This window comes from Leuciscus leuciscus (assembly GCF_965113295.1).
Source record: "Leuciscus leuciscus genome assembly, chromosome: 25".
Taxonomy (NCBI): Eukaryota; Metazoa; Chordata; class Actinopteri; order Cypriniformes; family Leuciscidae; genus Leuciscus; species Leuciscus leuciscus.
Genome location: NC_138724.1, coordinates 16793651 through 16915546, shown reverse-complemented (window position 1 = coordinate 16915546; position 121896 = coordinate 16793651). Strand labels below are relative to the sequence as shown.

Below are 121896 nucleotides of genomic sequence, written 5' to 3'. Positions count from 1 at the left end.
TGTGGCCGGATATGAGAGGTCAAAAACGACCCTGGGGAGTTTACATATGTAATGTCAAAGGTCAAATTGATCCCCTGGGGATATGGAAGGTCAAAGGGCTACATAGGTATTCCAAATATGAAAGGTCAAAGGCCACAATGACCCTTTGAATAGGTCAAAGGTGAGCATGAGGTGGGTGGTCAAGGTCAAAGGTGAGCATGATGTGGGTGGTCAAGGTCAAAGGTCGCCATCAATAAAAAAAATTGACAGGTTGTGAAACTTACAGCTACGGAGCCCCTAAAAGGGACATGGTGAAGGAAAAATATATGAGAACATGTTCACTCCCAAATGCGTTTCGTTCCCCCAAGAAACTTTGTGTTTCCAAGCAAAAGTTTTGCGTTCCCCCGAGAAATTTTGTGTTCGCTCAAAACATATTTGAGTTCCCTCGTAAAAGGTTTAGCTCGCAAAAAACACAAAGGAGTGGAAAAGCCTGTAGCGTCAGCTCTGACGCAATGTCTCATTCCCTCTTCTCAGGGAACAGAGGTTACGTTTGGTAACTGGAGACGTTTCCCAGGAGAAAGCAAAACTTTTTGGGGTGAACGCAAAAGCATTAAAATATATTTTCAGGTGGACTTATAAGACGGAGCGTTCCAATTTCTCATTCAGCAGGGTTGGTTTGGGTGTATTGTGCCGACAGTTAATCCATCGCTGTCTTGTCCCTTTAGGGACACCGTAGGGCAGCAGAAGAGCTATGACTTTACATTAACAGAGAGGAGAATCAGGCTGTATTTATTTAAATAATATTTAATGAACACATAAAAACAAAATGAATTGTGACCAGCAATAATTTAATGTAAATTCATCCAAAGAAAGTCACTGATATAAAATGGGCCACATTGAAGAACTTAGACTAGAATTTAGGTTTATTTTTGTACTTTGATTGATAAATGCAGATTGCTTTAAAATGCGTTCTTCATGTTAAGCAAACTGCATCAATACAAATTCATGAAAACACTGAGAAAAACAAAAAATTATTTACAAAAAAATACCCCATTTTGTTTTGTGTTAACATCTTATCAAACTGAAATTATACATGCAACATGGTTATCATCTAAATATATAAAGGAGCAAAGCACTCATTCCACTAAATTGCAGAAAGATTCACATTTGTTCTATTTTATTGCTTTAATTGAAGGTCGAGTTATTTTTTAAACCCTGAACCCTTTAAAACTCCAAATGTGTGATGTAAAACAAACAAAAGAAACACCCAACAGACTAGTCACTTAAAATCATAAAGTGTGTGCACAGAAACACACGGAGCACACATGAAAACAAGTCCAGCTCTGTGACCTGTAAGAGCAGAAGAAGAGGGTCCGCTGAAGACCAACCACACAGACCCCACCGTTCAGGACCTTCACTTGTATGTGGAAGTGTAGAGGCTTGATTTGTGAAGATTAGGTGTGGATTTCTGCATGTGACTTTGCAGCACATCTTCAAGAGAACTGGAGCTGTTGCACGCCCGGGATCTGCAACGCAAATAAAAGCATCACTCAAAATGCTTGAAAAGTGTGCTATCTTCATTTAAATTGAATGACACTTGGTTTGATGTAGGCAACAGATGAAATATCATGTCTGTGATGTTTTTGGCCGTAAAGAACATGCAAGCATTCTCACCTGCTGATAGGAGGTGGTGTACACCATCACATTTTGCTGCTGTCCATCAGCTGTTATGATCCCTGCAGGTAGTGGATTTGCTGAGAAAGAAAAATATTTCATTGTGTTAGATCATGATGTTTGTGATGTATGATTCTAAATGTTGTCTATCTATTTATCTATCTGACCAAACAGAGCAGAGTAGACCAATCACAACAGACTGGGCCATCTGACCAATCAGAGCAAAGTAGACCAATCACAACAGACTGGCCCATCTAAAGCCTTGTTTATACTCGACGCGAAAATGACGTCATTGCGGTGTGGGCGGCTGTGCGCTTTGGGTTCGCAAGACCCAATTTCGCCTGGCGGTGTGCGCGATATTTTTTTTGTAACAACGCACGCGGCGCCGCATCCGAAGATGAACGACTTCGAGCCGAATCTGGCCGAGCTCGAACTTCTCACCACACCGGCACCCAGTTTGCACGTCTAAATTAGTTGCTTACATTTAACAAATGAGCATACAATAGCATAAAAAGTGTTTTTAATGAACATAAAGGTCCATGTTTAATAAAAATGTTCACGAAACTTAATGAAATGTTTAGTAAAATTAGAAAATATAAGAGATTGTTAATTTATTTATATTGTATACACATTCTCATATCCATATATTTTGTTTTATTGTCACTAGTAATAATCTCAGGGTTTACTGGGTTTTACACGATTCTTTTTGTAGTGTGGTATTGGTGGCCGTGTACTAAAATAAACATTGTCACGTGTGTATAGCTTCTTCTTCTAACCGCTGATTCCTGATGATTTAGAGGATAATTACTCGAGTCGCCCCCTATCGTTTCAAAGAATAGTACAACGGCGAGCGCGTCAAGTATAAACGCCTCGTCCGTTTGGGGAGGTGCGCGCGCAGTCTGCGGAGACTCGCGCTGCGGAGCCAGGCGAAAGTATAAACAAGGCTTAACCAATCAGAACAGAGTAGACCAATCACAACAGACTGGCCCATCTAACCAATCAGAGCAGAGTAGACCAATCACAACAGACTGGGCCATCTGACCAATCAGAGCAGAGTAGACCGATCACAACAGACTGGGCCATCTGACCAATCAGAGTAGACCAATCACAACAGACTGGGCCATCTGACCAATCAGAGCAGAGTAGACCAATCACAACAGACTGGGCCATCTGACCAATCAGAGCAGAGTAGACCAATCACAACAGGCTGGGTCATCTGACCAATCAGAGCAGAGTAGGCTCTCGGAAAGGAGGAGTTTAGAAAGACTGAATCTTCGAACTAACTGTTTTCAGATTCTTTGAGAAAAGAGGTGATGCTGTAATGTATATTGTGAGAAAATGAAAGTGTTTTTTGATCTTGGATGCGTGAAGGAGACCTTCCAAACAAATTTAGGAACTTTTAAAATAGCATAATAGGAGCACTTTAAACGAAAATGAGAAATGTTACTTTTGCAATTTGTTGAAAACAAATGAAGCTATAGAAAAATATTAAAAGAAAAAATATACTACTAAAATGACGAACACAAACTAAAATTAAAATTAAATCTGGAATTATCTGGAAAAAAAGATAACTCAAAATATTAATAAATACTATATAGTATATAAACAAAATTAATAAATTTAGGTTCAACTGTATGTAAAAGCCGCAGCACCAGTAATGTACCCATCAAGTTCATAAGTTACTTACTGAAAGACTCATCCGTCAGCTCCTCTCCCATGCCTTCGGTTACAGTTACAGTGCTTATGCCTTTCTCTCCTTTCATAGCCTGAGAACATACAGACAAATGTAAGATCAATCTGAACCAATCAAAAGGAGAAAGACACACCTCTGACAGCTGTGCAAAGTGTTTCCAAAGAGCCCTTATTTCAATGATATATGATGGCATGGCATTAAAAATGTTAACGCTACCTCTCTGAACTTCTGCAGGTAGAGCTTCAGAGGCTCCACATACATGTCGAAACCCAGCGTGGACATCGCGAACAGGATGTCTTCCCCGTTTATCGTCTTGCGTTTCTCCTGATGGCACCTCTCGCTGGCTTCTGAAGTGATGAAACTGATGAACTCGCTCACACACTCCTGCACACACTCCTTGGCGTCTTTTGCAATCTGATTGGATGGACGGGGGGGAAAAAATCGTTCTTTTTGAATAACATGCATTTGACTTGAAAGTTTCACTTTCGCTTAGGAAAACAATGGGCCTTAAATAAGCAATAAATGAAATTAATAGAAAGGTGATCAAATTGTGCATCTTTTTAATACATAAACAAAAATAATTCACATTTAAAAAAAGCATTTAATTTCTCCAAACAAAACTGCCCGGAAAATAAATTACCTTTCCTGTTTGTGGAATTCCATTCTTCATGATTCGGGCAACGTTGGCGATTGGGAGATAGATGTCTTGCTCCCGTAGGTTATCTTTGCTTCCATTCCCATCCTCGTGGTCATTGAGTCCCTCATCACCTTCATCTTTACAAAATAATAATAATAAATGCATAATCCAAATAATAAATAAATAATTCAGAATAATTTAAATATGACCTTTTTTTATATACATGTTTTATACATACAATTTTATTATTAATTATTTATAATTATATTTATTCAAAAGTAATATTTAAATGAATCCAAATTATTTATTTGTCATTTAAATATTAATAAATTATATTAAAAAAATATAATATTATTTAATAATCAATTATCTAAATGCTAAATAAATCATTTGGATTATTTTATATGATGTTTGACTTCACTTACCATCCTGAGCTTGGAGAACAAAGTGACTACCAGCCATATATTCTCCTGTTATGCCAAGCTGGGAGGCATCTGTGGTTGAACTGTCTCCGTCCATCTGAATCATAAATTAAATTGTATGACATCTGTACATTATTGGTCTTGTCTTAAAACCAAGTGAGCTGCCTACCTAGACAGCATTATCTGCCATCACAGTGCACGACTGGACTTATCGAAACATGTGGGCATCCAATATTTTGAGACAGCCATCTTGCATCATATATGTACAATTAATAAACCATTAATATAAATGTAACCTTTATTTTATTCAGTAATAAACGTTTATTCAGAACGGTCAGCTCAATTGATCACTTTATTTCACACAAACATATATTTTTCATTTAAAGAACAACAAAACAAATCATTTTATAGGTTTGCTATTCATGCAGTCACACACACCTAGGATTTTTGTCATATAAATGACGTTAGCCTAAACTGGCTGGCTTCAATATATAATTAATAATAAGACTCTACTGTGTAACTATTTATCATATTATATTGATACTGTATCGACATATCAAACCACATTGGTGTATTTTATTGGCTAAACAACCGGTGATATCATTGAACATGTAAGATTAAACACGCTAAATCAACTCAAACCACATTCCCCCCCTGAAATATTCAGACACGTTGCTAAAATGAATTATTATAATTGATAAACACATTAAAGAGCAGAAGAGGGAAGATAACAAGGACGATGAGCCAAAGCACCAGTGTATCCGTCAAAACTGGTCGTGGTAAACAAAGGGGCCGAGCACCATGACGGGCTTTTTACAATTATTACCAGTACATCGAGCTGCTTTTCATATCGCGCGCTAATTTCTCATTCTCCCCGCCAACTAATAATAAAACACTCGCGCGCGGAGATTTCCATTCGATGTAACAAAATATGGGTTAGCAATCATTGGCCGGAGCCGCACACTAACCTGCGATGAAGCCCTGGTTGGTTCGCGTCTCAGTTCGGCCGTTTGGTTGGACAGAAAATGGCTGCGGGAGAGCCAGTCCCTGCGCAGGGCTGAACAGTCCTCGAGGAGGAGCCTCACTCGGACACCAGGTGGCGCTATAGGCCAGTTTAAAAATAAGACCGCAATGTGTCGCAACAGCGCCTCCTATTGGTAGTGGTTGGTACACTGCACTAAAATTGGCTTTAGAAGATCAGTCTACTGCTTAAGGCATCAATTCCCCTAACAGATATCAATGTTTTCGTTTTTGTTATATCAAGGCCACTTTTCTGTGTCTTCATGATTTATTTCTGCTACTTTTCAAATGTTTTGTGTGTGTACAGACTTGGGCTTTCCCCCCTTTTCCAAGACCTTGAGACATTCAGTCTTGAACAATCCATCATAAAAACATGACATTTTAAAACTATGAAATTAACAGTTTTTTTTTTTTTTTTTTTTTTTACATATTCAATATATAAAACAGTTTCACCAATCACCATAGCAGTTTTCTCCCTAATGCATTATATACGTATACAGTATATAGCTGTAGGCCTATATTTAAAAAAATGAAACAAGTGTCAGTGAAGAGCTTGAGATTAAATACGAGATGTGTGAAGAAAAAATAAATTTATCACAAATGTTTTTGTCTGTCATTTCCAGTCTTAGATCTTGTGTTCATGGTATTGTAACACTATAGTGGTTTGATTTTGATTTGACACTATTTTATTAACTAAAGTTAATAAAATGATATTTTTAGGGGATATTTTAATGATTTGCTTTGAATAAAGTACAGTAACAATATAAAAATCTGTTATTTTAATGTTGTTTGTATAGGCTAATCATAATCATGCTAATATTTTTTATAAATGTTTCTCACAGTATAAAGAAGTCTGTTTACATTCAGTTGCCTGGATGGACATTATTAAGAAATTAAAATAAAAGATTTTTTTCTCAGAAAAATTAAAACAATTTCTAATGTTGTCCTTTTATAATATCACGCATATAAAGACAAATAACTAGTAAAAAGGATTTTATTGAACTGTGGATATTAAATAATGTTAAATAACAATAAATGTCATGTACGTGGTAAACCAGGCATTTTCAGATAATTTAAATTATTTTTATACAAATCATTTATACAAATTATCTACTGTAATTTTCTTCCTTTCATCAATCTACATTAGCATTGATACATTTACATGAGTGACTTGATAAGTGTTATGTCCTTCACAGCAAAATATAATACAATAATAAACTAGCAACACCAAGACATTATTGTTTTAATCCATCCTGACCAATAACTAATAAATAGAAAAATAAAATACACATGCATTAGTAAATTGTATAGGCTGCCCAACGCAAATATTTGGACATCAACACCATTTAATTAATGGCCTGCCACATCTCAATGTACCTAAATACACATTTCTGAATCATAAAATATATGTATTAGAACCATATTGAAAATTCTGATCTAAATACTGATCAAGGAAGATGAGTGCAAATCAGTCATATGTTTAACATAATAACATATGGAAACAGCTGTTCTTTATTCAGTGAAGATGGTCATGTGACTTGGAGATGTACTATTGTCACATGAGGCAACATGTGTGATTCATTGAACTGCATGTATGGAGAGATTGAAGTAAAGTCATTCACTAATGTTCAACTGTGCAGAGAAATGTAAACCAGCACATCAGATAGTGGTGATAGGTTAGATCTAACCTGTTTAATGAAATATGACAACGTCATTTCAACATTTATGTCACCAGTGACACTAGAAGAAAACACAGTGCTAGAAAGGCAGTGCCCAACAAATCCGCCAGAGCCGTAAGATACGGGATAGAGAAGCTATCAGGGTCCCTGCCGCATTTCCACAAGCAGTGAACCATCACATCAGCGGTGCCCAGCAGGAGAAACACCTGAATGGAAGAAGATTCAGAGTCAAAGACCACTCCTCTCCTCAATAAGACACATGCTAACATCACTTGCCTGTGTGAAAGCTGCTACCAAATAGAAGGAAATGAAGACAGCAGTGGGTGGAGCCGGGCTTCCTTGTATTAGGTAAATGGTGTAGATGAAGATCAGGTGACCTGGGATGACCAACATGAGCAGCAACTGTGCTGATCTTCCATTCGGCCCTGTAAGAAGCAATGCAACGGTGATATTTGTCTTCGTTTTGAAACCTTAAAGGGTTAGTTCACCTACCCTACACCTCTCCTTAAACTGTCTGAAACCGGGCCTTATCGGACAACAGAACCTTTTTAGTTGCACCCAGCATCACCGCCCCCTCCTAACCTGAGAATCTTGAGTCGCCCCCGTCACTTAGAACAAAGCGATACAGTCAAATAAAGCTCAGGACACAGTGTTTAAAATATTAACTTTTATTTCAAAAGCAAAAGTCAATGGGCGCGTCATACATAAACGACGCCAGTGTTTTTTGCTATATTCAGCCCGACGCAGTTATCTTTTTCACGTCCTGCGCCATGTTGTTTAAATAGCAAATTCATTTGCGCCCATTTGTGCGCCCATGGGCGTGCCGGTCTGAAAACGAAGAGTGTTCTGGCGCATTGTTGGCGCGTTGCTATTTTGAGGCAACAGAAATAGACTGCGCCATTAACCAACTTAAACCTTCTCTAAAGTCAATGCAGCAAACATTTTTTATTTAAAGAGGGCGTTAGTAATGTGCGCCTATAGGCGGGTCCACAGCGTGTGTACACGTTGTCCCATAGATGGTCGGCTCACTCGCTTTATCCTCACGCACGAGCAAATCCGTTTCCCCGCTAGAGAAGCTATCAGTTTTTCCGCTGGCAAATTCCGCCAATTTTTTCCATCGTTAAACTAGCAAAAGTGGATTCAGTCACGCACTAAGTGCACTTGCTCTTTAGACCATGCGCTTAGATCGTTAAAATAGGGCCCTGAGGCTGCGTCCGAAATCGCATACTCTCTTGATACTTATTTTGAATAAGTAATTACTCCACGACCACTAAAAAAAGTATGTTCTATATAGTATAAATGTGTGTGGTATGAATGTAATCTGGACGTACTATATTCGCCATGTTGTCATTGTCATGTGACCTACCAGCGTCAATTACTTCGCTTCCAGTGGCCTCATGGGATAGTAAAGTGTCCATCGTATGCACACTTCAGAATCTCGCAAGAAGTAGGTCATCTGGGTACTTTTTGCCAACTCTTTTATGAGTACTGTGAATTCAGACATACTTCTTTTGTCACATACTGTTTTTCGCCAACTATATAGTAGGGAAGTATGCGATTTCAGATGCAGCCCATGAGTGTGGGGACTCCGCCCCCTTTTGGAGTTTAGCCCTGTTTTGCAGTTCTCCGGTCTGCAACTATATCTTGGAATTGAGTGCCAAATGCAGAGATCGCTATGATCAGATGCTTTCTTAACTACTGTTTTTATTTTGTCATTGAGAGGAAAGCACGCAGCACGTATTTACATCTAAACGTCGCTCCAAACAGTGTGGATGGCGTCAGGATGTTCGCTAACAGTACACCGCTGCAAAGGTATACCTCAAGTCTTTTACCCCAAAGTAAAGAATACAAAAGAACTTCGCTGTGAGTTTATCAGGGCCTTTACCTGTGGTGTAAAAGCTGCGGCAGGGGCAGTAACATCGTTTAGAGTCGTCTGGAAGTTCGCCCGGCGGACAGTGAAAATGAAGATACGTGGCTACACGACTAGCCTGGACGGAAACCAGATTACCACCAACACCTTAAGGAAAGGTTGATATTGGAAATTTAAAACAGACACAGTTGATCAGAACACAGCAAGTTAGTTTTGTTTGACCCACCATTTATAACAGGAGTGTAAAGAACAATTCCCTCAAGCATGGGCTCTGCGACGGTTCGGTCCAGAATCAGTCCTCCAAGACTGGAGATATGAAATAAAAAAACAAAAAGATAAGCTGGTTGTACCAACATAATTACAGTTGCATCATCACAAAATGGTCTTATATTGATGTACTAAGTGAGGAACATTTACCTGCTGATCACAAGTGCGGTTATTATTGGCTCCCAGCTGGAGAACAGCAGTTTTTGGCTTTCAGGGTGCCGAAGTGAAAGAATAGCCCACACCGGCGTCAGGGACAGGAAAACAATACACACCAGGTAGGTAATATAAGGGTAAGGTTCTACAAACAGAGAGTTACAAAATAAAAGGGTGTTAAAGAGAGTAAAAATAACCCACACCTCTCAGTAAACTAATCTTTGTCCAGTGAACTGGTCTTTCATTCTCACCCATGCTGTAAAAAAAGCCTTGACTGATGATGGCGAGCAGTCCAAGTGTGATGAGGTCACCAAAACTGGCAGCGATGGGCGTGGCTATGTTGTCAGGGTTGATGCCCACCTTCTTGAACCCAAAAATCACACCAACCATTAAGATCCCTGGAAAAATATTAATATATCAAATCAATTCAGAATTTATATATGTGGTATGAAATTTACAAATAAATTATTAAGTACACTAAGTCTGGGGTCAGTTAACTCGTACTGAAACTCATTGCAAAAATCTGTGTGAGGAAATCATTCGCCCTTACGTGAAATTTCCAAACAGATAGATTCCTACAGAAACCGAACAACGGTAAATATGACCGCACCTTAAGAGTGAGGGGGTTAATACCTTGTTCTGTCATGAAACTCTAGATGGTGCAGGCTGATAGGTCTTTAACTCATTTGGTAGCGATCACGTCATTATCTACATAGCACAGCTGATTGGTTGTTGTTGCATCAGCGGCCAATGAGCTGTGGCTTAACATTCAAACAAATACTGGTAGTGTTGCTGTTAGCATGTTAGCAGTCCACATCGCTCTTTCAGAAACCCTGCACCTTCCCCAGCTCCACCTGTATAGATCTGCTAGGGGTTAATTCATGTATGTTAAAGGGATACTTCACCGATTAGCACTAAGCTTTGTATCAGTAGAAACCCGGTAGTATTTTCGAATGACCGTGCTTCCCACCCTCATGTCCCCCTGAGACGAGAGATTTCTATATTGTGTGTCTGGAAAAAAACCTCTGATGACGCAAAAATCGTAATTTTGCGTCATCGGAGGCTGTTTTTGGCCAGAGGCGAGAGACTACAGCCAGTAGTAGGCGCTAGTTCTGCATGTTTTCAACCCGCCCATAGGGTTAGATTCACGATAAAACGGCGTCTTTTCAGTTTCGAGTCAACTAGTAGCCTAGTTGTATCATTTCTTCCGATACTGCCCTCTGTAACCGGTAGGCGTGGCTTGGGAGTGGCCTCGTAGGGCAGCGAAGCAAGTGCATTCTGGGAGTTGTTGTCTTTCATCCACATGAGCTAAAAATTAATTTTCTGGCTTTTCTCAGTCTAGAAGGCACCAACTTCTAAAATAATTTCATATTTCTACTACATAAGTGACCCAATTTAATTACACATTCATCTTTCCAGCAGTGAAATATCCCTTTAAGTTAGGGACACACCAAACCGACGCCAAAGAACTAGCACTGATGAAAGCTGACTGTGTTGTCGCCTGCGTCGGGGAAAAAAAGCTGCACTTGAACACACCGAGCGAACTACTGCCGACTGTCAGCTAGAATGCGCGTTCTACGCCTGCGTGTAAATGAGACAACTGTCTATTTCTGAAGATATATTCATCTATATTCGTCATTCAAACAGGGAAACCGATGCTGCAGATACACAAACCATAAACAATGCAGTGCGAGTGCTTACCGTTTTGAATATCAATCCTGCTAAACACTTTCTTTATTCCACTACGATCATGTTAATATTGCAATATTCGCCAAGGAACACTCCGGTAAGATGACATAACATTAGAACAGCCTTCTATCTGTACCGTTTCAACATGTCGAATCGGCTGAAAAAAGCTGACGAGGACCAATTTCAGCCAACGGTGCAGAACACACTGAGAAAACTTAGTCCGCCGACGCACAAAAACTACCCGACGGCCGACCGTCGGCTTGGTGTGTCCCGGGCTTTACATGTGCAGCAGCAGCAGAAGCGTAGCAGATCTATTCTGACCAAATACATTAACATTGCCACATCCATTACCATGCTAATCTCTATTACCATACCAATCTCCTGAGTTGTCATGACAGAAATAATGATCAGTGCTTAACCTTGTTTGTCATCACTAAGGAACTGCTGTCCGTTCTATCCATTTATGCTAAATGCTGATAATGTGAGCTATGTGGCCTGAGGATACTGGGTCTATATTCGGGACCTGTGTGGAAAATGGGTTTGCGTGGCCAAGATCACAAGCCAAAAGCCATTCAAGTGAGAATAACCTCATGATCAGCACCGACAAAGATGATGTCCTCCGTATTTGATGACCATGAAGCATTTAATGGTGTTATAAATGGTCTATTTTAGGTCGATAGAAATTGGTCAGAAATTTGGATGCAAACCCTGCAGCAGAGATGCTGTGAACGCTGTCACTATGCTGCAACAGCAAAGCAGAGCTACATGGTTCATGAAGAGCTCCTCTTCCAGGATCCAACCGAGAGCTGATGCTACAAGAGCAGCCAGGAAGCCCAGAACTGTAGCTTGTATCTAAAGAGATAAATTAAGATGAATGAAGAACAGAACAGAGCCACAAAAGTATCAAATGATTAAATGAGCTGCATTAACCTGTTTGAGGGCAAGATTTCCGATGATCAGGTTCCACTTCTCGCTTGAGGAGTTCATTCTGCCAACATTCACCTGCCATAGTGATATTGAAGAGTTGAATGAGTGTTTATTTGTTTTCTTTAAGCAATATAAAGCATTACAAAACTAAAAATAACCCTGTATAACCCTGAGGGCTGTTTTTATTCACAGCATGGTATGAAGTTCCTCACCATGACAAAAAGCATGTGATGAAGGGGAAAGAACACAACGCAGATACAATACAGCAGATCAGACTTCAACAAGGAGAAAAAAGTCAAATCGATTAATCGGAATTAATTGCATCTAACATAAAAGTTTTTGTTTACATACTATGTGTGTGTATATATTATATCATTTATATATAGATTTTATATATGTCTGTGTGTATATACTGCATATACACACACATATTTATTAGTAATGTAAAATTAATCTTGATTAATCGCATCTAACATAAAAGTTTTTGTTTATACAATATATGTGTGTATATATATTATTACATTTATATATATTATGTGTGTGTATGTGTGTGCAAATATAGACATATACACATATACAGACATATGTATATAGATGTGCGTGTGTATATAGACACGCACATATATAGGTGTGTACACACACACACAAACAAATATATATGTATATTATGTATATATATAATATATGTATACATACATATATTATATAAACAAAAATTGTGATTAATCGCAATTAATCGATTTTACAGCACTGATATTTTATACATATATTATACACACATATACTGTATATATTATGTTAACAAAAACGTATATGCTAGATCCAATTAATCGCGATTAATCGATTTGACAGCATTAAAAAGGATATTCAATTTGAGATTTGCAAATAATTACATTTAGCAGTGTAATATACATTTTTAAAGATGAATTGTAAGTGATCAATAAATGACAGCAAAGGCAATTAGAGAAAATTAGCAAATATAATTGAATTGAAAAAAACAACAACTAATAATTGCCTATAGCCAATATTGGTACCAATATACTGTGCATCCTTAAATCTTTTTCTGGGGAAAAGCATGGCTTTTAGATTGGCACAAAACCAGCATAAACCAGCCTGAAAATGAATGCTGGTCCAGTGGGATTTAATAGGTATATCGATAACATAGTAATCTTACAGCGGTGGAGAGTCTTGATGCCATTGTCATCTCCAGGTTCCCCTTTAGGCCCAGTAAAGGTGGGACAAGTATGAAGATCTCGGTCACAGTAGTGAAAACGTCCCAGTGCTAATTTATAAACACAAGACACCAAATTTATAGTCAAAAATCCAAAACATCCACCCAAGATCATCTCCCACACTCACCTGCACTAGGTCCAGCAACATCCCCGCCAGCACCATTCCAAAACCTGCCAGGAGGAATGGAACCAAAATCTGTATCACCATGGCCCAGATCGACTCACTTGGCATCTCCTGGCCATGAAAATTCTGAGGCTCATCCTGCGATATGGTCCAAGAAGCCGATGTTGTCCCGATGTTGTCCTGATGTTGTCCCAGTTTTGTTCCCGCATTAAGAAGCAGAGGATCTGACTCTGAAAACTCCTTACTGCAGATACGAGTGAAGCTTGATTCTATGTCAGGTCTTCTGGGGTCTGGTATAAATTGATGCCCATTTTCTCCGGATGGCAGGTGAGCTGAGGTCAGCACACACTCTTTCTGGTTTGCTTCAGTGATGGATCCCATTACACAACCTTTCGAAAAGAATTAAGGTGTTCGAATTCAAAGTACCAAGAGTTGTTTGTTTGAAGTCAATTATGTAAAGATGTTTTATATAATGAATCATGTGTATAGATGAATTTTAGATCAACCTTTTATAGGGTTGTACCTTATCTGTTTTGCATGTCTCTGAAGGAGTTACTCAGGGGTCAGGACCCATGTTATTTTCTTTATATATAAATAACCTCTGTGATAATATTCATAATGTTAGGTATCATCTTTATGCAGATGATACCATTATTTTGTGTTGTACATCATTGGGTTCACACGCTCTCCAATTATTAGCATATTTACAGTCAGCTTTTGATATTGTACAGTCTCGTTTGTGTGAATTAAAATTGTAAATCAAGTTTTAACCGTTAAGTTTAAAGTTAAAAGTTAAAGGTTTTTATTTGTCCAAAAATAAGCAATAAAATGTATTTTTTTCTACGAACTCAATACACTATATAAAACACTATACTTTGTATTATATTACCAAATTAACATTACCATATATTACCATCAAATTACAAAAAACTAACGTTGCTGTGAAGGTGTTTCTTCAGCCTTTGTGAAGCCAAGTTTGAGAGCGAATGTCACTAGAGTTTAAACTGAGAAAAGCACAGATCAGTGCATATTTCTCATCTACATTTACAAACAGAATTATCATTCAGCACATGTGATTATATTGGTCTAACATACCGATATATAAACAGAACATTTAAATGCTTAATATTTAATAAGATGTGCTCAGGTAATCACTATACTGAAAGTAATCATAAACTTATAACCTCAATTCAATGTTTACAAAAATGTACCTTACCTTAAAGCAGCAAAAAGCCCTAAAACCAACAAGTTGAACATGTGGTGGTTGCCGAGCACATTTTTTACTTTTTCTCTCATTCAGCCTTCCATACACATTAATAGCAGACTGACTGTGTGACTGAAGTCAATCTCTTTGTGCTGAGCTCATACTGACCATGAACTCATTTGGCACACATTTCTCATTAGAAAATCGAGGACGGACTAAAACTTTATGAATGTGGCCTTCAGGCGTTTGCGGTTCAACAGACTGGTAAATATAACAATGCATTCACTGTGCAATTCTCTATCGTACAATTATGAGGAGAAAGTTGTTCCATCATTTGTGTTGTCGTTGTGCTTTATGGCGCCACCCGCAGGAGAGAGTGAGAACTGCAAGTCAAAGTCCCTGATTCTTGTATAGCAATGTTTTTTTTTATTTTTATTTTTTATGTATCGGAGATTATAAATGTACACAAATGTAATATTTAATTTGATCTTCTTTTCTTGTATTTGTTTGATAAAAATTACGACTTTTCATCAATATATTATCCCAAAAAACTGCCTTCAGAGCATAATTTAAAAGTTAATATACATATATAATATTAAAATATATGTAAAAAATACAAAACGTAAATGTTTGGGCGAAATAGCCTATCTGGCAATTTTCTACGTGCTTTTATTATGAATTTCACCCAGAAGCGCAGACCGGAAATTCTCTCTGTGCGAATCATGTGACTCCAGACTCCTGTGCAGTAAACCCCCAAACAGACTGACCTAATGGCAGCTGACTGAAAACAGAAGTCTGTGTCGTTTCTATCAGGATGGCTGTGGATTCATTATCTCCTGATTGGGAGTTTGACCGCTTTGATGATGGATCACAAAGTAAGTAACGCGTCTGATCGGGATGACATTAGGAATGTGTACAAATCTGAACAATATGTATATAGATCCTGCAGCTAGCTGGGAAATGTTAGCCAGCTGTCAGATGACCAGGGAAAGTGGCCAAGTTCAAACACTCTGATTAGAAATAATGTGTGTGGGCTTTATTGATTGCACAAACATTTGATAAGGAAGACTTTCACTTTCATTTGGAAGTGTTTACACATCATTGTATTTCAGGTTTTGATTTATTTTAATGCAAAAATAGGTAATTCATTTAATTAGCCAGTGAATTCAGTGCTCAGAATATAATTTTTTTTTTTCATTCACATGATATTTTTTAATTTAAGTTAGATTAACATGCCAAAACTCTGAATATAATACATGCTATAATATAATTATTTTGGTCTATAACAGGGGAGGTCAAACTTACAGACCTAAAGACCCAGATAGATAAAATAGCTATTATTTTTTAATTTATTTTTATTTTATACAAGATATCACCTTATTGTAATGTCAGATAATGAGATTTCATCAAAGTTATACATGAATTTTGAACTCTGAATGAATGTTGACTACTGTATATATAAATATACATACATTTTTAATTAAACAAATGCATGTTTTTTTAGAATTTCCTTTCACCCAAATAAGGAAGGAAATCATTTGTAGCTTTTATTGCTGGTTTTGTGACCGTTTCGTTGATCTGTTGCATTTGGTTCCTTCCTGTGCAGAAATACACACAGAAGTGCAGGTCAAAAACTATGAGAAGTTTTTAGAAGAATATACCGCTCAGCTCCAGGGTATTGAAGAAGCCCTAGACGACTCTATCGGAGATGTATGGGACTTCACTCTGGATCCCATCGCTTTGAAGGTGTTGTGGAATTATTACATCTTCATATCAGGGATTATTTCTTGTTGAATTGAATTTATTTAAATCACTGTCTTTGCTCTTCCACACCAGCTCCTGCCGTATGAACAGTCCTCACTGCTGGAACTCATCAAGACAGAAAATAAGGTATGCTAATTCTTGCTTCAACTTTGAACAATGTGCAAATACTGAAGTGAAATTAGTGTATTATGAGTTTACCTGTTGCTTCTCTCTCTCTCTCTCTCTCTCTCTCTCTCTCTCTCTCTCTCTCTCTCTCTCTCTCTTCACTAGGTGCTTAATAAAGTCATCACAGTGTACGCAGCTCTTTGCAGTGAGGTTAAAAAACTGAAATATGAGGTAAGTTGGAGACTGGAGTAATAAATGGAAATAGTACAAGAACATACAAAAAGGATGCATTTAATTGAGCAAAATTAACAAAAGATGTATTTTTCAGTCCAAAGAACAGCATGTATCCTGAAAAAAATATCAGTTTCCACAAAAATATTAAGCAGCACAACTGCTTTCAGCATTGAAAATAATAAGTAATGTTTCTTGAGCAGCAAATCTGCATATTAGAATGATTTCTGAAGGATCATGTGATGTTCAATGATGCTGAAAATTCAGTTTTGCATTTACCGTAATAAATTACATTTTAAAATATATTCAAACAGTTATTTTAAACTGTAATAATATGTCAAAATATTGCTGTATTTTTGATCAAATAAATTGCAGCCTCAGTGGTGAGCATAAGAGACGTATTTAAAAAACATTAAGAAAAATAATACCAACACCAATATTTTGAACATGATTATAAAGTCAATTAATCTGATGTAAATTTAGCAAAGCTGATAATGTTTTTGTCTACTTTTAGGCTGAAACCAAGTTCTACAATGGCTTGTTGTATTATGGTGAAGGAGGTAACGATTGTTGTTTTGGTTTTTGCAGTTCAGTTTGCATGCAAATCTTTTAAATTGAACATTATTCCCATTTTAGTTCAATAATCATATATCTGAGTGGATATTAAACAGGAAATGATTTTATCCAGCTAGAATTGAATGCTATATTCATGTTCAACTTTAATGTGATTGAACTAACCTGTACCTTTTAATAATAATAAAAATGTATTGCATGACGCCATTTGAATTTGATGACTCCATTTGATTGGATCGCAGTGTCAGACACTAGTGTGGTGGAGGGAGAGTCTCAGATTCAGATGGGACGCTTCATTTCCTTCTTACAGGTTTGACGTCATGATCTTTTTGCATTCAGAAGAAATTAAGAGCCCTAAACACATAGATTTATATATATATTTTCTGCTTTTATGTAACAGGAGCTGTCTTGCTTTGTGTCGCGCTGCTTTGAGGTGGTGGTCAACATGGTTCACCAGCTGGCTGCTTTGTACAACAGCAGCAAGTGAGAAATATACAATATTTACTTGTTATGTAGTGTTACATGAATGCTGTGTTGCTGAATTATTATTATTTTTTATATCTCAGGGGTGCAACAAAAATCATTGAGTCCACAGGTGTACACTTTCAGGTAATTTTCATCTTCATGTGGTTCTTCACTGATACCTGACGTCTTGTATTGACGGTTTCTCTTTGTCTACAATCAGGCAGTGTATGAACATCTGGGAGAGCTTCTGGTGGTCCTCATCACCCTGGATGAGATCATGGAGAACCACGCCACACTGAGGGAACACTGGAAGATGTATAAAAGGTAGAGTGGGACCATTTAGATGTTGAAATTAATGTGAATGAACTGAAGACTAAAAAAAGAAGGCATTTATGAAATGTGTTGGGGTTATTGATGAAGAGATTTTTCTGTGTTGTTTTCTGAAGGTTATTGAAATCTGTCCATCATAACCCGGCTAAGTTTGCCATTCCAGAGGAGAAACTGAAGCCCTTTGAGAAGCTCTTACTGAAGCTGGAGGGGCAGCTGTTGGACAGCATGATCTTTCAGGTCAACACCATTCAGGTTTTTTTTGTATAGTAAAATAAAGTCTGTAGCTGTAGTTCACCCTTAATGCCAATATTTGCCAATAATTTTGTCTGATAAACACCATAATCAAGTTTAGTGTTTTGTTCTTCCCAATATAACATACTTCTCATATTTTGATGTTCATTAAAAACAAATATTCCCTCTGGACATCACTTTAGAGTGTGTGTGTGTGTGTGTGTGTGTGTGTGTGTGTGTGTGTGTGTGTGTGTGTGTGTGTGTGTGTGTGTGTGTGTGTGTGTGTAACAAATATTCCCTCCGGACATCACTTTAGAGTGTGTGTGTGTGTGTATGTGTGTGTGTGTTTGTTATGTTAAATTTATGTTAATATAGAAGAAAAAAGTTTTCAATTTCTCAGTGCACTTTATTGTATGTGTTGGGTGTATATGTTTACATATAACAATTGTTTTACACATATTTAATAATATTAAAAAAGTACAAGTTAAAAATATATACTAGTGCTGTCTAATCAATTAATCGCATCTAACATTAAAGTTTGTGTTAATATAATGTGTGTGTGTGTGTGTGTGTGTGTGTGTGTGCATGTACTGTGTATATGTATGTATATATACATACATGCACACACACACATTCAGACTCGCGCACACACACAAATATATAAAATATATATATATACACACACACACACACACATGTATTATATAAACAAACTTTTTATGTTAGATGCGATTAATCGATTTGACTGCACAAATTGTTTTTTAATATATATATATATCTATTATCTATTTATCTATCTATATATCTTTCATATATCATTCACAAAGTTTTTACTGAATTATTGGTACAGAAGTTAAATGTGTTGTGAATATATTGTCTTAAAGTTTAAATAAATAAAATAATAGAGTGGATCAGGGATGATGTCAAAACCTGGAAGACTAATTCGATACTTAGACTTTTTCTTCAACAACGTAAATTACACACACTCACTCCCCAAACGCTCTTATCTAGTTACTTATTTAAAACCTACACTTAAAAAAAACAAAAAAACATTACAGCTTCAAAATTCTTGATTTCGATATGGGTGCGTGTAATTTATGTTGTAGAACAAAACATTTCAGTATCGTCAACTTATGTTTATCACAAACATTATTTCTCAAAACCCATAGGAAAATCTCAAGCGAAACACCGGCGAAATAGTCTTCCAGGTTTTCACGTCTGGATATTGGCTGTTGGTTAATAAGTGTTTTTTCTCATTTTCATGCAGGCTTGTGTGGAGCAGAGGTTTGATAACCCAGAAGAAGGGGTATCGGTCTCTAAAAACAGTGCCTTTGCAGAGGAGTTTGCCTATAATATCAGAACCATTTTTGCCAACATTGAGTCAAAGCTTGGTTTGTATATGTTTTGAATTCCAAACCGCGTTAATGAGACTTTTTGTTTTAGCTATAGACAACTGACAACACAGCCATGTGACTTGCAGGTGAGCCGTCAGAGATTGACCAGCGGGATAAGTATACGGGCGTATGTGGTCTCTTTGTGCTCCACTTCCACATCTTTAGGGCAGTGGACAAGAAGATCTACAAATCCCTGATAGATGTGTGTAAAAAGGTGAGTACACTTAACTAGAGGGATTTATGCACGTGTAGATCTGCTCTATCAAAACTCTTTCCCTTCTCTAATCCTCCAGGTCCCTGCAGTGACATTAGCAGCTAATATAATCTGGTTTCCAGACACATTTCTGATAAACAAAGTCCCCGCGGCAGCTAAACTACTGGACAAGAAGAGCATCCAGAGCATCCGCAGCAGCAGAGATGCGTTCCTGCAGCAAAAGGCACAGACACTAATGAAGTAAGACTTATGATTTAGACTCAACAATTCATTCATGGTCCGTGTATCTTATGCCATCATAAAGATTTAGGGTTCCTTATATTAGGGGCTTTCGAACCGGAGGAACCTTTTCATAGTCCCTAGAACTAATGGTGGAAGTACCTGGGAATGATTTTAGTTTTAGGAACGCCTTTTTGAGGGAACTAAATTAGCTTCTACTTCAGAGTAGGGTCTAACCCAGCACAATAGGAACTATCAGTGACATAAGTGTATGCTGATTGGCCGAACGCACCCCATTTAAAAAAAAAAGCTGTGTACACACAGATTTTAGTCTATATATTTACTCCAGAAACTAACTCTACGAACATGGAAAACAATGATAGTGAAAGTGAAAGTGACACGTGACGGCAACCCATACTTGGAATTTGACCTCTGCATTTAACCCATCCAAGTTAATGCACACACATTAGGAGCAGAGTAGTGAGTAGTTAACACACACACACTGCAAACGTGGATACACACACCCAGAGCAGCGGGCAGCCTTTGTGTGGCGCCCGGGGAGCGATTAGGGGTTAGGTGCCTTGCTCAATCGAACCAGCAACCTTCGGGTTACCAGTTCAACTCCCTAACCACTAGGCCATGACTGCCCCAATGGACCTTTTAACCTTTACGCAAAGGAGAAAATCCAACGTGTGATTATGTAATGATATTTCTGTATTTCCGCCCAGCTAGCGACATTGGGCATCAACCACACGGCAAACGCTAATACTTTTTCATATACTGTCTACTTTCTTTGTATAACAGTTCTATCTTATAACATATTAGACAGGACTGTTAAATAGATAGTAAACTAAAGACAGATAATGGGAGCGCTGTGTGCTCCATCAAAGTAAGTCACAACAACAAGCGCAACCTACTATTGGTGCGAATGCAACCAGGAAAATGGCCCTAGGGCAACATTTAGTTCTTTGAAACTGCCCTGGTGTCTAGTTCCTATAACTAAGTTCCTTTAACTACCCGGTGCGAAAGCCCCATTGACTGATTATGTTCCTGTGTGCAGAGACATGCAGTCCTACTACATATTTGTGACCTCCTGGATGATGAAGATGGAGTCGATATTGTCAAAAGAACCGAAACCAGAAAAACTGTCTGAGGACCTGAGCAACAGGTGTAATACATTTGTGCAGGTAGAGATTGAAGGTTTCTTTTGTCGTTTTTTTTATTTTTTGGATTAAAAATTGTATTAAAAGAGTTGGAAAATTCTCACTATTAACTATGACTTTTGCCTCAATAAACTGCTTATTAATAGTTAGTAAGGTAGTTGTTAAGTTTAGGTATTGGGTAGGATTAAGGGATGCAGAATAAGGCTTTATAAGTACTAATAAACAGGCAATATGCATGCTAATAAACAACTAGTTAATAGTGAGAATTGGACCCTAAACTAAAGTGTTACCCAGATGTGTCTGTGTTTCAACAGGGAATCCTGTACGCTTACAGCATCAGTACTATCATCAAGACCACTATGAACATGTACATGTCCATGCAGCGGCCCATGACCAAGACCTCGGTGAAGGCCCTGTGCCGATTGGTTGAGTTGTTAAAAGTGGGTTGATGAGTCATCAATATTTTTAACAGCAAATAATTTAACATATTTTTAGGAACGTTTTATTTTCATATGCGAGCAGTGTTTATTATATACCGGCTGTTCTTCAATGTAGTGTGCACAATAATTTACACAATTAGTAACTTTTTTAACACTAATATTGTTTAAACACTAATATTGTGCACTACTAATGTAGTACATTAGTTGTAGTTTTTGGACATAAAACATAAGGTAGCAATTTGGAAAGTAATTTAGCTGTAGTAGTAGTGTTCTCTACTTACAAAATGTCAACATTAATAGTAATGTGCACTATAAATCTAGTATATCGTAGTATGCACAATAACAGTAGTCTTCACTACAAATTTAGTGCATTATTTGTAGGGCTCAGTTTAAACACTGATGCACTACAACTGTAGTACATTACTTGTAGTGTGCACACTAATTTAGAAACTAATAACGATATGCACTACAGAGTTAGTACATCATTTTTATACATTAATATTAGTGTTCACTACATATCTAGTATGATGGTTGTAGTGTTCACAAAAATGTCAACGTTAATAGTAGTGTGCACTATAAATCTAGTGCTTTGTAAGTGTCAGTCATTTAGACAATAATAGTAGTCCGCACTGCAAAATTAGTGCATTATTTGCAGTGCTCACCATTTTTTCAACATTTTTCACCATTTTTTCAACAAATTTTTTTTCTCACTGATATCATAATGCGTACCATAGAGGGTTAACCCTCTATGGTACGCATTATGATATCAGTGAGAAAAAAAATATTTGTTATGTTTTTCCTGCTTAAAATTTGACACTATAGCAATATCAATAAACATTATCATAATTTTTTTATTTATTTATTAATTATAAGTTTGTTGCCTCAAGGCAACATTGTACCACAATGGACAAATTTAAACATTTGACATTTTCATGAAGAAAAAAAATAATATATTTATTGAAAACATAAATTTATTTAACTAAACACTTGAACAAACAGATTTATCAAGTTTTTATTGAATTACACATTTCATATTTAATAAAAAGTAACATTTATTATCCAGCTGTTGCCCTCAGGCAACATTGTACCATCGTGGAACGCAAGTACTACAAACCATTATATCATCAAGTTATCATATCAAAACATTAAAAAACATCAAAACATGCTGTGTCAAGGTAAAACATTTACAATCACTATAACATTATCCTAATATGAAGGCCAGGCCTCAACAACAGCAAGATCAAACATTTGGAAGACCTCCCCGGCCGACCTAATGACCCGTGTGGGGTCCTCCAGGGGCCCGTCGGGAACCCCCCGAAATACGAGACCCCTACAAGTCCCACTAACCCTCTATTTGTCCGATTGCCCACTACAGTAGACAAATGTCCTGTTGACCCCACCGCCAGTCTCAAGCCACGCCCCCGTCCCACTAACCCACTATTTGTCCGATTGCCCACTGTAGTGGCCAAATGTCCCGTTGACCCTCCCTGACTTGTCCCAAGCCATGCCCCCGTCCCATGGACCCGCTATTTGTCCAATTGCCCACTATAGTGGCCAAATGTCCTGTTCACCCTGACCGGCTCCAAGCCATGCCCCTGTCCCACTAACCCATTTGTCCGATTGCCCACTATAGTAGGCACATGTCCCGTTGACCCCCCTGACCAGTCCCAAGCCACGCCCCTGTCCCACAAACCCACTATTTGTCCGATTACCCACTATAGAGGCCAAATACCCCATCGACCCCTGCTGACCACTCCCAAGCCACGCCCCTTTCCCACAAACCCACTATTTGTCCGATTACCCACTATAGTGGCCAAATGTCCCGTCGAACCATGCCAAGTTTTCAGTTTGCAAAAATACAGATACATTTAGATAATTCAAACTCTTTTCCTTACAAATAAAATATAATTGTATTCATACGTAGTATGCCTGGCATGGCCTTACGTGATTCCATTATGGTACAATGTTGCCTCGAGGCAACAAGCAGTTTTATGTAATTTCCTATGATAAATTTGATGATATATAATGTAAAGTTTTTGGAAAATACTTCTTTACTTACCAATGAAGGTGACTCTGATTTTTTGTGGCTGATTATTTGGCCAGAAATTAGTGAAAAATGCCCTTTTCAGTGGAGAAAATATGGAGCCATGTGACATGTGCACATGTGTTGAAAGAGGGAACTAAATGTACCCCTGTGGGTCATGTGACCACTCTTTTGCATTTTCTTTGGTTAGTATTTGAGTTCCCCTCCCCTTAGAGAGCATTGAACAATTACATTTTATTTTGTTTTTATAAAAAAAAGCTAAAATAGACTATGTTGCCTGGAGGCAACACCGTACCATATAGTGTGCACTACAAATGTAGTACATTACTTGTAGTGTGCACAAAGATTTGGACACTAATGATGTGCACTAAAAATCTAGTATATAATTTTAGAAATGAATAGTAGTGTTGACTACATATTAGTATGTTTAGTTTAGCCTACATAAAAATGTTGATACATTAGTAGTAGTGCATTATAAATTTTAGTGTGCTCAATAATTTAGATGCTAATAATAGTCTGCACAAATTTAGTGTATTAGTTGTAGTACTCACAGTTTAAATGCTAATAGTGTGCACTAAAAATCTAGTATATTGTACTGTGCACAATCATTTGGAAACTAATAATGATATGCACTACAAATTTTACAAATTAGTAGTAGTGTTCACTACATATCCTGTATGATTGTTGTAGTGTGCACAAAATTGTAAACACTAATAGTAGTGTGCACTATAAATCTAGTACATTTTAATCAGTTAAAAAACTATTAGTAATATACAGGCTGTCCTAGGTACCAAGTGTACACTAGGTAGTATGCAAGTTCCACTAGGTAGTGTGTACTAGTTCTAGTGTTCTAGCGTTCTTTAGGCTGTGTGCACTAGTTCTAGTTCCCTACGCAGTGTCCCCCATAAGTCAAGTACTCTACAGTAGTTGTAGGGTGCGTTACGGATCTGCTACACTAACAGTATTCTTCTAGGTTGTGTGAAGTGCACAGTGTTTATGTGAGTGTTTGTCAAGCACAGGCTGTGGAGCACACATTCCACCGGCGCTCAGTGGTTGTAGCAGATTCTGTGTCTCACATCACGCAGCAGCTGCAGACTCAAGCTCTGGCCTCCATCTCTACTGCGAAGGTACAAACACAACCGTTGCACATACACCAGCTCTGTAGACCAGACATTCTAATGATTGGTGGTTGTCCTCATTCAGAAACGAGTGATCTCTGATAAGAAGTACAGCGAGCAGAGGCTGGACGTGCTGTCGGCTCTGGTTCTGGCTGAGAACACTCTGAACGGGCCCAGCACCAAAGAGAGGAGACTGATAGTGTCTCTGGCTCTCAGTGTTGGCACTCAGATGGTGAGTATAAATCCACTGAGTGCTTTTGAATCAAATTAATGGCCAATTTGTGACATTCGCATATAAACTATTAAAATAAACGTCGTTCTGAAGCCTTAAAGTTACTTCCAGTTTATTTGACTTTTTTATGTTTCTAAATGCCCATGGAGTTTATTTTCTCATTAATAAAAATATTTTATTAATTTGTTTATTAAATATCTTTTATTATTACTTTTTTGTTTGTTTGATGTTCATTGTTTTGTGTTTATGTTTTGTTTGTTTGATGTTCATTGCTTTTTTGTTTTTGTTTTATGTTTCGTTGTTTTTTTTGTTTTGGGGGGGGGGGGGGGTGTTTGATGTTAGTTGTTTTTATGTTTTGTTTGTTTGTTCGTTGTTTTTGGTTTTCGTTTTATGCGTTGTTTTATTCTTTTTTTGTTTTGTTTTTTTGATGTTCGTTGTTTTTTGGTATTGTTTTATGGTTTCTTTTGTAAAAATTTTATGTTCATGGTTTTTTGTTTTGTTTTATGCGTTGTTTTTTATGTTATTTTTTTATGTTCGTCGTTTTTTTGTTTTATTTTATGCTTTGTTTTTTTATGTTTTGCTTGTTTGATGTAAAAAAAAAAATATTTCATTGCATTTTTGTTTTGCACAGAAAACCTTCAAGGATGAGGAGCTCCTGCCTTTACAGCTTGTGCTGAAAAAGCTGGACTTAATCAGTGAACTCAGAGAGCGGTGAGCCTTGAATTTGTTCAACTAGTTATGATTAGCAGGAGCCGATTTTGAGTCTGTGACATCTGTGGTTGTGTTGTAAGTGCATGATGGGATATCCTCTCTCCTCAGAGTCAAAGTGCAATGCGACTGCAGTTTCCTGTACTGGCATCGAACTGTCTTCCCCATCTACCTGGATGACGTGTATGAAAACGCTGTGGATGCGGCCAGAATTCATGTAAAACGCATAACACTATCTATCCTTAATGCTCACTTAAAGTTTTGGTGAAATTATTTTTTACATGGCGTTTAAATATGTATATATTTTCTCTAGTACATGTTCAGTGCTCTCAGAGACTGTGTGCCCACCATGCTGCACGCCAAACACATGGAGTCATGTGATCAGCTACTGGAGTGTTATGACACTGAGATCATGGAAATCCTCAATGAGGTAAACGAAGTGCTGGATGCATGTTTTTTTGTAGTGTAATAAAAGATGATGATGACGTTGAAGATCTTGATGATGAAGTTGAACCCAAGTAGCACCTTGGGTTCAATGGAGTCAGAATGAACCCAGAACATCCAATTCTCTAACCTTTTATCCAATTGAAAGTTTACCACCCCTAAGGTAAATGAAGTTGCTCCTATTGTAACAGCTGTGGTCTGTGTGTTAATGATGGTCCCTAACCTGCTCCCATTCTACATTTGATGGCCATTTACTCACGATGTGATCCACTCAAATGGTGCAGAAACAATAAAACTTTTTAATTTGTTCTTATCTATGATAATTAAGCCATTTTAGGGAATGAGCATGATCAGCCACCTATTTTGGAGTGGAATCTGGGTTGGGGGAGACTCATTTCTTAAACTAGTCATTTTTCTGATCTTTAGCACCTGCTAGACAAGCTGTGTAAGGAGATTGAGAAGGACCTGCGCTTGTCTGTGCACACACACCTCAAACTGGATGACCGAAATCCTTTCAAAGTGGGCATGAAGGATCTGGCACACTTTTTCTCTCTCAAGCCCATTCGCTTCTTCAACCGTTTCATCGACATCAAAGGTAGGGAATGAAAGACTGAATGCATGAGTCCCACTAAATATATTTTATATAATGAGTTCTTTAAAGGGAACATATCCTGCATGTTTGTCTTTTGTCCCTGAAATGTACTTATATAATAGTGTTTTTTTTAGTACTGTACCTTTAATACTGATAACTATAATTCAGGGAAAATTTGAGAGAATTTTTTTTTACAAAATATATTTTAAGCACTGCCAAAGTCAACTTGTTAAAATATTAATATATTTTTTTTAAACAATGTGTTAACACATTTATTTAATCTGATATTATTGTTTCATTCTGTCTTTTCGAAAATTTGATTAATCCCAATTATTATTTTTTCTTGTTTTCTTGTCTTATTAAATTGTCTTTTTTTCTTCTTCTTTTTACAGAAAATGTATTATTTAACAAAATGTTTAGTTTTTTCATATATTTAAGAATTTATTTTTAACAATAATTCATAGTAAAAAGATTTATTTAACATTAATCATGGGTTGAATTTTTTTTTATATTTAATTTTGTATAATTTTATAGAATATAGAACTTAGTAAATGGCTTTAGTAAAGTGGAAAATATCAATGTTATTCTTAAATAAATACTATAATAAATATTAAAATAAATACTATAATATATACAATGTGTGTGTGTGTATATATATATATATATATATATATATATATATATATATATAATTTACATTTTTTTGTGTATTATGTATATGTGATTTGAAAATAAAGTGAAAAAGAGCCTTTCTCTTGGAATCATCATATTAAGGGGTCCTTGGTTATAATGTCATAACCTTGAGCTTTATCTCTGTCTTCTAAGCAAGATGTGTAAGATATTAAGATAAAGTCCTCTGTTCCCTGCAGCCTATGTGACTCACTATCTAGACAAGACATTTTACAACTTGACGACTGTGGCTCTTCATGACTGGGCCACGTACAGTGAGATGAGGAATCTCGCCACACAGCGCTATGGTTTGGTCATGACTGAAGCCCATCTCCCCAGCCAAACTCTGGAGCAGGTGTGTACCTCACTCAACGGATCAGCTCAAAAATGACATGTCGCATTCAGCCTCGCGTCACTTTTGGTGTCTTCTAGGGTCTGGACGTCCTTGAGATCATGAGGAACATTCACGTCTTCGTCTCCCGCTACCTCTACAACCTAAACAACCAGGCAAGACTTTACCTCTGAAGTTATCGGTCCACAAATGTACTTTAGTTGATGTGTTTGTGTAAAACATGTTCTCCATTGTGTGTAGATCTTCATTGAGAGGACCAGCAACAACAAGCACTTAAATACCATTAACATCCGCCACATCGCCAACTCCATTCGCACTCATGGAACGGGTATCATGAACACAACGGTATGTAGAGATCCGTCTGTATTACGTGAACGGAAATATCTCATCATATTGATTAATGGTCGACCGAAATAGATTTAATTTTTTTATCTTAGAGAGCAAAGTGGCTGATTTAAAGCCGATACAAATGATTTCAAACTATTTAATTTAAAGATGGTAAAAACGCATGCGCACCAGTTTCTGAAATTAAATTTAGATTTATTTTACATATTTACTAAATCAGAAATAAATAATTAGCAAATTCATACAAATTCGTTTTTACTTGTTGATAAATAAATAAAATAAACAGATTTATCATTTAGATGGCAACTTCTTGATTTTGTAGTACTATTGTAGTGTTTTACTGTATTACTATTACTATACATTACTATAGTGTAATACTAGTATAAGTACTAATAATAATAATAATAATAATAATAATAATAATAGAAAAGCAAATGCTACAATAAGCTGAATACTGAATTCGGAAAGGAAATGATGCATTCTACACAGTCCCTAAAGGGACATGGTCATGGGAAAAATATGAGATTGTTAGAAAAAATTAATTTCATCGCTTTTACGTTCTCTCGCAATTATATAGTTGGGTAATTATATTGTATAATTTGCGGCCATCAGGAAGCCGCTATCAATATGCAAATTTGTGATCCTTTGTTCTACCGCAGCAAGCCTAACCATGTCCCTTTAGGGGCTCCGTAGAATGCGTTCTTTGTCCGTGTCTATCCGAATAAGATATTCAGCTTTGGCCACATCCCTACTTTTTCATATACCATTTACTTTATTTATTTAACAGAGACGGTAAACTAATGACGATAGAGAATGAGAGCTCCAACTCTCAGGCACTGGTGTTCTCAGGGCTGTCAAAATAAAAGTCCAGCACACACTGTCAAAATAAAAGTCCAGCACACACTGTCAAAATAAAAGTCCAGCACACACTGTCAAAATAAAAGTCCAGCACACACTGTCAAAATAAAAGTCTGTTCCTGACATCTGCCAAACAGAAAATCTTATCGGCCTTAAAACATGCTAAATATCGGCTGATACATCGGTCGACCACTGATATTGATGGTCTGAAGTATCTCTGCAGGTGAACTTCACGTATCAGTTCCTCCGCAAGAAATTCTACATTTTCAGTCAGTTCATGTATGACGAGCACATCAAATCCAGACTCATCAAAGACATCCGCTTCTTCAGGGAAACCAAGGATCAGACCGACCAAAAAGTATGTTGGTTTCCATTTGCATGTCGTTTTTTCGTTAAGAAATATAAACCTTTTGAAGACGTGTTCTTCTGTTGGTGTCTGCTGTTTGAAGTACCCCTTTGAGCGAGCGGAGAAGTTCAACCGGGGCATCAGGAAGTTGGGTCTTACTCCTGATGGTCAGAGCTACCTGGACCAGTACAGACAGCTCATCAGTCAGATCGGTAAACTTTTGTCTAAAGGTTTTTAAACGCATCTAGAACTAAATGATGGGTTAACTATCCCATGAGGTTTCTTTCATTCCCTCTCTTCCCTTTCTTCTGCTTTCTTCCAGGCAATGCGATGGGCTATGTGCGCATGATTCGGTCAGGAGGGCTGCACTGCTGCAGTAGCGCTATTAGGTAGAGCATCACTTTCTACTACTACCATAGACTGTAAAAAACGATGGACAGGCTGTCTCCGCTTCCTTCCACTGTAGAAAAATGAAGCCCAAATGTCCCAGAAACGATCGTTGCTGATTACGCCGAGTCTGCGCAGTTGTGATCGTGAGGTTTGAACACTTGAACATGCGTCTGCGTGATGATAACTACCTAAAATTACAGAAACCATCTTCAGAAAAAAATTATTTGAAGTGTAATTGGATTTTTTTAGTTTGGCTCATGTCCCTTTCAAATGCATAGAGAGGGCGGGGTTTATGACCTATGCTGCAGCCAGCCACCAGGGGGCGATCAACAATGTTTTGGCTTCACTTTTCAGGACATATGCGCGGCACTACTACACTTAAATGTTATTTGACTGAGACATTCAGATCATAGTAATAATTGACTAATTGATTAATACTAGATAAAGTCGTCTCACATGAAACTCAGAGATAAAACAGACACGCATGGTATGCACATAATAAAATATTCATTTAGCATTCACACTGAGATGTCTTCCAGGTTTGTTCCTGATCTAGAGGACATTGTGAACTTTGAGGAGCTTGTGAAAGAGGAAGGTCTTTCTGAAGAGACGCAGAAGGCCGCCAGGTACTGTACATCATAACTCACTCAATCAGCGTCTTATTGGGAAGTTATTATATGGAATTAATAATTAGTAAACAAATAATAAAACATAACAATTAAAAAATACTAAAACAATAATAATAATGCTAGTACTACTACTAATAATAATATTGATAATAATGATACTACTAATACTACATTAATAATAAATAAAGTAGTGATAATAATTTATTAATAATACTTAATAAATCATAATGAAAATAATACACAACAATATTAATAATAATTAAAACATACCAAAAATAACAATAAGAAATAATATTTTATATAATAATTATTATTATTAATAGTTTTTAGTATTTAATAGTTATTAATCCATAAATACTAAAACATTAATAATATTCATAATATATTTTCATATATACTATTAATAATATAAAATACTTATTAAATAAATAATAAACATAACAATAATTTATAAATACTACAAATACTGAAATATAATAATGATGATAAATAATTACATTAATAATAACAATAATAAATAATTAGTAATTAATTATAATAATGAAAACACCAATAATATTAACAATAAACAAGTAGTTATTATTATTGTTTTTTTATATTTATTGGTTACACTGTATATTTATTGGTTACACTGATAATAACAATCATTAAAATACGTAATTATTACAGAATTAATAAATAATAAGGGTATGTTTACACAACAACAATGTTCTAAAAAGTTTTTCCTTTGCGTTTTTCGCGTACTGACGACAACATTGTCAAAACGATCTCGTTCACACGGATCCGCGAAAACGACTAAAAACACTGTATTATTCATGCCAGGCCAGTAGGTGGCGATGTCTATAGACTGAACATGTAACGCGCATGACGTCACCATTTGCACAAATTCGTGTTTTTGTAGTTTACACAGAGATGATAACGGTATCGTCTTCACAAACCCTTCAAAAGTTTATATAGATGTAAATGCCCCCAATCATAAACATGACTGATCATTAAAACATACCAATAATAATAATTAGTAAATTATTCATTTCAAAAATACTAATAATAGTCAAAACATACCAATAATAATATATACTGTATATATTTTTTTTTTTATTTCAGCCAACTGGATTGTGTGCTTAGCGACCTGACTAGCAACTCAGCTGAAGGAACCGAGTACTTCAAGATGCTGGTGGGGGTTTTCGCACCCGAGTTTCGCAGTATTAAGAACATGCACTTGAGGAACTTCTACATGATTGTTCCTCCTCTGGTGGGTCTTCAGATCTGTGAAAATGTGATGTGTCAATCTCTTGCTAACCGCAGCATCACGTGCATGACGCTCATTTCTCCTCTCCCTCGCAGACAGTCAATTTCGTGGAACACTCCATCGGCTGCAAAGAAAAACTAAACAAAAAGAACAAAGTGGGAGCTGCGTTTACAGACGATGGTTTCGCCATGGGTACGTGTTCATTACGCTTACGAACACCAATGGTATTTTATCTATGAACGATATATTGAAGGACCTTTCCCGTGTTTTCCAGGTGTCGCCTACATCCTGAAGCTTCTAGACCAGTATCAGGAGTTTGACTCCCTCCATTGGTTCCAGGCCGTGAGGGAAAAGTACGTGAAGGAAATGAACGCAGTAGTGAAGGAGCAGAACGTTCAGTCCACCAGCCAAGATGAGAAGCTCCTGCAGACCATGAACCTGACCCAGAAGAGACTGGACGTGTATCTGCAGGTGTGGGACTCGCATCTTCACGCTCCTCAACAATGATGACCAATCGCTTTGTATATTCACATCTTCTCTCCATTTGTAGGAGTTCGAGCTGCTTTATTTCTCTCTGAGCAGCGCTCGGATCTTCTTCAGGGCTGATAAAACAGCAGCCGAGGAGACCCAGGAGAAGAAGGACAGAGGTTGGTTAATGGATCCATGATCTCTAGAACATCTTGTAGTGACTTTTTGTGCCATAGACACTTATATAAGCTCTCTTTACAGAGGAAGTTGCCAAAACGGGTCCCGGTTCCTCACCGATTGAGGGTGAACCAAGCGGCAAGTGAAACTACGAAGCGGCTTGAATGATATAAATCATGGAGGTTATAAACATTGATCCTCCAGCCACTATACTTCTGTTGGGAGTCTGTACAGCGTCTTAAACTCATTTTGGCGTTACGCCACCGACTGGAACTGACTGTGGATTTGGACCAACTAGAGTCTAGACCATATTTGTTTTATGCACCTACAATGACGTTCAACCGCTGCTTTGCAAGCATTATGTTTTTGATAATGACAAGCTCATGTAAATTTGAGAAATGTGATTGGTAGATGAAGGTATCTTAACATCCTCTTAAATATTAGGCACAAGTATTTTTAGATGATAAAACCAACATTTACCATACAATTTTTTTAAATACAAAAATTTTAAGATGAATAATGAGATTTCTGAAAATTATTCAACCCTCATGTCAAATTAAAATCCGTATTTTATTCTGTGGAACACATTTTTTGGTCAATAGAGTGAAAGACAGTGGGGACAAATAAGGGTTATTTTGGACCCCATTTACTTTCATTATTAGAATAAAAATGGTTCTTCCACAAAAGAAAGGTTTGGAACAACATGAGGGTGAGTAAATGATGACAGACCTTTCATTTTTGGTATTTCAATGTTGACTTATGAAAACTAGAATGCTTTTTTCTTGTCAAGAGTACTAAGTTACTTTACTAATGCCCAAATCTTATTCAACTCAATCATCTTTGAAATCCATGTATGATATAAAATGTTTAGTCAATTTGTGCAGCTTAAAATGTGTCCAAAAACACACACGTCCTTGAGCACTGTGATGGAGGAAGTTGAATTGCACTTGCCTTAAAGCTGCTTCTGCTGTCTTACAGTATTCATAGTGATCGGAAAGCACACACTACACAGCAGTTTCTTCACATCAGTGACATTCCATCAGATTTTTCGTGTCTATTTTGACCGCTTGTAAGTAGTTTGTGTGCATTAACCATTAACCTCATGGCATCTTTATTAAAATACTTGGAGGAAAAACAACAAACCGTCTGCTCGTGTGAAACAGGAAAAGGCATGTTAGTTTTAGTCATGCATTACAGAGAGATTACAAACAGCATGCTGGTACTGTAAGTGCGGTCTCACCCACACAACCCCGTCCCATACAGAGTCCAAACACTGGTTCAGGAAAGCCGTTCTGCTTTATTACAAAGAAAGGGAGCCTTAAATGTGGTCAGAAAATACAAGATTGGTCTGTTTTTCGTACTATCGGTTTTCCCTTTCCTACGAAATGCTTCTATTCAAATAGCTGCAGCTGAAATGTCTCCACCCCCGTGGTTTTTTCCCGAAATACAGATGTCTTCGGTAGGCCCTCCGTGTCGCCTTTATTCGTTTAGTTGAATTGGTCTTTAAGTGCACAGGGTAACAAACGTGATTCCCCGTCTGGCAGCTCAACATACTGTTCACTAATTTTTTTTGTCTTTTGCATTTTTGCTTCTACCACATAATGCCATTTCTGTTTACCTCCTAAAAACGAGGTCAAGCATAGTTACTTCTTCCAAAATAGACGTAATGTATATATATATATAGATACATCTATCTATATATATCATATATATACACATTCATACATACATATCTTTATTCATGTGATGTCAAAAAATTAAAAAAATGTACACGTTTATTACAAAATCGTAACAAAGACTGAAAAGGGTTTGTATTCATTCTGGAACAATGTTTCTTGATAAGCTCACAACCGCCTGGTCCGCGGCTTGTGCCCAGCAACGGTCACTGAAACAGTCTGATTGGGTTTTATTGAAACTAAGCAGAAATCAGCTCGGGATGAGGAACGCAGGTGGATGGAGCAAAAGGAATGACAAACGAAAGAAAAAGAGGGGGGGGGGAAGCACCTCCATGATGTTAATGACAGGGCCGCGCGTCCTTCCAGACAACGATGTGAGCGGAGCGATTTTCCCACATTAAAAAAAAAAGCAGAAAACAATTTTTGTGTTCTTTTATTACTAAATAGTGCAACAATGAACATTGCATTTTCTTTTGCCCTTGTGTATTCACATGTATTGGATTTGTCTTTGTGTCTGTCCTGTTTGTTAGCGCAGCGCGCTTCGGAAAACAAAGCGCGAACTGCGTTTTTTTTTTTTTTTCTCTTTAATACCAATGGATGTGTTTGTGTGCTGTACTGCAACTTCAAAGACTCCAGGCAAACACCAAAAGGGGCTTTCCATCAGAGGAGTAAACAAAACATTGACCCTGCTCGAAATGAAATGGAGGGAGAAGAAGAAAAAAACGTAAGAGGGGGAATTTAAAAACAGAATGAAAATATATAGAAGTGTTTTTTTGTGTTCGGGCAGCACATAATTTGTAAGGCAGGGTCCCTCCCCCCCAGTTTCCAAGGTGGAGACCCCTGCCACCCTCCCCTCCCCCTCCCGCAGTTCTTGTCCAGACAGTTGAGGAATAAAACCAGGTTTTTTGTGGTCGGGCAGGTCGGCTGGCTGTCTCTGGCCGATCGCTCCTAGAGCTCACGGGTGCTGATGGACGCAGCTTCAGAAGGCCTGCTGGGCCGGATTGTAATTGAAGGTGGTTGGCACGTGAGGCCGCTCCTCTAGCTTGTCGTATTCCAGGTGAAACTCCTGAGAGACGAGAGGAAAGCACAGAGCTGACGTCTAGCAACATATATATATATATATATATGACATGCACTTCACTTGAATGTTCAGTATAATAATGACATATTCCGTCATTATCAGCATCGACAACTAGTCAAATAAGTACTTCAAGGTGCACATTTTCACTTTTCAACTTTTTTTGTAAATAATCAGTCATATTTATCAATGTTCACACTGCAGCAGATTAATTCAAACATTTTTGCCATGTACGTGTGAAAATTAACTGAATCCCATAAAAAGTACTTTTGATCAAATTAAACAATATAATTTATTACAATTAATTTTAATGCATTTCAAACACAAATATAATTCTGTCATTAATTACTCACCCTTTCAGTTTCAAACCTGTTAGACTTTCGTTCATCTTCGGAACATGAAGGAAAATCTTTGACAGCTACGCAACTAACACTTTGACGCTTCAAAGCGTTCATAAAGCGATCGTAAAACTAATTCATATAAAATGAGTGGTTTAGTCCAAATTTTCTTAAGAGACATGATCACTTTATATGATGAACAGATTGAGTTTAGGCTTTTAATCACATATAAACAATCATCAACTCACACATCAGTTGTGGTAAACAAACTCGAGCACGATCGCTTAATGTGCGAGAACCAATGAGGTTTATTCTCGTGTTACGCAGCACGTTTGAGCTTCCACAAGAACCAATGAGGTTGATCACCTGACCCACCGGTAGCAATGGCTGTGTAGTTCGACTGCTCCCTGACTCGGTCTCCTTAATCTACCTGTTCTCAGTAAAACTATCAACGCTTGGTTAGTTTTGGTTGCTTTGATGACGGTGCAACAAATGAAGATGGCAAAACGTCAATTAACGTTGGCTTCCCCGGAAAAAAGCGAGTTAAAGACCCTAATTGTGTTCCTGAGGGGGAACTTTGCGCCATTGTTGCTGACAAGTTAAAAATGCACCTCAGCTTCGTCAGGGAACTGTTTAAGGGAGAATTTGCCCCGATCGCAGATAAACGGAGTCCTGGAAGAGGACGTTCGGCTGATAAGAAATAACTTTTACAACATGCAGGCAGCGTTTCGTAACGCAAAAAAAGACACCGTGGAGGTGAAGCTAGCAGTGGACTCCCTTCAGGAAAAGTTGTCGAGAATCGAAGACAAAAGCCGCCAGTCTAATGTCCGTCTAGTGGGACTAAAAGAGGGTGTACAAGGAGATGACCCTCTGCGATTTATACAGAATTATCTTCCTAAATGGATTCCCATTTATACAGCGGTGAGCGCACGAAATCTACCCCTCGTACGTTCATCTTTAAGATGCTGCAGTATCAAGATCGGAATGCAGTCCTGAATGGAGTCCGTGCTGCTGGACAAATTCTTCACTGCTGGATCTCCACTGCTTTTCTTCCCAGACTACAGCACTCACACTGCGTCTGAGAGGAGAGCGATGGCATTGGCAAGGAAGAAGTTAACTCAGTTGGGAATGACGTCTCTTTTGCGCTATCCTGCGGTAGTGAAAGTTACTCACCGAGGGAAGATTTCACTTCTTGAGACACCGGCGGAGGTTGAAAAGTTTGTCCTCAATCTGAAATCTTCCCTGAAAGGAGCTGAGGCGGTTGTGTCACGAGAATCCGAGGTGAATGAGCATGAATAGTCCCATGTTCCCATGGAGGACCTTACCGAGACGGATTTTTATATTTTTTTTATCCGGAAAATGACCGGGTCAGGTGTTGACGGACGAGCCGGACTGCTAGTTGGCTGTGTATCCAAAGACTGTTACGTTAAAGGCAGGTAGAAGAGTGTTTGAGAAAAACGGAAACTGCATAGTGTGCCTTTAAGGAAGAAGAGTGTGTTTTAACTCTTTGCGTACTGCCCATTCTTTTACTGTTCTTGTTTGTGTTTTTCTGTTCCATGCCCGAGTCCGCCCACGTAAGTTCAATTTGTTTTATGCATATATTTATATGCGTAGTATTTGTATGTATACATGTATTGCATATTTTTTGATTGCCGCCCGCTATCTTTCCTGGGGACTACTTTTTGGTCCTCCCGCCTTGTTCTGGTTGGTCTGCATATTGCGGTTACTCAATAACTTATGGCTATAAACATATTGTCATGGAACGTTAGTGGGATAAATAGCCCTATCAAGCGAACCAAATGCTTAGATTATCTAAGATATAAAAAGGTCTCTTTTGCCCTTATACAAGAGTCTCATTTGAAGTCAGCTGACGTGCATCGCTTTCAAAATAAAAGTAGTAAAGTTGATTTTCTGCCACTTCTTTTATCTGATCATTCCCCAATAATTACTACTTTAACCTCTGTATCGTTGGGCTCCAGACACAATCGCTGGAGATTTAATACTTCCTTGTTACAGAACTGTACCCTGGTAAACCAGAGTTCTCGCGAGAGCACAAGTTGTGTCGAGCAATGGAGCTCATTAAATATGCCCCTCGATCTGAGCTGCACCAATCACATCGGGTTATCTGATATAGGCGGGCCAGAGGCGAGCTAAACAGATGACGACAGCGCTGTGACGTCGAAGTCATCAGTAAACATTGCAAGATGCCTATGGATGAATAGCAATTGTTTGAAACGGCTTTGGCCGCTACAATGAACGAGTTAGACTTGGCTTTTTCCCAAAAGAGGAACAGAAGACGGCGCTCGAATCGTTTCTTTGCAAGGAGGGTGTTTTTGCTGTTTTGCCGACTGGAAGAGTCTAATCTACCAGTTAGCTCCGCTGGAAGCTAAGCGTATGGGGTTTATTGTTGTGATTGGTCGTAGTGTTATCCAATTGCGTGCTGTGAGATTTTCAAATGCATGCTTGGTGCCGCCCCTCGAGCTGGCCGATTTTCATTGACCGACACCAGACCATTAATCTTTTAGATTTAGGTCTGGATTTCCAGGCTAACAGAACTGTACATTTTTGTTTTTGTAGATTAACAGGGATTCAGCTTCTAACCCTCAAGTATTGTGGGAAACCCACTAAATGTTTTATTAGGGGTAAATGTATAAGTTTTTCATCCTTCAGTAAAAAGCGTAGAGAGAGCCGTAAAATCGAATTTTTCATACACCACACTAGACAATCTTATTTCAATGGAGAACGGCCCTCTAAGCTTTTGGCTTTGAGGTTGAAGAATGGTGAATCTAAGGCCAGCAGATCTGCTATTAGGCATGAGGGTTCAGTATATACTCAACCTAAGGATGTAAATAGAGTATTTGAATCTTATTATCAACATTTGTATACTTCAGAATCCAGCACTGACCCAACAAATTTGTATTTATTCCTTAAGCATTTAAATCTTCCCAAATTAAATGATTCTCAGCGCGATATATTAGACAGCCCTTTGACAAATGAAGAATTGAAATCTGTCCTGGACTCCATGAGAAGTAATAAAGCCCCTGGGTTAGATGGGATTCCCCCGGAAGTTATTGAAGACATTATGGGACATAGTGGCTCCCTTGATACTTAATTCTTTTAATTTTACTTTAGAAAAAGGTGCTCTGCACAGGCACCAAAACATAGCTTTAATAACTTTGCTTTTGAAGAAAGGGAAGGATTCTCTTGAGTGTTCTAGCTACAAGCCAATTAGCTTTCTATCCACAGATTCAAAGCTGATGGCAAAAGTCTTGGCCTTAAGATTTGATCAAGTATGATCAGTCAGGTTTTCTAAGGGGGAGATTTGCTATGGACAATATACGTAGGCTTCCTCATATTATTCAACAAGCAGACTCCTATACAGCTTGAGTGGAATTTTTTGTGGTCTGTCCTGGAGCAGATTGGGTTTGGTTCTGGTTCTTTTTTCGGAGCTTTTTATTTTCAACTTAACCTCTGGCACCACCTATTGGTTACTTTAAAGAGCTTCGTACAGCAGTAACAAAATTCGTATGGAATTATAAACGGCCTAGAATTCGTCTCAAATCTATGCACAGGCTAAAACCTCATGGAGGCTTACGCTACCAGATTTTTGGTCCTATTATTTAGCATACCAAATGAGACCACTTGGATTTACCTTTTACTGGAATACCTAAGAAAATTCTGGAAAAGTTTGGTTCAATTATATGCCATTCTATCAAAAGCTGGAACTCTATCAGTCCTGGACTTACTGACAGATCTTCTAAGGATTCCGATCCAAAAGGACCCTTTAGTTTTTCTTTTGCTGGATGATTCCTCGCTGTCACTGTCTGTCAATCAATGGAGGATTCTGTCTGCTGCCCTTGCTGCTGCTAAAAAGGTTATCCTAAAACTGGAACCAACTACCCCAGCTATGTCTATATGGATGTCCTATTTGCTGGACATTGCCCTTTTGGAGTGTACCACAGCTAAAGTGCTCGGCGCTAACAGAAAGACAATACAATTTTGGTTGGACCTTATTGAGACTTTATCAAAAAGACTTTGAGATCCTTCTATATATAGTTTTGGTCAAAATTTTATGTTAATTTCTTGTAATATTTATTTATTTTATTTATTTAGTCTTATGGGCGGATCTTGGGCTTTGTTGTAAATAGTTATACACACAAAATGTTTATTAAATAAAGAATCACAAAGAACCAATGAGGTTCATTCTCACGCGCAAGTACCAATGAGGTTCATTCTTGTGTTATGCAGCAGGTTTGAGCTTCCACAAAAACGAATGAGGTTCATTCTCGCGTAAGAACCAATGAGGTTCATTCTCATGTTACGCATCACGTTTGAGCTTCAGCAAGAACCAATGAGGTTCATTCTCATGTTACGCAGCACGTTTGAGCTTCAGCAATAATCAATGAGGTTCATTCTCGTGTTACGCAGCAGGTTTGAGCTTCCACAAAAACGAATGAGGTTCATTCTCGCGTAAGAACCAATGAGGTTCATTCTCACGCGCAAGTACCAATGAGGTTCATTCTTGTGTTATGCAGCAGGTTTGAGCTTCCACAAAAACGAATGAGGTTCATTCTCGCGTAAGAACCAATGAGGTTCATTCTCATGTTACGCATCACGTTTGAGCTTCAGCAAGTACCAATGAGGTTCATTCTCGTGTTACGCAGCAGGTTTGAGCTTCCACAAAAACGAATGAGGTTCATTCTCGCGTAAGAACCAATGAGGTTCATTCTCACGCGCAAGTACCAATGAGGTTCATTCTTGTGTTATGCAGCAGGTTTGAGCTTCCACAAAAACGAATGAGGTTCATTCTCGCGTAAGAACCAATGAGGTTCATTCTCATGTTACGCATCACGTTTGAGCTTCAGCAAGAACCAATGAGGTTCATTCTCATGTTACGCATCACGTTTGAGCTTCAGCAAGAACCAATGAGGTTCATTCTCGTGTTACGCAGCACGTTTGAGCTTCAGCAATAACCAATGAGGTTAATTCTCGTGTTACGCAGCACGTTTGAGCTTCAGCAAGAACCAATGAGGTTAATTCTCATGTTACGCAGCACGTTTGAGCTTCAGCAAGAACCAATGAGGTTCATTCTCATGTTACGCAGCACGTTTGAGCTTCAGCAAGAACCAATGAGGTTAATTCTCGTGTTACGCAGCACGTTTGAGCTTCAGCAAGAACCAATGAGGTTCATTCTCATGTTACACAGCACGTTTGAGCTTCAGCAAGAACCAATGAGGTTAATTCTCGTGTTACGCAGCACGTTTGAGCTTCAGCAATAACCAATGAGGTTCATTCTCGTGTTACGCAGCACGTTTGAGCTTCAGCAATAACCAATGAGGTTCATTCTCGTGTTACGCAGCACGTTTGAGCTTCCGCAAGAACCAATGAGGTTCATTCTCCTGTTACGCAGCACGTTTGAGCTTCCGCAAGAACCAATGAGGTTCATTCTCATGTTACGCAGCACGTTTGAGCTTCAGCAAGAACCAATGAGGTTCATTCTCGTGTTACGCAGCACGTTTGAGCTTCCGCAAGAACCAATGAGGTTCATTCTCCTGTTACGCAGCACGTTTGAGCTTCCGCAAGAACCAATGAGGTTCATTCTCATGTTACGCAGCACGTTTGAGCTTCAGCAAGAACCAATGAGGTTCATTCTCGTGTTACGCAGCACGTTTGAGCTTCAGCAATAACCAATGAGGTTCATTCTCGTGTTACGCAGCACGTTTGAGCTTCCGCAAGAACCAATGAGGTTCATTCTCATGTTACACAGCACGTTTGAGCTTCCGCAAGAACCAATGAGGTTCATTCTCGTGTTACGCAGCATGTTTGAACTTCAGCAATAACCAATGAGGTTCATTCTCATGTTGCGCAGCACGTTTGAGCTTCAGCAAGAACCAATGAGGTTCATTCTCATGTTACGCAGCACGTTTGAGCTTCCGCAAGAACCAAAGAGATTCATTCTCGTGTCTTAAGAATGGTTCAAGCAGGTTCGGTTGAGCAGTTTATTTTCACTGATCAATTATATCTGTTCATCATATAAAGTGATCAAGTCGCTTCAGAAAATTTGGACTAAACCACTCAATTCATATTTCATCAAAAAGATCTTTATTTGTGTTCCGAAGATGAATGAAAGTCTTATGGGTTTGGAACGACATGAGGGTAAGTAATTAATGACAGAATTTTCATTTTGGATGAACTCTTTAAATTATGGTTATTTAAGAATCATCATCTACACTTTCTGGATATTTTATACAGAGTTATCTCATATTGTATAATTGAAAAAAAAAATATTGGTCACGACTATTATTTACACTATATGTCATTACTGTAACAGTCATCTTGCTGCTCTCTTAGATATCGGCATGAGCCATTAGAAATGGCACAAATCCAATGTTAGGTTTCAGAAATATCAGCAACTCTCGGTAGCTGAAGACAAAAAGATTTCAAGACACCGATTTCAGTATCTTTACCTTAGCGACCTTCCTCCAGTTATGACAATCAAAGAAGTAGTATGTTCCTCTCTCGTAGGTGTTGGTCTTTAGCGTGGGCTCCATGCCAGGTGCTCTTGTAATCCAAACCCTTTCCTCTTTATGGTACCGCCAGTCCCGGTTGAAACTGCAATACAACAAAGCGTTCCATTTAACCTCTCGACGTCCACCTGTGGTTGGTTACCAAAAAAAATTGGGGGGGAAAAGAATGACTTAATCAGCAGGACGTACAGCTCGACGGCAGCGAGGAGTTGTAAGAGGTCTCCTCCGTTCATGTAGTAGAGGTAGAACAGCAGGTCTTCACCATATCGCCCCAGTTTTATTGCAGCCAGCTGTGTAGAGCACATATATGAGGTCAGCTGGGTGCGCATTACAATTTCAATGCTGTTTTATTAAAGTGTTTATCACCTCACCTTGTCCCTTATGTGAATGTTGGTTAAGTACTCTGAAGGAACATGGAAGTCTAAAAAAAACAGTTGCATTCATTACTGAAGAGCCAAAATGAGTTGGCCATCTTTACCAGTTAGGTCAAATGAACTCTTACCAATGTCTTGTGGTCGACATGGAGCTGAAGCCCAGGGAGATGCAAACTTAGGATACAGATTCCTACAAGGAGTTAAAACAGAAATGAAGAAATTAATGTGTGGACGAAAAGAGAACATTGACAAGAAATCAATATTTGGCAAAAAACTAAAGCATCGTACTCTGGAGAGTTGAGGTTGAGTCCTAGCGTTGTTAGGTCGCTTCCTAAAGCCAGGTGAACCATCCCAGGGTCCGTCTCAGCTGCCCGGATGAATGTCAGGAGTCCAATCATTCCAAACTGATCCGTCACCATTCCTGAGGGAATGTTTGTTACCTTGCCTATAAAAGACGAGAACGGATGTCAAGTTTGATTGAGTGTTTCCAACGGACAGGGTTCCCACATCTTCTGACCAATTAATTTATTTCCTGCAGTTATCAGATGAGATAACGTTGCAGTCTTTGGGGGGGTCAGAAAGCTCTCGGATTTCATCAAAAATATCTTAATTTGTGTTCCGAAGATGAACGAAGGTCTTACGGGTTTGGAACGACATGAGGGTGAGTCATTAATGACAGACATTTTTGGGTGAACTAACCCTTTAAGATATTGCTTTCCATGACTTTTCATGGGGTTGGAAGTATTATTATTATTATATATTTTAAATATATAAACTTGAAATGGAAACCCTGACTGGTGCATTGAAACCTGCCTGAGCAGATTCTTGATACTTTAAAATAATTGATTAAAAAGCACATTACTTGTTTTATTCAACAGTTATGTTTTCAAAGCTGGAAGTTGTTTGAAATACATCCGTGAATGTTGCTAGGGAGCCTCACCATCAGGCAACACCTGGATCCCTTTCTTTTGCTGGTTGTTATTCTGTGCTGATGATGTCTTGTCGCCGGGAAATTTGGGTCCATCTGCACTTGAGCTGCCCTTGCCTGAGGAGTTCAAGTTCTGTGGAGACAGCAGAGGCCAGAACAATGAGTTAAAGGTCAAACAATTGTCACAGCACTGGACAGCATCACTTCAAATTTGAATAGCCAAGTATCCTTACCCATCCTGCAAAACAATGACACGTTTTTTTTTTTTTACACGTTTATTTATATCTCTGTATGAAGCTAATGAAAGATCAAATTCAGGCAATACTGACTGATTTGCTTTCATCCGTGCTCAATGTCGGGTCCTTGTAGTTGGGTCCGGGTAGGGCTGGGAAGTCTTCGTTGTGAATCGAGAAGTCCTGCGACTGTTCGTTCGATGGCTTTGTGACCATTCCAACTACACAGAGATACATTTTAACAAAGGTTTGAGGGTAATTGTGAGAAAATAAAAATAAAACCACTGAACTTGTCATGCATTCACAACACATCATCCATTGAAGGAGAAGCATGCTTAGTCATAAAAACTAAGAGGGTTTGGGTTTCCGGCTGCTAAGTGATGCGACTGTGTAAAATGAACTCGTACCATAGGGTGCCCTTCCAGCCAGCGGATTATGCAACGGTGTTGGGTTGCCGTTTCCCTCCCTCCGACTTCTGTCTGCAAGTGCTGGGAATTCTGAGAGATCTATTCCTGTCACGTTTTCACTCCCGTCTGCCACACAGATGATAGAAAAAGAATAAAATGAGAATAGAATGCTTCTTTTTCTAGAACATAATTTAAGCGTCACGTTTCCTGTCATGGTGTGTCATCACCAAGCACGATCAATGAAGCACTCACCTGTCCCGTTGAAGATGTTATTGGATAAGGAGTTCATTCCAAACCCCTGGCTCCGGCCCATTCCAAATCCTGACATACTACAATGACACACATGAGGATTTGACCCTTTTGTTAAGGTCAGTCTTAATCAGTCTTGATTGGCCTTATCTTGGCCTAAGGTGAAAGTTAATTAAAATACATAATATGTATTTAAGATTATGAGAATCCACTTTTTAACATAAAATCAGCTTTAATTTTAGCAATAAACAAAGGAACAAAGTGTGTATTTAAGAAAGGAGATTCTAACAAGATGGTGTGTGCCCATCAACCATAAATGTGCAGAGAAAACAAGCCTTGCAAAAAAGAATTAGTCCTGTTATTTGGTTATAATGGGAAAAGTCCATTAACAAGGCTCAACAATAAGGATGGCTTGCTGATCCAGGGACAGTGTAAGAGAGTTTCGATCCAGTTGACGGAAGTGTGCTATTGGGTCACACTACTTCTATTCAGCAAGGACACATTACATTGATCAAAAGTGACAGTAAAGACGTTTATAGTATTACAAAAGGTTTCCATTTAAAAATGCTGTTCTTCTAAATTTAATCAAAGAATCCGGAAAAAAAAAGATCACAGTTTTCACAAAAATATTAAGCAGCACAATTGTTTTAAACATTGATAATAATAATAATAAATGTTTCTTGAGCAGAATATCAGCATATTAGAATGATTTTGAAGGATCATATGAGACTGAATAGTGGAGTTATGGTTGCTTTTTAACAGTAATTTTTAATTTACAAAACTAATAATATTTCACAATAATGCTGTAATAATCATAAAGTGCTCCTATTATGCCATTTTAAAGGTTTCTTATGTTGTTTTGAAGTCTCCTATAATAAATGTACATGCATCAAAGGTAACAAAAATTGCCGCATCACCTCTTTTCAACAACACGAGAATCAAACTCTTCCAGTCTCAGCTACAACTACAGTGTTTGAGGGTAAAAGTAGACATTGTTCAAAGGCAGCCAATGAAGACCACGGGTACACATTATGCAAAAGTATTACAAACCTACGTAGGTTCATGCAGGAAGAAAGACTGTAATTACTGACGACTCGTTTCAGGTCGTTCAGAATCGCTTCTTTCTTTTAGGAGACAATAACAATATTTATTAGGGATGTGCACGAGTACTCTGTGTGATAGCGACGAACAATCATGAAAACAATGATCGCTGTGACTAAATGTTTTTTTGAAAATATGGATTTGAAAGTATGCAGTGATGCCTGGAATCACTTTGATCATGAAAATGCACCAATCTGCCATTTGCATAACATTATAATGAAAACACTATTGTACTAGAATTCTTTGTGCTGTAGTTGCCCGTGTTTCAGAGTTGTTACGGGACGAGCGCATCCACAATGGAGTTACACATTCAGACAAGTTCACGTGCGCATTTGCATCCATTTGTGCAGAAGTAAGTCGTATTATTACTTTCATGTTGTATGTACCTGATTAATCTCATATAGAATGCGTTTGGTTGAGTTCATTAACCCGCTAGCAACTCGGTTCAGTTTACCGGTGTTCAATCACTCTTCAGCGTCAGCTCATAGCCAATGCCCGACATTACTGACTATGATTTGGTTATTTGAGACAGTCATATTCCTTTTAGATGTTAATTTTTCAACAACAAAAAAGTATGATATTATTAATAATCCAGCAGTGTTTTTTTTTCTTGTCATTTTTTTCAACAGGCCTATGTTTTCATTTTTAATGTTTTAATTATTTTCATTATCACCCTGACGGACATGCCACGCCCCCACACAAGCCCCACCCCCGAGTGCGAGTACTCAGTTTTGAGATATATCAGTACTCGAAATGAAAAATTGACAAAAATGCCCATCCCTACTATTTATCTGCACTTTGTTCTTCGAAACTTTGCAGAGATTTTACATTCACAGACAGCTATATTACAAACTACAGTGGTGCTCACTGCAAATGACGTCCAGCTCCATCTCTCTGGATGTAATGGGTGGAGTTATGGAGTTAGGATTAGGGTGAGATTGGATATTCTAGCTCCTCCCATTACACCCAAATTACATTCAGAGAGGGGGAGCTGGACTTCACACTCGACCCATGGCTCTGCAGTGAGCAAGCAGCCTCTCAAAAAAAGCATAATAGGGACACTTTAAATATATATTTTTTGGCTGCTAGCCTAACCCTCAATCCTTACTGTTGAGCCGTGCCATAAACGATAAAGATAAATTAAAGACATTCTATTACTGTGGAAAAAGAAAGCATTCAACGTTACAAAAAGTGTCTTCAGAAGTCAACAATCTGACCACTGTCTTGGCACTGGTATTTCTGTAATTGATTTTTTTTTAAATAGTAAACTGTACTAACTGACATGTTAAACTCACAGCCTCAAAATGCCTTACCAAATCAATTTGTGTTTGCTCACTCCTGTGTGGCCAGTCTTACCTGTTGATGGTGAATGGCTGGCGTGCTGGCTGCTGTTTGGGCATGCAGATAATGCTGGGCGAGCTGCGGTTAGGGCTGCCCAGACCAGAGCTGCCCATGCTGTTGGTCCTGCCGCTCATGCCCATGCCCTGCCCTACCTGCGAGCTCATCATGTTCCTGGTGTTCATGGGAAGGATGCCCCTGCGGAAACATCAGCAAGGCAGGGATTTAGCACAGCAGATCACGTCATCCCACTAGGGGGTGGGCGATATAGTCTCAAAATTATATCACGATATTTCAAGAATATTTGCGATAATGTGACCTTCTTACGATAGTGATAAAATTTAGACAATTTTTTTATTACATTTATCTCACCTAAATGTTTGCTCACTCATTGTGTTTTTACAATTGGGTAATTTTGTTTTTAAGAGTTTACACAACACAAGGAAGCTTGATTTCAATCTTTGAATTAAATTGAAAAAATGCTTATTTCAGACATAACTGACTGTTTACAAATACACTGACCATGACCGGAATTTTTACACAATTTTGCGTGTTTTGTCCCCCCGTTAAAGCGACATAATCCGCGAAAAATAACTTTTGTTACTCGCGAGCTGTTTGTGAGACGGCTTTACTGTAACGTTATGTGTGCACGCAGAGTAAACATCTCTCAGAGAGCGCGCGAGAGTACTGAATAGTTTAAAATCGCAAATGTTTAAACTGATAAGACTTAAAAAGAAGTGAAAATGATAAACTTTAGTTACGATGCAAGTGACAAAAGACAATTCCGTCATGTCCTGACTGCTAAACACAAGTGTGGTATTGACGCTTGACTTGTGCAACCCATTTTGAGAGCGAGAGAGAGAAGACGCGGCACCGCTGAACACTCACGCGGTTGGTAAAATCAATGTTTGCGTGGGAATTTCCCGCATTATAAGTGATAGACCTGCGGGAATTATTCAAATACTATTGAAGTAGCTCCTTTTTAGGTACTAAATCGTCATTGGAGGCTGACTTGCTGCTCTCACGCTCAGACAGGTGTTGTTATTGTGCGTGCTAGGGAACGTAATGCGCCATACGTCATTGCGTCGCTATATCAGTGATATCGCGATATGACACTTTTTTTATCATGTAAAAATTTATACCGGTATTATCATGGACGGTATGATTTGGCACACCCCTACATCCCACACAACATAAATCACACGGAGGAGATGGCGTACCTGTTCGGCGATGGAGGCGTGTGGAGGGACATTGTTGGGACGCCTGTTGTTGGGGTGCTATGGCTCGGTAACTGAGTGCCTTGTGTTAAACTCCGGTTCAGTTGAGGATTGTTGTTGCTCATGCCTCTTGTTGAGAAACCTAGTGCACCTACAAATTAAGAAACACTGATCAAATGGTGCTCAGAATCAGAGTGCAAAGAACTTTTATGAGAAGCACAACAACTTATCAGTAATATAAGCCAGATCGAAGACTTGTACTCACTTTGCGGACCATACAAACTCGCACCAAGTTGTGACAATTGACCTGACAATGACGGCGAGGGAGATGGCAGCATCTGTAAAACAAGTTTTTTAAATATTATGTAAACAAGATCTGACATTATTAAACACACATATTAGAAACCTTTTTCATATACATATACACATATCCATAAGTTGTAGAATGTAAGATTTTTGAAAGAAGTCTCTAATGCTCAGCGAGGCTGCATTTATTTGATAGGTAATATAGTGAAATATATTATTGTTATTATTCATATTCTTGTTTTTTTTTTAATGTAATTTATTCTTGTGATTTTCAGCATCAATACTCCAGTCTTCAGTGTCACGTGATCCTTCAGAAATAATTTTAATATGCTGATTTGCTGCTCAAGAAACGTTTATTATTATCATCAATGTTGAAAATAGTTGTGCTTATATTTTTGTAGACACTGTGAAACATTTTTTCAAGATTCCTTGATGACTAGAAAGTTCAAAAGAACAGCATTTATATGAAATGGAAATATTTGTAACATCAAAAATGTCTTTACAGTCAATTTTGATCAATGCATCCTTGCTGAATAAAACTATTAACTTCCTTAATATATATATACATACATACACACATATATATATATATATATATATATATATATATATATATATATATATATAGAATGGTAGTGTATATTTCTCATTTACATTTCTCTCTATTTCCCTTACTGACAAATGAAAGATGCTTTTCAGCACTAATGCAACATAAAAACAAATTATGACGCACATTAGATGTGTATTGGATGCTTTATCTGTGTGCTTTATCTCTGTTGTGTTGCCATTCAGAATGATGGGAAATACAAAACAGTCAAAATTGTTACCGCCATGATTTTTTATTGGCACGCTACCAACTTCAAAAGTCTGGAAATTATGACATTATAGTGGCATTCACATTAGTTTCAGTAATGTAATTTATCAGTTATGTTTTGAACCATATATACATTCATGACGGACTATTGCATAATTATTATTTTGGAAAGAAAACATTTTAACACATTTTTTGGTGGTCATGTCAGTGGAAATGTTTGCAGTGCATGTGAAATAAGCCAATAATAATGTAATATATTGTCATTCTATCGGACCTATGGTCAACAAAAGCATTAGACACGATGGACAAAACAATCAGAATTAACTAACGACTGTTCTTACGTCTTTCTCCGATCGAAACATTGACTGCGGGCCATAGTACATGTCCTCATTCGGGTAGTCACTTTCGACCCCCTCATTAAACTTCTTTCTCGTTGCACTGAACATTCCGTTTGTCACCTACGGAAAAAGAGGAGACGGTTAAAACCAAGATATTTAATTCCTGATCACCCATATCTGAAGCAAAATCATATCAGATTATCTTTGCACATATCAAGTGGACATATCATTAACCAGCTCTATATGGCAATACTGAGAACTTGTAATAAATAATGAATTACCACGGCAGAACAAGACCTAAGGCTATATACTGCTTTAAAAAGCATTATGAAAACGTACAGGCTGTTTTTCTTTTCTTCAGCACAATTTTTACACCTAAATCTCGCGATTAGGATGTGAAAGATTAAACTTTACTGTAATTTAGCGAGTAATCGTATGCTATAAGAGCATATTGTCCTGCTATTTCGGTACGTTGGTGAACAAATAATGTATTAATCTATTCAAAACCCAGCAGATATTTGGTGTATGGTTGTAAAACAAAACAAATATCGCTTTCTGAACTGACACCTGACAACAAACACAAAATCAGCTTAAAACACCAGCTAAATCCATAAAGAAACATCAATTACTAGCCAGATAGTTTAACAAACTCACAATTCAATACACCGTAACATCATTCAAAATATTAAAACTGATTCGTACGTGTTATGGTGTTACGAAGATAATTACAGAGATAAATAAGTAAAATAAACAATGGCATGTCGCGAAATGTTCTCATTTATATCAGCTAGTTAGCTTTGCCGATAGCTATGTAGCTGCTAACTAGACATTTTCGGCTTAAATAAAGATGAATGAAAACCAAAACACATTGAACCACTTAATCTATATTAGTCGTGATGTTTCAGTTTTATACTAGATGTCTAGACATACATAATGCATGTATCTATCTGTTGAAATGGTTTAGGCCTCTGTCTCGGCTGACTGTTTTTGTTAGCACTCAGCGCTAGTCGGCTAACTCTGGCCTCCAGAACAAAAACAGAAACCAGTAAAGCCGTGCAAACGTGTCATTGCATTCATTCAGCTACTAAATATCTGCTTGGATAAACGCATAAAGCTGCAAATGTTCATTTGGCCCTGTATATGCGATGCAAACCCTGCTGTGCAATGTATTTTTTAGGGTGAAAATGAAATTGACTAACCGCATTAATTTACCCTCTCCTCGCAGATCCAAGATGGCTGTGTATCCTACAGGCGAGAATGCTGGGGGAATAGCCTTTACCCTCTGACCCCTTGACCTTCAGTTTATTTCATACTAGACTGAAAATTGTGCTGGACACATTCTGCTGGATATTAGACACTCTACAGGAGAAATGTATTATGTTATAATAGAATGACACCATTACACTCTACACTCACCACTACTCTCTTTTTATACCTGAAACATCACACCAGCACAGTTTCATTTGATTTTTGTTTATGTTTTGCACTTATGATATTTTATAATAATATTTTATAGTCTGCCATTTAACAAGCCCTGCTTAGAATACAGAAAATCTTACGATCTTACAGAATATGTGTATTTTACATCTGCAGCCAAGTGCCGGTAACATTAATAATTCATAATTTGAGGCGTAATACAGAAATGGGATGTTTTCAAGATTTAATTCTAGGAGTTACAAACTTTTCGCTGATAGGTGTATAAGGCCTGTTTCGAAAACACTCGAAAGCAGCATGTAAATTATGGATAATGTACAGTCAGCCAGTCATTATCCCAAAATACAGCCACACAGTGTGGTGTTTTATCACATTAAAGGTGTTTCTTTAAATAATGTTAACCTACAACCTTGTTTTACTCAAAAATCCAAAGCAACTGGGTATACAATTGATATGTATAGCAGAAGCATAGGTAGTACCATTTCGGTGCTGCTAATCTTATTTTCGCAGCATAAAATATGGTGAAAATGCATTATTATCCTATTTTTTTATCTACATAATCTTTATAGTATATGATTTTATGTAAAACTGTTTGATATCATAATGATGACAAAAGCATTAATACAAGAATAAAATTCTATGAATTTATTGAATAGAAGGCTTTAGCTTTTGTTTGTCATGTCCATCACATTTGTAAAAAAAAAAAAAAAAAACTTCTTACATTGAAATTATGTTTAATCATTTATAATAATTATAATTATATAATATATATAATACATATATATTTTTTACTTTTAATCAAAATGACATATTTATATGTGTGTGTGTGTGTGTATATACTGTATATATTCAGAAATTATATATATGCTAGAATGCTAAACATGTTAATTGAAAGAATTGTAAGTTACACCACTGTAAATGTTTTACCTCACATATGTAATTTTACTGTAACATACTGTCAAATGTATGTTTTTTTTTGCAAGTACTATGAACTATGAATTACCATATAATGTACAGTAATAAAACTGTTGAAATGACATTCCCAGAAGTCCCTGTTTTACACATCACATATGATAACATTTTTTTAAATAAATAATTTGGTTTCTTCTTATTTTTGTTATCAGTAAGGTACATTAGTCTGTTTTGTGTTATAGTTTTTGTTATGTAGTTAATGTGTACTGCATTATTTTAGAGTCATGTATGTTACCCTGATGGTGTTTTGTCTTTGTGCGTATGACCTTGTGCACCGTCTACAAGTATTTAATATGTTGTATGAACAGGCCAATTACGAACCGTGATTCATCATGTGGTATTGTGGTGGTTAACGTCTTACAGTAAAAAGGCAGCTTTTGTAATTTAAAGTATGTATATTAACATTATATCACTTAGTAAAATATACAGTTATAAGCTGTAAAATATACAGGCATTCTGTAAAGCTGGAAAAACTGTCACAGTATTTTTACGGTGAATTTCTGGCAACCACAGCTTACAGTTTTTACCATAAATTTAACAGGATATTTTTTATTATATATTATATTCAGTTTGATTATGATTTTTTTTAAATGTATTTCCCATTCTTCTTTCCCAGCCAAATACTGTGGCATGCCATGTGATGTTGACAGCCTCTACTGGTTGTCCATAACTGGGTGAGTTTTATCTTTTTGGGGTGGTGCACTCAAGTGGTCTCAGTTATGCAGAGGGTCCTGACTTGAGATAAAAGCGCTTAAATAGAAGGTCTCAGATGACCCTCAAATTCCTTAATCACAAGACACCTTTAGGCTTATCACAGCTCCCGGCCAGCTCCACCTTCCAGAGCTGGAAGAAATCATTTATCCAGAATGGGGAGGAGCATGCTGGATGTCATCTCTGGTGCTCTCGGCGACTGGCAGGGCAGAGGTGTCAGCAGAACACAGGAGCACGAAACACCACACTGACGCCCATTTTGCGCTCTCAGTATTTCTGACAAAAAAGCTCGATGGTAAATGAAGATCTACATTTCGGCAACCTGGTAAGAAGAAAGGAATATTTAAGTTTTTATTTAGTCTTTTCATTGTGTCATTCGTATCACTTATGTATACTCTTAAAAATAATGGTTCTTTATTGGCATCGATGGTTCCATTAAGAACCTTTCACATTCTTCCATGATTAAAGGTTCTTATGTAATCATCGATGCCAATAAAGAACCTTTATTTTTAAGAGTGGATAGCATTGCTCCAGAAACCTTTATGTTTGACCCTTGTGTACCCTTATACTGTGTTTCAAGAGACCATGAATGTGGGCCGAGAAGATGGGAAATGTTGTGCGGGGTGCCGTGGCCTTCGTGCCCTCCGAGAGATGTCAACGCTTCTTAGTAGGCGACTTGAAGGAGATGCCGCTTGATCGTACTCTAGACCTGAGTAGCCGGCAGTTACGTCGCTTTCCAGCCAGAGCTTCTGCTTTCAATGAACTAGTCAAACTCTATCTAAGTGACAACCACCTGAGCAACCTGCCGTCGGAGCTGCGAAACCTGCAGAAGCTCCAGCTTCTAGCCTTGGACTTCAACCGTTTCGAAGAGCTTCCTCTGGTCGTATGCAGCCTCGTTCAGCTGAACATCCTCTACCTCGGTAATAACCGACTGTACGGGCTGCCGAAGGAGCTGAGGCAACTCACAGAGCTTAAAACGTTGTGGCTGGAGACCAACTGCTTCACCAAGTTCCCTCGAGTAATATGCCAGCTTCCCAACATCAAGACCCTTCATTTGGGCTACAATCAGCTACGTAGTTTACCCTCCGAGCTCGGGCGACTGGAGGAGCTGCGCAGCATCTGGCTGGCAGGGAACGTGCTAAATGACTTCCCTCCAGTGCTGCTGAAGATGCATTACTTGGAGGTGATCGATGTGGACCGCAATCGCATTCAGCATTTTCCGTCGCTGGCCTACTTAAGAGGATTGAAGCTCGTCATCTACGACCACAATCCCTGTGTGAACGCACCCGTGGTGGCTGAGGGCGTGAGACGGGTCGGGCGCTGGGCCGACAGCTCTGATGGTGAGGAAGATGAGGGTGATGGAAATGTTGTCCAAGCGAGCGTGAAGGTCCATGGATCACTGGAAGACACCGAGTGAAGAAGATCAGCGAGGAACCGTAGAGCAAACAGCTTTGTGATACAAAGAGCATCAAGATAATGATGAGTTTTTGAAACTGCAGAGGACGACTGCTGAAAAGTGACAACTATTTCTCTATAGTCTTTTATCGTTTTTATTATAGATATAGGCCTGGTTTCACAGAAAGGGCTTAAATTAAGCCAGGATTAGGCCTTAGTTAAATCAGGCATTTTGAGACACTGACATAACTGTAAAATAATATGTATGATGAATAAGTTATGACAACATATGTTTTTACATTGCTTTAACTCATCACAATAAGTTAAGCAATTTTCTACTTTTTTCACAAGTTATACAAGATTCAACTCGTTTTTAAGTCAGTTTAATGTAATTTAAGTTACAATGACTTAAACATCCAAGTTGATTGTACTTTAAATTTAAGGCAGCATTTTTTTTTTTTTACAGTGTGCCAGTGCAAGTTTCTTTCAGTTAAAACAACTCAAACATGCATTTTAGTCTGGGATAGGCTTAAGCCTGGTCTGTGAAATCGGCACTAGTATATATTTTTTAGTAGATTTATAGAAGTGTATAGAAATTATTTAAATGTAAATAATTGCAATATATATATATATATATTAATCAGATTCATAATAAACAATTGGGACATATATTAGATATTAGAATTAAAGTATTTATATTTATGAATTTAAATATTTAATATTTAATTTACACATATTTTTTCTGCCATTTGTAACACAAATATTTAAATTAAAGGGTATCAGCTTTCTTGATATTAAGTGTGCCAACGTCTTTCTTTCTTTCTTTTTGTGATGTTATTTATGATTGCTACATCATTTCAATGTTTTTACAGTATTGGCAACATTTCTTCTTCGGAAAAATACACGTTTTCAGGACTACCATTTTGTTTTTCCAAAACTGCAACCTAAACATTTTCTGTAGAAAGTAGCCTCAGATTTCAGCCAGGCATTAACCAGATTTCTGAATCTGTTCAGTGAGGTTGGCCATGCCAATGATAAATGGTACAATTCTAACAATGTGCCCCTGTTCATAAATAATGCAGGTTTTCATGAACAGATTCGGGTCTCCATTTTGATGCAAGACTCTTAATAGGTTTTAATCATCCTCTATAGTGCTCCTGCTCTGTAATATGAAGTCAAGCAGGACACTGTTATATTCACGGGTTAAAAATATGTGAACAAGCCAACAAAGGATGACAGAATAATTATAAGCAATCAGACATTGTTTAAAATTATGCATATTTTGATGTGTATTATTTAAGCATTTACAAAATAGAACCTGTCAATGACGTAGTCACTCAATCGCATTAGGCCTATGTTTTTAGGCTAGTAAATTAAACATAAAGGCAGGTCTCAGATTCACAAACAGGATTCAGAATAAGCCAGAATGAGGCCTGAGTTAAATTAGCATATTTAAAGGGGTGGTTGATTATGATTTCCCTTTTCTAACTTTAGTTAGTGTGTAATGTTGCTGTTTGAGCATAAACAACATCTGCAAAGTTACAACGCTCAAAGTTCAAAGCAAAGGGAGATATTTTCTTTTAAAGAAATTGCTTTTTAAGGACTACAACAAACGGCTGGTAAACAAGCTTCTTCCTCCAGGGTTAGTGACATCACGACCCCATAAATTTACATAAACCCCGCCCCCCGGGAACGAGATTTATAGATTATCATGACAGAATTTGCTAATCAATGACTAGAAGATAACTATAAGCTACGTAAATTCATCAACTAACCATTCAGAAATGTCCTGTTGCATGCTACATGTTGTCACTTTTTTTTTGAGTATCTCCATCATTGTCTGAACATAAAAGGTTAAAAGTGTTTGAAATTTTCAGTGCATGTCTGTGTGAGGTAAAAGGACACAAGCTGTTGAAGCTCCGCCCTCTGTGCCGGGAGCAGCAGCTCATTTGTATTTAAAGGGACAGACAGACACAAAAATGCTCACACTCAAAAAATGGCAATTTTAACATGCCATTTTGAGCTAAAACTTCACACACACACTCTGGGGACATAAAAGACTTATTTTACATCTTGTGAAAAGGGCATTATACCACCACTTTAAATAGCATTGATAAACTTGCCTTAGATAAAACATTACTGGTGTGCATTTTACATTTACATTTATTAATTTAGCAGACGCTTTTATCCAAAGCGACTTACAAATGAGAACAATAGAAGTAGTTAAATAGGACAACAATATGCAAGTGCTATGATGACTCTAATCTAACGCAGTAGCCTACATGTACTTTTTTATTTATTTATAAATAGATATAGAATAGAAGAGAAAGTGTTAGTATTAATGGATCAAGTGTTGCCGAAAAAGATGCGTCTTCAGCCGTTTCTTGAAAATGGCTACGGACTCAGCAGCTCTGGTTGAGTTAGGCAGATCATTCCACCAGCAGGGAACAGTCATGGTAAAGGTCCGAGAAAGAGATTTTGTGCCTCTTTGAGAAGGCACCACAAGACGACGTTCACTTACAAGAGCGCAAGTACCTGGATGGCACGTAAGTCTGAAGTAATGAGTTTAGGTAAAAGGGGGCAGAGCCAGTGGTTGTTCTGTAGGCAAACGTCAGTCACTTGAATTTGATGCGAGCGGCAACTGGCAACCAGTGCAATTTTGTGAGGAGAGGAGCTCTCTTCGGCTCGTTAAAGACCGCTCTAGCTGCAGCATTTTGGATCAGTTGCAGAGGGCTTAAGCCCTAAATCTTGACTTGAGACAAAACAATGGTAGGCCTACTGACATATTTTAAGATATGTCAGTGCAAGTTGCTTTCAGTTAAGACAGCTCAAACATGCATTTTAGTCCAATATTTTAGCCTTGTCTGTGCAAACGGGGGAAGATATATAGTATAAACCTCGCAAATACATGATCTGCAGTTGATAGTAGACCTATCTAAATCTAGTATAAATATAATACATAATAATATATAAAACATATATATTTTGTATGTTTTATATAAAAAACATATAAACGAATTAATAATAAACGTACGTATGTGAAAATTATTTCAAAATTCCCCACAAACAACAACAACAATAATAATTTATATTATTATTTATATATCTGTCCGTGATCTTAAATGTTTCAGATTTTTTTTTTTTTACGCAGCAGCTACACAACATGACACATTAAAAGTCCTTCTCAATACAAAAGCAAGATATAAACGAAGATCATCGGATCTTTTTTGTTATTAAATAGCCTACGGTTTCATTATACACAGCTGTTACAACATTTGCGTAAATATATATGTTTGGCAGGAAGAAATACAAAACGCTGAAGTTATATAAGAACTTTTATTTTGAAGGACACAAAGTCAATCAGCCATTTGGAAAGAAAGAGCGATCAGTTGTTCTTGTTCCACACACACAGGGCTGAGATTGAGCGGAGCTCCATTACTAACAGCAGTGATGGGGAAGAAGACTCGCACAGGCACCGGCAGGAGAACCATATTACAGCTCTCACCGCCCGGACCGAACCGCAGCGCCACGGGAGCCGCTAGAGAGGACGGGGGCGCCTCTGGATCCGAAGGTGGGCGAGAATTGAGATCTCTAGACATTATTCAAGTCGTATAAAGTCTAAGGTAGAATCAGATAACGTTAACGTTACACAAAACATGGAGCAAGACGAAACCATTTTAAGAGAAACACGCCTATGGAAAACAGGTTTATTTAGTAAACTAGTTGGCTTACATTTGCGTCATTTGGCTAATCATAATAAAAATATGATATTTGTTTTGTTTTTGGTATGAATTATAATTTTTTAATAATCACAGACAAACTGTGTGGTTCAGTTCATACCTTTTGAATAGCCGTTTGTCAAGTTTAGCTTTAGCCACAATGGTAACGTTACCGATGAACCGAAAAATGTGCCTACTGATAGAACTGGTCAAGCTGGTTATGACGTAAACAACATAAAATAATCCTTAACAATTTACTTGTAATATATATTAAAGAGGAGTGTTTCTTATTTAAGTAATTTATAAGCCGCATTTGGAGTTAGCAGCTGCACAGCGCTTCAGACAAAGCGTTAGCCAACATGCTAATTCACCCGCTCTAGGACAACTTTGTTATAAATGTTTAAAAAATGTTTTTACAAACTGGCTGTTTCCTTTTGTAGACGAACCTGAGGGTAACACAGACGGCCAGAGAGAAGTTAATGTAGTAATGAAGACACCAGCTGTGAAGGCCACACGTAAGTTACACCAAATTGTTGTCACTACATAATATAACCAATGTGTAGAATGATATTGCAAGAATACATATCATAATGTCACACACACACACACACACACACACACATATATATATATATATATATATATATATATATATATATATATATATATATATACACACACTATTACATGGGTTAAAGCATTTGAATCTAATGTTCTACAAATATCCTTGTATTTGCTCTGTAGAGGGTTTATCTCTGCTTGGAGCTTATGAAGACAGTGAAGATGAAGATTCGGCGGAAAACACCTCGACTGTCACCAAGGCAAAACATAACCAGTCTGCAGACATTGACAGCACACTTGCAAATTTTATGGCGGTGAGAGTGAAGTCATGAGCTACTTGTGCCACTAAAGGGTTAATTCACAAATTTGAAAAGTGTCATTGATTACTTCCTTACCTTCATGTTCTTCCAAACTCACACAACTTTATCTTCGGTGCACCATATTTTTGGGAAATCTAAGAGATTTCTGTCCCTACGTTGAAAGTCGATACACCCAAAACTATTGATGCTTCAAAACGTTCATAATAAAGTGGTGTAATCGAAGTCTTCTGAAGAGAGACATAATTGCTTTATATTAGGGCTGGAATGACGCATCAACATAGATTACATAAATTAGTCGATTTAGGTAGAAGTCATAGATTCGTCATGCTGTTTATATTCCCCAATGATGGCGGCTCCCAGGCATGCTGAAAATCAGCCATTATTACTCAAGTTTTGAGTAACGTGAGAGTGAGTAGGAAGAAGAAACCCTTTAAGACCAGACATGTTGATTTATGCACATTTTATCTTTAAAATTGTCTTTTTTTCTATCAACATGGGTTATCATTTGTCTTCCCCAAAGGAAATTGATGCAATTACGACCCAACCAGCACCTGAATCGGGGACAGAGGCAAGCGCACCAGCCCCAACTCCTCCTCGCCCTGAGCCCAAAACAGACCAGCAGACTCAAGAATTTCAATACAACACGCAGTACTCCCTCGCAGGAGGTACGTTTTCTAGTTGACTGGTTTGGTTTCCTACATAAGAGTATAAATCTCAAAATAATTCAAAACGTGAGAGTTAATCCGTGTTTTCTTGTGTTCGGGGATGTTGTAGCTGGGTTGGAGATGGGTGATTGGCAGGAAGTGTGGGATGAAAATACCGGCTGTTACTACTACTGGAATACTCAGACCAATGAGGTGGCCTGGGAGCTTCCGCATTACCTGGCAGACCAGATGCAGAGTCTACATCACACTGGCAGGCAAGTGCAGCAAAACCAACATTTATATAAATATTAAATTGAATATAAACAATTGAATATATTAAATAGTTAATTATGTATGTTGCAATATTATTTTATTTATATACATGTATATGTGTGTGTATATATTATTTAAAATGGTTTATTAATATTTTATACATTTTATATATTCATTTTGTTAGTATATAATATATTGTTAATAATGGAGAATGCAGGAAAAATCCTGTGTGTGAATATACATGTGTATATATAGGGCTGTGCGATATAGCTAAAAAAATTATCACGATGATATGTTTCATATCGTTCGGTATCGATAATTATTGAAATTTTTTTAGAACGTTTTTTTTTTTAAGACAAGTAGAAAAGTTTGAAATTAAACCACTGTTTTTTATTTTATTTATCCACATTAAGGCAAACAACTAATTATTTTAGTTTTAGCAGTCAAAAATAAAATGTTAAAAAAATATCTTCTTTATGTCTTATATTAAGATAAAAAAGTAAGTGTTAAAGAAACTCTTGAACTTAAAATGTTATAAAATGTGTGCAAAGTGCAATATAAAAGTGTAAACGTAGAAGAATCAAGGCAAACTTTGAGGTAGATCAACATCTGTAATAAGTAGGGGTGTAATGGTTCGCAAAATTCACGGTTCCTTACGACACAGTGGTGTCACGGTTAGGTACATTTTGAGATACAGCAAAAAGAAAGAAATGCCAAAGAAATTTCCTTGATTTAAAAAAAAATTAAATTATTAAAAAGAAAAGTTATTTTTAAATAAGTCTGAGTTTTCCCTACATCTTGAAACGTTTACTTTTATAAATGGGGGTAATATATTTGAAGGATGAACAAATGTGTTTTGGTCATCACATTAAAAATAACATTTAAATATGATAATATTTGAGTTTTGAAGTGCTGGAAAAAGATGTGTGATGTACTTGAAAGCATTTTACTATTCCTGTCAAACATGGTTACTGTGAGTGTTACTACAGTACATTAAATCCATATACAATGAATGTTGCTGATCTATGGACTTAAATATAACTAGTTCATTCATGGCACAATGTTTCTCCTGGTTTCCACGTCAGCGCAGTTTGATCCGTTAATAACGCAGAAATTTGAATGTTTCTCACTCGATCTCACGCTGATGTTATTACTTCTGTTGCGATTTCAAATGCTTTCTTTACTGGATCTCTTAGCGCTGTGTAGTAACAGTGTCGCTTGATCAAGATCGACTCGCGCTGCACTGACATTGATGGTCCAAACTGATAAACGGTCCGTGGAGCACAAAATAATAACGCAGTTTCGTTCCGCTTTCATTCCGCTTGCCATTTGATGTCGGGCGACGTTATGGTGGTCGCGCGTGCATTTGAATGAAAATATTGAGCGCTATATCGAAAATGTTTTATATCGTTACCGACAATGGTGTACTGTCGATAAATACCGATATCGTTTTATCGCCCAGCCCTATGTATATGTATATATATATACACACACACACATGTACAGTATATAGGAATTTTATCATGTATTATATATAACTCTTAGTTGAAGTGATCTTAGTTTAAATGTGTGTGTGTGTATATTGATATACATGTATTTATCGTGTATTTGATATCTTACTTGGAATGTTATTTTCCACAGCTCATCTGTAAATGGCAATGGTGTTGCACATCATAGTAGTTATACTGAACCGCCTGTTGCAGCTGCTCCTGCATCTAAGAGAGAAACCAAAAAGAAGGCAAGGAATTTTTTTGCGACTTCCCCTTTCATTACATGGGATGGGAAAACTACTAGAAATTATTTTATTTTTACAGTTTGGTCATTGGTGTAATTCGTGCTCTATCCTCACAGGAAGTTATCGAGAGTGTTGTGGCTTTGACCAGCGAGGAAGAAGAGAGGAGAGGAGTGGCAGCTACTCTTCTTGCTCCTCTCATCCCAGAAGAGGTGAAGGAGGCAGAGGAGAAGTGGAGAAAGAAGGTTCTGGCCATAGAGGAGACCGTAGAAACGGCCCAGGAACTAGAGGGAGAAGGCACTCCGTCTTTGGACTCCCCAGCTCTCCGGGACACGGATAGTCAGAGTAACCAGCGCAGCAGGAACCAATCGGCAGAATCCTCCGACAGGGAGGAGGAGGCAGAAGAAGACACCATGGAACTAGAACTAGCGCTAGAGAGGAAAAAAGTGAGTTGCATCATTAGAAATAACTCATTAGTCTATATTGTATGAATATTCCTATATTCTGATAATGAATGCCTCATGTAAACATCTTGGTCTGATTTTCATAAGCCAGTATTGTCAATGAATTAGTATTTTATTACTTAAATATAAGGTTTCTTTTTTGAAATGGTGATATTGAAAGTTTGTTGTTCTGCAGGCTGAGCTTCGTGCCTTGGAGGAAGGTGACGGCAGCGCCGGTGGTTCGAGCCCCTGTTCTGAAGCTAGTCAGGATGGGCCTCGTAATTTACTCTTGAAGAAGAGCAAATGGAAGACGGCCTTCATCCGCGCGCCAAGTCCTGACTCGAGCAGCCGGGGCTCGGACAAGGCGGGATGGGCCACTCCAGAGCACTCAGACAATGGTAAAGATTTGCAGGAATAACTGAAGTTTGGAAATGATTTTGATTCACAAACTTGTGATTCGATTCTATTCAATATCGATTAATTTGGATATATATCAGGTACGCTACATGGCAAATTTTCTCAGAAAAAAAAAACTCAACTAATTAGTACTGTAAACTAAACATGGATTACATTGATACATTACTCTTAATATTGAAGGTTAAATAACTGATTTATATACAAACAATTAAATTACATTTTATCGTAATAAAGTTATGACTAACTTTATTATTACATAATAATGTTTCTACTCCAAATTGTTTTTTGAAATATAAACATTTAAAAGGTAGCTGTCATAAACATTTGATTGATTATTCAAACATTCATTAAATATTGAAGAACAGTAAAACATGTAATATAGTGCATAGTATATATTTAGCAAAATGCTTCTCTAGATACATTTTTTCTAGTTTATGGTCACTGAATGGCTTTTCTGAGGTAAATGTAATATTACGTGACATTGTTTATTGATGTCTTCCCGTGGTTGAAGCACTGATTGAGAGATTACATGTGACGTGATAGGGATTCTGGTGAGTTGTACTGCATCTTTCAACATACCTTCTGATGTTCATAATGTTTATTTCGTGCTGTAACTAGTAGTAAAGAAGAAGAGATGATCAGTTCACGTGCCGCTTCGCTTGAACTGAGGTGGCAACAGCGATTCGTCACGCCACAATAAAGAGCGCCAAAGCGGTATTTATTGTTTGAATTTCATAAAATGGACAGAATTTGAAATCAGAGACTTTGTTTCATATCAACAGTAACAAAGCACAACGCTTATTGCGATTTATTGAATGGGAGGCACGAAAGCTCTGTTCATTCATCACCTGAAAAGAGCAGACTAAAAATTTGCAGATTGATTCTTGGGATTTAAGAATCGATATTGGTTCATAAAAGTGAGAATCGATTGAAATCGAGAAATCGATATTTTTAGTAATTAACCTGACAGAAATTAGGTTTTGTACATCGTGAATGAATGAATGACTTACTGAACCTTTTGCATTTCAAGCACATTCCAAAACGGCCGAGAAGCAAGGAGAAGAAGATGAAAAGGAGAAGCCTGTAACCAAAGCTCTTCAGAAGGAAGAAGAGGACCTCAAGGTATTTTTGATACACGCCCCTGTTCTTATTGTGTGCAAATAAACTACACATTTTTCACAATCTATTAGGGATGCACGAATAATTATATATATTTGAAAGCCGATAACCGATATATTGGCCGATAAATCTAAATGAAAAATGTTATATAATTTAGGGAGCCTGATTACAAAAGCAAAAGTCTCACCATTAAAAGCCATGTCCCAAGCACACTATTATAGTGTTCTCGTTATAATTTTATGTAGCCTATATGACAGACTTGCTTGCTGCTGTATTTTTCTTTTTTGAAGTGATTCTAATCATATTTCAAGCAATTTAAAACCATCATGGTGAACAGTGCGCATCTGGAGTGTCTCAGCTGAAGGAAATAATCCATTATCGGCTTTAATATATTGGCCAAATTTTCTTAATGGGCCGATAACAATATAATAAAAAAAAATTTATACAAATATTGTACATCCCTAGAATCTATCGTCACTGTAATGGCTTACTTAAGTTTGGGGTCAGCATCATTACTCAAGTCTTCAGTGTCACATGATCCTTCAGAAATCATTCTAAATCTGCTAATTTCTAAATTTAAAGAACATCTGGTATACCTCATAGTTGCACTACTATGAGAAAATGAGCTACAAGTTAGTTATTGGTAATATGAAATGTCTTGTGACAGCAATGCTCTTTATTAAAAGTTGTCCATGTCGCCTGTTTTAGTTTCAGATCGGAGAGCTTGCCAACACACTCACCAGCAAAATGGAGTTCTTGGGAATTGACAAGAAAACCATTTCGAACTTTCAACTGCTGTTGCTGCAAACGGAGGTAAGAAAACACAGACAATAAGCTCACAAGCGCAGTTAGTTGTTTATGCTTCCGATCCATGTATTGAAATGGCCCTTCGACTTGTTTTCCTTCCTCCAGACGCGGATCGCAGACTGGCGAGAGGGCGCTCTGAACGGAAACTATCTCCGGCGCAGGCTGCAAGAAGCCGCCGAGCACATAAAACATTACGAACTTAACGCCACTCCCAAAGGCTGGTCCTGCCACTGGGACAGGTACGCGCTCCTTACCTTTCACATCCTTATCACTCCCCCTCCCTAAAAGTCCCCCTCCTCATGTGACGATTGACACTGCCTCCGCCGCTATGACAAACGCGCGACTGATTTGCACTTGGTTGTATTACTGGGGAGTGTTTACGAGCACGGATAAAGACAGAAGGTAATCCTGATAAGGGAGCGTCTCTAAAGTGCCAGCCTGACCACCAAAGAATTGGGGCCCCATCTCTTCCCCCTCAAAGTCAGTCAAAAGGGTTAGGAAGGTGGTTGCGCGTGCGAGAGCTTTGAACTTTGCAGGACTGCCCCCAAAATGATGGGAGAAATGAGTGACCATGTGGAAGCAGCGTGTCACACGAGCATCAGTAAAGGAAGACGATGCCTTGCCTTCGGAGCCTGAAGGTCAGACCAATCTATTTCATTGTTTTACTGGATTTCTTTTCCATGCTCTATTGATGATTGTTAAATAAAAATGTTGTCTTTTACCCTCTGTTAAAGATGCCTGCCTTAAGGCATCTAGCGGAGGGGTTTTGTCACTGTCAGTGTGAGTATTGCCATGATTTGTAACGATGTTGGTAACTTTTCAGGATTGGAGATTTCTCTATTTTTTTTTGCCATGTTTTTTATTTTTTATTATTTTTTATAGAGATTAAGGTGGGTTCTTTATTAGCGCACCCATTATAATCTGGTTTCTCCTCTGGGCTCCCAATGAAGCCCAGTTCAAGATTCCCTCATTAGGGAACTAGAGCCCCCCCTTCCCTTTGACTCTCCAAGGGTCTCACGACCTTGAAATCAGTTGAGGGAAAAGTTGCTAAGACGCATCTGTGTGTTTGTTTCTCCACCTCTAGAGAGCACAGGCGGTACTTCTATGTGAACGAGCGGACCAATGCTTCCCAGTGGGAGTTTCCTGTCGTGAAGGAGGAAGAGGAAGCCAAGCCGCCCCTGCCGCCCACAGCTGCAACCGGAGATACAAGCCAACCTTCTGCAGAGACCGCTGGTGCTTTAACAGGTCAGGGTTGTTGGTCATGACATCTTTACTTAAAAATACATTAATTATACATACAATGACTTGATTACACCTCTTTCATGATGAATAGGTTTTTAGATTCTAATAATGTTAAAATCACCAATTGCATAGGCTGCAGTTTTAATTAAATATATGCACTGCATGTTTCAAGTGTAATTTTACAGTTATACTTATAATTATGTTTAATAATTACAATAGTAATATTTCATATTGGTTAATTTATTTTTATATATATATATATCGTGCTGTCAAATCGATTAATCACATCTAACAAAAGTTTTTGTTTATGTAATATATGTGCGTATATGCTATGAACACAGACATACCCTTTTTTATCATGGCAAAGTAACATAATGCATGATGTATTATGAATGCTTTTTTTAATTTTATTAACAGGAACTTCTTTAGAAGTGCAGTCTTATTGGTTGGCTCCCCAGCCTCCTCAGCCACCATTGCCTCCGCTTCCTCCAAATGTCCCGCCCCCTCCACCTACAGAGCAACCGCCTCCCCCCCCTCCACCACCTGAATCTCCACCTCCACCCCCTCCACCACCCCTCGAGGATGACGGAGAGATCGAGGAAGTGGAGATGGAGGATGAAGACTCAGAGCCTCCGGCTCCTGGAACAGAAGAGTTCAAGGTCACTTTTTTGTTGTTGTCTTGAGTCAAGATTGTTTAGCTTTAGTGCAAAGTAAAGCTATACGTTTTGATGTCTCTTCCTTAGGCGGCTGAAGCAGCAGCATCTCTGGTATCTGCAGCTAAAGCACAGAAACGCAAGGCCCCAGGCTCAGTCCCGCTGCCCAAAACTGTCACCATCGGCAGCAGCGCCATTCTTTACACTCAACCCATTGCCACAGCTGGTAAGAATAAATTACTTTTATACATTACATCAGTATTTTCAAAAAGTCCTGTCTTGTGGCAAGATGTTATTCCTCATGTTCCTCTCGTTCTTTCACAGCCCCACTTCTGGTTGGTAATGCTTACTGGGGGATGCCTGCTACAGTTGCACCTCCTCTGCCTTCAGAAAGCATCGTCCCACCAATGCCAGCCCTGCCCCCCCTACCACCCCCTCCTGCTCCACAACCTCCCAGCGTCCTGGAACCCATAAACAAAGTCCTTACAGATAAAACCAAGAAACTAAAAAAGGAGAAGGTAGGTGTTCTCCTGTTTTTGAGTTTTTGCTTTTTTTTATTAATTATTTTTTGGTTTTTCATTTTATTTTTTTCTATATTTCTATATTTTTCTATGATTTTTAGAAAGAATTAATAGGGAATAATTTGCTGTGATTTTATTTTCGGAAAGACAAAGAAGAGCAAGACGAAGATGCCGTCCCTTGTAAAGAAGTGGCAGAGCATTCAGAAAGAGCTGGATGAAGAGGAGAAGTCGAGCTCGAGCGATGAAGATCGAGATCAGCTCAACAGCAGACGCATCGAGGAATGGAAAGTGCAACAGCTTTCAACGTAAGTTTGAAGAATCCAGTGCCAAGATTATCTACACACATTTGAGAGAAAATACAGATTGTTCACGTACTTGTCTTTTTGTCTTCGTTTGCAGAGGGAAGGCTGGGAAGAACGCTAACTTTGAAGCACTGCCTGAAGACTGGAGGGATAGACTGTTAAAGAAAAAAAGAAAGATGCAGAGTTCGTAATATCAGTCTTGGGCTAAACTGCGTTTTGGCATTGTGTCTCACTTACTAAGCTTCAGTGGACTTTGAATGTTTATTTTTGATATGCGCACATTACCTGTCGGAGCCTATTTTAGGTAAACTTCGTGCTGTTAAATTCAAATGCATCATCTTGTGACTCTAAGGTATACTTTGTCCAAAAGTTATTTTAAAGATGCAGTGAACTTGAAACCAGGTTAAACATGTACAGAATTTTTTGTTTTACTTTTCTTTTTTTTTATTACCCTAACCATGAAACCTGTGCACGATTTGTCTATAAATTAAAACGTAATGAAATCAATATTAAAGGACTGTTTTATTTCTTCAGTTTCTCAGAACTGTTATCTTACAAAAAAATTATACGTTTTGTACAATATCAAGGGTGCGAACATAAGCTGTACGGTTATCTCTGCTCTTTTACATTGCTGTAACTGTATCCAGCTAAGATTAATCTCAGATCAGACAAATTGACCACTTTTAACAAGACTTTCAGCCATGCTTCCAAAAAATCATAGTTAAAACTTCCAGTTGTAAACTTCAATAGTTGAAACTTCTTGGCCTCTCCATTGCACTTTAAAGTATGCTTCATATGTGAACTAAGTATCTTTTTTTTTTCCCCACTGATGTGTGATGAACAGTCAACTCAACAAAAATGCCATGTTCACTATGTCTTACTTTTAAATCTTGTGATGTTCAGTGTAAATGTTCCCTGAATTGGGTCTGTAGAGCCATTGAACTTTTTCTACATTGTAGATAATAAACTTTTTTTCCACAAAAATTTTGTTCAAGAAACTGTTCTGTTATATGAGCTGTTATCATTAACTAAAGCTATTTAAACTATCCCTTTAATGATTCTAAAAATAACATTGAGCTGTTGGCCTTTATTATATGATATCTATGGTTATGACCCCAGCAGTGCAAGAAACGTTATGCTTTAGACTTTTTAAAGCAAAATATTAATTTCCCCGTTATTTTATTTTACATTTACATATTTATCTAAAAACATTAAACAAATTGAAAGGAAAATATATTTCACAATAAGTGTTTTTATTGCTTTCTGCTTTACGTTTTTGCAGCGTGCTTTACACATACAGGAAACATGCGTCGTGCCCATGGCAACCGTGACACAAATGGCGTCTATGGCGCCTCAACAATAATTGTAACGATGAGATTTGCATCAAAAAGTGTAACGTTAACTGTTTAGCTCTCTACTAGAGCCATATTTATTTTAAAATACTAATTTGGGACAATACGCAGTTTTCCTTGGCGGATTAAAACAAGGTATTCTCAACTAACCAGCGATATTTTGTCAAGCGCTTGTAAACTGTACAGTTGTTTACGATGACCTAATGACCCGCGTGCACTCGCATTGCTTTGAGGTTCGGGAATGCAGGTGAGTGATGGCTCAAAATTTACTGCTGCTTTGCACTCTACGGTTACAGTCTAATATTACCCAGTTAGTTAACATGCCAGCTCACTGATACTCAATGCCAGTTAACCTTCTGCCCCTTTGCTTTTATTTAAACGCACTTCTTTGTTCTCTTATCATGTTGACCAAAAGAAACCAGATGATTCATACGAGAGATTCATTTTGCTCCATCTTCAGCATTATGGCTTCCTCTCAGGTAAGTCATTCAAGTCAACCTTAAATCAGCTGTCCTCTAAAATAGCATTACATATTATTTTTCTATTTCTGTATAGACAACGACTCCTCTATGCATTCTGGTGTCCCCTTTAAAAGAGAGTGGGAGGAAAACCAAGATTCAACTGCCTCAGGCACGCTCAACTCTCCATCTGAGAGCAATGACTCCAACCTAGAAGAGGAACAAGAGGAACCCAAGCCATGTCAAAGTAAATATGTAAAATTGGCTCTATTGACAGTTTGGAATCCCATTTTGCAACATTAAAAATCATGTTTAGGTAAATTATAATTATGATATAAAATGTAATCACTCATGACCTACTAAGTCAGAATTATGATGTAAACCTTTCCACTTAATTGTCATCATTTCAGCTTTTTATCTCATGAGACATAATGGAAAAAAATATATATCGTAATTTTGCCATTATTTAAACTTTTTATCTCATAGTTTGTGTCAAATGTTTGAAGTTTTATATCATAATTGTTTAAGGATGTCAAAATTTTGACTTTTTAAATCTAATAATTTCAAGTTAAAAGTAAAAAATTATGAGATAAAATTATGGTCGAGCTGAAATTATGAGAATAGCTAAAATTATGAGATAGAGTTGAAATTGAGATAAAAAGTCATAATTATTATGAAAAGCCATCACTTTTTAAATCTCATAATCTTGATTTGTCATCATTTTGTCTTTTTAACTGATAATTTTGACTTTAGGTAATCATTTTGACTATTTTCTCAAAATTATGACTTAGTCTTATATCTTATATTTTTTGCTTTTTTCATAGTTTTGACTTTATTTCATGATGTCATAACTGACTTTTTATCTCATAATTTCAGCTTAGTTTGTGATACATTTCACAAAATTGTCTAATTATGTCAAAATTTTGACTTTTTAAATCTACTAATTTCAACATTATTTTGAAATTATGAGATACTTATAACTATGAGAAAAGTCAAAATTTTGAGACAAAATGATGAGATTTTGAAATTGCGATTTGAAAATGAGATTTGCAATTTAGATAAAAAGTCATAATTATGTTTTATTTCATAATCTTCATTTATGTCATAATTTTGTCTTTTTACCTGATAATTTTGACTTAGTGTGTCATTATTTTGACTATTTTCTCAAAATTATGACTTTTATGTCAATTTCGACTTTTTATCTTATTATGACTTTTTTTTTTTTTTTACTTTTTTCGTATTTTATTTCATGATGTGATGACTTTGACTTTTTATCTCATAAGTATGATTTACCAAAGCATGATTTGTTTTTCTGATTTGGTGAAAATTGGCTTCCATAATGAAGCATGATATGATATGTCAATTTAAATATTGTAGCGTACAAGACTAAATAGAGCTGATCTCATGTAAAGATGCCATATGCTGTGACATCACCATTGTAAATTGCGCCATATATTTATTTATTTATGTATTTATGTATATTTAGTAAATTATTTACATATATATATTTCTTTCAAGTTGCCACACAATCTGTAACACTTGAGTCCAACCAGTTAAATCTCATTTGAAATTCACTGCCTTTATAAAAGATTCAGACACTAAGAGCGCATAATTGTTTTAGGGAGCATGTACCTGTGATGTGTCTTGGTTACATGGGTAATGTCGATAATCGTTGCTGGTGACGGATGCTTCTCACATGTCTTTTAACTACAGCATGTCTGTTGGCTAATAGGTTTTGCCTTAGTATGTATGTGTGTATCTTTTTTCCTCAAGGTTTTTTCAGCTTAGACAAAGTTCTTAAAACCCGGCAGCTTGTTTTCGACTTTGACGGGGAGCGGCCCATTCCACGACTAAGGGACCCCTTGGACCTCTTCACAATCCCATCTACCTCCTGTCCATTCCAGGGCGTCCGCTGGCCCATAGAATGTGAAGTGATCCGTGACAAAGTACAGCATATAGGTATCAGTTTAGCTTGTTCAAAAATAAAAGTTTGTAACTTTTTTAAACACAATTAATACAGTATATTAATACAGTCAGACTGATACTGGATCTGTAGTGATTTGTGTGAAGGCACTTTTTTTCTGAACACAGAATCTGTGAATTTATTATTAAATTTTATTTTTTTATTTTTTTATTCAAAATTATTTTGTCTATTTTTTTGGAGAGAAAAGTCAAAAATGATCCTGAAGAAAAAAGGGAAAAAAAGGAAAACATATTCTTTGACGTAATATTGTACCATTCCTTAAAAAAAGCAGTAGTTTTGTTTATTTTATATATATGTATCATTTATTTATTTTTAACATTTATATGCCAAATAAATGTCATGTTGTGCGACCAACATGCAGAAAAAATTAACATGATATGATGACAAGACAAGTTTAGTTCAGGTTGTAAAGTGTCATGTAGTGTGACTCACCCAAAATTAATGACATATGAATTACAAAAATATTTTTTGCCATGCAAAATATGTTTGACAATAATAAAGTTTCACCCATTTTGATGTTATTTTTGCCCCAAACTGATAATAATTATGAACAAACAATTCATGAAATTTATTACAATTCTTTTTCCTTGCAAAATATATTTTAAAACAGTTTTGAAAATTATAATTAAGTTAATGTTTCACCCTATTGAAACTAGATTTTTGAAATCTTTTTGTACGTCTTAATTCATAAATGAGGGCTTTAAACCCTCCATTTCTTCTATATCTTTTGAAAATCAGAATGGGACCCCTCAGAGCCGGAGCCATTCTATCAGCCAACAGGTGAGGAGCAGACTCCCATGTCAGTAGGAGAGGTGAGAGGAAACACTGTCTACTGCATAGACCCAGGTAAGAAAAATACTTTTCTCAGTGTGAAAACCTCTAGCTACTTCCATACTGTGGTTTTATATCCTCACTTCTTGGTTCACCGCACCATTTTAGCCACAAAAACCTTCTACTTCACCTACTCTCGTGTGGGTGGGAGCAGAGGACCCATTCAAAGTGCCACATCCTGTGCCAACCATCAGGAGGAGCCTACGCTAGCATTCGAGTCTCGTTTTGAGAGTGGAAACCTTCAAAAAGCAGTGCAAGTGTGAGTCAGACAGCTTCATAAACACTCCCATAAATACTTATCTGTCTTTTCAGAGCCTGTATATCTTGATTTAATGTAAACCTGTCTGATCTGGGTGTTCCAGTGGTCAGTTTGACTATGAGCTGACCTTGCGTACTGACTTGTACACCACTAAGCACACTCAGTGGTTCTACTTCCGGGTGAGGAACATGAGGGCAGGCGTCACCTATCGCTTCACCATCATCAACCTGATGAAGTCCAGCAGTCTGTATGATGCCGGTATGCGCCCGTTACTCTACTCTGAACACGATGCCTGGCTGAAGAGGGAAGGATGGCATCGAGCAGGAACCAACATCAGGTGACAAATAGTGATTTGTCTCTATGTTCTCATTGTAATGTTTTGTGAAGACACAAAAAGTTGTGGCTCAGTTATATTCTAATATGTTCACGATAAATAAATAGAAAAATATTTGTAAAAATTAGTTGGAAGCCCATTTCTGCCACATAAGAAAAAAAATCATGCTTTCGTAAATCATAATTACGACATAAAACAATTAATTGACAAAAAGAGTTGATATGATGAGATACTAAGTCGAAATTACGAGATATACCCCCGGTTTCACAGACAAGGCTTGAGTCTAGTCTCCGACTAAAATGCAAGTTTGAGCTGTTTTAACTGAAAGCAATTTGCACTGACATATCTTAAAATATTTGTTTTAAGATATGTTTTGTCTCAAGATGCACACCAATGCTTTTTTTTTCTAGGGCACGTTTATAAAAGCTACTTAAATGTCCTTTGAACTAATGCTAAATCCTGGCTTAATCTAAGCCCTGTCTGTGAAACCAGGTCAACCAACAAGTCCAGCAAGTCATAATTATGAGATAAAACATTGAAATTATGAGGGTAAATTAGAATTATGAGATAAAAAGTCAAAATTTACCAAGTTACTAAGTCATAATTATGAGATAGAAAGTTGTAATTATGACAAAAGCCATTTTTGTCATAATTGACTTTTGTGTCAATTTAGAGTTTATAGTAGTTAAGTTAGTATCTCTTAATTTTGACATTTTATGTCATAATTTTGACATTTCTATCATAATTATGACTTAGTATCTCATAATTGTAACTTTTTATCTCATAATTATGATTTACCAAAGCATGATTTTTCCCTTATGATATCAGGACACTGAAATTATGGGCTTTATGCACCCCCAAAAATATTAAAATGAATTTTAATTCAGAAATTACAAACATGCTCACCAAACGTGAGGTGTATTTAAGTCTTTGTATGTTGAAATGGCATATATAAATTATTAATAGATCCGGACAAAAAAGGGTGGGTGTTATTATTGACCCAACTACTGTCGTTTAGGTACTACAGAAACAACCTTGAGCAGGATGGTAAAGCTCTGTACTCCCTCACCTGGACCATGGAGTTCCCTTATGACGGTGACACCTGCTACCTGGCCCATAGCTACCCTTATACATATTCAAACCTTCAGCATTACCTGCATGAGGTCATCTCAGACCCTGTCCGTGCAGCTTACTGTAAACTGCGGGTGCTCTGCCGTAGTCTGGCGGGGAATGCGGTGTATGTGTTGACTGTAACATCACCGTCCAGCAGCTTAGCAGAACGGAAAGCCAAGCGGGCAGTCGTCGTGACGGCACGGGTGCACCCAGGAGAAACCAACAGCTCTTGGATGATGCAGGGCTTTCTGGAGTTCCTGCTGAGCGACTTGCCTGACGCTCGTTTGTTGAGGGAAATTTTTGTCTTTAAGGTGAGGGAAGGAGGGCAAGGCACGGATGGAGAATGGGTTTTGGCGAAAATTTCATGCCAAGTGCTTCACGAAATGTAAACAGTTGGATTACCACAGTAACGGATGTTCTGGCCGCAGGTTATACCGATGCTAAACCCTGACGGTGTGGTGGTGGGAAACTACCGCTGCTCACTCACAGGCCGCGATTTGAACCGAAACTACCGCAGTCTGCTGCGCGACTCTTTCCCCTGTATTTGGTACACTCGCAACATGGTGAAAAGGTGAGTGATGATTGTGCCACTCTTTTAGCATGCTAATGCGACACATTTTGTGTATGCACAAGGTGCAAGGTGCACACAGATGTCACTTTCAAAGCATGCTTTCTGAGCTTTCTGTTGGTTGGTTGGTGGTATACACCTGGCTAATTTGATGATCCCACAGGTTGCTTGCCGAAAGAGAAGTGGTGGTCTACTGTGACTTTCATGGTCATAGCAGGAAAAACAATGTGTTCATGTATGGATGTAATGATCGGAAAGATGCCTCCCAGTGTCTTCAAGAACGCATTTTCCCGCTGATGATGAGCAAGAATGCTAAAGACAAGGTTAGCTGTGGCCATCATTGTTGTAATCGCATAGCATATTGTCTCTCATGCATGCAACGTCTAAATTTTGAATGAATGCTTTTGTCTTTTAGTTTTCCTTTAGGAGTTGCAAGTTCAAAATGCATAAAAGCAAAGAGGGCACCGGCCGCATCGTCATGTGGAGACTAGGCATTAGGAACAGCTACACAATGGAGTCTACTTTCGGAGGCTCAACATTGGGTACGTACTTCAAGTTATCAAAAAAGTTGTCCAACTCTTAAATGTGAAAGGTTTGCAGACTGTTCCCTGGCTGTGCACGCTCATGTGTTTTGTATTCATTTGTAGGGGACAGGAAAGGAACACACTTCAGCACGCAGGACCTGAAATCAATGGGCCATTGCTTTTGTGACACTCTGCTTGACTTTTGTGACCCCGACCCAGCCAAGGTGACCTGTCTTTGAGCTGTACTCATTTTTAATATTGCTTTGAAAGCACATAATTGATTGAAAAAAATGTATTTAATACATTTTAAACAGACCAAACACTGTCTGGAGGAGTTAAGGGTGTTATTGAGACAAGAGGTCAGACGGAAGCTGGGAAGAGAAGTGGACTCTTTAGAGGATCTGTCTGACATTGACATCGAGTCCAGGTAAAAGTACAGTCAAATAAAAACTATTTGAAACATATTCCATTAAAATATGTTTCTTGTGAACATTTGATAACTCCATGTCAGAACAAACCCTATCAGTTATTTCACAATGTTGATGTTTTGTGCAGCACAAGTGGATCAAACAGTACCGAATCAGACGGACTTCCTGTTCATCTTTTAAATGCCACAAACAAGGTGCAGTATGCCGCAAACCCTCTCAGTGACATCCTTAAGACGATTTTCCTAAATTTTCCTTTATTACTCTGTGGTTTGTATGACAAAAACAGGGAAAGAAAAAACACCTAAGAAGCCGTAAAGAAAGAAACATACTCCGGCAAGAACGAGTACGGAGTGCAGGACCCACAATTATTCACAGGAACATCAAACATTTGGTAGGTCTTACTAAATATTCATTTTTATAGGTTATTTCTAATTGATTATGATCTAAAATCTGCAAAATACACAAACGTTTAGGTACAATAATCTAATTTATTTATTTAAAGGGGAGAAACCGGTGGCCGTTAAGTGAACTGCAGCCAGCAACTTATTGCTTGTGCTCGCACTCGTGCACACGTTATGTACACAAGACTGAACACGATTCAAGGCCCCAATATAATCATAGCGAAGTTCTTTTTCATTATTTGCCTAGAAGTAAAAAGTTGGAAATACCTTTGCCTTAAAATAGCTTGAATGTAACTCTACACCCTTGCCTCATTTAGTATACACGGTTCTATGACTATGCAAATTAGCCCCGCCTCCATTCACTCACACCAGCTCAGGGATCAACTCGTTAACGATCACATGTTGACATGATTGGTTACAATGTTGTTTGTGACGTCAGAAACACCAGCGATTTCAAACCGTTTTTTTTTTTATATTAAAAATGGTAAAAATACAATTGTAAATACTCAGCAATGGTGTTGACTTATGAATTTGCACTTGGTTTATCTTAAAGCATATTAAAAACACCACATAGACATATAAACAACATTAAAAGATTGATTTTCAAGGTTGATTTTTTGTTTTGTTACAAGGGGTTTTGTTGTAAGTAGTTCACATGTTGGCAAACAAATAAAGTTTGCCCCTTTAAATAAATACATGTATGCATTGAAATAAATAATAAATGTATTTGATAGGTGTAGAAATTTCATTGCTTTAAATCTTATTTAAAATGTGTTTAAAAGTAAGTATATGGTTTCAATTAGAAGTGTAATCATTAATAGCTGTATGCCTTTCTGAAGGATCCTGTGCCCTCAAGTGAAGATGCAGTCAAAGTGAGAATCCAAGAGAAAACTATGGGCTATATGAAGGACACTAAGAAACAAAAGGTAATGAATCGACATTCTTTGTGTCCAAATTGATCAGCAAAAACACATAAATGGGTGCTATATGATGTAAAATACCAAAGTTATAGGATTTAAACTCAATAAAATGGATAAAACGATATATTCTCTGTGATGTGTAGGTGCCAAGTTCAGGCAGGGCGAATCAGACTGTGAGGTCTTGGATCCCTCATCCAACCACTCGCATAGGTGTTCTAGATAATGTTGCAGATCATTGGGGGAACAGACTAGATAAGGTAACTGATCTGAATAGATATTTACATTATCAGGCATCAAATTTAATTATTTGACCATCAAATGATTTAAGATATGACAGAATACATGGAACAACAAACAAAAAGATAGCCTATTTATTCCAGGTTGCGCCTGCCACCAATTTGCGCAATGGTTTTTCATCTTTTCGGCACTCTGTCTCAGGTAGATACACTTAAATATATAAAAATGAATCATATGCTTTCTTTTCCATCAAGAGAAGTTCATGAAGTCTGTTTTTTTCATGAAAATGTCATGTGTTTCAGTTGATCCTGGGGACAAAACGAATCAGCACACTACCTCATCTGCCCCCCAGGGGCAATTGCAACGGCAGACCCTCTTAGTTACTGGAGGTCATAAAAGATGTCCGTCTGTACCAGCCTTCAGAGAAAGAGCCCTGACTATACCAGTCCAATCCTACACAATGCCCTTCTACCCCGATTTCAGACCCCAACCACAAATCAAAGGTATATCTTTTTTTTATTACTGACAGGCAGATTTTCATCAACATTTTGACCACACTGATGACATCTTTATCATTTTGCTGTCTCACAGAAAGATCTCATATTTCAGACATTATGCAGAGGAGGTGAGTAGGCTAACTACATCACATGACCGCAAATTACACTTCACAGTGGAAGTGGCGTAATAATACCAGAACACCTTACTACATAGTAATTCTCTGGCATTCTTTTTTTTTTTTTATGTGTGTAATATATATATTATTTACATAATTTATTTAGCATAAACAGGATTATACAACATAAATAAAATATGTAAATAAATATATTATGCTAATGTTTCAAGTGTTTATGCATATAAATAAATTGTATGCATATACAGTGTGTGTATATATATATATATATATATATAATTGACCTATTTTATTATATAATTCATTATATATAATGTAACTGCATATACTGTACATAATACTATAATAATATATACATACATTATTTAGATAAATAATGAATACATTATATATATTATTTGATAAATAATGTGTATAATTTTTTATAATGTATACATAATTATGTAATTGTGTATTCATAAAAATGTCTATGAAAATGTGTGTGTGTTTATATATGTGTGTATATAAATAATCTCACATATACAGTATATGTATATACATATATATATACACACACACACACACATACATATTTATATATATATATATATATATATATATATAACGATTATATGCATACACAATTACATTATATTATTTTATAAATAATATATATTATGTATGAATTATTAATGTAGATTTAAATGCACAAACTTTCTTGAAACATTAAGATAATAATAAATACAAAAAAATAAAGGACTTTTCCCAGTCAACAGAAACTCAGGCAGGAAAGACAGATGCAAGCGACCCAAATCCCTGTCAAACACTTAATGCCACTAGACAACATGGGAACGCTGAGGATCAGTCATAAGGCAGATGGACAAGGTAAATATTTAATATTTCTTTAAAAATGACCATGTCTGATATACTTGGACAAACGTGAAATTTAGATTTAAATATTAATTTAAATAAAGCCTCCAAATGTTTTTGTCAGTGTATTATGATACTTGTAACCCTCATTTTCCCATGTGACCAGATGCTGTGGCCGGCCTTGCATCACCAGATAGAGAGCAGTCCAAGAGGGACGCTGATCAAATCAGGAAACAAGATGGCTCATGTTTCCTCCCTGACCTGCACAGGTTTAACTCATTATTTTTCTGGAGGTTTGCTTGACACCTGTCACACAGACTGCAGAATGTCACCAGCCGTTCTTACCGCTGTCATTGTGTGTTCCTCTATAGCCATGCTCAACCGTCTGGGAACCAGGCTGCGTTCAGAAGTCTGAGGTTAGGGAGGCTGCCTAAAGGAAGCAAAACTCAGGTTTCTGGAAGAATTGCTGCTTCCACAGAAAGCCTGAGTGAGCAGTGAGGAGAGGTACGTCGCAAAAAGAACATTTGCACATTTTGCTCAATCGTAGCAAGTTAACCCATCAGCTGATTTCCATGACAAGGTTTCATCTGCAAGTGGAGGACGAGTCCGCAGATGGTCTTCCTCAAACATCGCACACGCAGAAGTCTCAGGAAAAGCAGGTCAAGCTAGGCAAAAGCACGTGAAGAATATGACGAGAGCAAGAGGTGCTTTCTTGTGAAGCCAAGTGCCTGAATACAGACATGCAATCATATGTCATTCACCAGTTCAGTTCAGTGCAGTTCATCATTTTCTGTACATTTAATAAAAGGGAAAGAATACTGGAAAACAAAGACTTTTTCTCTTGTTTTTACTTTTTAGCCATTCCCTTCTATTGAAGAGATGTCCTTATTTGAATGTGTGTGTGATAAGCATGATTTGTTCTTTTTTTTTTTTTTAAGTGATGTCTAATTAAATAATGTGTGGAAGTGATTTCTAATGAAGCTGATTTTTTAATTAAATTTGTAATTTTGTTAAATTCAGCATCAATAAATAATATGATTTAGTGGTTTATAGCACAGGGGTGTGTTCTGTCTTTGTCTTAAAAAGTTTTTAAAAATATATTTTATTTGCCCACATACAAAATATAATACAAGGCAAGATTTTTTTGTATAAAATAAGGCACCAAGACATGCGCAGTAAAAATCCAGCTCAATGACTGACATGTGTCCTCTAGTGGTTGCCACTGCCATCTTTGTAGTCTTTTTTTTGTGTTACCACACTGAATATTTAATCAAGTTCATCAGTGCAGGTCTCGTCACGTTCCTAATTCCTGAATCCCATCGAACTGTCTCAAATGGAAGCGACTTTCGGTGTGTCGGACCATTGCACGCAAGGCAACAAATCCAAAAAGAGCCTAAAAAAAAGAAGAAGAAAAAGCAGTTTTCAATTGTTAAGTTTTTTTTTTTTTTTTACAATTCCTTTGGAACATATTTAAAGGATTATAATTTCATATAAAAACACAAATATATATACAAATTTATACCTCTGCAAAAATAAACAAGGCCAGTATTATATGAACTCCTCTCTCCAGAGGCTGAATGAGAACAGCCTCATTGAAAAGCTGGAACAGAATCAGAGGAAACTGGAGTAGAAGAGTCAGGAGCCAAAATCCAGCCAATTCTGGAACCTATTTAAAAATAATAATAGGATGTTGGATTATGCAATTATGTAGATTATATTATATTATACTTATATTGACCTTTTCTTGCAGATTTCCAACGTTGCCCAGGTAGAGTCTGATGGCCTCAATCAGGGTCATTAAAATAAGAATTGTGATCAGGATGAACTTGTAATAATCTGCAAGGGCTGGGTACTAGACGAAAAGCATATTTATTATATTAATATATATTTATATTTTATGTTAATATACATTAATATGATTAAACAGCAGTCTGAATACCAGACTGAATTGTTAAAATATAGGTAAAGGAAAATCACCTTCAGTTGTAGCATCACAACCTCACTGATCCACCAGAAGGGAAAGAACCACATGTTAAAGTAAAGCGACATCTGAAGAGGCAGATTCGATACTACATCCTTATCTGCTGAATAAAAGTGCAAAAAATGAAAATTACAGCACACTAAAACTAGCGAGCTGCCCACCTAGACCGTATTTCGGTGAATTATAAGCGCATTAAAGGGATAGTTCACCCAACAACTATCCCTTCATCTTCAGAAAACAAATGAAGATCTTTTTGATGAAATCTGAGAGCTCTCTGTCCCTCCATTGACAACTACGCAACTACCACTTTGACGCTTCAAAGCGTTCATAAAGAGATCATAAAACTAATCCATTTAAATTTAGTCAAATTTATTTGAAGAGACTCCGCTTTATATGACGGACAGATTTAATTTAGTCTTTTATTCACATATAGGCTAAACATTGTTTAGCGAACATTAACAGAAGCTTAAGGTTTGAGAACAAACCTCTTGTGGAAGCTCAAACGTGCTGCGTAACATGTGACAAGAATGAACCTCATTGGTTCTCGCACATCAAGCAATCATGCTTGAGCTTCCATTTACCACAACTGATGTGTAAGTTGATGATAGTTTATATGTGATTAAAAGCCTAAATTCAATCTGTTTATCATATAAAGTGATCGTGTATCTTCAGAAAATTTGGACTAAACCGCTCAATTCATATGGATTAGTTTTACAATCTCTCTATAAACGTTTTGGAAGTGTGTCTGTCAAAGTGGTAATTGCGTAGCTGTCAGTGGGGACAGAAAGCTCTCAGATTTCGACATGAGGGTGAGTATAGCCTAATTAATGACATAATTTAAAAAAAAATTGGGTTAACTATCCCTTTAAGCATTTTTGGGAATCAAAAATGGGTGTTCGACTCCTTTTCGCAAATTAAACAATACTTATTAAAAAAAATGATGCATGTTTGTATGCATCACATCATAAACCGACATAAATGGAATCGTAAAAATATTTTAATTGCGTTTTAATTTTAAAATTAAGATAGAAAATTAACTTATTTCTTAGATTCTCTGTTTGATAAATCAATAGTGATTTTTTGACTCGAGAATCGCTCGATTCGGACGATTCCTGAACAAATCGTTCAGATCGGTTGTGTGAACAACAGGTTCAATAGATTCATTAAAAAAGATCCGACTGAAAAGAACGGTTCGTAACGCTGACTGTTCAGGTAACGTTAACGTTAGGTTAGAGACACTTCCACGGTTACCAACACCGATTAACAGTGCCATAAAGCATTATTATATCAGCATAAGGTAAGCAAAATGTGTTCTAACAGGAGCTTGACACATAAGCTCGGCTAACCAGATGAATTAGCCCAGTAGCTAGCAGCTCAACACAAAAGTCACCGTTTCAACAACTCAAACACACTTACACTGGTTAAGGAAATTAGCGTGTTCTTCGGGAGAGGGTTGTGTTCGGCTTTGGTCCACAAACACGGTTCTGGAGAAATCTCCAAGCCGTCGCCGTATGGGTTCAGGCAGGTCCATGTTGAGAGGCAGAGACGCGAGTCCGTAGCAACGAAGGCGGATCTCGTGCGGTTGCGACGGTCCAGCTGTGGCGGGGTGTGTTTTCTGTTTTCACTCACTCACACACACACACACACACACACACACACACACACACACACACACACACACACACACAACACTGCTCAGATGCGCTTATGCTGAGCTAACACAGAGTGTATGATGAAGACGGAAAGTAAATAAATGGGGTTGAGTATAAATAAGTTATATGTATTTATGCAAGTTAAAATTAGTAAAGGATTTGTAATTAGGATTAATCGATATCGTAATCGATATTATGACGTAGTAAGTCATATTTAAGTAATATTTATTTACAAGTTAAAATAAGGAAAACGTGGAAGGCCATTCATTTCCGCCACATAAGAAAAAAAGCCTTGATAAATCGTAAATCGAAATTATAACACTAAATCATATTTATTATTATTATTATTACATATTATTATATAAAGTTGCAATTATGACTTTAAAAATCAATTTTGACATCTAAACATTGTGACATACTAAGATGTCAAATATGACAAAAAGTCGAAATTATGATATAGGCCTACAGTCATACTAAGTGATAATTATAAGCCTAAAAAGTCACAACTATGAGATAAAAATGTGAAACTATGACATTTTATGTCATAATTATGACGTTTTGTCATATTTCGATTTAGTACGTCATGATTTTGACTTTCCATCTCATAAATATGAATTAATGTTTCATAATACACATACTTTTCATGTCATTTACAATTGACTAAATCATGATTTTTTATTTTTTTTAATATGGCAGAAGTGGACTTCCATCGTAAAAGCCTCAATAAAATTGTAAGCTTTGTTCACAAACAAAAAAAAGTATCATCCCAGCAAACATAAAAAAATTGTTCAAAACGTTTTTTTCCCCAATGGAATAAATATGAAAGATGTCAGTTTTTTTCACATTATGGATATGTTTTCAGAACATTGCAGAAACGTATTTAGAAACGTCTCCTTATGTTGTACAAACGTACTTATCACATACTTCACATGCCAAAACTACCATGTTTTTGTTTTGTAACATGGTTTCCGCCATTGTTTTTGGAGACATTAACATAGTAATTCATACATACCATAAAATAACTTTATTTTTTGAATACATTTAAATTGCATTATTTACAGCTATTGCTCTAGTTCCAAGCGTTGAAAATCATTCAAAATCAGTCTCTTGTGTAACGCCAGCATTACAGGGTTTGCATGTACAATAAATTCACAAGACGGTTTCCATGGACGTCAAAGTGTCCGAGCGATCCACTGTGTCATAAAAGCGTAGACAGGCCTTGTACTGCAGGAGTTTCTCAGTCAGGTGACTGTGTCCCACCCCGCTACTCATTTCCACGCTCAGATCTGTGTACCTGCCCAAAAACAATATAAAGAGTCCTGTAAACACTCAAATGTATCATTATTATGTCAAATTCAAAGCTTGAACCGTACCTTTGTGATATTCTCCAAAACACCAGTGTGTTTATAGTCATTAATATGGCCAGCGTAAAGAAAAACCTCTCCATGTTGCCACTGCCAAGGTTATTAGGATAGAAGTTTCCTGTAATTATAAAACACAATCTTTTCATATTAAATGCGAGTTCATGCTCTGAGACGTCACGTCTACTTTGCACCACCATAGCAAGTTCAACATTTTCAAGAGAGATGTATGTTTACCTCCAGACACAAAATAAAGGAAGTGAATGAGGAAAGCTCCTAGAAAGCAGCCACCTCCGTATGAGAGGGTTAGGAAATGCAAGGAGACGCCTCTAAGGTTGCTGGGAGTCAGACAGAAGGAGATGAGAGAGCCTGAGCAGAGGAACAGGAGAGACGGGCGAGTTTGGTGAATTCCTGACTAATTATTGGAATATACTGTATATAATTGTAATTTTCACTCAGAAATTGCTAGTATATTTCACAAATAATTGCAAAGAAATGGCAAATTACATAAATAACACATTGAATCTTTGTAAAACACTCAAATAATCAGTTTTATTTACAACTTCAAACAATTTTTTTTAAAGTGATGCTGTTTTATTCAACAAAAATAACTGAATTGGTTTTGCACCCTGTTTAATTAGAACTTTAAATAGATACTTCACCCAAAAAGGAAAATTCTGTCATCATGTAATCACCCTCATGTCGTTCCAAACCCATAAGACTTTGTTTAATCTTCAGACCACAAATTAAGAGGTTAAATTAAAGTCCCCTGTGGTGAAAATCAAGCTTTTAATGCTTTTTTTAAATATGTCTATGTGGTGTTTTTAATATGCTTTAAGACAAACCATGTGCAAATTCATAAGTCAACATCATTGCTGAGTATTTTCTCCTTAAAACCAGTGATCTCAAAAATACGGCTTGAAATGCTGGTGTTTCTGACGTCACAAACTACCTTGTAACCAACCAATCACGTCAACGTGATCGTCAATGAGTAGAGGCGGGGCTAATTTGCATATTCCGCGTATACTAAATGAGGCAAGGGTGTAGTTACATTCAAGCTATTTTAAGAAAAAAATGTATTTCAAGGAAAAAACTTTTAAATGTGTCATTTTGGTGATCAAAGATGAGTTTTAAGGGATGAGATTATTGTTTTTTGTCCTTCCATTGAAAGTCCAGGTGACCAAAACTTAAAGGGGACCTATTATGCCCCTTTTTACAAGATGTAATATAAGTCTCAGGTATCCCTGAGAAGTGAAGTTTCAGCTCAAAATACCCCACAGATAATTTATTATACCATGTTGCATTTTTGAGTGGAAGGAAAAACATGCTGTTTTCTTGCATATCTTTAAATGCAAATGAGCTGTTGCTCCCCGCCCTGCTTTCCAGAAGAGGAGGGAGCCTTTACAGCTCGTGCCTCGGATACTAAAAACTAACAAAACATCTGTTTGGTTTTGATTATCATCTATCGCGGTCACACTCATGTGACATTGCAGTTCTTCATCATCATGAAAGTTTATTATCTGCATGCGTTTTAAAGCCATATAGATTTCTGATACATGTTTTTTTTAGCACACATCTGAAGCACGCACACAGAAAGCTGGATGTCAGATGGCGCATCCCATGAGTATTAAACTAAATTCTCTTTAATGTCTTATTGCGCTAAAACTGTCAAATACACAAAAGGTTATGTCAAGAACACACCTGAGTTTACCTCTCAGGTTTCATTAAAAAAATATGTGTTATGAAGATTAACCAAAGTCTTATTGGTTTGGAACAACATGAGTAAATGATGACAGATATTTAGTTTTTGGGGGAACTATTATTATGGTTACTGTGTATATTTTAGAAAGTGAATTGAGAATATTTACACGCTGGTGTTACGAAGGCCTCTGCCACTCCCAGTAAAATGTACTGGGGCGTAAGCTGGAAACAGGTCATAGAGGACACCTGCAGGACCTCTCCCGATAGTGTCTGCTCCACTTGTGGATAATCCTTCCTGAGGATTTCTGAGATCCCCGCCAGTAGTGCTGAGAGAGCTGCACAAGCATGACCCACAGCTGTAGGAATATGAAATATAAAGTCTATTGTCTATAAACAGCTCACACAGAAGTCACTTTCAAAGCAAGCAGCTTTCTGTTGGTCAATGTGGCGAATTCGCGTAACCAACTTGAACACGTTACGAAATCTTTCACCCTCACCAGAACGCGTGGATTCCTATTGAAATTACTGGATTTTGTCTGAGAAAATTTGACATGATGCAAGTCGGCATGAAACGGAAGTTACGATAGTATTTTCTTCCTAATTGTGATGTATATCCGAGTGAAACAGCTTTCTGAACAAGTAAAACTGTTGGGCGGGACTTGATTTTGTGCATTGGGAATTGATTGGATGGTTGTGGTTTGCTATTGGTCGATCTCATGCGACTGACAGGTTGTCCCGCCCTCGTGCTAGTAAACACATCATGGTGTTTTTGGTGACATGGTGACTTTAGGCTGACTTGGCAAATCATTAATTGTAGTTAGGCATTTCTAGCCTTTCATCAGTACTGGGGTACAGGCCCCCCCCCCATTAAAAAACTATGCCCATAGTTTGATAATTTTTTTTAGTACTGTTTTGGAAATAAATGGATATAGATCATCTTTACCTGCAGTATAGAGTCATTCACAAGCTACACACACAATAATTGTCATTGACAAGTGATAGAAGATTCATTCTTTCCTACAATGAATTGGAGGTTAATATCCACCTCATCCATCTCTTAAAAATCCTGTTTTATACTGCAACAAATCATATGATCAATAAGTTATGACTACATAGCCTATGTTTTTACATTACTTTAACTCATTAAAATAATTTAAACTTTTTTATGTTATATTATTATAACTACTTTTTTTGTGTATTTTTTGTCAGTTTAATGTAATTGAAGTTGAAATGACCAAGTTGACTGTACTTAATTTAAGGCTTTAACTTTTTTTTTCTTTTTTTTACAGTGTACTTGGGTGTGAGAAAGTACTGCAGATGATTCAGCATGTAAGTGAACTTGCCCTAATCTAAAAGAATTGTGAACAATTTCAGAGCTTTTTCAAACTCGTTTGATCAGTTAGATCAAAAGAGTGATAATTTGAAAATATGAGCTTATTAGTTCTGATTCTAAACAGCTGATAGAAAACATTATTCTCCAGGCCAGCATACATTTATCTTCATTGACACAGCACAGCGGTATTTCACTGCGGCTCGTACCCCAGTAAAAAGGGTGTAGCGACGCCCCTGGTAGCTAGGATGCTCACTTATAAATGTGGCTGGTGAGGGCAGTATTTTCTTTGGAGACTGGTAGCAGGTGTGCACGAGCTCCAGCAGTGGTGCTAAGATCAACACCGGCAGAATACTGATGACCTTCATCACTGCTACTGGCAGGAGAAAACCGTTGAGTTTTAAGTTGGAATGCATAGTCTGCAGATAATAGCCAGATGGAATCTGTTAAAATAATTGTAATAGAGTTATTACAAAAGCTAATTTCTAAAACAAAGACTTGTAAACAGCTAAGCATTAAGCTGATTTTGCTACACACTCACCTGGGTGATGCAAGCTCGATATAAAAGCTGAAGTCCAAAGAGAGGGAAAAGTTTGACTAGGATCTTGACGTTTTCCACACTGGTCTCACTGTAACAACCCCCATTGTTTTCCTTGGCACGGTCTAGCCAGTTGGCAACATCTCCGCTCAAATGGCGGTAATGGAGACAGCACATTTTAAGAGAGTTCAGGAACACACCGAGTGTAGTTAGCAAGGAACTGCCTGTTTTTCCACAGAACAAAATTACAAGTTGTTAAGGAACAAAATTCAACATTGATGATAATAAGAAATTTCTCTTGAGCAGCAAGTCATCATATTAAACTGTTATAGACTGTTTAAGACTGGAGTAATGATGCTGTAGTATTGGAGTACTGGAGTATTCATCACAGTAATACATTACATTTGTTTCAACTGTAACAACTGTTTTACTGTATTGTGATCAAATAAATGCAGACTTGATGAGTATACGACATTTTTTTTACTATGAAACAGTAGTGTATATGCATAATGAATGGCATTGTTAACTACCTTTATTTGGACGGAAGGTGAGCTTGTTGCGCACCATGTGTATGGCAATGAGGGCGAGGAGAACAGAGGTGAAAGGGATGAGAAAACACAGGTTTTTGGCAACTGACTGCTGAATGTAGGCAATCCCCAAAAAAACAACTGTTGAATTGAGGTTGACCAGCCAGTAAAACCTGTGGGTTGTAGACAGCGGCAGCATTAGAAACTATTGTACAATGCATCTTAAAGGTGCACTCAGTAATTTCTTCCTCATTTAAAACCTTTTTCACATAAAGAAATATATAGTACTTTTTAAAATAGTTATTAAAAATGATTATTAAATACTTTAATCATAACATTAGCCTAATAAAATAAAATAAAATTCACATAGAGGGGGTCGACTAATGGAGGCCGCCATTTTGAGATCACATGATCAGCTGAATGCTACTCACTTTATTTCAGTAAACCTGTTTAGACATTTGTTTACAAAATGAATCATGGCGAATGTATTGAGCACATTTCTACAATATCATCATTAACTGTAAACTTTAGCTTTTTTACATCCACACAGTACAAGTAAAAGACGATTGCCTTATCTACCAGCACAACAAAGAGAAATTAGTGAGAGCACCTTAAAACAGCAAATTTTGTGTCCAGATTGTACAATAATAGAAATTTAGCATCTCACCAGTTGAAGAAGGACAAAAGCTGGTGTCGATCACAACCTTGAAGGTAATATGCTGCCATTGGGCAGAGGATGGCACGGATGCCACCAATGCCAAGTGCCACAGCGACAAGCCCCGTGTAGAATAGTATGTGTTGCTCGTGCGGCTCAAGTTGATGCACAATATTGTGTGTGTTTATATAGAAATCCTCAAAAGGGAATGCGACGACAGGAAGCAAGGCGGTTCCTATAAAAATGGACCAACAACACAGTCTTTGAAAAAAGGTTTGGTTGGGGTCAATATAGAGCTCAACGGTTCTTGACTCAATTTTAAAGAACTCTTTATGCCAAAAAGGTTTTGGTTTCACTTTATTTTGCTGGTCCCTTTTTAACACATTCTGTTGACTATAAGTAACATTGCACCTACATGTCTACTAACTCTCATTAGAGTGTTGGTAGAGTATTAATAGACTGGTGAGTTAGGCTTAGAATAAGTTGACATGTAGTTGCACAGTTACTTATACTCAGTAGAATGTCTATTGGGGAACCAACACAATAAAGAGTTTGCAGATATTAAACAGACGCTCTACTAATACTCTAATGATAATTAGTTGACATGTAGATGCAAAGTTACTTATAGTCAATAGAATGTTCAAAAGGGACCATCAAACTAAAAGTGTTACCAAAGGTTCTATAAGGGTAAATGTCTTAAATGATTGCATACTTTAATGTTTAATAGGTTAAATCATTTTTTTCTAGTGATTGAAGAATGTTTACAAGCTGTTTGATTCATAATTCACACCAAATCAATAAATTAAAACTAGCCCTCCTTGAACTGCCACCTTATCGTGGTGGAGGGGTTTGAGTACCCGAACGACCCTAGGAGCTATGTTGTCTGGGGCTATATGCCCCTGGTAGGGTCTCCCAAGGCAAACAGGTCCTAGGTGACGGGTCAGACTAAGAGCGGTTCAAAAACTCTTATGATGCCAACAAAATTGAGGACCGTGACGTCGCCCGGTATGGCGCAGCCGGGGCCCCACCCTGGAGCCAGGCCCGGGGTTGGGGCTCGTATGCGAGCGCCTGGTGGTCGGGCCTCCCCCCATGGGGTCCGGCCGGGCTCAGCCCGAAGGAGCGACGTGGGGCCACCCTCCCGTGGACCCACCACCTGCAGGAGGGACCGTAAGGGGCCGGTGCAAAGTGGATCGGGCGGCAGTCGAAGGCGGGGGCCTAGACAACCCGATCCCTGGACGCGGGAATCTAGCTCTAGGGACATGGAACGTCACCTCTCTGGCGGGGAAGGAGCCTGAGATTGTGCGTGAGGTTCAGAGATTCCGACTAGAGATAGTTGGGATCACCTCTACGCACAGCTTGGGCTCTGGAACCACACTCCTCGAGAGAGGATGGACTCTTCACCACTCTGGAGTTGCCCATGGTGAGAGGCGGCGGGCTGGTGTGGGTTTGCTTATAGCCCCCCAGCTCAGCCGCCATGTGTTGGAGTTCACCCCGGTGAACGAGAGGGTCGCTTCCCTGCGCCTTCGGGTCGGGGATAGTTCTCTCACTGTTGTTTGTGCCTACGGGCCAAACGGCAGTGCAGAGTACCCGGCCTTCTTGGAGTCTCTGGGAGGGGTGCTGGAAAGTGCTCCGACTGGGGACTCCGTCGTTCTACTGGGGGACTTCAACGCCCACGTGGGCAGCGACAGTGACACCTGGAGGGGCGTGATTGGGAGGAACGGCCCCCCTGATCTGAACCCGAGTGGTGTTCTGTTATTGGACTTCTGTGCTAGTTACAGCTTGTCCATAACAAACACCATGTTCAAGCATAAGGGTGTTCATCAGTGCACATGGCACCAGGACACCCTAGGCCGGAAGTCAATGATCGACTTTGTGGTTGTTTCATCTGACCTCCGGCCGTATGTCTTGGACACTCGGGTGAAGAGAGGGGCGGAGCTGTCAACTGATCACCACCTGGTGGTGAGTTGGATCCGATGGCGGGGGAAGAAGCTGGACAGACTCGGCAGACCCAAACGTACTGTGAGGGTCTGTTGGGAACGTTTGGCCGATTCCCCTGTCAGAGAGATCTTCAACTCCCACCTCCGACAGAGCTTCGACCAGATCCCGAGGGAGTCTGGAGATATTGAGTCCGAGTGGACCATGTTCTCCACCTCCATTGCCAACGCGGCCACTCGGAGCTGTGGCCGTAAGGTCTCCGGTGCCTGTCGAGGCGGCAATCCCCGAACCCGGTGGTGGACACCGGAAGTAAGGGATGCCGTCAAGCTGAAGAAGGAGTCCTATCGGTCCTGGCTGGCTTGTGGGACTCCTGAGGCAGCTGATGGGTACCGACGGGCCAAGCGGACTGCAGCCCGGGTGGTTGGGGAGGCAAAAACTCGGGCCTGGGAGGAGTTCGGTGAGGCCATGGAGAAGGACTATCGGTCGGCCTCGAAGAGATTCTGGCAAACCGTCCGGCGCCTCAGGAGGGGGAAGCAGTGCCCTACCAATGCTGTTTACAGTGGAGGTGGGCAGCTGTTGACCTCGACTGGGGATATCACCGGACGGTGGAAGGAATACTTCGAGAATCTCCTCAATCCCGCCGTCACGTCTTCCATTGAGGAAGCAGAGGCTGAGGACTTGGAGGCGGACTCGTCCATCACCCAAGCTGAAGTCACCGAGGTAGTCAAGAAACTCCTCGGTGGCAAGGCACCGGGGGTGGATGAGATCCGCCCTGAGTACCTCAAGTCTCTGGATGTTGTGGGGCTGTCTTGGCTGACACGCCTCTGCAGCATCGCGTGGCGGTCGGGGACAGTGCCTTTGGACTGGCAGACCGGGGTGGTGGTCCCTCTTTTTAAGAAGGGGGACCGGAGGGTGTGCTCCAACTATAGGGGGATCACACTTCTCAGCCTCCCCGGGAAAGTCTATTCCAGGGTACTGGAGAGGAGAATCCGGCCGATAGTAGAACCTCGGATTCAGGAGGAACAGTGTGGTTTTCGTCCTGGTCGTGGAACACTGGACCAGCTCTATACCCTCTACAGGGTGCTGGAGGGTTCATGGGAGTTTGCCCAACCAATCCACATGTGCTTTGTGGATTTGGAGAAGGCATTCGACTGTGTCCCTCGCGGCATCTTGTGGAGGGTGCTCTGGGAGTATGGGGTTCGGGGCCCTTTGCTAAGGGCTACCCGGTCCCTGTACGACCGGAGCAGGAGCTTGGTTCGCATTGCCGGCAATAAGTCAGACTTGTTCCCGGTGCATGTTGGACTCCGGCAGGGCTGCCCTTTGTCGCCGGTTCTGTTCATAACTTTTATGGACAGAATTTCTAGGCGCAGCCAGGGGCCGGAGGGGGTCAGGTTTGGGGACCACACAATTTCATCTCTGCTCTTTGCGGATGATGTTGTCGTGTTGGCCCCATCAGACCAGGACCTTCAGCATGCACTGGGACGGTTTGCAGCCGAGTGTGAAGCGGCTGGGATGAGAATCAGCACCTCCAAATCCGAGGCCATGGTTCTCAGTCGGAAAAGGGTGGTTTGCCCGCTTCAGGTTGGTGGAGAGTTCCTGCCTCAAGTGGAGGAGTTCAAGTATCTTGGGGTCTTGTTCACGAGTGAGGGAAGGATGGAACGGGAGATTGACAGACGGATCGGTGCAGCTTCTGCAGTAATGCGGTCGCTGTACCGGTCTGTCGTGGTGAAGAAGGAGCTGAGCCGTAAGGCGAAGCTCTCGATTTACCGGTCAATCTACGTTCCTACTCTCACCTATGGTCATGAGCTGTGGGTTATGACCGAAAGGACAAGATCCCGGATACAGGCGGCCGAAATGAGCTTTCTCCGCAGGGTGGCTGGGCGATCCCTTAGAGATAGGGTGAGAAGCTCAGTCACTCGGGAGGAGCTCAGAGTAGAGCCGCTGCTCCTCCACATCGAGAGGGGCCAGCTGAGGTGGCTCGGGCATCTTTTCCGGATGCCTCCTGGACGCCTTCCCGGGAAGGTGTTCCGGGCATGTCCCACCGGGAAGAGACCCCGGGGAAGACCTAGGACACGCTGGAGGGACTATGTCTCCCGGCTGGCCTGGGAACGCCTCGGGGTCCCCCCGGAAGAGCTGGAGGAAGTGTCTAGGGAGAGGGAAGTCTGGGCATCCCTGCTTAGACTGCTGCCCCCGCGACCCGGCTCCGGATAAGCGGAAGAAGATGGATGGATGGATGGATTTATTTTGCTGGTCCCTTTTTAACACATTCTGTTGACTATAAGTAACATTGCACCTACATGTCTACTAACTCTCATTAGAGTGTTGGTAGAGTATTAATAGACTGGTGAGTTAGGCTTAGAATAAGTTGACATGTAGTTGCACAGTTACTTATACTCAGTAGAATGTCTATTGGGGAACCAACACAATAAAGAGTTTGCAGATATTAAACAGACGCTCTACTAATACTCTAATGATAATTAGTTGACATGTAGATGCAAAGTTACTTATAGTCAATAGAATGTTCAAAAGGGACCATCAAACTAAAAGTGTTACCAAAGGTTCTATAAGGGTAAATGTCTTAAATGATTGCATACTTTAATGTTTAATAGGTTAAATCATTTTTTTCTAGTGATTGAAGAATGTTTACAAGCTGTTTGATTCATAATTCACACCAAATCAATAAATTAAAACTAGTACCATAAATAATCCCATGATGGGAACCCCTAAAATGAAAGGTTCAATATTATACCTTTTCTTAAGAGTGCAGGAAGTCAGTTATCAGTTTTCATGAACAGTTTTCCTAGACTAGGACCAAACTAGCCTAAACCAGTTTGGACCAGCATGGGTCAGTTGGTTATTTAAGCATGATTTGTTATATAGCAATACTTAGCTTCTAGTGCAACTCCAAATGAAAACAAGTGGCTTTGAGTACAAGATGAGTTAAAGAGAAAATGATATGCATATATCTACCAAGGTTTCACTGCAATGGCAACCACTAACCGAGGAAATGAAGGAGTGCACAAAAACAGAGAACTGTTGTCCTTCCCAAAAACGTCTCAGCAAACCATCCCACAAGAACAGGTGTAAGTATGCTGGCTCCCACAAAGCATGTGTTCACCATGGCTGCTTGGTAACTGCTGTATCCCAGCTTGATGGTGCAGAAAAGGATCATATTGCAAACAATCCCAAAGAAGGTGAACCTCTCAAAAAGCTCCACGAAGAGTACACAAACAATCACCTGCAGCTTCTTACGAGCCTTGTGCGGCTTGCTGACCGTCCCACTGGGATGTCGAGATTTGCAGATCCCATGATGGAGGTGGCCATCGTGTCTATCAAAAGCATCTACGGGTGGCATGCTGCTTCTAGAGATCTTCCTGTGGAAGTGAGGTTAAGACAATGCTGGTGCCCCGTCTCCATTACTAGAGAGCAAGACAGGCAATTCCTCACAACCTTGTGAAATCTTGTGGAGGCCTTACGACAGAGCCTTAGCAGCAACCGGCTCACGTGTCTCCTGACTGAGGTTTCTGGGCAGTGTTCACGGACTGCCACTAATGTATTGAACTTCTCAGTCGCTTGTACTTTGTGCGTGGTCAGTCTCCGGTCGAATCTCATTAAGATGGCTGATGATGATGCAAGTGATTTCAGAGATGTGAGACATACTTTTGTAATGAATGCCTTTAGAGAATCAGGGAAGAACGTGCTATGCTTTCCATGTAGAGGAAAACTGGTTTAAGTTTTGGATGCATTGAAATTACCATCAAATATATTTGTTTATCTCGCAGTTTTACAAGGATGAAGAGTTATTTTATCAGGCAAGACTTCGCTTTTTTTTTGTTTGTTGCATTATGACCGGACCCTGTGGAGCCATGCATATATTTTAATGCTTGTTTATTGAGAACCTAATGATATGTCTCTCAAATTCATTTCACAAGCATGTATCAACGTGGTGCTAGCAAATGAAAGATAATTAAACTTTGAAGGACACAAGGTGCCGCTAGTATATAACACCCCACTGTGAAAGGTGGCTTAGAGGCAGGGCCTAGTGTCACACGTGAAATACGAAAACCCAGTCCCATCATGCTATCTGTCTTTTGAAGTAAGATAATATGTTATTGTTGTTGCTGTTTTTGTCATTTTATATTATAGTGATTATTTTCTCCCGTTTGATGTTGAATTGGTTAATTTAAATCAAAAGAGAAAATATTTATTTGTTTATTTTCTCCAGTTTGATGTTGAATTGGTTCATTTAAATCAAAAGAGAAAATATTTATTTGTTTATTTTCTCCAGTTTGATGTTGAATTGGTTAATTTAAATCAAAAGAGAAAATATTTATTTGTTTATTTTCTTCAGTTTGATGTTGAATTGGTTAATTTAAATCAAAAGAGAAAATATGTATTTGTTTATTTTCTCCAGATTGATGTTGAATTGGTTTATTTGAATCAAAAGAGAAAATAATATTTATATATCCATCCATCAATCCAGTTTGATGTTGAATTGGTTTATTTGAATAAAAAGGGAAATATTTATTCATTAATTTTTCTTGTTTGATGTTGAATTGGTTCATTTGAATCAAGAGAGAAAATATTTATTAATTTTCCCCAGTTCAATGTTGAATTTGGTTAATTTAAATCAAATATTTATTTATTATTTACTTATGTTGAATTGGTTAATTTTAATAATAAATTAAACAAATATATAAAATATATAATACATATTATTTATCTATAAGTTTGATATTAAATGTGATCATTTGAATCAGTTAAAATATTAAATAATAATCATTTTATTTTCTCTAGTTTGATGTTGATTTGAATTAGAATAAAATAATAAATATAATAAATAATACATATTTTTAGATTTACTTATTTTCTCCAGTTTAATTGGTTAATTTGAATCCATTTTAGTTATATTGTTGTCCTAATTTCAGTCGTTATTGAAATGAGGTTGTCAATCTATGTGAATTTCTTTGTAAAGTCTCTTTGAATCTGTGGTCTTTGGCCTGTGGCCATATAGCATCACATACTCTCTGTTCTGGATGGCTACGGTGTGCTGGGCTTGAATATTTCTGCCTGAGCTCACCAATTATATGAGTGGAGAAAAGACCACACTGGTGGTGCTGACTGGGCGTGAATGCGACTCAAAGCTAGCAGAGCTATGCTGAAAAGAGAAAGAAAACCGGTAAGCAGAGAGAATACAGACTCTGTGTGGTGCATCGGTGACTGAGGCCACAGTTTGGTTGCCATGGATCCAACCCTGAGTTTTGGGATTGAGCATATACATATAAACAACAACAAAATAAAAACTTTCGGAGAGACTTTCTGTTCACATTTTTATGACATGAATTGGTGCGCATTCCTGTTTGTTTTAACATGCGGTTATAAATATGATCATAAATGCGCACAGTATCATGGATGCCTTTTTGATGTTTTTATTCATCAATTTAAATAAAAAACTTTGGTGCATCTGAGCTGTATTTTGTAATACGTGGATTATTCCTATAGAGGGCAGTATTTAAGTTGGCAAGACATTGTAAATAGATTACTGTGAGCTTGTGTAGGATTTAAAACACAATTAGAGACTTTGATTTGTTGATTTCATAGCTATTGTGGATGTGACTGTAAGCTTTAATGTTTGGTTAAATATGTCTATACTCTCATATTTGATCATTATAGTGGCTTATTATTTTTAATGTAGCTTTATGTAAATGCATGTTTCTTGGTATATATTTAGAAAGGCTGTATGCAGAGCTAAGTGGTCTATAATTGAGAGAAAGTTTCCCAGGTTATTTCTTGTAATAAAAAAAAAAAAAATCTTTTGGTTGTTTAAATGGAATAAAGTTCAGCCACTCTGTGTTATAAGATGCAAAGGATTCACAACAATTATTCAGATTGAATTAGATTGAAAAAAAAACTGCTTTGCAAAACACTCCAGTGTCAAACGCTAAGACGTTGCTTGTTCTAGTCTGACTTGCAGGTTACAGGTCAAACATTTTGAATCACTTCAGTCTCACAACACAGCTTTAAATGACATGCGTGAATTCCCTGCATTCGCTTTCACACACTCTCTCAAGAGCTTTTCTGCTTGTAAATACGACTTCAACTAAAGAGCGGCTTTCCAATGCATCCTTGAAACTGCATGCATTTTTTCGCCTTTACTTCTATACATAAGGAAACAGAGATCACTTCTCTATGGTGGAATAGCAGTAAAAGGATGAAGGGCTCTAATTAGCAAGGTGGCTTTTGATTCGTGCCACAGAATGGCTGGTGTAAATGCACAGGGCAAGAAGATTAGGCGGTTTGCTAGGTGACGTACGCCCAGACACTTTTTTCGCCTACTGGAAGCCCGGTCATTGAGACTGAGGAGCCTTGGGGTGTTAAGCTGCTGGGTGCCAAAAGGACTGTTGTATAGAGTGACAATAGGGTTCCCTGGGCCCAGACATAGGATGTGATAGGGGAGCTAATGCATCCTCTTGGAGAAGGCCCTGGGTGCTAGAGGAGAAGTGAGGCAAGCCAAGTCTTCTCTATTTAAAATGTGCAGCACTCAACCTCGGTGCGTACTGGGATTTATTTTATAGGTAGTTATAATAGTGTGGCCAAATTAGAAATGTAACTGCATTTTAAGTATCATACTTTGATGTTTTAAAGTGCCCCTATGGCTTTTTAGACATTCAGACATTAGTGTATTATATTGCTGTGTGTGAATGTTTCTGCAAGGTTTCAAAGATCAAAGTGCATGATAAATGGAGTTATTGTTTCAGAAAACATTGAACCGATTCTGAACTGCCTGAAATGAGTCAAGATTCCAGTCTTACTTCCTGCACAACAAATTTGTGTAATACCACATATGGTCCTCATTGGCTGCTCGTGAACAACGTCTACTTTGACCTTCAAACGTAATTGTAGCTGAGGCCTGGAAGAGTCTGGTTCGTGTTGTTAATGGATGTCGAGGAGACACTTTTTTTGTGCACAGTGAAAGCAAATCAATTTTGCATGCACTTCCAAAGGATGAGAACTTGGGCTCGAATTGATATGGGAAAACTAATACCATTGTTACAGCTTGTATCACTGTGTATCAAGTGCTGAAATTCAGAAATGGTTATGGACGTTTAGTTTCCAACACACACTGTAAGCTGTAGACCAATCACAACAGACTAGGCCATCTGACCAATCAGAGCAGAGTAGACTAATCACAACAGACTGGGCCATCTGACCAATCAGAGCAGAGTAGACCAATCACAACAGACTGAGCCATCTGACCAATCAGAGCAGAGTAGACCAATCACAACAGACTGAGCCATCTGACCAATCAGAGCAGAGTAGACCAATCACAACAGACTGGGCCATCTGACCAATCAGAGCAGAGTAGACCAATCACAACAGACTGAGCCATCTGACCAATCAGAGCAGAGTAGACCAATCACAACAGACTGGGCCATCTGACCAATCAGAGCAGAGTAGACAAATCACAACACACTGGGCCATCTGACCAATCAGAGCAGAGTAGACCAATCACAACAGACTGGGCCATCTGACCAATCAGAGCAGAGTATAGCAATCACAACACACTGGGCCATCTGACCAATCAGAGCAGAGTATAGCAATCACAACACACTGGGCCATCTGACCAATCAGAGCAGAGTATAGCAATCACAACACACTGGGCCATCTGACCAATCAGAGCAGAGTATAGCAATCACAACACACTGGGCTATCTGACCAATCAGAGCAGAGTATATCAATCACAACAGTCTGGGCCATCTGACCAATCAGAGCAGAGTAGACTGACCAATCACAACAGACTGAGCCATCTGACCAATCAGAGCAGAGTTCTTCCTTTTACTGTATATCTCATGTGCATTGTTTCTGTGATCCGATGACAAACTTTGCATTCGATCACAAAATGTTTGAATGTTTCCCCCAAGAAACTTTGAGTTTGCTTTCAAAGAACACACAAGTTTTGCAAGGGAACGCTAAGTTTCTCGGGGAAAAGCAAAACATTTGCGAGAGAACGCAAAAGCATTAACAGATCATTCTTCCTCCCATCTCGTATTTTTTTCATCACAATGTCCCTTTAGGGGTTCCATAATGGAAAAATCATGTATAATAAATACTGCAATATTCCATAAAATCCCCCAAAATTGCCAATTTTTATTTCATGGGGACTTTAATGACACAGTTCTTTTTAGTAAAGCAACCCCATTCAGCATAACAGGTGAAGTCCAATTCCCAAGTTAATGATTCTTAAGAGGCAGTTCTTTTTTGAGAATCAACACAATGAGAACAAATGACTTACTCTGAAAATCGATACAATATTAACATTTATTATTTTCTATTATTATATAGTGAGATTTTTACCAATTTATTTATTTTTTACATTCTATATATATTTATTGTCAACTCTGCACTCCTCATTACCGCAACATATTTCACCTTTGTGAAAATGCATTGCTTTACTTGCATTTGTTTTAAGACCCAGGGGTCTCACTAACCATGAAACTTTACCCATCCCTGAGCGAGGGAGTTTGAGTTAGTTATTGCAAATGCTCGGGCTGATTGTGAAGAGGAATGCCATTGAATTTGAACCTTTTTTTCACGCGCAATCCTCTTTTGTGCGCTAGCTAAGGAAATCCATTGTGCAGCTGGACACCCTGAGAAAGAGGGAGCTCAGAGCCGTTGTCTGCAGATGCTTCTGCTCGGCCCCGGGAGCTGAATGGGGTGAATAGCATCGGAAACAGCCATACCCAAGCAAAACAATACCATTGGGCAGCTTTGAAGATTAAGAAATTAGGGATGGAGAGACTGGGGCATAATTACAAATGCTGTTTCATTGTATTTGGATATGCATATGTTTGTGTGCAAGTATTTTGTTGGGAACTCTCTATTTCGCATTGTTTTCCCAATTTCCGTACAGTATGTAAATGGAATGGTTGTTCCAAAGCACTTCAGCGGGGATTGTTGAACTGCTCCAAATGTACAACACTTCTGATTCGCCGGTTTCTTTCCTCCAGTGCGAAATCAAAAGGAACGCAACAACTGGCCTTTACCTCACCGTTCTCCTGTTGCTAGGAAACCCTCGAGCACCGCTTGAGTTCCTTTTCTTTTTAAGGTCTACTCCACTCGCCACATTTTTCTTTAATTGAAGACAGCTTACATATGAGAGGAAAACAATTAGCGCTTTGAATACTTTGTTTGCTGTTTGTCATGGTCGTACTGCTCACCGCCTCGCCAGCCTGGTGGCTCTGTTGTGATATAAGAACAGAGTCAACATCTCATTTGAGCCGCTAAGTGCATTTAATTGAAGGACTTAACCGCTCACGGCACATCACATCTGTAAGAGCTGTAGATGTAAACTTTCTTATTGCTGGACAATGGGCTTGTTTTCTCATTCAAATTGTGTAGGCTTGCAGTGGATGTTTAGTGCCTTCTTCTGTTCAGATGGCTGCCATGTTACAAAGATTGGCCACTCAATGACCAAACTGATAGATTTTTCAGACACTATTTTATTATAAATAAGTGTTATTCAGGGAATTAATTAACCGTATAACAACAAACCAAATATTATAATATATAAACTACAGATTTTTCTGTCTAGCAGTGACACCAGTGTAGTGAATGTGAATGTGTATAAGGGGTCAATGGCCAAAAACAGGTGAAAATTCATATTCACAAAATTCACACTATGATTGGCTGATAACCCTGTCATTGTGATAAAGCCCGCATCTCAGACTTGAATAGGTCAAACTTTTGTAATTGAATGGACTGATTAAAGAGTAAAAGGGTCACTCACTCTGAATCAAATGATGTTGTATTGAATCACTCTGAATTGAAATGGTGATGATGGTTTTTAACACACTCAGCTCAGCTGCATTTCAGTGATCATGTGATCACACCTGTAGTGTTTATAGATGATTTTTTGACTAATGATCTGAAAAGAAAAAAAATTGTATTTACAATATGAAAAAGATTCAAAAATACATAAAACTTTTGTGTTTTAATAAATATTGAATGAAAATAATTTAAAATAATATATTAATAAAAATGTATTTAAATAAATATTGTGTTAACAAACATACAAAACTACTATTATTTCTAAATTATTATTTATATATGAAATATTATTTATGTTACAGTATGTAATATTTATATATTGTAGCCTATATTATGTCTATATATTACATTTACATATGAATGTACTATAGTTATATATTCAATTTATATTGATATATTTTGCATTATGTATTATATTTTACTATAGTTATGATACCTGTCTCATTTTCCTTGTTTGCTGTTTAAGGACTTTTATTGTGTTTCCTGTGTCTAATTGTAGGCCCTTTTGTAGTTCTTTTGTTAATTGGTTTCCCTTAATTGTATTCCCAGGTGTGTCTTGTTTCCTTGTTATCTAGTTTGCTCCTCTGTGTATAAATAGCCCCTTGTTTCAGTCAGGTTTTGTCAGTCGTTGTCTTTGTATGGTCAGTAAAGTTTGCATTTGCTTTGTTTTTTGTCCTTCGTTTATAAATGACTGTTAGCAATAAGTTCCAGCAGGGGCGGACTGGCCATCTGGAGCACCGGGACTTTTCCCGGTGGGCAGCTGGCCAATGTGGGCCGGTCCACCCGGTACACAAAAATATATATTTTTTTAAATGATGGAAATCATAATATTACATATCTACGCAAATGGATGAGTGAGTCGATCGCGCCGGCGTGGGTGTGGCCGACAAGGAGTGTGTTTTGTGTGCATGTGAGTGTATTGCCCTCCCTCCCTGTTAATTAGTTTGGTCTACTACCCTTTTACGTCTAATTTACAGAGAGAGAGAGAGAGAGAGAGAGAGAGAGAGAGAGAGAGAGATTGATCCATTACAGCGAATTTCTCTGAGCAGATAATTACAAATAATTGTCCATGGATGAAAAGGTGGAATAAAAGAAAAGGTGGAGCTGAAAGGTTATGCGTAAAAAAAAAAGCATCCGTTTAATGTCACATGATAGCCTAATAATATGCCATGAGGAATCGTGTTGTTGCAAAATAGTTTCAATCGGGACTCAGGAGTTGTACAGCTGAGTGGTGCAGCCTACTCTGCTGAGTACTGTATCTTACACTGCACCAAGATGACACCCCCTGACTAGCTGATTTGCAGTCTTGATAGTTTTATATTAATAATGTTGTATGTCTTAATGTTTTTCTGTTTGAATATGACCTAATATATGTTGTTACTTAAAATAAATGTTTAAATATAGCATTTATTTTTGTATTGTGTTATATTTTTATGCTATAAGTGGTGATAAAAATTATTCTGCACATTAATGAGCCAATGTGTTATGATGTGGAATGTGGTGAGCTGCTGTGGGCCAGAAAGTCCAGGGCCACTTTTTGGTCCCAGTCCGCCCCTGAGTTCCAGCCTCTCCTTTTCCCTGCATCGACCATGACTGACCTTAATATGGATCTAGCAGCAGTATTGCCACCAGGAGCTCTTCTCCTCCTTGTCAGGGCGACCGCTCCCTCAAAGACCACACCTGGGAATTTCTGGACCTTACACATCAAACTGACTTTCCAGATGAGTCTCTCATTGTTTTTTTTTTTCTCACTTTGGAGTCAATGAACCACTCAAATCTCAACTCCTCTGTGATGATCCTTGAGGGAACTTTGCAGACTTTTTTGAACAGACTTTGTTGCTGAGCGAATTTTCCTTTAAACAGGAGAAGGATGCACCTCAAGCTCTGGTGGCAACGCACCTTACCAGCCAGCAGCATCCCAGCTACTGGATCCGTCTCATGGCGGACAAGACTTGCATCCAGTGTAGTGGACCCTCCACTGATGTCTGTGCGAGTGGCTGGCGTCCCAAGTCCAGTAGTCCCAGCACATCCATGTCCAGTGGTCCCGAGTCCGGTGGACCCAATGCTTCCAAGTCCAGTGGTCTTAGAGGTCCTTCCACCATTGGCTGTGCTTCCAGTGATGGCAAGTTTTGGCCGCACACACTTCTCCTGCTCCTCCTGAGGCACCGACCGCTACAGCTCTTTCTGAGGTGGCGGCGACTGCTTGTGAACCCTTTGCCTGTCCTGTTATGGCCAAGGATGCCGTCTTTCAACCCTTTGCCTGTCCTGTTATGGCCAAGGAGATAGTTTATGAACTCTCTATCTGCCCTGTCATGGCCAAGGAGGCCGTCTCTGAACTCTCTCCCTGCCCTTTTACGGCCAAGGAGGGTCTTTACATCTGCCTGCTCCACCTTAGTTGTCTCCTGGTCCGCTGTGGTGGTTTTCAGCTCCGTCTAGGTGGTCTCCTGCTTTGCCTGCTCCGTTGTGGTGGTCTTCTGCTCTGCTTTGGTGGTCTCCTGGTCCACCCTGGCCACCTGCTCCTTCGACTCCACCCTTGCTCCCTGATCCGCCTCAGACTTCAGGCGCTCTTCCACTCCACGGGCCTAGTCCTCAATCCCTCCCCCATTCCGCCTCTGCTCCACCACCCTCCTGGACTTTTATTTGTTGCAGAGCAGGGGTGTCCAATCCTACTCCTGGAGGGCCACTGTCCTGCAAAGTTCAGCTCCAACCCCAATTAAGCACATCCACATTAGGCTGAACTAATTGTGTGAACTTTTAAAGGTTCTCATATAGCATAATAGGAACTTAAAAAGCTCCAGACTGTAAAACCCTTTATTGAACCTTAATTCCTTTTTTAAATCTAGATGGATTAAATGGTTTAGACATTATGTATTTGTATTACAGTGCTGCATTTCAAAATATTACATCTATCTCTATTGTAATGTGTTCTGAACACCAGTAAAAGTAAAGCAGTGATAGTAAAGAGCAAGCAATAGAAACACAGAGCGAGCGTGCGAATGACATAAAGAAAGCAGTGACAGAACGAGACAGATAAAAGCGAGGTAGGAGTGGAGTCAAAGAGTCTACGTCTCGAATCGCCTTTCTTTTGCCCCCATATTGCTGAGATCCAAAGTTTGTGTGTGAGTGTGTATGTGTCGACTGTCCCCCATCGGGAGGCTGAGACGTGAGTCTGGGTTTGGCTGCGCCACTGAAGCTCAGATAAAAGGCACTCACTGCTCCCTCTCCTCTTTTCTCTCACAGGGCTCCAGGAACCTGATGTCATTTGGAAGTACTTTGATTTAAAGCCTCTGTTCGAGACTGTGAAGGAGCGTTTTGTTCTGCTGCTGGTATGTAGAGAGCTCCACGCTGCAGTGGACCCAACTCCGGACCTGGACAAAATGAGTTTGGGAAATAAGGCTTACACTTGTACACACCGGCCTGGTTGCATTCTGGGCTGCACAATGACAGTTAATCTTCATAAAGTGTGAATGGTAACCATGGGTCTGCAAACTGACAATGGCTCTCCGGGATTTCCAATGCTGATGCTGCATCAAAACTCTGAAAGCATTGGTACTGGATTAGCACCCAAGCAATTTCCAAATTATTGTGGGGTACGGCAATGACAGTTTTCGGGAAAACGTGGTCTGTGGTGGCAGAAAGCTTAACAACTGCATCCAAAACATATCAGGCATTGTGGCCTTTGAAGAGATCGGTACAACCCCCTATACAGGGCTTCCTAATCAGCAACTTTCCCAGCATTTAACCTCACTTTGGCTCAGTGACAAAACACTGTTGCCCTTCATATTGAACTTGCCATCAGGCAAGTTACTCCATTAACATTCGGACTGACTCTAGTTTTTGACAATGTAAGTGCCAGGAGAGTAAAAGAGGCAGGTCAACACAACATTTGTGGTTCTTGAAGTTTAGTGTATCAATTTCTGAAGGATTTTAAAAAAAAATTATTTAAGAAAATCCTGCATTTTTTTTTTGTGTGTGTAGGTGTGAGAGAATTGCATTATACAGTGCCCTCCACAATTATTGAACCCCCTGGTAAATATGATCAAAATTGGCTGTAAAAAATAAATCTGCATCGATTATCCTTGTGATCTTTCATTCAAAAAATGTGCAAAATTCTAACCTTTCATTGAAGTAAAAGAATTGAAAGTGGGGGGAAATCACATTATGAAATAAATGTTTTTCTCCAAAACATGTTGGCCACAATTATTGAAACCCCTAGAATTTTTTACGAGTAAAATATCTCTGAAGTATATTCCCATTAATATTTACCTTTTTTAGTACACCAGGGTGACTAGGAACATGAAACTGTCCAGCTATGACTTCGTGTTTCACAGGAGTTTAAATATGAGGAAACACAAAGGCCAAATCCCCTTAATCATCCATCACAATGAGTAAAACCACAGAATACAGTTCTGATGCGTAGCAAAAGATTGTTGAGCATCACAAACTAGAAAGTGGCTGTAAGACAATAGCTAAAGAATTGAAAATCCCCATTTTGACCATCAGGGCAATAATTAAGAAGTTATAACCAACTAAAGATGTTATGAATCTGCCAGGAAAAGGACGTGTGTCTATACTGTCTTAATGCACGGCGAGTATGAAAGTTTGAGTGGCCAAAGACTCTCCAAGGATCACAGATGGAGAATTGCAGAGATTAGTTGAGTCTTAGGGTCAGAAAGCCAAAAAAAAAAATTATCAAACAACCCCTACATCCCCACATGTTGTTTGGGAGGGTTTAAAAAAAAAACCTCCTCGCTCATCCAAAAACAAATTCCAGCAAATTTAATTGTCAGACACGACTGGATCTTCAAACAACACAGGGTTCTGTGGTCAGATGAGACTAAAACAGAGCTTTTTGGCAGCAAACACACTAGATGGGTTTGGTGAACACAAGGATAAAAAGTACCCCATGTGTACAATTTAATATACCATTGGATCTTTAATGTTGTGGGCATATTTTTCTGCTGGAGGTCCTGGACTTCTTGTTCAGATACATGGCATTGTGGATTCTATCAAATATCAACAGATAAAAAATCAAAACCTGACGCCTTCTGCTAGAAATCTTATAATGGGCCGTGGTTGGATCTTCCATCAGGACAACGATCCAAAACAAACATCAAAATCAAAACAAAAATTTGTTGTGGAGCACAAAATGAAGCTTCTGCCATGACCGTCTCAGTCCCCTGACCTGATGAGTGGGCTGAACTGAAGAGGAGAAGCACCAACATGGATCTGGGAATCTGAAGGATCTGGAGAGATTCTGTGTGGAGGAATGGTCTCTGATCTCTTGTCAGTTATTCTCCAAACTCATCAGGCATTATAGGAGAAGACTCAGAGCTGTTATCTTGGCAAAAGGAGATTGCAAAAAGTATTTAATAAAAGGGTTTCAATAATTGTGGCCAACGTGTTTTGGAGAAAAACATTTATTTCATAATGTGATTTTCCCCCCACTTTCAATTCTTTTACTTCAATGAAAGGTTAGAATTTTGCACATTTTTTGAATGAAAGATCACAAGGATAATCGATGCAGATTAATTTTTTACAGCCCATTTTGATCATATTTACCAGGGGGTTCAATAATTGTGGAGGGCACTGTATATTAGACATGTATGCTTTATAGAGAAGCTCTAGAGTCCTGAAGATTATAAATTTAGCTAATTATTACTAATTTATTAATTTAAATTGGGGCCAAAAATTCTAATAGATCCCCATTAATTTAGATTGTTAATTTACAACAATCATTTAGCAAACAATAATTTTGCCTCAGAGTAAAAAAATTAAAAAAGTAAGTTTTGAGATAGGGTAAAATATGAAATAAAGTCAGAACTTTGAGATATAAAGTCGCAAATGTGAGATATAAAGGTGCAATTATGAGATATAAATTCACATTTTTAAATATAAAGTCAAATTTTTTTTATCATTGCAAAAATGAGATATAAAATTGCAATTTTGTGATATAAATGTACAAATATGAGATATAAAATTGCAATTTTGTGATATAAATGTACAAATATGAGATATAACCTCCCAAATGTCAGATATAAAGTCACATTATGAAATACAGAGTAACGATTTGAAATGTCACATTTTTTTAAAGCAGTTATGAAACAGTCGAAAAAGTCACATAATTATGTGAGATAAAGTTGTGATTGTGATAAATAAAGTCCCAAATTTGAGAGAAACAATGAACTGAAAAAACTGAAGGCATAAATACACACTATAACAAACTAAAAGAAAAACAGGTGTGCACTAATTTATCAAATAATGAATTGTCATGACAACTAAGGAGCAAATGGGAACATAGAACAAACGAAACCAAGAATAACTGTGACAGATATAGTTGCAATTGTGATACGTCGCAAATTTGAGATAAAGTTATATTTTTCGAAATAGTTGTAAATGTGAGATAATGTCCCAAATATAAAGTTGTAATTATGAGATCTATATCCCATCTTTTAATAAATAACGTATTTTTTTACACTTGCATGTTAAATCTTTAAAAAGATGCATATTTGACATCAATAATGATGATTCAGAAAGGGAAGCAGTCTTTACAATCAGGCACACTGATCTCTTGCACTCCATATGCATGCGCTGAACTGTGTAGAACTCCACAAAGATCAGCAAAGGCAATAATTCACCGCTTTGAGCATTCTGTTAGCTTTAGGGATGCTTGCAGTGTTATCACTATAGAGCACTTAACTCTCCGGAATGTGGAATCCTGTTTTCTTGGAATCATTATGACATGTTTAGACATATTCATATTTGCCCAACAGCAATTTACTGGACACTTCGTAAGTTCGTACTGCAGAAAATATTTCCGTTCTGAATTCACGTACAAAAAAGTAAACAGAACACCAGCACTTATTATTTGTGCAGTGTAATCAAAATTTGTAATTATGTTCTGCATAATTTGAACAGCTTATATGTATCATTTACAAAGAAAACAGAATTTATTAACAGTGTCTTATAGCTAACTTTTTATTTTTACATTTGTCTTTTCTGGTTGCTTAAATGCACCAAACATCAAAATCATTTTAAGAGTACACTCATATTGAAAGGTCATTTAAGGGCATTTTTTTAATACAAATTTTAGGTTTATTAAAAAGTATTACACACAAATATATACACACATTAACAAAACAATGGCTGCTCCATGGATGTAAACGCAGTTTTATAGCGGGCCCCCTTGAAACATGCAGTTTTACAACTGAAGAACAGACTCTGCATAAATTAAGGATAATCCTTGGTAAATTATGTTAATGTATTCACATGGTCTCTGCATGCGTAACATGGGTCGTTTATTACTAGTTTTGGGACCCTTTTTTTGTATTGAGTTGAACCGAAACTATAGGCTAAATGCCCTTTTAAATGAATGCAAGTCACCAAAAGACACACAATATTGAAAATAAGCACTTCTGGTTCCTTACTATGCAATCATTGAAGATGCATCTGAAAGTGATATTATCTGATAGGCCTACTTTCAATGCTGTGTATTTTTTGCAGTGCCAATCATGGTTTGTTTGATCTGTCTAACAGTCTGAGCTCATTGTGCCTAATGAGTTGTGCTTCTTATTAAATTCTTCTTATTAAATCGAATTCTTTTTAAAAGTTTCTTCAGATAACCTACTTGTGAAGAGTGTTTGGCCTGCTGTAACTCTGAAAAATGCTCTGGAAATAGCATATTATCACCTTCAATGTCAATAAATAATATTCAAACGTTCGACAAATATCATATTTTTATGTCTGTATGCAAAGGAATGCCATCTGTGCTTTGGTGAATAAGTTACAAACAGTCTGTACTTTTTACTTACCCTTAGCCAAGTTCCAGTCAATGTGACTCACTCTTTTCTTTTGTATCTAATCAAACCCTGTTCAAACAACCAAGGAACATGCTGATCCCTAAGGAATACATAATATATATAATCAAGCAGTTACATCTTTAACAGAAAGTCTTTCTTAAAAACAAATATGTACCAGACCCTTTTAAAATCAGATAATCACACTTTCCATTATCTCCTTACATTGGAAAGTATGTTCAAATGCAGTGCAAGGGTATTTCTTTGGAGGACTGTTTTCAAACCAGGACAAGAATATGTGCATCCCAGGGGGTGCACATGCATAAAAGGGTGCAAATATGCACATAACATCTTGTTTTCAGGGTAATTGATGGTGCATTAGCTACTGTTTTACTTAACCATACTCATTCCCTCAAGTTAAGTGGTCTGAATATTGGTTTTTAGTGGTTGTTGCTTTATTTATAAATTCACACTAATTAAAAAAAAAAAGTGTATATTTATGCATGAAGTCTAGTTATTTCTCATTTAAAACAAGTAAAATTGAAACACACACAAGATTTTTTTTTGTGGATACATAAGATGTTGGAACAGTAACGGCCATTGTATTAAAGCTGATAAATAATGGATTATTTCCTTCAGCTGAGACGCTTCAGATGTGCACTGTTCGCCATGATGGTTTTGAATTGCTTGAAATATGATTGGAATCACTTCAAAAAGGAAAATACAGTTAATGCAATGTGCAGTGAAAGTCTTGTCATATAGGCTACATAAAATTATAATGAGAACATTATAATTGTGTGCTTGGGACATGGCTTTTAATGGTGAGACTTTTTGTGACCAGGCTCTCAAAAATTATATAAAAAAATGTCATAACAATGTATATTAAAATATTAAAAATATATTAAAAAAGGCGTTCAAATTTATAGAATTATCAGTTATCACTATCGACCAAAATGTCCATATCGGTGCATGCCAAATATATGTATACATGATTAAAGTGTTCAAGACTGTGTGACTTTTTATTACTGTACTACAAGAATCAAAATTATTCCCCTTTTTTAAATGTATAGATAGCATTGGACATATAATAATATATTGAGCATTTTTTCCCACATTTTTCATTTCAGAAGTCTGGTCACCTTACTCCACATTTCTGTGCCCACTGCGTTCAATTCCGGATGTGAAGAGTGCGGAGTGAAAGCGGAGCAGGAAGCGTTGTTTTTTGAAGTTCGGAGCGTGTTTTCTCTCGCTCCAAAAGTGGAAATGAAAACTCGGAGTGGAGCTGGAGCAGAGGGAGCAGAGTGATCATAGCCGTTTGAGGGGGTATACAGGGAAAACCTCTGCCTCTCCAGTCTCCACTCCATTTTATGGTGTTCCAGTTCAGCTTTCAGTCTGTGAAACATGAAACGTCTTTGGGCAAGTTTTGTCTGAAATGTAATTATCAAATTGGTGTAGGCCTACTAAAACAATATATGTCACCTATTGTAATAATAACAACGCACGAAATCATGCACATGTGGCCAAATGACAGCTTTGCTTATTTATAGGCTATAGCAGCTTGCTTGTGTGATATTGTTTAAATTAACATCTAATTTATGGTATAACCTATAAAGGTATGATCGTTATGTTATAAAACTGTGGGTACAATTATTTATGAAAATATCTAATGTGTGACAGTATTAGGCTATAAAATGCAGTAGCAATTTCTCCTGCGATTATGAAGTGCTACCATTTTTTTAAAGAAACATCCAAATGTATGTGGTTATAATTAAAGTCTGTGGTTAGAATTATTTATGATAAAACATAACTGATTTCAGTCTTATTTATAGTTATATATTTATAAAATGTTATATAGAGAGAGTCTTACTCTTTGTAAGTGTTACTAAACTTTTTTTTGTGTGGTGGTCTGTGGGCGGCGCGCGCACATCCAGCCGAACTCACGGTGCGCCAGGCGATGCGTTTCATCCGGACGCGCGCACATCCAAGCAGCGGAGAGCGGAGTGGATCTGATCGCTGAAGGGAGCATCTCCTACCGTTATCCAACCAATGTGATACCCTCCGGCTCTTCGGGAGAGGAGTTGCCTCTGTCGACGCGCTCGTCTTCGCCTTGTTCACTCTTTCCAGCAATATTTCTCCACATTCAGAGAATAATGGAAGCGCTCGCGACGAGATGCGCACTCTTTCTTGCGCAGATCGCTCTCTTCAGTAACACAGGTATGTAAGGCATCAGAATATGTGGGTTACTTAATCTGCTTTTAATAATTCCTTTATCACTGGGCTTATAAATGGTTATAGTATAGACTGCTGTTCAGGTGCGTAAAGTAGGTGTTAGTTCGCACACCAAGCAAATTTCTATTGAACTTGAAGTTCAAACTTTAAACAGGATTTATTTCTAGCTAAACGTGATTTATGTCCAAATGTACACTTTGTTGATTCACATTGAGCCATATCATGATCATTTTAGTTATTTTAAGTGTCTACTGTACTGCCTATAGTTAGTCAATATTGAACAAGAGAGCATGAAATATGTTGTCTAGCCTAGATAGTCTGAGCATATTCTGCTGTATAATCATATGCAACCTGTAAATTCATAATCTGATCCAGTGATAACTTTAGTTTAATTGCTGCTTTATATTTTTAGTTATGGCAAAGTCACATTCTGCAGTGTTAAGTTCATGCATAGTTACTTTCAATCTCTTTAAATATAATTACTAATAAACAAAATCAAGCTTAAACTCAAATATTAAATCGAATTGACAGAAAATATTGCAAAGAAGTGAGATGGCAACAAAAATAATGATGAATAAAAGGAAGGGGCTTATATTCCAGAATATGTGTATAGTCATCGCAGATTGAGATCACATGGCCAGCGGAGTTATGCAATTGGCCATGCTACTACTACTACTAATTATTAATCAATTCAGCAACCACCAGGAACAGGCAAAATTGAGTTGAGATCGAATTCAAGAATGTCAATTATAAGGATGGGTGGTATGACATGGAGAAAACAGATGAAACAAATAAAAGAAAGAGAAACACCCTCAGGGTTAGTAGTCAGCAGTTATTAAACTTAATTCATCCAGGCCAATAGGTGTCAGTGTAGTCCAAAACCACTGACACTATAATAAGACCAATAAGAGCTCAAAAAAATTAATTGAGTTCACCATTAAGGAGATATTAATACCATTAAAATGGCTAGTGTATGCCTATGGCTGTTTTTTTGTGTACCCTATGAGAAGAAATGTAACTCGGCTCAAAGTTAACATGCCAGTATTGTTCAAACAGCCCCCGTGTAGTTCAGTAGAAAGAGCCAAATGCTTATAAAACTTAGACTTCAATTCTTGGCTCATTATTTTGTCCGCTTTTTGTTCGGAAGTGCCAAGGAGGCGACCGATATGCCTGGATTAATCTTTTGGATGCAGTCTGAGACAAAGCCCCTAAAAGCTGGCCAAAGCCATTTAACTCAGGACTTGGAAAAAGCCCTTTTGTAAGTCAGCTAGTGAACCGGGATAGCCAACCGGTACCTGCTGAAAAAAAGCGGGGGCTCAGCTGCTTCCTCGTCCCTTACTACTTTTCTTCTTTTTCGGTTTGGTGCTCTATAAATGATGCTGTGATGAAATGGGTGGCACAAAAGAAGGGCTGAATCTTTAGGACGCGAGCTAGTGAATGAATCTCTCTCTCTCTCTCACCATCTGTCTTCTCAAGTTCTGTACTATAGCTAACAACTTTTTTTCTACACTTTTTTGGCACTGCTCTGTTTTTCCACTGAGGAAGTCCCTGTGTTGTTTGTTGGGTCTTGGGTTTGTGACAGATGGTAGTTGCGAAGTGTAAAGCTGTCAGTCCGGGGTTCACGCGGCCCCTCCCCTGCCACATGCCTCATGTGTGTCCACCTGTGAGGGACGTGTGGCAGTGTGTGTCACTACATGTTCCAATTAGTGTCCGAGCAGAACAACCATTTTGGGTTTAAAGGTGAAATGTGTCATTTTTCAGTGCTAAAATACATGCTCCTTTCCTAGAGTGAAACAGGATGTAATGGGGAAAAGGACTTTATTTTATACATCAGGATAATTGGATAGTGAAATGTGTGCGTTACAGTTAGAGTCATGGTGAATGCAAGTTAGATAAAAAGTAACTAAATATACACGATATTACCATAAGTATTGGGACACCCCTCCAAATCATTGAATTCAAGTGTTCCAACCACTTCCATGGCCACAGTTGTATAAAATCAAGCACTTAGGCATGTAGACTGCTTCTACAAACATTTGTGAAAAAATCTCTCTCAGGAGCTCAGTGAATTCAAGCGTGGTACCGTGATAGGTTGCCAGTGCCACCTGTGCAATAAGTCCATTCGTGAAATTTCCTCACTACTAAATATTCCACTGTGGTAATACAATTGGGGACAACAGCAACTCAGCCACGAAGTGGTTGGCCACGTAAAATCACAGAGCGGGGTCAGCGCATGCGCAGAAGTCGCCAACTTTCTGCAGAGTCAATATCTACAGACCTCTAAACTTCATGTGGCCTTCAGATTAGCTCAAGAACAGTGCGTAGAGAGCTCATGGAATGGGTTTCCATGGCCGAGTGCAATGCAAAGTGTTGGATGCAGTGGTGTAAAGCACGCCACCACTGGACTCTAGAGCAGTGGAGACGTGTTCTCTGGAGTGACGAATCACGCTTCTCTGTCTGGCAATCCGATGGATGAGTCTGGGTTTGGCGGTTGCCAGTAGAATGGTACTTGCCTGACTGCATTGTGCCAAGTTTAAAGTTTGGAGGAGGGGGGATTATGGTGTGGGGTTGTTTTTCAGGGGTTGGTCTTGGCCCCTTAGTTCCAGTGAAAGGAACTCTTAATGCTTCAGCATACCAAGACATTTTGGACAATTTCATGCTCCCAACTTTGTGGGAACAGTTTGGGGATGTTCCTGTTCCAACATGACTGCGCACCAGTGCACAAAGCAAGGTCCATAAAGTCATGGATAAGCGAGTTTGGTGTGGATAAAATTGACTGGCCTGCTCCGAGTCCTGACCTCAACCCGATAGAACACCTTTGGGATGAATTAGAGCGGAGACTGTGAGCCAGGCCTTCTCGTCCAACATCAGTGCCTGACTTCACAAATGTGCTTCTAGAAGAATGGTCAAAAGTTCCCATAAACACACTCCTAAACCTTGTGGAAAGACTTCCCAGAAGAGTTGAAGCTGTTATAGCTGCAAAGGGTGGGCCAACTCCATATTAAAACCTACGGATTAAGAATGGTGTAACGTAGTTCGTCGTTATGGGAAGAAGGAGGCGGGAACCGGCAAACATTTAAAGAGTTTAATAACAAAATAAAACAAATACAAAATGAAAGTAAAAGACAGCAGCCCCTCACGGACAACTGCTGTCACATATATTAAAACATAAAACAGAACATAAGTCCTGGCCTGTTCCTCTCTCCATCTCCACTGTCGTCGCTCCTCCTTTAATGCTTCCGCTCCTCCGTGAGAGATATGAGACCGGTGCGTTTCGCAGTTGTCGATCATCATTAATCACGCCACCGACCTCGCGCCGTTCTCCCACGGCCCTTGGCCTCGTCCTGCTCGCCACAAATGGGATGTCACTAAAGTTCATGTGCATGTAAAGGCAGACTTCCCAAAACTTTTGGCAATACAGTGTATATTTGACTACATCATCCATTACCCTGGATGGCGTCAGTGATGTCAGCAGAATAGGAAAGTTGTTTTGTTACCTCCGCTTATCTATGTTTGCGCTTACTCAGACAGACTGTCAGTCTATGCATTAATGGAGGGGATTTTTTTCAATGACTTTTTTGCAGGTTACATCTTCACACTGGCCATTCACTCAAACGATCTGTTCAAAAACGCTGATTCGTTCAGGAACAAAACAAGTGACTCTCTTAATGAATGAGTCACAGAATCTTTCACTCAACCAATTCTTTCAAAAACAATGACTCATCGTTCAAGAATGAAACAAGTGACTTTCAACATGTTTGAGTCACAGAATCATTTACTCAACACTGATTCATTTAGGAAATTAAACATGTGACTGGCTCCATTCAGAATAGTATACAAGTACAACCATATTATATTACTTGTATCTTATGGTATGAATAGAGTAGTATATTATTATGAATTCAGCCACTGTTTTTGTATTGAGTAATTGAATCATTCAGTCAAACAACTCATTCAAGGACAATGATTTATTTCGTTATGAGTTATGAGTGAGTCATTAAATAATTTACAGATTTATTCAAAACACAGATTCATTCAGCAAACAAAACTAATTATTGGCAGAATTTGTAATATAATCCAGCCACCGTTTTCATGAATGAGTTTTTGAATTTGTTGAAGAAAATGGATTTATTCAGGAACAAAAGTAGTGATTCATTTAATAATTTACAGAATCATTCAAAACACTGATTCATTTATTGGCTTCATATGAAACTTTGTTCATTATTGGAGCAAAAACAGACAAAATAACTACCCATATTTTGTCTAAAATGTAAATGACTCAATTAGGGCTGTCCCCGACTATGGATTTTCATAGTCGAATCAGAATCGTCATGTCTTGCCTATAGTCGACTAATAGTCGAATCATGTGTATGGGGGTGGGGGTGGGGCTGGGGGCGGGGCTTTAACGTTTCAAAGCCGCGATGTACAGAAAATCACACAAAGATATAGAAGAAAATGTATAAAAACATTTTTGATCAATAAAACTAAGAAATAACATAAATAACTCCAGAAAGGCCACACTGCAGATTTGCATTTCACATGCAAATCAAATTAAATTGGCTAAATTACTTGTGCGAGCAGGCCAGCCTACAGCCTACAACATCGATGCACCGAAAAAATAAACAATTAATTCACTAAATTAAATTAGAACAGAATATACCTTTCTAATAAATAAAAATACAAAACGAAATAAATCAGAATCAAGTCACAGGATGAGGAGCAAATGTGTGCAAAATGCCTAAAGTGCAGGGGAACATATATTCAAAACACAAGCCACAAATAGTTAGATTAGATAACCCTGACAGATTAATAAATAAAATAAAAATAAAGAAATTATTAAAATAACGATAGTAGCCAGAATTTTCAACTTTGTCTTTTTAACTGCAGAAACAACTGGAGAGGCAGTCTTTTTAGCTAAAAATGTTCACAGCATCCAAAAATAAAATTTGAACCGGCTGAAAAGTTTTGAAATCACTTGTACCTGATCGAGAGAACAAATCCTGAACGTCTTTCACTCTGTCTGTCCGTTGGAGTCTTTTCAAATTGTGCGCGCGGATAAAATACATTCTAACGTGAAACCCAGTCTATGCGTGAAATGTTAACGTTGGCCGGCAGAAGTGCGATCACTTTCAGATTTTCCTGATGCTAAATCCAGCCTTGGAGAATATCCTTTCTGATGGTGTACATCCAGACTTTAGATTTTCTTATCCCAGACATTGTTAAAGATTTAAATCCTTGCCGCGAAGACGCTCCTCTGTCGGTCACGGATTGAAAATGAAACTTAAATCTGTCACGGGGTGTTTGGATTTATTCACGCACGTTAAAAAATATTTATTAAAAGCTTCTTTCTTTGCACATTTTTATATAGGCCTACAGCATTATCATAATAGGCTGAATATTAACGTATTGACATAAAAGCTAGTTCTATGTGAAATCAGACATTGAGCGCCCTCATATAGCCAAAGTGGCATGATCCTCGTTTCATAAAACCTCTGCGAAGATTCGACCGTGAGATCGGTAGTCGAATCAGGCTCCTCCTATCGAAGCATCGAATCTTCGACTATTCGGGGTCACCCCTAGACTCAATATTAACTGTATAAAATCGATATGACACACACAATCATGTTGTTGTTCTGAATAACGGCTTTACTGATGTAGTCTTTGTGTCCGTTTGTAAAAGTGTCTAGCAGTTTTTTTTCCGTGTTTTTCTCTCCTTTTTGCTCTTTGGTGTTGGCACTTGGGTCAGCTTGGTATCCAGACCCCCTGTCCGAATCTGCTTGTGAAAACGGGAGCAGATTTCCCCCCTACGACATCCACGGGGGCATTTGATGAACAGATTATTCGGTATTAGGCTCAAGCACATTCACTCAGGCATGCGGAGGGGACGCACTGAGACTCCGAGTCATGTCTTTTCTCTCCTTCCAGAGACAGTGGAGGGGCCGATGCTGAATGGACCAGGGCGGTGGATGGGTTGGTGGTGAAGGGGGGCTCTGATGGCGAGCCAAATCTCTGCACCATCCTGCCCATGGCCTTGGGCCAGTCTCTCTTAGTGAATTATGCTGTCAGCTGCTCGATTTGTTTTGTGCCTGGCTGGCAAGAGGCGGCCGGTGCTCGTGGGACATGCAACAACGTAGGGTGTCTGGACTGGGAGGGGGGTCTTATTGTTGTGGCATGTGAGTGTGACATTCAGGAGGGCCCCTGATTTGTCCCAATGGTGGTGCTCCCATGTCACAAAGGATGGATGAGCGAGTTGGGGTACTTTTGTGTGTCTGTGTGGGAGAGAGGGCTGAACTTGAACTGAGAGTGTCAGAAGCTTTCCTGTTTATGCTCTTTTATTGCGAACACCTATGTGGAGCGCTGCTGGGTGTATTAAAGGGATAGTTCACCCAAAAATAAATTCATTTACTGAACATGTCTGACTCACCAAACCTGTATGACTTTCTTTCTTCAGTGGAAAACAAAAGATGATATTTCAAGGGATGTTTTAACTCCTTTTGTCTGTGTAGTGGAAGTTTTTCATTGAATAGACCTTACGTGCTATCTTTAGAATTTTGTCTTTGAACTTCTGCGGTTCAACTTTTGCGGTAGCTCTGTATATTTCTATGGCATTGCTGTCGAAGAGTTATTAGCTATCGAAGTGGATTTACTTATTGTAGAGTTAATTAAAATTATCATTAGCATTGATATGTTTGAAGCGGATGTCATAACAAATATCAGAAGACCGGGAAGATTTTAAAACAAGTGGTTCATTCATAAATCCGTAAGATCTTACCTTCATGTGGTGGAAATACAAACCGTAAGACAGAACACAAGGAGTGCCATGCTGAAAAGGGGCGGGGCTACATAAGGTCTATAGACAAAAAAAAGTTATTTTGTGTTCTGGAGATCAATTTTTTTTTTTTATGCATATCCGACTCAGATCCTTTTTCGAATTCGGTAGTCTGAAGAGCAAAACATTATTTAAATTTTTTTGGTTATTGGGCAGAAAAAATGCAATTTTAGAGATTTTTTTCTTTTTTAATTAATTTGTATCATCTGATATTGGATTTATACGGAGCCCCTGTTGGGACATGCAGATGGAGACGAGAGGAAAGATTACATTTCAATGGTTTCCATAGTAGAAAATTTACATTCGTTCGCAAAAGTTTTTTTGCTTGCAGAAGCATTGAAATACACTTTTCTTCCCACTTCATATTTCCATCACAAATTGTTTGCGCTTCTCAGGGGAATGCAAACATTTTTGTGAGAGAACAAGCGAATGCAAACTTTCTCTAAAAAAACGCAAAAGTATAGAGGTGGATTTATATGCTCATGAGTCAAAATTTTAATAACATTGTATCCCTATTAGATATTTGTAAATGCATCAGAAGTTAATGGTCAAATCAGCAGAATACCTTAAAATACACCTAGAACTTAGCAACTACATATAGCATCAAGCTAACTATCTATCTATTCAGAATACCCTAGCAATGGCTAACAACTACTCAGCAATCACCTAGCAAAGCCTTCGACTTCTTTTGAACACCATAGCAACAGCATATCAATGCCTTGTCAACCACCCAGAACACCCTAATATTCCACTGCTAGTCTTCATAAAATGTGGAACTAAAATTTAACTTCCAGTCTTTCATATGCTATCTCATCTCTTCAAGATTTTTCTTGATCTCTCTGCCCATTGAAAGTCTGTCTCTTTCTCTCTGTCCCTCGGGAATCTCAGCATCTTCATCTCGGTGCGTGTAGATTGACAGGCTCTGCCGGGGCCCCTATGGCTCTCTGCCGGTTGGGTCAGTATCCCTGAGTTGCCACTTAATTAATGACAGCAGACCAGGGTTTGCTGTCATGCTACTGAAAGAGCTACTCCCGTCTGCCATTGGAGAAAACAAGAGTAGGTCTGTTGAGTGCTAGCTTAAGATGCTTTGAGATCCCTTCCTGTTCTTTTCCAGGCTAGAGGTGTGTGGTCTAGATTCTCCGCTCTTATTCAATGGACCTTGGAGAGGATGCTGAATACAAATCTAAGTAAAGTTTGGACACTATGATATAGTCTGTTGGTCTCTGACACTGTGTGAGTATAAAGTCTGAGGTCATTGCGAGATCCCAAAGAGAGGACAATCAAAGCAGCTTGTGTTTGCTACTTAAATCCCTTTTGTTCTGAAAGTAGTTTAAATTCTGTTTGTATAGAATGTGAGCTGGTTGAAGTTGAATAATTGATAGACTGTGTAGGACTACAAAAGGTTGTATCGTATACTGGCCTGAGAGGCTTGGGTTACACTGTATCTTCTGACAAGGATTAAAGCACTCTGGATCCATCCATCCATCCATCCATCCATCCTTCCATCCATCCATCCATCCATCCATCCATCCTTCCATCCATCCATCCATCCATCCATCCATCCATCCATCCATCCATCCATCCATCATTCCATCCATCTATCTATCTATCTATCTATCTATCTATCTATCTATCTATCTATCTATCTATCTATCTATCTATCTATCTAATCACAACTGCCCATCTGTCCATCTATCTATCTGTCTATCTATCATCCATCCATCCATCTGTCCATCTATCTATCTGTCTATCTATCATCCATCCATCCATACATCTGCCCGTCTGTCTATCCGTTCGTCCGTCTGTCTGTCTGTCCATCAATCTGTCCATCCATCCATCCATCCATCCATCCATCCATCCATCCATCCATCCATCCATCCATCCATCCATCCATCCATCCAACGACAGTGAATCTTTGTTGAATAGTGAATGTCAGGGAATGTCCATCTGTCTGTCTGCCTGCTTGCCTAAATTGGATATTTTTTCACTAGAACCATCATTTTGACGAAACATTCACTGTTGTTGAATAGATTTCAAATAAATTAAATGAGACTGTATATCATATGTGAATTAGGGTGGTCCTTATCAAGTCCAAGTCCTTAACCTCTTAAACTGTTCCTTTTACAGTAACTTCAAAATTAGAAATATGCAAAAATGTTGACACAAAAATTATATTTAGAGGTAGCTCAATCATGTGGAAGATTGCCTATGTTACAGTAAGATGTGCGGCGTCATTGTGATATGCAAGTAATATTAAAAGTTGCTGCAAAATAACTACATTTTATTGAAATCAGAGCAACACTGACATGACAACAATGACAACAATCTCAAAAAAAGCACAAAGTTTTCAACAATCCCTCATTTCTGATGCTCAGCAGCCAGTGTTGACTTTTTGCAGTCTGGATAGATCCGTCGGTGATCTTCCTCCACATGAAGGAGAAACTGCAATTGTTCTTCAGAGTGTGTGAGATAGCCATGGTATTCTTGAATCAGAGCTACTCCTCTCTCGGCGTGATCATTGACTACTTTCATTGCATGTATGGTTGCCTGTGCCTCCTGATAATCTGCTTGATTCGGCCAAAGTTCCGGGTCAATGACAATAGGAGACTTTAAAAATAAGGACCAGCCTAATGTGAATGAGTGAAATTGTAACACTCGATATTCTGGCTATAGTCTCATTTTACATGTTCATCATATTAAAATGACCTCCTGTAATTAAACGATTGGTGCTTTTTTATAGATTGGCATTTTGGCATTTTTGTCTATATTGAAACAACAAAGTAGGGGTACAGGATTGGAAAGGATCTCTAGTCAGGACTTGAACTTTGATCACCTGTGGGAATGTTTCCCATGAGGCAATCTGCACAGACAAAAGGGACAGCTCTTAATTGCAAACTGAACTGATCACAAGACAGTCTATTCACTGTTGGTGACTGAATGGACATCTTGATTTCGATACTAGCAGGCTAGTTTTGATCATATAAGCAGACTGTTCTGATCACATAAACACCGAAGGATGACACAGATCCACATCTGGGTAAGAAGGAGACAGCTGGTGGATGAGCTGTGGGTGGTTTGCTGATCTTCCCCAGATGGACTCAAATGGAACAAAGACGAGGGCAAGAGCTTATCTCACAATCAAGGCTCTTATAAGATTTACAAGCGTATTTGAGTTACTTTCCTCTTATGACGATATTCTGGACAGTTTAAAAGGAATAATTCACCCAAAAATGTAAATTATTATAATTTACTCGCCTTTATGTTGCTCCAAACCTGTTCAAAACAGCATAAAGTAACCATAAAAATAATATATTTATATTAATATATATGTATATGAAAAACGATTTCCTGTACATTATTATAAATAAATAAAATCTATACCTTTTAAAAACAAATTATGCACAATAAAGTTTCATGCCCAGTAATATTGATACAAAATATACTATTTTAAAAAGAATAAATTATGATAATTTTCTAAATTCACTCTGCATTGGGTTATGTAACAGGTCCAAAGACTTACCAAATCTTACAGTTTAACAAAATGCATACACATCCCAGTAGCCAGGTGGAGATTATTAGGGTTGAGATGGATTTTACAAAATGTTTTGAAATGTTTGAGTGTCACTCAAGGACACTTCAGCGCTTCAAACGGTTGACAGTCCTCTGGATACTCTCAGAGTCTTCCCCCATCTGAGAATCCATGCCCTTTTCAATTAGGATACCACTCAAAATAGCTATTCGCATGAGTCCTCCAGGCCATCAAAGAAATAATAGGAGATTTTCAGTCTCTTAATTAGGGCTGATTCTCGTTAATCCAGTTCACCCTGCCTGCACCATATGTCCCGGGGAAAACCGCTGTGGCCTGATGCAGGTGAAAGAACAATTACAAATATCTCCCTCCTTTTTCATTCAACCTGTAGTAATGCTTTTGAATTTCCACTTGGTTGAGTGGGTAATCTCTGGCTTTGAATGAGAGAAGACCCATCAGAGAGTGTCTCACACTTCTCAGAACTCCCTTTGCTCCAGCCAATTAGCTGAGATTCATCCTATTAAACTGCTTTATCACTTGCCATATTAGATACTCTTATTATACAGACTTCAAAGAGTATTTAAAGCTCTTTGGTTTATGAGATGTTTTATATTCATGACCCAAAAATGGGTTGCAGGTGTGTTCTGATAGGGTCGCTGATGGCAACAATGCTTAATAGTCCGAAAAAATAAATAGATAAAAAATATATTTGATTGGTCTGTTCAGGTTCAGATGTATGGAAGCTTGATTCTGCCACAGAATAATACAATAAAAAAGGTTATCGTGAATAAGCAAAAAATAAGCAATTTTTCATCTCACAATTCTGACTTTTTTTTTACTTTTCTCGCAGTTGCGAATTTAGATACAAAGTCTGAATGGCAATAAACAAACTCACAATTGCCGGGGAAAAAATCACAATTGTGAGATAAAAAATGGCTTATTTCACATTAATTCATCTGTTAAAACTTGTGTATTTTGGAGGTAATTTCTTTTCATTTTATAAGGGCTTTAGGTAATGGCATCAAAGAAAAAGTTGATATAGTTTTACACAGAAAAGATTAGTAAGACATTTTCACACTAAAATCATGATAAAACATTGTTCATGTCATGTGGCTGTACTATTAAAATGGTGTGTATTTTGTGGAAATTAATTTTTGTGGTATTCAACATTATCGTTGATTCATGGTTAATCAGAAATGTTTATATATGGACATTTTCAACATTTAGAAGTGTGACAAAAGGCTAAAACTTTTATAATCTTGTAGAAGTCTAAATATATTTCTATTTTCGGCTCTTACTGAATGCTGGTGGGCTCTAGATTAAGTTTATTTTTTCTTGTGCCAAATCAGAGACTCCTTATGTTCTGAATGAATCCTCTGAGCATGTGAAATCTGGTGCAAATGATTTGTCTCAGATGTCGAACGCTCTTTCTTCATCGAGAGACTGCAGGCTGTATACAAGATGTTCATCTGTGTTGATCATTTCTCAGGATGTTGTTCTTGCTTAGATGTATTTTACTGACATTTTCTCGACAGAATCTTTGAAACACAACTTGAGTCAATTAGCTTCCAATAACATTCAAGACATTTAATATGTCACTAATTGGATATACCATATATATAGTTTAGGGTCCAATTCTCACTATTAACTAGTTGCTTTTTTGCATGATGCTTATTAGCATGCAAAAAATAATAATCTTAATCTTTTTCTTTCCCGTGTGGTTGAATCGGCAAACATGACTTATAGAGCACTGAAGCATTTGTTTTCATTTTCATTTCAGTTTTGCTCTGCACTCTCACACTCGATTGGTTTCTTTCTTTTGCCATTAAGGTTTGTCTATACGTCTTTTATGACTGTGAGATTGTGTCCCCTTTTGACTCCATTAAAGCACTCTTTCCCTATAAACATAAGGCTCTGATGGACCCCTTATTTAAAACACAGCCAATCCGACTGTAAATGTTTACTGCTGTTCTGCTTTGGAGGCTATGCTGTGATTTGAATGGCACACTTTACTTCGTCAATTTTGGCTCAGGACATTTTTATAGTCACAGGAAGAGCTTAAGCTCACTCAAAAGAAGACGAACATAAATAAACTCCTAAGTTCAGTGACTCATAGTGAAAGAAACTGGTCTGAAACTGTGTTCTTGGTTTTGGGTGTGAGTTGGCCCAAGGTCCGTTTGTTTTCCCAGAGTAGTAACAAAACGTTTCCCGCATGCTGATTGGCTAATACAGCTCTTTGGCCAAGATAACCTTTCTAAATGTGGACTGGGGTTGTTACAGTTCTCTTAAAGAGAATTTGTCATTATTTACGCACCCTCATATTGTTTCAGACCTGTATAAAATGGATACATTTTAAAAATTGAGCTGTAACTTGAAAGACAGCGAACAAATCATTGAATAAGTTGAACCAGGTCAGTCAGATTCATGAACAAATCATTCAGACTAGTTCACTGATTCATTCAAAGAATGATTCATTCATAAATATGAGATCACGACATGTCTCATGAATACACTAAGAAGAGCTAAGGCAAGATGCTAAATTTAGTGCTCAAATTTAAAGGAAAAGTTCACAGAAAATTTATTTCATCCCATAATTTACTCACCCTC

General features: G+C 38.2%; 10 protein-coding genes across 14 annotated transcripts in view; 5 read left to right on the top strand and 5 right to left on the bottom strand.

Moving 5' to 3' along the window:
- Window positions 1-767: 767 nt before the first annotated feature.
- Window positions 768-5484, bottom strand: nfybb (nuclear transcription factor Y, beta b; the record flags this gene model as incomplete). 2 transcript variants are annotated; one of them, XM_082159346.1, is made up of 7 exons in its annotated part: window positions 768-1505; window positions 1654-1733; window positions 3341-3419; window positions 3563-3760; window positions 3987-4120; window positions 4409-4502; window positions 5374-5484. In XM_082159346.1, the coding sequence occupies 6 exons, from the start codon at window positions 4500-4502 to the stop codon at window positions 1473-1475; spliced, it is 618 nt and encodes a 205-aa protein (XP_082015472.1). In that variant the 3' UTR covers window positions 768-1472. The 2 variants fall into 2 exon arrangements, with proteins under 2 accessions (XP_082015472.1, XP_082015471.1); XM_082159345.1 differs by lacking the exon at window positions 5374-5484 and having other exon boundaries at window positions 4409-4511.
- Window positions 5485-7089: 1605 nt separating this feature from the next.
- slc41a2a (solute carrier family 41 member 2a) lies at window positions 7090-14892 on the bottom strand. Its single transcript, XM_082159326.1, has 11 exons — window positions 14583-14892; window positions 13370-13755; window positions 13185-13292; window positions 12014-12085; window positions 11791-11935; window positions 9646-9792; window positions 9392-9539; window positions 9201-9280; window positions 8990-9121; window positions 7381-7529; window positions 7090-7310 (listed from the first exon to the last, which is right to left on the bottom strand). Exons 2-11 carry the CDS (start codon window positions 13745-13747, stop codon window positions 7149-7151), a joined length of 1521 nt encoding a protein of 506 aa, XP_082015452.1. The 5' UTR covers window positions 13748-13755; window positions 14583-14892; the 3' UTR covers window positions 7090-7148.
- A 405-nt stretch (window positions 14893-15297) lies between these two features.
- washc4 (WASH complex subunit 4) lies at window positions 15298-32893 on the top strand. The gene is made up of 33 exons (XM_082160048.1): window positions 15298-15445; window positions 16177-16316; window positions 16407-16460; window positions 16605-16670; window positions 17185-17230; window positions 17486-17553; window positions 17644-17726; window positions 17810-17852; window positions 17929-18032; window positions 18155-18275; window positions 19537-19660; window positions 19750-19877; window positions 19957-20117; window positions 21157-21283; window positions 21574-21699; window positions 24763-24870; window positions 24947-25093; window positions 25725-25804; window positions 25913-26018; window positions 26115-26231; window positions 26672-26840; window positions 27707-27861; window positions 27939-28013; window positions 28099-28203; window positions 29285-29419; window positions 29511-29619; window positions 29730-29796; window positions 30337-30423; window positions 31531-31678; window positions 31771-31867; window positions 31950-32146; window positions 32226-32322; window positions 32405-32893. Exons 1-33 carry the CDS (start codon window positions 15385-15387, stop codon window positions 32464-32466), a joined length of 3513 nt encoding a protein of 1170 aa, XP_082016174.1. The 5' UTR covers window positions 15298-15384; the 3' UTR covers window positions 32467-32893.
- A 1520-nt stretch (window positions 32894-34413) lies between these two features.
- On the bottom strand, window positions 34414-50537 carry cnot2 (CCR4-NOT transcription complex, subunit 2). The gene is made up of 15 exons (XM_082160049.1): window positions 50444-50537; window positions 49248-49364; window positions 48052-48124; window positions 47790-47937; window positions 46588-46767; window positions 44134-44210; window positions 43882-44007; window positions 43571-43695; window positions 43254-43374; window positions 42602-42758; window positions 42442-42503; window positions 42311-42360; window positions 42129-42229; window positions 41880-42024; window positions 34414-35062 (listed from the first exon to the last, which is right to left on the bottom strand). Exons 2-15 carry the CDS (start codon window positions 49350-49352, stop codon window positions 34976-34978), a joined length of 1557 nt encoding a protein of 518 aa, XP_082016175.1. The 5' UTR covers window positions 49353-49364; window positions 50444-50537; the 3' UTR covers window positions 34414-34975.
- A 1922-nt stretch (window positions 50538-52459) lies between these two features.
- On the top strand, window positions 52460-54546 carry lrrc10 (leucine rich repeat containing 10). Its single transcript, XM_082158909.1, has 2 exons — window positions 52460-52686; window positions 52942-54546. Exon 2 carries the CDS (start codon window positions 52951-52953, stop codon window positions 53776-53778), a length of 828 nt encoding a protein of 275 aa, XP_082015035.1. The 5' UTR covers window positions 52460-52686; window positions 52942-52950; the 3' UTR covers window positions 53779-54546.
- Window positions 54547-57139: 2593 nt separating this feature from the next.
- On the top strand, window positions 57140-67016 carry fnbp4 (formin binding protein 4). Its single transcript, XM_082159591.1, has 17 exons — window positions 57140-57327; window positions 57916-57990; window positions 58220-58350; window positions 58877-59021; window positions 59131-59275; window positions 60915-61011; window positions 61125-61451; window positions 61645-61846; window positions 62896-62987; window positions 63693-63797; window positions 63897-64030; window positions 64876-65036; window positions 65451-65692; window positions 65777-65912; window positions 66011-66204; window positions 66355-66512; window positions 66607-67016. Exons 1-17 carry the CDS (start codon window positions 57207-57209, stop codon window positions 66698-66700), a joined length of 2559 nt encoding a protein of 852 aa, XP_082015717.1. The 5' UTR covers window positions 57140-57206; the 3' UTR covers window positions 66701-67016.
- Window positions 67017-67640: 624 nt separating this feature from the next.
- Window positions 67641-78112, top strand: agbl2 (AGBL carboxypeptidase 2). Its single transcript, XM_082159590.1, has 24 exons — window positions 67641-68108; window positions 68277-68340; window positions 68417-68566; window positions 70093-70278; window positions 71042-71149; window positions 71243-71393; window positions 71497-71730; window positions 72746-73151; window positions 73269-73411; window positions 73572-73731; window positions 73824-73950; window positions 74056-74156; window positions 74247-74359; window positions 74488-74554; window positions 74647-74751; window positions 75601-75687; window positions 75825-75938; window positions 76062-76119; window positions 76221-76421; window positions 76510-76543; window positions 77298-77413; window positions 77565-77667; window positions 77770-77902; window positions 77979-78112. The coding sequence occupies exons 1-23, from the start codon at window positions 68103-68105 to the stop codon at window positions 77894-77896; spliced, it is 2961 nt and encodes a 986-aa protein (XP_082015716.1). The 5' UTR covers window positions 67641-68102; the 3' UTR covers window positions 77897-77902; window positions 77979-78112.
- Window positions 78113-78481: 369 nt separating this feature from the next.
- Window positions 78482-80979, bottom strand: tmem17 (transmembrane protein 17). 2 transcript variants are annotated; one of them, XM_082159592.1, is made up of 5 exons: window positions 80796-80979; window positions 79376-79482; window positions 79137-79250; window positions 78921-79064; window positions 78482-78791 (listed from the first exon to the last, which is right to left on the bottom strand). In XM_082159592.1, exons 1-5 carry the CDS (start codon window positions 80908-80910, stop codon window positions 78693-78695), a joined length of 579 nt encoding a protein of 192 aa, XP_082015718.1. In that variant the 5' UTR covers window positions 80911-80979; the 3' UTR covers window positions 78482-78692. The 2 variants fall into 2 exon arrangements, with proteins under 2 accessions (XP_082015718.1, XP_082015719.1); XM_082159593.1 differs by having other exon boundaries at window positions 79376-79479.
- A 1201-nt stretch (window positions 80980-82180) lies between these two features.
- slc15a5 (solute carrier family 15 member 5) lies at window positions 82181-92433 on the bottom strand (the record flags this gene model as incomplete). The annotated part of the gene is made up of 9 exons (XM_082158958.1): window positions 82181-82325; window positions 82405-82513; window positions 82630-82761; window positions 84261-84449; window positions 85680-85866; window positions 85965-86185; window positions 86492-86661; window positions 87156-87378; window positions 92079-92433. 9 exons carry the CDS (start codon window positions 92431-92433, stop codon window positions 82181-82183), a joined length of 1731 nt encoding a protein of 576 aa, XP_082015084.1.
- Window positions 92434-108612: 16179 nt separating this feature from the next.
- The window catches only part of ptprz1a (protein tyrosine phosphatase receptor type Z1a), a 58277-nt gene continuing 44993 nt past the window's right edge, over window positions 108613-121896 (top strand). Inside the window, exon 1 of one of the 3 annotated variants that reach the window (XM_082159256.1) lies at window positions 108613-108916. In XM_082159256.1, coding sequence (XP_082015382.1) covers window positions 108853-108916 — 64 coding nt within the window. In that variant the 5' untranslated portion in view covers window positions 108613-108852. The remainder of the gene's footprint in view (window positions 108917-121896) is intronic. The other 2 variants (XM_082159257.1, XM_082159258.1) reach the window with 2 other exon arrangements.

Coding starts and splice junctions, on each gene's coding strand:
- cnot2 (XM_082160049.1), bottom strand. CDS start 49,352: ATGTTCAGTGCAACGAGAAAGAAGTTTAATGAGGGGGTCGAAAGTGAC. Junction 43,696..43,881: donor GGCTGGAAGGGCACCCTATG/GTACGAGTTCAT, acceptor ATCTCTGTGTAG/TTGGAATGGTCACAAAGCCA. Junction 42,361..42,441: donor ATGTCGACCACAAGACATTG/GTAAGAGTTCAT, acceptor TGTTTTTTTTAG/ACTTCCATGTTCCTTCAGAG.
- agbl2 (XM_082159590.1), top strand. Junction 71,394..71,496: donor CTTCAAAAAGCAGTGCAAGT/GTGAGTCAGACA, acceptor TGGGTGTTCCAG/TGGTCAGTTTGACTATGAGC. Junction 73,152..73,268: donor GGGAAATTTTTGTCTTTAAG/GTGAGGGAAGGA, acceptor TTCTGGCCGCAG/GTTATACCGATGCTAAACCC.
- tmem17 (XM_082159592.1), bottom strand. CDS start 80,910: ATGGACCTGCCTGAACCCATACGGCGACGGCTTGGAGATTTCTCCAGA. Junction 79,251..79,375: donor TTGTGATGCTACAACTGAAG/GTGATTTTCCTT, acceptor CTTTTCGTCTAG/TACCCAGCCCTTGCAGATTA. Junction 78,792..78,920: donor CCTTGTTTATTTTTGCAGAG/GTATAAATTTGT, acceptor TCTTTTTTTTAG/GCTCTTTTTGGATTTGTTGC.
- lrrc10 (XM_082158909.1), top strand. CDS start 52,951: ATGTGGGCCGAGAAGATGGGAAATGTTGTGCGGGGTGCCGTGGCCTTC.
- slc41a2a (XM_082159326.1), bottom strand. CDS start 13,747: ATGGGATCCATCACTGAAGCAAACCAGAAAGAGTGTGTGCTGACCTCA. Junction 9,281..9,391: donor ACCGCACTTGTGATCAGCAG/GTAAATGTTCCT, acceptor TCATATCTCCAG/TCTTGGAGGACTGATTCTGG. Junction 9,122..9,200: donor TTACACTCCTGTTATAAATG/GTGGGTCAAACA, acceptor CCTTTCCTTAAG/GTGTTGGTGGTAATCTGGTT.
- fnbp4 (XM_082159591.1), top strand. CDS start 57,207: ATGGGGAAGAAGACTCGCACAGGCACCGGCAGGAGAACCATATTACAG. Junction 59,276..60,914: donor AGTCTACATCACACTGGCAG/GCAAGTGCAGCA, acceptor TATTTTCCACAG/CTCATCTGTAAATGGCAATG. Junction 61,012..61,124: donor AGAGAGAAACCAAAAAGAAG/GCAAGGAATTTT, acceptor CTATCCTCACAG/GAAGTTATCGAGAGTGTTGT.
- washc4 (XM_082160048.1), top strand. CDS start 15,385: ATGGCTGTGGATTCATTATCTCCTGATTGGGAGTTTGACCGCTTTGAT. Junction 17,853..17,928: donor CCACAGGTGTACACTTTCAG/GTAATTTTCATC, acceptor GTCTACAATCAG/GCAGTGTATGAACATCTGGG. Junction 32,147..32,225: donor GACTGGACGTGTATCTGCAG/GTGTGGGACTCG, acceptor CTCCATTTGTAG/GAGTTCGAGCTGCTTTATTT.